This window comes from Heterocephalus glaber, unplaced genomic scaffold (genome assembly GCF_053883595.1).
Source record: "Heterocephalus glaber isolate CG9 unplaced genomic scaffold, H.glaber_assembly_v1.0 deba00001600, whole genome shotgun sequence".
Lineage (NCBI taxonomy): Eukaryota > Metazoa > Chordata > Mammalia > Rodentia > Bathyergidae > Heterocephalus > Heterocephalus glaber.
In genome coordinates, this window is record NW_028258372.1 from 36893851 (window position 1) to 37034189 (window position 140339).

The 140339-nt window shown below is 40.7% G+C and overlaps 2 protein-coding genes, 1 long non-coding RNA gene and 3 pseudogenes across 5 annotated transcripts; 4 read left to right on the top strand and 2 right to left on the bottom strand.

Annotated features, from left to right (window-relative positions):
- The first annotated feature begins 25908 nt into the window (after window positions 1-25908).
- On the top strand, window positions 25909-26477 carry LOC101708144 (phosphatidylinositol-3,5-bisphosphate 3-phosphatase MTMR2 pseudogene; annotated as a pseudogene).
- On the top strand, window positions 26444-27481 carry LOC147823172 (phosphatidylinositol-3,5-bisphosphate 3-phosphatase MTMR2 pseudogene; annotated as a pseudogene).
- Window positions 27482-36595: 9114 nt separating this feature from the next.
- Window positions 36596-40031, bottom strand: LOC110345347 (uncharacterized). Its single transcript, XR_002388636.2, has 4 exons — window positions 39864-40031; window positions 39376-39467; window positions 37720-37861; window positions 36596-36679 (listed from the first exon to the last, which is right to left on the bottom strand). It is a non-coding gene; the product is annotated as an uncharacterized LOC110345347 (long non-coding RNA).
- Window positions 40032-43164: 3133 nt separating this feature from the next.
- On the top strand, window positions 43165-49489 carry LOC147823173 (tubulin alpha-2/alpha-4 chain-like). Its single transcript, XM_087193875.1, has 4 exons — window positions 43165-43742; window positions 44633-44781; window positions 46001-46681; window positions 48603-49489. The coding sequence occupies exons 1-4, from the start codon at window positions 43562-43564 to the stop codon at window positions 48894-48896; spliced, it is 1305 nt and encodes a 434-aa protein (XP_087050001.1). The 5' UTR covers window positions 43165-43561; the 3' UTR covers window positions 48897-49489.
- Window positions 49490-67212: 17723 nt separating this feature from the next.
- Kif14 (kinesin family member 14) lies at window positions 67213-121391 on the bottom strand. 3 transcript variants are annotated; one of them, XM_021242425.2, is made up of 30 exons: window positions 121120-121391; window positions 118452-119662; window positions 116342-116596; window positions 115046-115133; window positions 112138-112236; window positions 111116-111168; window positions 110124-110154; window positions 109570-109677; window positions 108534-108650; window positions 107888-108003; window positions 106417-106589; window positions 104811-104958; window positions 104511-104574; window positions 101655-101839; window positions 100858-100960; window positions 99918-100078; window positions 97723-97870; window positions 97112-97264; window positions 94499-94625; window positions 91793-91886; window positions 90709-90838; window positions 87862-87962; window positions 83662-83756; window positions 81326-81550; window positions 80951-81135; window positions 77798-77956; window positions 77079-77201; window positions 74052-74126; window positions 73162-73300; window positions 67213-72797 (listed from the first exon to the last, which is right to left on the bottom strand). In XM_021242425.2, exons 2-30 carry the CDS (start codon window positions 119564-119566, stop codon window positions 72415-72417), a joined length of 4953 nt encoding a protein of 1650 aa, XP_021098084.1. In that variant the 5' UTR covers window positions 119567-119662; window positions 121120-121391; the 3' UTR covers window positions 67213-72414. The 3 variants fall into 3 exon arrangements, with proteins under 3 accessions (XP_021098084.1, XP_087050002.1, XP_004862325.1); XM_087193876.1 differs by having other exon boundaries at window positions 118452-119665; window positions 121120-121345; XM_004862268.3 differs by having other exon boundaries at window positions 120992-121345.
- An 8345-nt stretch (window positions 121392-129736) lies between these two features.
- LOC147823174 (pancreatic progenitor cell differentiation and proliferation factor pseudogene) lies at window positions 129737-131884 on the top strand (annotated as a pseudogene).
- The last annotated feature ends 8455 nt before the right edge of the window (window positions 131885-140339 follow it).

Consider the following 140339-nt stretch of genomic DNA (forward strand, 5'->3'; position numbering starts at 1 on the left):
ATATGTTCAAGATTGTTCAGCTGGTAAGCGGAGGTCTGAGCTCTACAGTGATATAATTGAGGGCTCCCTGGGACATCATTTTTAGTTGATATAAATGTAGCCATTTCCAAAAGAGTCACGAGAGGGATCTAAAGCTAGTGTTATCCTTATTAATGCTTTTTGGTTTCCGCATAGCTACACACCTAATTCTGCAGAAATAAGATTTAGATACTAGACCATATGGGTGAAAGGGGACACTTGGTCCATTGTTGATGATCTGCCCTGCTAGGGTACAGTGGCTACACAGATGTTTCTTCCTTTTTGAGGTACAGCTTCCAAAGCAATCAGGATGTGGGAGGCAGGTGTTCAACAAGTATTTGTAAAAAGGAATAGAATTTACAATTGGCTACATCAATTAAAGCCCCACCCCCACATAGGCTGAAATTTCTTGGTGGGAACCAACCTCGATCACACTGGAGTCTGCTGGGGAGCTACAAGAACTCCCAAAGCTGAACTTCATCCACATTAGTGGATCTGGGGTGAGACCAGGCCATGGGGAGCTTTTCAGTCTCCTTTGGGGATTAAAAAGTACAACCAGGGACAAGAAACACTGACTTACAGTTTTTTCAAATAAGGGGTTTGTGTCCCTGTTGAAAAGTAACATTTAGAAAAAAACACTCCCTGAATAATATTCTTCAAGGGGCCAATCATCTACGCTGAAGAATCTGTGGAATAAAATTAGACAGGACTCACTCAGAGGGGACCACTGTGAAATGGCACTCTCTGAAGATGAAAGGGTTGCAAAACCACTGGGGGACTTGCATTTTGAGAATTTCCTTATAAACAAAGAGGCATCATTTTGTTTGTATGGGACAGATCTACAAACTTTTTCCCATGTCAGGGATCGACTCAGGACCTTGCACTTGTGAGGCAGGGGCAGCATCACTGAGCTACATCCCTGGCCCTTCTGCAAGCTTGTTCTGCAAAGGCCAGGTCAGTGGTAAGGGTTTCAGGCTTTGCAAGCCACACAATTCCTGTGGCAACTACCACTGTGGCCTAAAAGCAGCCACAGACAAGCCCTGAGTGAGTGTGGCTGTGTTCCAATAGGACTTTATTTAGGGACATTAAAATTTGAATTTCACAGCATGAAACATCATTGTTAATATATCTAAGCGATTTAAAAATGTAAAAACCTTTCTTAGCTTTTCAGTCATGTAAAGCCAAGCAGTAGACCAGACTTGTCCCAAGGGCTATTATTTACTACCCCTTGCTTTAGAAGGATGAATGAAGAAGGAAATACGGGAACAAAGAAATGTTAAATAAATAAACTGAGATAGCAAAAGGCAAATTTGGGTGGAACTGATTTAATCCACCCCGTATTAGTCCAGCCCATATTTGGCCTCACAGGAAGCCCAAAGCAGTTAGTTCTCCACCCTCAAATGTGCTTGAGATTCCAGGGTGTTTCAAGATGGAGCTGGCTTGTCTTTCAGCTCCTTTCCCACTAACGAAATTACAAGGTACTAGAGATGTGCAGTAGGTGAGGGCAGGAATGGAGCCAACAAGAACTTAATAACTCAATCACAGAACTTGCGGTGGCCCTATGTGGAGGCTGCTTTTACTGTCCTTTGAGCCATAAAATATACCAGCTCCCTGTTCTCAAGTGAACGGTTTATAGGTATTGATTTACACAAACACAGGTCTATTAAATATAAGCCCAAAAGATTTGGGGAATTCAGAGACATGAAAACAGAGGTGGGAGGTGAAGTGGGGCTCACAGCAAGAGGGTGGAGGGCAGTTTCCCTGCAGGTGTCGCCGGACAAGACTTTGGCAACTGAGGGGCACTTTCCTGAAAGAGCAGGGATGCAGAAGAGGGGCAAGGGGTCGGTGCAGCTCGAGAAGGAGGCTCCGCCACTTCATAAGCACACATTTCCCAGGTAGTGAGGGTGTCTGTCTGTGCGGCCATTCTCATACATGGAGCAGTTTAATAATAGAAACATTCAAATGTGAAATAAAATTCTGCTGAAATTTCAAAAACAAATTTTAAGAATCACAGGGAAAAAGAAGATTTTGGCGGGGAAGAAAAGAGATACTATATATTTAAATATTTTTTTCTCATCTTTGGAGAAGAGACGATGAATGAGCCAGAGGGAGGTAAATACAGGTGGAGGAGGAAGAGCTCCAAGTAGTGTTTGGAGGAAGCGAGACGCCTTTAGCCCTTTGGGCCCCGACTGCGGTCCTCAGACTCAGCTCAAACCCGCTCCTGTTCCGGGTCTCCCAAGCAAACGACAAGCTGTGCGCTGTAGGTGTAGTAAATGTGCTTTATGTGTCAGCTGCTGGCTGCAGCCGCTTGTGTCCCTAATAGCACAAAACAAAGATCAATGTCAGGGCCAAGCACTGGGCGCCATTACCCGCCTGACCCCCACCTCTCTGATGGGCTTCGCTTTTGAGAGCTTGCACAACCCTCTAGGTTGGAGCAAGAGCCCATTTTTGTAGCAACATTAATGCTTTTCCACAGGCTCACAGGGGAATTCTCCCATCACATGCACAAAAAGCAAACCCACAAACCTGACAGCGGTCAGAGAAGGCCCCAGAACTATTGCTGAAACACCAAAAGCTGCTTCTCATGAAAGCTGAGACTCAGTGCCGATGCTGGGACTGGGAATTTGCAAGAGAAGGTGGGTGCTGAGCCCTCTGTGGAGATTGTTTCTCCCTCTAAGGAAGCAGAAGGTCAGCTCTGGGGCCGGCAGGAGGCCAGAGCCCTCCTTGCTGACTTAGCAGAGAGCACCCGCCCATCCATCACCACCCACAGCTCTGTCCTTCCGCCTCGACCCAGGGTCCTTCCCTGACACTCGCCTCACCCCTCCAGGCCCACGTCTCCTCCAAATGCTTAGAGCAGGTTTTCTGTTTCACTTCCGCCCAGCCTGGGCTGGCCATTTCTGTGTCACTGGGCTGTCATTCCCCAAGGGATAGCACCCCTTTTGGGGCGGCAGCCTGTTTTTCCCCACAGGCCCCCCTAAAATTTCTTGATTAGGTTGATTTCTTAAGCCTAATAAAAAATAAGATGAGGGCCGGGGATTTAGCTCAGTGGTTCCAGCGCCTGCCTCACAACCACAAGGTCCGGAGCTGGATCCCCAGTACCAAAAAAAAACCCAAGATGAAAAATTTTACTTTTATCTGATTTTATATACATAAATGAACAAATCAGGGGGGGAAAAAAATCCCTTTCTAGGTCATGTGACTTTTTTATTCTGAAAACATGATCGCTCTAAGTTTCTTCATTGAGAAATCAATTTGAGCACCTGCTGCTTATGGCACACTCTTCTGGAAGAGAAAACAAAATAGACTCCATCATCGCTGCCCTGTGGAGTTCACAGTGTAGGCACCGAGACAATCAACTGAAGATACCAATATATTAGCCCACACTTAGCTATGTTCCATGCAGGTGCATCTGGGAATCTGAGAGGTCAGTGTCACAGGAGCAGGACAAGTGAAGAGGGACAGCTGGCAGAGCTGAGGGTGGGTGCCAGATCATGGGAGCAACCTGTGCCCTGTCCTTGTGGGTCCTGGGTGTCTTGGGAGCACAGGGAAGCCAAGGAACTATCAGGTGCTGACTGGGAGCATTTAACCCCGGGTCATGAGGTCCCTCAGCCAGGCAGGCCCTGGAAAGCCAGCTGTTCTACCACCCAACAGTGGGAAGACATCTTCAAGTTCACTCTTCTTCACTCAGGAGTAGACTGAGGTTTTTAAAGGATCAGCTAGATTCTTTGGTGAATACAGAATTTTACTTAGGGGAGGAATGGTAGAATATGAAATGAGGAGTTAAGAACAGCCCTAAGAATAAACACTGAGTAAAGGAAATGTGATATGTGATGATATGGTCAAATCCTAGAATTTAAGTGTCAGGAAAAGAGTCAATACCCTTTTCTTTCTTTCTTTCTTTCTTTCTTTCTTTTTTTTTTTTTTTTTTTTTTGCAGTACCAGGGATTGAACTCAGGACCTTGAGCTTGTCAGGCAGGTGGAGTGCCACTGAGCTACATCCCTGGCCCAAATCCTAGAATTTAAGAAAGAAATACAATATGACATTTTTAAAATAAGCATTATTCAAAAATTGGCTTTGGGGTCAGAGAGATATACTTCAAATCCTACATCTACTATTTACTAGCTCTGTCACTTTGTACAAGTTACTTAACACCTCTTTGCCTGGATTTCCCCACCTGCATGAGCAATAACAACAGAACCCTTTATACCTGGCTGGAGTGAGGATTAGATGTAGTAATAACTCCAAAGTCCTGAGAACATCTCAGTGTGTGGTAGCTTCTGTGATCAGTATTATTAATAACGAAGTTTTCTTTTAAGGCATCATCTCCATATATGCCTCTTTAATCGCCATTGAATATTTGTTTCCCTGAAAACACCACATAGATACAAGTTAAAACTAAACAACCCACAAAACATTGCCTGGCTTCTGTTCTAGGCTGAACAGCCTTATGATCACCTTAGGATAAAAACTGCCAGAAATGCCCATTCGCTTTCATTGTTTCTGACGTCTCTGAATGAACGTCTCATTCAATTTTTTTTCGCCAGGAAAAAAGTGAGAATTTATATCAGCATGCTCAATCAAGTCAGCTCCCAAATGTGTATGAAAAGCTGAGAATAGAAGCCCAGCTCAAAGAGCACTCAGAAAATGACTCAGAAAATCTTACTAGTCTCGGGTGTGTATGTTCAGTGTTCACAAAATATAATAACTGCATTATTTCTGTTGGCCTCTAGGTATAAAAAATGGATATAAAATGTCACAAGAGGACATTTTCAGAGTGTAAAGATATTTCTTTTCACAAGATTAAGAACCAAAAAGGGATATTTTTATACTGCTCCTTCCATCTCTCTCTAGTTCTGCAGTTTGGACTTGAAGTCCAAGAGCACATAGACCCTTTAAGGGCCCCAGAGTCCACCACATCCCTGTGAGACGCTGCCATCTAGTGGCCTATATGAGCACTACAAGGCATGCCTAGATCTTTGTACCTCAAATTCTAAATTTCAATGAGCAAACCTCTGAGCTTCCTTTCACCATCACTGATTATACTGACATTAGCGTCTAGGCTCACAAATGAACGCTTTTTTCCCATCAGTCTTAAAAATACAAATGAACCATAATAAAAACTGTAAACTACTTACATTGATGAATGAACATTTTAAATATTTAGATGAATGCTAGTTTGGTGGAAAATCAAGCTATTTAATTTGTAAGCAATGGAAAGAAGAGCATACAAATCTGCTCTCTGGAGCTGTGGCGGGAGAGCACATATTATGTGAATTCTGTGCCTTCACAGTAATAGCAACCGATGTTGAAGACCTACTATGTGCTCGACACACGGCTGCAAAGCTCATGAGGCTTCACACACCCTACCCTGATCGGCCCTCACACTGAGCCGCCAGTTCTACTCATCCGCGCGGGCGACCCTCTCCAGAGGCAGATCCCTGCAGTCCGGGACTGCTGTGGTCTTAGCTGCACAAAACAGCTGTTCAGTAAACACTCAGGGATGAGTCAACGGACAAATCCCTGGCCAGCACCTGCGCCCCTGCGTGCACCTGAGGCCCTGCCTTCCAGGCTCCTGGGCAGCTCCTCGTGGGCGGCCGTGGAAGCATCCTCTCCGGTCTTGGCCGGTTCCAGCCTCCACGTAACCCCCTTTCCTTTTCCCATCTGCCGGAAGGACGCAGAGGACCCCAGAAGGACTGGATCCTGAGTCACCCTGCCGCGTGCCCCTCGAGACCGTGACTGTGGGCGTGGATACAGAACGTGAGATTTATGCTTCGTTCACACCATCACGGAATTGTCTTTATAAGCCTAGATTCTTAAAATCCCTGGAAAGAAGGTATTCCTCTCTCTTTATTCCTCTTAGGTTTCCGAGGAAGCTGAGTCAGTGCACCTCCTGTGGAATAGAGCTGCACCGCCTCCTCACCCACCTGGCTACAGACGCCCCCGTCGGATCCTGACGCGGCCGAGCGAGTCGCGGCTGCCTTCCTGTGGCGGTGACGGTGACACAGCGGCCGGCAGAGCAGGCACAGGCGCCGGGACTAGGAGAGCGCTCCGCTGCCGGCCCCCTCGGGGGTGCAGTGTGCGTGGTCGCCACACTGCTCCTGACAAGCGTGTGCGTGTGTGCAACTCCTAGTTCCACAATCGCCCGCTTAACTCTTCAGGAGGTTTTAGGGCATCTACCAATTTCCCCCTTTTCTAACTGTTCTGACCAGGGATTCCTAATACTCAACAGGTCTCCCCAGAGTGGCTCCCTGCTTCTCCTCGTCCCCTCTGCCATCTGGGAGAGACTTGGGGCCCTTCTCCTGTGGACTTAGAGGTAGCAACACACCTGAGAAAAGAACAAGGAAAACTCATTTGAGAACATGCTATGTCCACTACTTTGTAGACTTAGGATATTCAAATACAATTCATATACTTAAAATCCAGCCTTATTTGGAACTGGGTGTGGTGGCACACACCCTTACCCCAGCACTACAGGGGCTGAGGCAGGAGAATCTGCACAGGTTCGAGGCCAGCCTGGGCTACACAGTGAGTTCAAGGCCAGCCTGGGCTACACTGCAAGACCCCGTCTCAAAACAAACAACAAATCAGCACTATTTTAACATTTATCTGAAATAATAGACAGTGGAGAACAGTTAGGAAATTTTGACAGAATAGTGAAGGAGGATTTGTCTTACCAGATAATAAAATCAATTTAAAGACACAGTAAAATAATGTGGTTATGATGAGAATAACTAAGTAGATCAATTGAACATAAGATATTGATCTAAAATGGACCCTAGAACATATAAGATATTAGGAAACTATATTTGTTTGTAAAAATCACAAATCAATGAAAGAAGTGATGAGGTGTGAGACAGTTCTTTTTTTCTTTTTGATGGTTCTAGAGATCGGCCTCAGAGTCTTCACACTGAGCTCCCCCCCCCCCCCAGTCCCTTTTTCTGCTTTTCATTTAAAGACAGAATCTTGCTAAGTTACACAGGCTGGGTTGAACTTTCAATCCTCCAGACCTGGCCTCCCAGAAGACAAATACTGTATCAATTTTAGAGGTGAGCTGAGTGTGGTGGTGCAAACATGTAATGCTAGCACTCAAGAGGCTGAGGCAAGAGGATTGAAAGTCTGAAGTCAGCCTTGGTTACATACTGCGTAGTGAGAACCGGTCTCAAAAACAACAAGAAAATGACTCTTTGGGGAAAAATCCTCCTTACTTATGTCAAAAGAAAAGAAGTGCCAAATGAGCAAGAGAATTTAGAGTAAGAGGCAGGAAGAGGGCAAGTTTGAGCCCAGCCTGGGCAATTTAGCAACTTAGTGCGACCCTGTCACAAAATAAAAAAAATAAAAATAAAGAGGGCTAGGGATGCAGCTCAGTGCAAAGGCCCTGGGGCTCAATCCCCATGGCTACAAAAAAATGAAAACAACAGAAAGGCCCGGGGCTGCTCCTCAAAGGCAGAGTACCTGGGTTCCATTCCCAGTATTTAAAAAATATATTTATAATGCTGACTATCTACTGAGGGGAGAAAAGATTTTCCAGGCATAAAACTTGAGGAAAGAAGCAACAGATTGAAACACTGATTAAATTTGGCCCCATAAAATGTTGAATTTCAAAAATGAATAAACAAAATTAAAAGGCAAATTAGAAAATGAGAAAATATTTGTTATATGAATGATGAAAGTTTAATATATATGTAAGTGCATAAAAATAAACTATAATAAAATCCAAACTAACCCCTTAATAGAAAGTGTATAAAGAGCGTAGATAATTTCTTTACCCAAGAAAAACTATAAATGGTTAATTAATAATGTATGACTCTGCTAATAATTGAAACCCTAAATTAAACCAAAGCAAGATGTCCTTTTCACCACCAAATACCCTAAAAGATTGAAAACTAATAAAGGTCACTGCTCCTAAAGCTATGTTCAGACTGACGCTACATATCAAATTCTACAAATTCCATATCCTTGGTATTGCAACGCCCCTCCTGTGAGTAGAACCTAAAGGAATAATCAGAGCTCCAAGCTCTGTGCTGAGACACTTGCTGTGATTGTAAGGAGCTGGAAATAACACAAACTCCCCACACTAGAAGAATGATTAAATAAACTACGGTGTAAAATAAAAAATAAACTATGGTGTATTGATTGAGACAGATTTACGCCATCATTAAACATGATGTTTTAAAAGAATATTAAATGTTTGAGAAAATTCAGATTATAAGAAAAACTGGGTACATATTAAATATTTATTTATTTTCACATTTGTATACTTAATATATTTATTTATTTCCACATTTGTATACTTAATATATTTATTTATTTATTTCCACATTTGTATACTTAGCACCCAAATAGAAAAGAATTCCCCGAAGTTAGCATTATTTTCTTGGGTAGTAGGAATGTGAATGATTATCCTGTTTTTACTTTTTCAGAAATTTTTCTACAGTAATATTTAATTATTAAAAATGGGGAGTATATCCTTTTTTCTAGTACTGGGAATTGAACTCAGGGCCTTTACAATGAGCCACATCCCCAATCGATTGATTGATTGATTGATTTTTGTTCTTGTTTGTTTTGATTGATTAATTGATTGATTGATTGATTGAAACAAAGTCTGGCTAAGTCACTAAATTGTCCACTATGGGCTCAAACTCCCTCCTCCCTCAGCCTCCCAGACTGCTGGGCTGCAGGTATGCGACACCCAAAATTCTTGATATCTGTGAGGCTATTGTTCCTTGGACAATTTGAAATGATCTTTAATATGTTTGAGAAGTTGCGTTGAGATTTCTTGGTTTTCTGTTTCACAGGATTCTTACTCAAAAATATCCAAATGGCATTTTCAGAAAGAAGGAAAAAGTCCTTGCCATTGTTGATATCGAGGCATCTGCGTCATACATGGGAAATTTTTCAAAGAGATTTCTGTTAATGGCCAAATGTATTAAGCTAAGCTTTCAGAAAATGGGACAATTTTCACCACGTTTGGAAGAAGTAGGAGGGGCAAATAGGACTGGGTGAGACTGGACAGAGTGGCAGAGCGGACGGAATCAGACATTGGGAATTCTCCGGGTAGGGCCAGGAAATGGAGAGTCGGGTGTTCCCATCGATATGTCTTTCTGGGAGAAAATGGGTCTTACATTTATAAATAGAAAAAAAATGCTAATAGATTAAGAGAGCATCGCTGTTCTTCCGTGAACATTTTACAGTGCCTGTCGCTGTCTGCAGGCAGAGGAGGAAGCTGCTCGTCCCACACGTGCTCACTCGTGAACCTGAGCCAGGGACAGGGGACCCTGCTCGGCCACCCTCCCCTCTGCAGGGAGAGCTGGCAGCCACGGCCAACATGGCAAATAAGGAAACAAGGTAGCGTGTTAGGAGGAGCAGCGCTGCAGGGCTTGGGGGCGCACGCCTGTGCTCCCAGCACTCAGGAGGCTGAGGCAGGAGGATCACCACAAGTTCGAGGCCAGCCTGGGCTACATAGTGGGTTCAAGGCCAGCCTGAACTGCACCCTGTCTCAACTCAATGACTCCCCCCCACCAAGGAGCAAGTGCTGCATAAAAGAAAAATAGAGCAGGGATTTGGAGGTGCTGGGATAGAACCCGAGTCATCTCCGTTTCAAGGCGGGTGGGGTCGGTGAGACCGCACTGACCCAGCGCCCCCAGGAGGAGAGGCCAGTTGGACACGGATGTGCGGCGCTGGGTCCGCAGAGGAGCGGGAAGCGCGCGGGAGGGCGGGGACTGAGGGGCTCAGAGCCGCAGGGCCCCCTGCTGGGCTGCGAGCCAGCGGAGCGCTGACGCCAGGGGGGGTTCCGGTGGGTCCCCGTGAGCTCCGTGGGGGGCAAGCGTGAAGCAGGACACGAAGAGGATGGCACAGCCGGGCAGGGGGTGGGGAGTTCCCAAGACAGGTGAGTCACAGCCAGGGCGCCTTAGGGGCAGGAGACCCCAAAGAAGCCCTCGGAGAGGAGCCCGGCCCGACAACCACAAGACAGGGGCAGGGCCCGTCCGGCCTCTGCCACCAGGACTCTGAGCTCTGTCCTGCCTTGCTTCACCCATGAGTTACTTCAGCTTTCTTCTCTGCGTGACAAACTGGCCTGTCCCGGTTTGTACCTCTGAGAGGAAGGCCGCCTGTGGGTTTGTAAGCATCACCCTGACGCGTCTCGGAGGGAATGGCAACAGCGGAGGGCAGGGGACCCTTCTCCCCGAGCAGGCCCTGCAGCCGAGGCCCCGCTGAAGGACCGAAGCTGCCAGGTGTGTGCGTGTAGCAGGTCGCTAGCAGGGAGTCCTCGAGGCCTCAAGGTCACTGCCAGCTTCTTGCCCCGTATGCCATGGAACAACCCCACTGCCGTCAGACCTGGAGAAAAAGCTGAATTAACTACGATTTCTTTATTCTAGTGACAGGGGACAAAGAACTCCATTAGTATGAGAAGTGGCCTGTTAAAAGGTGTATTAAAGTACGTTCAACTTTCAGTCTGCATTTTGCTGACACTTGCGTTTCAGCCAGGTCACCTACCCCTCTTCACGTGACCGCTGGAACTTAATCCTCTGGATGCTGACTCCAAGACACTGCAAGGCCCAAACTTTCAAAGAAAGACCTGCTGTGTACTTCCATTTGAAGTCATTAAAAAAATATTTCCTGACACGGGAAAGCATTCATGAAATAGAAAATGTTACATGAGAAAACAACGTGGAGCGTGATGTCAAAATTTGTACGTGCCTGCACGTGTGTGTGGAAAAGAGTGGAAAGAAATTAAAATTGTAAAGCAGTTATTATTTCTGTGCAATAAGGACGATTGGTGATGCTTATTTTCTTTGAATTTTCTACGTGGTTTTTTTTTTTTACATTTTTACAAGTGAGCTTTTCAATATTTTCAAAGTCAATCATAAAATCTAATCTTTAGGAAAATGCCTTTCCATTCAATGAGGCACAAAGCAGGAGCAATACACGGTGTGCGGCAATTCCAGAATTGGAATTGAAACAGAAATGCTCAGTTTGCTAGACCAGGGCTCTCTCCCGCTTGCCGAGAACTGGGGGCCCCCGTGCTTTGACCGTGTGTGACGAGCAGAGCTTGCGGCAAGGATCTCAGCCCTGCTCCCTAGAGCAGTCCGCCTGGGGGAGTCAGGGAGGGGAAGGATGCTGTGTGTTGTCTTTTCACCCCGCTGCCTCTCCATTGATTCGGACCTGTGGAGGGGACTATTAAGGACAGGACTGATGAATAATAAATAGCTATTTACAAGGCCCTGCTACACCCAAAGGCCTTAAGGTGCTTTATAAACTAATAGAGAAATTACATACTAGGGGCACGTCTTCCATCGCCAAAATGCACCCCGTCCTGAGGGAGAGGGGTGACAGCTGTTAAACGGCACGAAGTTCAGATGGACAGGGAGCCCCAGGTTCCTTCCAGTCACTCTTCCCAGAGGAAGGCAGATGAGAAACAACTAGTGCGGGGCATTTACGGGGAAAGCAGAGGTGTTCATGCCACAGAGCATAGGGATGGGGCTCTGAGGACAGGGCTTGCCCAGCATGCACAAGGCCCTGGGGTCAACCCTCAGCACCACAAAAGAGAAAAAGAAAACAAGGTGGTCTCCTGATAATCGCTAATTGTTGTTGGAAAAGTGACCCAAGCCAGCAGGGCCAGGCCTCAGTGTCTGTAAGAGGAGGACAGTAACCCGGAAACTTAGGCTGCGGGCATGATGTAAGGATTAAATGAGACAAAATAGGAATAACACCACAGGACAATAGCTCCTTTCCACTTTACCTGTGACAAATTCTCACATGCCTCTCAGATTTGATGTAAATACGGAATTTTCTTTTTTAAAAAAATCAGTGAAAGTGAAGGAGGAAAATATCTAGAGACTTCTTTGAGCTCCTTGAGGTTACTGGGTTCTGCATATATTTATTGCTCTCTGTTGGACTGGAAGAAGCAACATGTGCCAGAGCAGTGTCGGCTGGACTATGGAAGTCTGGGGAGGATGTTTTAGAAAACTAACATTTTTTGTGTCATAACAGGCTTTCTGATGCATACACACATATATATGAGACAGAGACGGAGATACAACACTGTGAACTCTTTTGCCTCCTCTGGATGTCATGTAGGATTTTTCCAAGCTCCCAGGCCTTATAGAAAACCAGATCGAATACACTTTAGCCTATCCAAAGAGGAGAAATAATAGAAGGGAATAAAGAAAAAAAACCTTCTAGAAATATAATCATGAAAGCTATCTCAAGGGACTATCCAGAGGAAGCTCTTCAAGAAAAAGAGCTCATGTTATAAATGTTCTTCAGGGCTGCAAAATACACCATCATCCAGATTAGTGTGGAGGGGGAGGTTAATCTAAAAGCAATTCTCTGACCAAACTAAGAGTAAAGCTCCTCCTGAATATCACTAGGAGTAATAGTGACCTGAGCATGCGCTATGTGTCTAGGCTCTGGTAAGCCTTTCATATAATCCTGGCTTCTCCCATGAGATCTACAGACCAACAATATTGCCACCACTGGGGAAGCATGTTAGAAAGGAAGGCTCACAGACTATGGATGCAGCTCAGTGGCAAAGTGCCTGTCTAGCATGTGTGGGCCCTGGTTCAATCCCCAACACTGCAACCAAAAGGAGAAAAAAGAAAAGCAGACCCAATCCTTCCCCCAGATCAGCATATCTGAATTTACTTGCTTTTGTTAAAAATTTAATTGCTTTTTGTTTTGTTTGCTGAGACAGGCAGGGTCTCATAATGTAGTCAAGGCTAGTATTGACCTTTGTTCTGTGGCCCATGCTGGGCTTGAACTTGAAATCCTCCTGCCTCTGTCTCCCAAGTGCTGGGATTACAGGCATGTGCACCACATCCAGCTTGAATTTAATTTCTCTATGCATCGATCCATCCACACACTGCAAAGTGAGAAGCACCAACATTCAGATCTCCTAAAGTAGCCACAAAGCACTTTTGCAAAATTCTTCCCCAGCTGATTCTTGCAATGACCTTGCAGTGTGCACTTTCCGTTAACCAAGAGGGCACAGTATTTGTCAAGGGTCTCACAGAAAGATATGGAATTGGGACCAAAGCTCAGGTTACTCATACACACACACACACCTGCACTGGGGACTGAGCCCAGGGCCTTTGTACTACACCCCCAGCACTTCTTTAACTTTTTTCTTTCTTTTTAAATTTAGTCACTAAATTTCCCAGACTGGGCTCAGATTTCAATCCTTCTGCCTCAGCTTCCCGAGTGCTGGGATTTTAGACATGAGCCACCACACCTGGCTCTGACTCTTTCTTAACACAACTTTATAGTGTCCTAACCTGCTTCCCCTTTGCTCCAGCCAAAGGCAAATACAGCATGGAGTGAGGAACAGGGACAGGATGGAGACCTCAGGTAACCCCGCACCCAGCATCTCCAGCAGGGGGTTGTCTGCCATCAGGCAGGTCTTAAAAGACTGGTACCAGCAAGGAGAGCCCAGGCTTTTCTCGTCCTAATGCCACAGCTTCTTACTCCGCCCTGTCGCTCTGCCCCTCATTACCCTCTTGTAGCCCAGTGCGCACCTGTTATTCACTCTTAGCAGAACTTGCTTGGACTCCTACTAACTCCTTCTTGACAATCTGTGAATGCAGGCAGATAGATCCCCCTCAGAGGGACTTCCGGGAGCGGTGGGCTTTGTGGAAGGCCCTAGACTGGCTGCTTTAGGAAGCAAGAGTGTCCAGGAAGTGGACAACAGGGAAGGCACGGCACAAAACTAGAAAAGCTTTGATTTCTCTCCAGACCTTGGCATCTACTTATTTATTCTTCAATTTTGTTCAGAACTCCACAGTTTATAAAACTCTTTGGTCCCCAAAAAATAAAATAAAATGAAATAAAATTCCATCCTGGATGCTTGAGTCTTTCCACTTTGCTACTCCAACTGGCCACAACCTCTACTGGGGACCTAAATTTGGACCCAAATTCATGACCAATGGCAGAAACCCTAGCACTAGGGAAGCCTCTTAGAGATTTGGGGAGCAGGGTGATCTTGCAGTTTCCCTCTCAGTCATGCCACATGGGAAACGCCTTTCTAAGCTAGCATCCAGCTGCAACAGGAGGCACCAGCCAAGAAGCTGTCAGTTTTGAACTTGGGAAGCCAGAGGTGAGGGCTTTGAAGAACAACTTCAGGAGTGGCGAAGTGACTCCAGAGGGAGAAGGCCTTTGATAGGAAAGAGATAAGCGAGCATTCCAGGTCGGCCCAAGAACAGCAAGTGACGCCTCTAAAAGGCACCATTAACCCGGGTCCTGCCCTTTCTCTCCACAAATCTCTCCTGAAGTCAACTTTACAGACAAAAAAGGAAAGGAAAATCTTTGGGGTACTCCAGTCCTCATCCTGTGTTTTTTTAAGTAGAGAGCTTCTCTACCTTGCCAAAAATCCCAGCAAAGATCACTCCCCAGATTTCTCCCCCAAATGCCTTTTTAATACTCTGTGATTAGTGCTTGAGGGACGTCCAGGAGCTGAGTCTTTTTGCATCAATCACTAGCAACTTTAAAGGAGACCCATCCCTGCTCTGAGGATTTAGGAAATACCTAGCAAACAAAATACTATTACATCACAATGTGTGCATTTTTCAACAATTACGGCCAGGATTATGTTTTGGAGTTGCTAGATTAAAAAGTGTCTCCCTCAATACTTCAACTTCTTCTAAACAAGAAAGCAAGGGAAGCAGTCACTGAGAAGTCAGCATCCTAACTGCTGACTCAACCACACCAGCATCCTTGTGCTGACTCAAAATCCTTCTGAGATCCAGAGCAAAACACAAACACACACAGACAGACACCAAAGACCCGCAGAAACATGAACCCGTACTGTGCCAGAAATGGGTGAACTTTCTGAACCTGGATCCCTACTTCACAGGCAATGAGAATAAACTAGAAAATTCTAAGCACATGTAGACTATAGAGCATGAACCTTTGGGAAGGTTCACATACTATGAGTATTCCTGATTGCATGGCTAACAAGGTTGAGATTTACCCAGGTGCCACAGAAACATGGTAGCTTCACTTACTGAGTGTTTCTTGGAAATAACCACAGGAACCTTAATTAAATTCGACATTTTGTATTTCTCAGCAATGTTTTCTGAGTACTGGGCCATGGGAATAAAGCTCCATCAATGCCAAAGTAGAGATGCATTTGTAAGAGTCATCTGATCAAGGTTTGAGGCTTACAGGGAAGGAATTCCCATTCAGACCAGAACATCCTTACAGTGACCTAAAGCAAGTAAGTGGGGGAAATCATTCCTCTTGAAAATGGGCTTCAGAATCCCAACTCCACTAGAGGACAATGATGAGCACACTCATACCTTCACAGGTACCGAGGGACGAGAGCTGAAGGTATATTTTGCAGCAGAAAGGGCAATGAGTACATTCCTCGATCCAGGCAAGGGCCTGAGAAGCTGGGCTGGGTTTGTTCCAACAACTGGCTGACTCCGACTGTGCATGAGTGAATAAGCCCGAGAGTCTAGGAGGACCTTGTGTCCTCACAGCTTTGACCCTGCACCTCCACTGCAGTTGGAAAGCAAAGCCTCAAGAAATCAAGGCTGTGTGTTCTCCTGCGTTTCCCCCATGGGGCTCAGGAACCTCTAAGAGTCATAAGACTCCTCGTCTCTCCCCAGAGAGCACCCCCTAACCTACTACTTTTCTTTAGACAAGATGCCAGTAGAGTTGTGTCCTCTTCTATCACCACACTGGCCACCGTCTGCTCCCTGGACCACCTGGAAGTACTTGCTCCAGCCAGTAGTCCTCTCCCGCCCGCCTGGATGGCTGACTCAGGTAATAGGTTACAGAGTTCAGAGAAGCACGTCCCAGCCTCCAGACCCCATAGTGGGGGCCTCTGGACCTTGCTGTTCCAGCAGGAATGGGGTTAAGAGGGACTCTGCTGTGTTACATAATTGTTCGCCTCTTGGTCCAATCTGAAAACCTCACACACCAGTTAGGTCAAATGCCTTCTGCAACCTACTCCTACCTCTACCACAAACACTCATGAGAGCTCTTCTGGTTAGCAGTCACAGAAACGTAACTGCCTCAGGTATATTAAAAATCTGGAATGTCTTCAAGCGCAGCTGGATCCAGAAACTCACTTGAAATCATTAGGCCTCTGAGTTGGTTTCTTTCTTTTTTCTCTTCTCTCCTCAGGCCTAGGTCACATGAGCATTCTTCTGACCAAGGATGGAACATTATAATGAGCCACCCCACCAGAATTACATGATTTCGAATAGAGAAGATGCAGTTCACTAAACACACTGGAGATGCTGGACAAAAAAATCAAAAAGGCTATTTTAATAGACACTGATTTTTCAAAAAAGGATTTTAAAACTTGTCTGAGACAGGATTCTATTTGCTTAGCTACCCTGACCACTCATGTCAGTCTCTAAAGGAAAACATACTCCCCAGACTGATCCTCCTTGTATGGAGATATCACCACCCTCTGTAGGCACCCCAAAGATATTTGGCAGGCTGTCATTGCTCACTGTTTTGTACAGTGTCTCCCTACTACTCCTCTAGAGGTCTTTTGGACATATCTCATGCTGCTTCTTGGAGAGAAAACATTTGAAACAGCGAGACAGGAATCCCACCATTCTGGGCTAGACCCCCAAACCTCTACGCGGCTTTGGGCTCCTCAGAGAGGTAGAGTACGCGATGTTCCTATCCTTTCCAGCTCTACGTATGGTTCTGATTCACCACTCCTACGTGTCATGTGGCCTTTGCCGGAGGAACTACGATGCTGCCATTGATCCATGCTTAGTAACTTTTCTTCAAATTGCACTTATGTCTTACAGAGCTGAGAAGGTGATTTGCGTTACTTCCAGAGTGTGGGGTCAGCTGACTTATCCTTTGTTTGCTTCTGCATGAGCTGGGGCTCAGTACGCTGACCAAAGCTGGGTCTACTCAAAAGAAAATGTCGGCCACTGGCTATGGCCAGCTGGAGAGAGGACCTAAATCACACAGCTGTGATTGGCTGTCTCAGCCCAGGATGTTCTGGGGCCTTGTTCTTGCCTGTGACAAGTGGGAAGCACCCTTGGAGAGTAAAGAACAGGCCCAGAGCTGAGAAGGGGCTGCCTGGCTGTTTCATGCAAGCTCACAAGGGGCAGAGTGCAAAGCCGTGTTAAGAAACGGTAGGAGTCAGCAGAAAACCAGGCTTATAAAAGTAACATTCGAAACACCACAAATGACTCAGTATGGATCCTCCCACAGAGTAAGGCCTCACAGAGGCATCGAGAGGGGCAGGACCACTCGGCTGGACTCAGAGCAACGAAGGGAAAGCAAGTCAAATTTATGGGAGTTTTTATGGTTGGTTGTGAAAGATCAGAAAAGCAAGGTGGCCTGATTTATTGGGTAATTATACAATAGGGAGGAAATTTAAAGGACATAAACCTTGTTCAAAACTGCCTGTATGATTTTATATTAAGAAACATTAAGTGTGAAAATATTTCTGTCTCCATTAGATCACTTGCTAAGATCATTAAAACGCTCCTGATTAGCAGGTAGGGTTTCTTTCGAGTTGATAGGCTCTCCTTTTGCTTTTTTTTTTTTTTTTTTAATTTTGTTTATCTGTTTGTTTTTTGAACAGCAGAGCAGATTTTTATTCCTGGCCAAGGTTAGAAGAGGAAGATAAGCTTCCAAGTCAGCTGGGATGGGGCCTGAGTTCAGTCCCCAGTACCACCATCAACAAAACAAAGCATGCTTTTCTCGGAATGGTTGGAGATTTTCAGGGAATTTGGGTGCTACCTGTTCAGCTCCTTTTTTTTTTTTTTTTTTGGTACCAGGGATCGAATTCAGGTCCTTGTGCTTGCATAGTGGGCGGCGAAACCACTAAGCTAAATCCCTGGCCCCTCTTCAGCTCCTTCTATGGTCCTTTTTTTCTTTTTCTTTTTTTTTTTTTTCGTACCAGGGATTGAACTCAGGACCTTGCGCTTGCGAAGCAGTCAGCAGCACCAGTGAGCTAAATTCCCGGCTCTCTGTCTGGCTGTTTCTATAGTGATTGTCAACTGTCACGGTGCTAGAGGGGGGTCATTCAGCACACAGATGGGATTATAATGAACAGAAAGGTCATCTGGCCAGTCGTTGTGGCAGCCATCTGAGAGCTACACTGTTTTCGCTGCCCACCTGGACAGGGACGTCTGGCCCACAGGAATTCTGTCCTCAAAGTTAAGCAAGATTAGGACAGGGTAGAAACTCAGGTCAATCAAGTAGGCTGTACAGTATTACAGCTGGATAATAAATCCCTCTTTCTTTATTTTCACTCCTCACTCTTGAGGAATCTTCTGAAACTTCTTAAAACAAAGTTGGGTGCCTTTAAGGGGCCCGCTAGAGGAGTGAAAATTTCTTTAACTAATCCTAAGTAGATTTGGCTATTACCTGATCCTCAGCCTAGCCGTTCATATTTTAAGTGTCTATCATTCGTAACTTATGGCCACCAGTCTTTTATTTATAAATAAGATTAGACTAGTAAAGATACATAGCCCAAAAAGCAGGAGGCCCAGGGCAGCTATTGCAGGCCTAGAGGGGCAAAACCCAGATAATGTTGGACAGTGTCTCTTTAATCATGTTCCAATATTTTAGTCGGAGATGACAGAATTTGAACATGAAACCAGGTTGTTCTCCCTAACCCTATGGGACTTTTCTTAATGGCTACATTGCCATTTATATAAAAACATCAGACTTTGTCAGGTGTCCACCATTGCTTCTGGGCAATACTATCTTTAAAAGATGACAGACATGTTAACCATAGAATAAGAAGAATCATTACAGTTCTAAGGCATAGCACAGAAAGGAGCCCAGATTGGAAGGAAGCCAGATAAAGACAACCATGCTCCTGTGTGACATCTGGGGCACTGAACACCACAGGCATTTGAGTACAACTTCTATTCCAGGACCAGGGCCCAGGATCTGGTCTCTTATTTGGAGACCTAAAGCAGTGACTGGCTCTAGATCACCCAAATATATACAAAGCCTGGACAGACACAGAAAGTCAGCTTATAGACTGAAAATGGTAACATTTAGTAGCTAGAATAGTCACACTGGCATTTTTGCTATATAGGCAGACGTACACAAGAACCCAGGGCTTTATCACAGAGATACTTGAATGCACATCAAAATAAGAAAATGGGCCTGGGGGCAGTCTGGGAGAACATGGCCGCTTCCGGTCTCCCTCCCAGGCCAGCGCTGGCCTGACTTCGGCCCCTGCCCAATGCACTTCGAACTCCGTCCTCAGCTCTCCTGCGCGGCAGCCAAGGAGGTCATTTCAGCCTTTCTCTCAGCTCTCCCTGCCGCGTCATGGAGAAAAGCTGGAGCTGCAAGAGTCTTGGGTCCCAGCCCATGGTGGCTCGGCCACCCAGCGTGGACTCCCTGTCCAGCGCCTCCACCTCTCATTCAGAGAATTCAGCACATACAAAATCAGCTTCTGTTATATCATCAGATTCCATTTCAACTTCTGCAGACAACTTTTCTCCTGATTTGAGGGTCCTGAGGGAGCCTAACAAATTAGCAGAAATGGAAGAACCACCCTTGCTTCCAGGGGAAAATATTAAAGACATGGCCAAAGATGTAACTTACATAAGTCCATTCACTGGTGGCTGTACGAGGAACGCTAATTGTCACAAATTACAGGTTATATTCCAAAAGCATGGAACAGGATGCTCCATTTGTTTTAGATGCTTCTCTTGGTGTGATAAGTAGAGTAGAAAAAATTGGTGGTGCTTCTAGTGGAGGCCAAAATTCCTATGGATTAGAAACCGTGTGCAGGTGGTCGCGCAGAAGATGCCGAATCACCCCGCTGCAGACAGGCAAGTCTGCCCATGCCCTACCGAGGTCCTGAGTCACACAGAACACGCCGAACCAGCCCGCTCACTGCACACAGGCAGGTTTGCCCACACCCTACCGAGGACCCCAGTCACGCGGAATACACCGAATCAGCCCACTGCAGACAGGTAGCCACCTGGTTCCACACTACAAAGACGCAGAGGACACCAGACCACCAGACCAAGGTACTGAGTCCCGCTGTTCCCGGCCCAGAAGTAGGGGCTTCTGAGCCGTCGTCCCACTGCTCCTGGTCCAGAGGAAGGGGCTTCCCGGTCACCACCCCTCCCGCTGCTCCCAGCCCAAAGGAAAGGGCTTTTGGGCCACCTTCTGTCCCGCTGCTCCTGGCCCAGAGGAAGGGGCTTCCAGGCCACCATCCCTCCCACCGCTCCCAGCCCAGAGGGAGGGGCTTCTGAGCCACCATCCCACTGCTCCTGGTCCAGAGGAAGGGGCTTCCTGGCCACCATCCCTCCCGCTGCTCCCAGCCCACAGGAAAGGGCTTTTGGGTCACCATCCCTACCGCTGCTCCCGGCCCCTGTCCCACCTCACCCAGCTCAGAGGAGGTAATCCATGCAGGCGCTAACAGCCCCCCGCCCCAGTTGAAATGAGAAAACATGTAAATAAGTCTCAAAACCAGACTTCCAGATCACCTACAGCAACCCCAAAGGGAAATGAGATGGAACACTCTGATACTCAACCACCTGGACCCACTGAACTGGCAACAAAAGGGGATCTGGAAAAAAATGAAATCAGAAATAATTTCTCAGATAACAGGAGAAATTGGGCCCCTAGTGAAAGACATGATTAATAAATCTAGAGAGGAGCTCAGGAACATGATGCAATCCCAACATAAGAAACAAATGGAATCCATAAAACAGATGCAAATAGATTTCCAGGACATGAAAAACTCCATTGAAAGTCTACACAGCAGAATGAGCCAATGTGAGGACAGAATTTCAGATAGAGAAGATAAGATTGCAATTAGTGACCAGGAAAAGAAAAATTGCTTCAAAATTATAAGGGAATATGAGAAATCAATCCAGCAGCTGCTAGATGATGCAAAGAAGAATAACATAAGACTGATTGGGCTCAATGAAGAAACAGGAGAGAGTGGAGATGACATAAAAAATCTCTTCGTAGAAATAATGGCAGAAAACTTCCCAAGCAAGGGAAAAGGGCTTGACATACAGATAAGTGAGGCATATGGGACTCCAAATAACCTTGATAAAAAAAAATCGACACATAGTCATATAATTGTTAAGATTCCAGAAACTCAACAGAAGAACAAAGTTCTCCAAGCAGTCAGAGAAAAGAAACAAATCACATACAAAGGAAAGCCCATCAGAATCACAGCAGACTTCTCAACACAAACCATCAAGGCAAGAAGAGCTTGGAGTGACATATTCCAAGCCCTAAAAGAAAACAGCCTCCAACCCAGATTGATGTACCCTGCAAAGCTATCTTTCAAGATGGATGGAGAAATAAGATACTTTCATGACAAAGAGCACCTTAGGAACTTCGTGAATACCAAACCAGCACTCCAAAGAATTTTACACAATAGCCTAGGAACAGACATTGAGGATCACAACCCCAGGAAGCAAAGCAGAATGAACCCATCTGGCATGACAAGAAATTAAATGGAAAGGGGGAGAACCCAACAAAAAGAAAAAGTCATGGCAATGACAAGTCAATACGTTTCAGTTATAACCATCAATGTTAATGGTCTCAATTCACCAATCAAAAGAAATAGGCTGGCAGAATGGGTCAAGAAGCAAAATCCAACAATATGCTGCACGCAAGAAACACACTTAATTCAAAAGGAAACTCACAGACTGAAAGTTAAAAGGTGGAAAATAATACTCCATGTGACAGGAACCTGAAAAAAAGCAGGAGTAGCTATCCTCTTTGCAGATCAAGTAGATTTCAAACCAACACTGATTAAGAGACTCGAAGAAGGACAAAACATTCTTGTAAAGGGAAGAATCCAAGAGGAAGAGATGACAATCATAAATATCTATGCATCAAACACTAGTGCACCCAACTATATAAAACAAATACTAACGGACATGAAAAGTCATATATACACTAATACAATTGTAGTGGGGGACCTCAACACCCCACTGTCACAAATAGATAGATCAACTAGACTAAAAATAAGTAATGAAATACTAGAACTCAATCAAACTCTTCAACAAATGAACTTAACAGATGTTTACAGAGTCTTCCACCCCACTAAATCAGAATACACATTCTTCTCAGCTGCACATGGGTCATTCTCCAAAATAGACCACACACTCACACATAGAACATGTTTAAGTAAGTGCAAAGGAATTAAGTTATCCCCTGTAGATTATCAGACCATAGTGGGATGAAATTGGAGATCCATAGCAAAAGAAACTCAAAAAATTTCATAAACACGTGGAAATTAAACAACACACTTCTGAATAACGAATGGGTCACAGAGAACATTAAAGAAGAAATCAGACAGTTCCTTCAGTGACAATGACAATACAACATATTGGAATCTATGGGACACAATGAAAGCAGTCTTACAAGGGAAATTCATAGCAGTGAATACGCATATTGGGAAAATAGAACAAGCCCAATTAAACAACCTGATGCTGAACCTCAAGCTCCTAGAAAAAGAAGAGCAGGACAACCCCAAAGCTCATACAAGGGAGAAAATTATAAAGATCAGAGGAGAAATCAATGCAATGGAGACTAAGAGAATGATACAAAAAAAATCAATGAAGCCAAGAGTTGGTTCTTTGAAAGAATCAACAAAATTGACAAACCTTTAGCCAACCTTGTCAGAAAAAGGACAGAAAAGGCCCAAATCCATGCAATTAGGAATGAAAAGGGTGAAATGACAACAGACCCAGCAGAAATCCAGACGATCATCAATACCTACTTCCAGAACCTATACGCCAATAAGATGGACAACACAGAAGAAATGGACAGATTCCTAGATACATATGAATTACCAAAGTTGAATGAAGAAGACCTAAAAATTCTGAACAACCCAATATCAGCCAATGAAATTGAAAATGGAATTAAAAACTTACCAACTAAGAAAAGCCTGGGCCCTGATGGCTTCACTGCTGAATTCTACAAGACATTTAGAGAGGAACTACTGCCACTACTGTTGAAACTCTTCAATGAAATTGAAAGGGAAGCAATACTCCCAAATTCATTCCTGGAACCAACCATCACCTTGATCCCCAAAGCAGAGAAAGACCCAACTGAAAAAGAGAACTATAGGCCAATCTCACTAATGAACATAGATGCAAAAATTCTTAATAAGATAATGGCAAACAGTATGCAGAAGATCATCAAGAAGATCATACACCCTGATCAAGTGAGATTCATCCCAAGGATGCAGGGATGGTTCAATATACGCAAATCAATCAATGTAATACACTATATCAATAGAGCCAAGGACAAAAACGATATGATTATCTCCATAGATGCAAAAAAAGCATTTGACAAAATCCAACATGCATTTATGATAAAAACCCTACCAAAAATTGGAATAGATGGTCTCTACCTCAAACTGATAGAAGCCATCTATGAAAAACCAACAGCCAATATCATACTAAATGGTCAAAAACTGAAATCCTTCACACTAAAATCAGGTACAAGACAAGGATGTCCACTATCACCACTCTTGTTCAATATAGTTCTGGAAACATTAGCCACGGCAATTAGACAAGAGAAAGAAATAAAAGGAATAAAGATAGGTAATGAAGAAGTTAAATTGTCATTATTTGGAGATGACATGATACTGTATATAGAAGACTCCAAGAACTCCACTAAAAGTCTTCTAGACTTAATAACCAAATTCAGTCAAGTAGCTGGTTACAAGGTCAACACACAAAAATCAATAGCTTTCCTCTACACCAATGACAGACTCACTGAGAGAGAAATAGGGCAAATAATTCCTTTCACAATAGCATCCAAACAACTGAAATACCTAGGAATCAACCTAATGAAAGAAATCAAAGACCTCTTCTCTCAAAACTATGGCACTCTGAAAAGAGAGATTGAAGATGATATCAGAAAATGGACAGACATCCCCTGCTCCTGGGTAGGAAGGATTAATATAGTGAAAATGGCCATACTTCCAAAACTGCTATATAGATTTAATGCAATTCCAATTGAGATCCCAGCAGCATACTTCATAGACCTTGAGAAAACAATCCAAAAACTCATTTGGAGCAAGAAGAGACCCAGAATAGCAAAAGCAATTCTAGGTAACAGAGACATGGCAGGGGGTATCACAAGCCCCAACCTGCAACTATACTACAAAGCTACTGTGATAAAACAGCATGGTACTGGCAAAGAAACAGATCTGAGGACTAGTGGAACAGATTAGAAGATGCAGAAACAACGCCAGACACACTCAGTCATCTCATCTTCAATAAAGGAGCCAAACACCCTCCCTGGAGGAAAGATAGCCTCTTTAATAAATGGTGCTGGAAAAATTGGGCTTCAACTTGCCAAAGATTAAAACTAGACCTGTATCTCTCACCATGCACTCAACTAAAATCAAAATGGATTAAAGATCTAAATATTAAAATAGAAACTCTGAACCAGTTGGAACAGAGGTTAAGTAGAACCCTTGACGACATCGGTGTAGGAAAAGATTTTATGAACAAAACCTCAGTTGCCCATGAACTAGCACAAACAATCAACAAATGGGATCTCTTCTTATTAAAAGGCTTCTGCCCAGCAAGAGAAACCACCAGCAGTGTGAAGAGACAACCCACAATGTGGGAAAAAATCTTCACCTGCTCTTCCTCAGACAAAGGTCTACTATCTCGAATCTATAAAGAACTTAAAAAGATCAGACCTCCCAAATTTAAGGACCCAATCCAAAAATGGGCATCTGAAATGAACAGACATTTCTCAGACAAAGAAGTAGAAATAGCAAATAAATAGATGAAAAAATGTTCAACATCACTGGTCATTTGAGAGATGCAAATGAAAACAACGCTGAGATTTCACTACACTCCAGAAAGAATTGCTGCTATCATGAAATCAACCAATAACAAATGCTAGTGGGGCTGTGGGGAAAGAGGAACCCTGCTCCACTGCTGGTGGGAGTGTAGACTGATACAACCAGTGTGGAAATCAGTATGGAGATACCTCAAAGAACTAGGACTGCAAGTCCCATTTGACCCCACTATTCCACTGCTGGGGATCTTCCCCAAACAATTAAAAGAATCATATCACAGTGATATATGTGCACCCATGTTCATAGCAGCACAGTTTGTAATAGCTAAAAGTTGGAAACAGCCCAAATGCCCATCAACTGGAGACTGGATAAAGAAAATGTGGTTTATTTTATAAAATGGAGTACTACTCAGCCATAAAAAAAGAGAAATTAGAGACATTTATAGCTAAACGGATGCACATTGAGGCGATACTCTTAAGTGAAATAAATAGGACACAAGTGTAAATACCAAATACTTTCTCTGGTGTGAGAAACTGAAAGTGTAAATAAGGACTAAATGTATAATAGGCAATGTGAAATAGGAAGAAAAGAGGCAAAGGGGAAGGAAGTGGGAGGGCTAGGGGAAAGGATAGAAGGGAATGGGATTAATATGAGAGAATGGGAAAATAGGAACAAAATCTTTGTAAATAGGGAGGACTGGAGGGGTTGAAGGGAGGGCTGGGCAATGGTGAAAAATAAGAACCAAGAGAGACTATGGAAAGGTGCAAATTTCCAATGATGAATGTCATTATATTGTATACCTAAAATGTACCAATGATTAGAATGAATAATCGATAATGTAAAATAGGAAGAAAAGGTCCAAAGGGGTAGGGGTAGTGGGAGGGGCAGGGGAAAGGAAAGAAGGGAAAGGAAAAATGATGAGAAATGGAAAAAATGGAAATAAAGTCTTTGTAAATAGGGAAGGGTGGAGGATATGAAGGGAGGGCTAGGAATGGGGAAAAAATAAGAGCCAAGATGCATTATGTAACAGTACAATTCCCAATGAGAAATGTAATTGTGTTGTATACCTACAATGTACCAATAAAAGAATTTAATACAAAAAAAAAAAGAAAAAGAAACCATGTGCAGGGATATTAGGAATTTGTGATTTGCTCATAAACCTGAGGGGTGAACAAGAAGATCCATATTTGAGAATCTGATGAAATATGCATTTCCTGTCTCTAATAACCTGATTCTTTTTGCTTTTGAATACAAAAAAATATTCCCAGAAAACAGATGGAAGCTATATGACCTTCTTTTAGAGTATAGAAGGCAGGGAATTCCAAATGAAAGCTGGAGAAAAACAAAGATAAATGAACGATATGAACTTTGTGATACATATCCTGCACTCTTGGTTGTGCCAGCAAATATTCCTGATGAAGAATTAAAGACAGTGGCATCCTTCAGGTCAAGGGGCCGTATCCCAGTTTTATCATGGATTCATCCTGAAAGTCAAGCCACAGTCACGCGATGTAGCCAGCCCATGGGAGGAGTGAGTGGAAAGTGCAGTAAAGAAGATGAAAAATACCTTCAAGCTATCATGGATTCCAATGCCCAGTCACACAAAATCTTTATATTTGATGCCTAACCAAGTGTTAATGCTGTTGCCAATAAGGTAAAGGGTGGAGGTTATGAAAGTGAAGATGCGTATCAAAATGCAGAGCTAGTTTTTCTGGATATCCACAATATTCATGTTATGAGTCATTATGAAAACTTAAGGAGATTGTGTATCCAAATATTTTGGGGGGCTTTTTTGGTACCGGGGATCAAACTCAGGTCCTCGTGCTTGCAGGGCAGGTGGCAGAACCACTGAGCTCAATCCCCGGCCCTGTGTTTCCAAATATTGAAGAAACTCATTGGCTGTCTAACTTGGAATCTACACACTGGCTAAAGCATATTAAGCTTATTCTTGCAGGGGCCCTTAGGATTGCTGATAAGGTAGAGTCAGGGAAGACTTCTGTGGTGGTGCATTGCAGTGGTAGTTGGGATTGTACAGCTCAGCTAACTTCCCTTGCTATGCTCATGTTAGATGGATACTATCGAACCACCCGAGGATTTGAAGTCCTTGTGGAAAAAGCGTGGCTAAGCTTTGGACATTGATTCCAACTAAGAATTGGCCATGGAGATAAGAACCATGCAGATGCAGACAGATCACCTGTTTTCTGTCAGTTTATTGATTGAGTCTGGCAAATGACAAGACAGTTTCCTACCACATTTGAATTTAATGAGTATTTCCTCATTACCATTTTGGACCACCTATACAGCTGTTTATTTGGAACATTCCTCTGTAACAGTGAACAGCAGAGAGGAAAAGAGAATCTTCCTAAAAGGACTGTGTCATCTTGGTCTTATATAAATAGCCAGTTGGAAGACGTTACTAATCCTGTCTATGGGAACTATTCCAATCATGTCCTTTATCCAGTAGCCAGCATGCGCCACCTAGAGCTCTGGGTGGGATATTACATAAGGTGGAATCCACGGATGAAACCACAGGAACCTATTCACAGCAGATATAAAGAACTTCTTGCTAAACTAGCAGAGCTTCAGAAAAAAGAAGAACTACAAAGAGAAATTTCCAACCATCAACCTCATCCTCAGAGAGAGCCAGTTCTCCTGCACATTGTGTCACTCCTGTCCAAACCGTTGTATGAAAGAACTATTAGATTAGGGGCATCATTGCTATGAACACTTCATCACAGTGGCAGCTTTATGAGTAGAAATTCTTCCATATTTGAACACATTTATGAGACAAAAAGTTCAGGTACTTTATTTTGTCTAAGATGAGTTTAGAACTATGGCAATGTGGATGGCTTCATTTGTAATTATACAATTCCAACACTAATCTTATGTCACCCAAAAGATATTAAAATATTTCAATTCTGGATCCATAGTGGGAAAAACTTTGGGATCTGGATAAGAGCAAAATACAAACCACTTTAGAAATATACCACTGGATGGAAGAAAGTTCACTGCACAGAGAAATAAGTTTTCAGACCAAATTGACATTGAAATTTTGTGATATATTGCCTTGCTGTATGACAGATTAAAATTATATAATATTCCTTTCCTTTGTTGTAATTGATTGAAAAATGATCCACTTGCAACCTCCATGCTTAAGAGTACAAGGCACAAATATAAGAATGTTATGGCATAGTTAAAAACTGCTGCTAACATTGTTTATATGCTTTACTAGAGTGTTTTAGATAGCTGTTCCAAAATGATGCTTTATAGACCTGTTTTGGGGAGGATGAAAGGGACAAAGCAGCAGCCATTATGAATTGAAAGAATTCCATATGCTTCAAAATTTGTCCAGTTACAAGAAACATCATGAGAAGTATTTTAAAAACTCATTTATCCCACTTGATTTTACTTAATGCTAACTGGCAAGTTCTAAGGCAATACAGACTTCTTAAGTCTGTATAGTTTATGGTGATAAGTTGTGCTCAAAACTTACATGAATTAGTTTACTATTTTCCTTCACAAATTCTATAATTCCATCAAATGATCAAGTCTACCAAAGAATGTATTGCATATAAAGATGAATACAATCTCAGTCCCAGTAAAAGAAATCTTGCTTCACTGTTTGCCTGAGTTCGGTGCTGGTTTAAACATTTGACTCCCTAATGTCTACTTTATATATAAAGAGCCATATGTAATGTACTGTAACAAAGGAGCTTCCCCTTGGTCTTTTAATTAAATTAATTGATAAAAAAGAAAAAAGAAAATGGGCCTGGGCACTCCCACCAGCTGTCAGCTTAGCCACGTGGTCAAAGTGGTTGCAGGCTGACTGCACCCTGCTCCATCCAGCTCGTGCCACCCACTTGTGACCAGGAGATAGTGAGGACCCCCCCGGGTATACCCACCAGCCGTCAGCTTAGCCGGCAGGCACCTGCAACAACAGCCCCCCACACACACCTCTGGCCTCTTGGCTGTGCAGCAATTTGGTTCCACACTACGGAGGCACAGGGGGACATAAAGGCCATTATCCTGAGCTGCAGAAGTGAACAACAGAGAGAACAATAACATCAGGCTCCCTGATGAAAACTGAAGCCCACTGGAAAAGTGAAGAGAATCTCTGCAATATAGGCACACCAGACCACCGTGCTTGGTAAGTTGGAGGGATCATCACCTCCCATAGGAGCCTGGACTATCTTCAGGGGAAATATAGCTGGAACTTTCAATAGAACCTGGGAGAGTTCAATCCTGCAGGAGGACAGGGAGCTCAATTTGGGACTTGCAGCCAGAAATCTGCCTGAATCTCATGGGTCTATGACTGGCTTACTGAGACTCACTGACTTATAACTGCACACTGCTGCCCACATTGTCTATTGTGACAGCAGAGACACACCCTGAAGGAGGCCCTTTATTTTTATCTTTTATTTGTTATTTTCAACATTACCACTATTTTTTTGCCCTTATTTTAATGTTTTTCTTCTTTTCTACTCTTTTAAAAATTTTATTTTTCTCTTTTTTCTTTATTTTCTCTTTTCTTTCTCTCTCTTCCTCTCTCTGCATTGCTCGCTTGCTGTCCCACATTGTTCTTCATCTCCCCTTTGTGTTCCTGTTCTGGCCCTAATTCATATTTCTTTATTTTTCTTTTCTTCTCTTTCCTTCTCTTGACTGTGCCCTCTGGCCTCACTGCTAACCTTCCTCTATCTTTCTACCTACCTATTCCTCCCTCCCCAACTCCTTCTAACTCCCCATCCCAAAGGATAAAGTTGCTATATTGAAGAGTTTATTCACTATAAACATATGTTGGGTTGGTCCTCGATTTTAATTTAATTCACACAGTTAAAGGTGATAGATTAATAACTACCACAAATTGTCATTTACTCAGCTCTGCTTGATGCTATGGTGTTGCTAAATGTTTCACTTGGGCCAAGGTATTGTGATTGATCTAATCAGTTGTGCTTCCTGGTGTAATGAAAATGCGATAGCTTCAGAGCCATTAGAGACTCAAAACTAAAGACCAGCTATATCTGGAAGACACCTCTGAGAAGCAATCATTTCATAAGGTTCTAAATACATCAACAAAGCTACTTACAATAAGCAATTTTGAAGTATCAACCCAGGAACTAAACCAAGGACAGTACCAAAAACAAAAATGAGAAGACATTTAAGCAAGACACAAACTCAGACTTCCACCCCACAAAAGGCAAATTCTGGGGGAAACGAGGTGGAAAAGTCTGATAATCAACCACCTGGACACCCTGAACTGATAGCACAGGAAGTAACAAAACAGATGAATGAGGCTCTAGAAAAATTCAAAACAGAAATAATCTCCCAGGTAACTACAGAGATGGTGAGCAGAGTGAAAGTCATGATTAGAGGCTCTAGAACAGAAACAGATAAAAAATAGATGAGCTCAGAAACATTCTGGAAGCCATGAATGTCCAGCATAAGAAAGAAAAGGAAACTATGATCACCCAACATAAGAAAGAAATGGAATCCATGAAACAGATTCAAACAGATATTCAGGAGGTTAAAAACTTCATTGAAAGCATCCAGAGCAGATTAAGGGAATCTGAAGATAGAATATCAGATACAGAAGACAGGATTGCAGTTAAGGGCCATGAAAACAGAGATTTCTTAAAAATAGTAAGGGACCACAAGAAACCAATCCAGCAGCTGGTAGATGATGCAAAGAAGAATAACATAAGACTGATAGGAGTCCATGAAAAAACAGGAGAAAGTACAATTGACATAAAAAAACTGTTCACAGAAGTAATAGTGGAAAACTTCCCAGACAGAGGTGGAGAATTAGACATACAGATAAGTGAGCCATATAGAACTCCACCCAGCCATGATCAAAAAAAAATCTACACCTAAACATATAATAGTCAAGATCCCAGAAACCCAACAGAAGAACAAAATCCTACAGGCAGTTAGACAAAAGAAACAAATCACCTACAAAGGAAAGCCCTTCAGAATCATGGCAGGCTTTTCAACAGAAACCTTCAAATCAAGAAGAGCTTGGAGTGAAGTATTTCAAGCCTTAAAAGAAAATAACGTCCAACCTAGACTGTGGTATCCTGCAAAATTATCTTTCAAAATTGATGGGGGAAATTAGATACCTCCATGACAAAGAACACAATTCTAAGCAATATCCTAGAAAAAGACAATGAAGGTTACAACTCCATGAGGCCCAACAGAGGGAAGCCACCAGGCAAGGTAAGAAACTAAAGGAAAAGGGGGAAAAAATAAGAAATAAAAGAGCCAACAACAGTAAAACATCATGACAAGGATGAATCAATATCTATCAGTTATAACTATCAATGTTAATGGCCTCAATTCACCAATCAAAAGAAATAAACTGACAGAATGGATTAAGAAGCAAAATCCAGCAATATGCTGTATATAAGAAACACACCTAACTGAAAAAGAAATTCATAGACTGAAAGTAAAAGGATGGAAAACAGTTCTCTACACAACAGGAACCCAGAAAAAAGCAGGGGTAGCAATCTTATTTGCAGACAAAGTAGATTTCAAACCTAAACTAATTAAGAGAGACAAAGATGGTCACTACAACCACGTGAAGGGAACAATCCAAGAGTCTGAAGAGATGACAATCCTAAATGTATATGCACCAAATACGAATGCCCCCAACTATACAAAAAAAAAATTAATGGACATGAAAAACCAAATAAGCACTAATACAATTGCAGTGGGGGACCTCAATACCCCACTATCACAAGTAGACAGATCATCTAGACAAAAAATTAACAACAAAATTCTAGAACTGAACCAAGCTATCAAACAAATGGACTTAATAGATGCTTATAGAGTGTTCCACCCCACAAAATCAGAATACACATTCTTTTCAGCTGCACACTGGTCATTCTCAAAAATAGACCACATGCTAGCTCATAGGACATGTCTAAGTAAATGTAAAAGAATTGAAGCTACCCCCTGTATATTATTAGACCATAGTGCAATAAAATTGGAGATCAATAATGTAAGAAACCACAAAACTCCCACAAGCACATGGAAATTGAATAACACCCTCCTGAACAACCAATGGGTCACAGAGGAAATTAAAGAAGAAATTAGACAGTTTCTACAAGTAAATTATATGCCAGTACAACATACAGGAATCTATGGGACACAATGAAAGCAGTTCTAAGCAGGAATTTATAGCAATGAATGCCCATATTAGGAAAACAGAGAGAATTCAGATAAATAACCTAATGCAGAACCTCCAGCTCCTAGAAAAAGAAGAGCATAACAAAGCCAAAGCTCATACAAGAGAGGAAATTATAAAGATCAGAGCAGAAATCAATGAAATGGAGACTAAGAGAAGGATACAAAAAACTAATGAATCAAAGAGTTGGTTTTTTGAAAGAATAAATAAAATCAATAAACCTTTAGCCAATCTTATCAAAAAAAGGAAAGAAAAGGCTCAAATCCATGCAATTAAGAACAAAAAGGGTGAAGTCACAGCTGACCCAGCAGAAATCCAGAGGATCATCAATACCTACTTTCAGAACCTGTACTCTAATAAAATGGAAAACACAGAAGAAATGGACAGATTCCTAGGTACATATGAATTGCCAAAGTTAAATGAAGAAGATATAGAAATTCTAAACGCCCCAATTACAATGAGTGAAATTGAAAATGTAATAAAAAATTTACCAACAAAGAAAAGCCCAGGTCCTGATGGTTTCACTGCTGAATTCTATAAGACATTTAAAGAAGAACTATTGCCATTACTCTTTAAACTCATCAAGGAAATGAAAGGGAAGCAAGGCTCCCAAATTCATTCCTGGAAGAAAGTGCTACTTTGATTCCAATACCAGGGAAAGACCCAACCCAAAAAGAGAACTACGGGCCAATCTCCCTAATGAATATAGATACAAAAATCCTCAACAAAATACCGGCAAACAGAATACAGAGAATCATCAAGAAGATCATACACCATGACCAAGTCAGATTTATCCCAGGGATGCAAGGATGGTTCAACATCTATAAATCAATAAATGTAATAGACTATATTAACAGAGTCAAGGACATATGATCATCTCAATAGATGCAGAAAAGGCATTTGACAAAATCCAACACCCATTCATGATAAAAACCCTACAGAAAATTGGAATAGAAGGTCTTTATCTCAACCTGGTTAAGGCTATCTATGAAAAACCAACAGCCAACATCATACTAAATGGTCAAAAACTGAAAACTTTCACACTAAAATCAGGAACAAGACAAGGATGCCCACTATCATCACTTCTGTTCAATATAGTTCTGGAAACATTAGCCACAGAAATTAGAAAAGAGCAAGAAATAAAAGGAATAAAGATAGGAAAGGTAGAAGTTAAAATGTCATTATGTGCTGATGATATGATACTTTACATAGAAGACCCAGAAAACTCTGCCAAAAGACTTCTAGACTTAATTGACAGATTCAGTAGAGTACCTGGATATAAGGTCAACACTCAAAAAACAATAGCCTTCTTATACACAAATAGCAGACTACTGAGAGAGAAATTAGGGAAACAATTCCTTTTATAAGGAAATTTCACCTCAAAAAGTGAAATATCTAGGAATCTAACAAAGGAAGCAAAAGACCTCTACACTGAAAACTACAGCACTCTAAAAAAGGAGATCGAGGAGGATATAAGAAAATGGAAAGACATCCCTTGTTCCCGGGTAGGAAGAACCAATATAGTGAAAATGGCCATACTTCCAAAACTACTATATAGATTTAATGCAATGCCAATTGAAATCCCAACAATATACTTCACAGAACTAGAGAAAACAATCCAAAAACTTCATTTGGAACCAGAAGAGACCTAGAATAGCAAAAGCAATTCTAGGCAACAGAGACATGGCTGGGGGTATCATAATCCCCAACTTGAAACTATACTACAAAGATACTGTGATAAAACAGCATGGTACTGGCAAAGAAACAGACCCAAGGATCAGTGGAATAGATTAGAAGATGTAGAAACAAGTTCAGACATACTCAGCCACCTCATCTTTGACAAAGGAGCCAACCACCCTCATTTCAGGAAAGATAGCCTATTTAATAAATGGTTTTGGAAAAACTGGATTTCAACCTGCCAAAGATTAAAACTAGATCCATACCTATTACCATGCACTAAACTAAGATCAAAGTGGATTAAAGATCTAAATATTAAGACAGAAACACTAAATTTGCTGGAAGATAAATTAGGTAGAACTCTTGAAGACATTGGCATAGGAAAAGACTTTATGAACAAAACCTCAGTAGCACAGGAACTAACACAAAGAATCAATAACTGGGATCTCATCTTATTAAAAAGCTTCTGCACTGCAAAAAAAAACCACCAACAGAGCTAAGAGACAAACTACAATGTGGGAAAAAAATTTTAGCAGCTGTACCTCAGACAAAGGTCTACTATTTAGAATATATAAAGAATTGAAAAAAAATCAGACCCCCCCCCCAAATTCAAAGGCCCAATTCAAAAATGGGCATCTGAAATGAACAAACATTTCTCAGACAAAGAAGTAAAAGCAGCAAGTAAATATATGAAAGAATGTTCAACGTCACTGGTCATTCGAGAGATGCAGGTGAAAACAACACAGATTCCACCTCATCCCAGAAAGAATGGCTGCTATCAAGAAATCAACCAATAACAAAATTTTGGTGGGGCTGAGGGGAGAAAGGAACCCTTCTCCATTGTTGGTGGGAGTGCAGACTGGTGCAACCACTGTGGAAATCAGTGTGGAGACACCTCAAAGAACTAGGACTAGAGGTCCCATTTGACCCAGCTATTCCCCTGCTGGGGATCTTCCCAAAGAATCATACCACAGCGATATATGTTCACCCATGTTTATTGCGGCACAGTTTGTAATAGCTAAAGCTTTGAAGCAGCCCAAGTTCCCATCAACTGGAAACTGGATAAAGAATATGTGGATGTTTTTATAAAATGGAGTACTACTCAGCCATAAAGAGCGAGAAACTAGAGACATTTATAGCTAAATGGATGTATATTGAGGCCATACTCTTGAGTGAAATAAATAGGACACGTGTAAATACCAAGTAGTTTCTCTAGTGTGAGAAACTGAAAGTGTAAATAAGGATTAAAATGATTAAAATGAATAATTGATAATTTGAAATAGGGAAAGGTTCAAAGGGGTAGGGATGGTGGGAGGGGAAGGGGAAAGAAAAGAAGGGAAAGGAAAAATTATGAGAAAAGGAAAAAAATGGAAACAAAGTCTTTGTAAATAGGGAAGGGTGGAGGGGTGAAGGGCACACAGGTAATGGGGAAAAAATAAAAACCAAGATACATCATGTACAGGTACAAGCACCCAATGATAAATGTAAACGTATTTTATACCTAAAATGTACCAATAAAAGAATTTAAGGTAAAAAAAAAAAAAGAAAAAGAAATGGGCTGGGCATGGTAGCACACACCTGTAATCCCAGCACTCTCAGAGGCTGAGGCAGGAGGATCTCAAGTTCCAGCCCAGCCTGGGCAATTTAGCAACTTAGTGATACCTTGTCTGAAAAAAACAAAACAAATCAAAAAACCCTCAGCATGGTAAATGTCTCAGTGCAGAGGTCCTGGATTTAATCCCAATTCCAGAAAAAAAAAAAAAAAAGGACGGGGCAACATGGCAGAGTGAAGGGTACATTCCTGAAATAGCTATTGGGATTGGGAATTGGACCTCTCATGGCTGACAAAGATTTTCTTTTTTCACTTTTCATTCCTGCCCAGCACTGCACCCCTGCCTTAAAACCCATTTCATTTCAGTCTCTCTGCTCCAATCCTTTAGTATCAGCAATCATATTTCTTTAACTTCTGAATGTGACATTGGGTCAGGGAACTCACTCTACTGCTGATTTATAACATATGTGAGATATTTGATTTAATTCCTTCTCCTGCAGAAAGCATGTATCTTCGAGGATGCACACTAGACTCAGGGTGTGGTGGGAACTGAAGGAGCAGAAGACCTGGCCTAAGGTGCCACAGTCACCCCTGGCAGGCCTGCTGTACACCGTGGGGCAGACACTGCTGGAACTTGTCAGCTTTTGTCCCTGAACACTATGGCCAAGTGGTTACCATTTAACCAGTGATGAAAGCAGGCAGAAACAAAGAAATGACAGTAATTAGGAAGTACTTTTTACTAAAATGTAATTCTTTTTGGCAAATCTTGCTAAGTGCTGGCCTAGTATCCAGGCACCATAGCATAGTGGCTGAGGGTGATTCCACTAGAGTGCACTGGGTTCAAATCCCAACCATGTTCCTTAGTTCTGTGACCTTGGACAGGGCATCTAACCTCTTGTATAAAACAATGAGATTAATGGGCTCTTTAAATATGAATGAACCATTCAGGTGTGTTAACAGGCTGACTGTAGTTCATAAATGGTTAAACACATGCATAATTATTTTCACAAACAGTATTGTGTGTGTGTGTGTGTGTGTGTTACTTGGGATTGAACCCAGGACTTCATGCATGCTAGGCTAGCACTTTAGGACTGAGCTACATTCCCATCCCAGTATCACCATTCTATCTCTTCAAGGCCCAGGAAACCAAAGGCCTTTGGTGTTTGCAACTGGAATTTCAAGACTTTTGACCTGATAAGAAAAAAACCCAGGACCAATTTGTAAATTCAAAGAGGCCACCACAAACCTCACAAAAACAAATTAACATGTTTCTGCTGGTGTATGTGTTAAGTGAGCTGTAAGTCATATTTTATTGGATAAAGACCCTGCCGACAGGCACCCCACCATGCTGAGCTCAGCCAAGGACCCACCCCTTTCCCCTCTGTGCAACTAGGGCCTCCCTCAGGGCCCTTCACTCACATTTTTAGGCTAGTTCAAGGCTTCTGGGCCACATCTCTGCCGTGTCCTCCATGCTCCTCAGAGGCAGGGTGCAAGTGAGCTCTCAGCTGCCTGAAAGAGACATGTGCACTTTGGAAGGCCGGTGTGACAGCCACCTCACTGCCTTCCCCTGCCCAGCTCAGGGAGAGCCCAGAGGGAAAGTCCCACATACCTCACCTAGGTCATGTACTGTACGAGGAGTCTGCACCCACAGGGCAGGAAGGGAGAACCAGAGCTGGGAGCTGAATGTCCCTGCCTCCACTGGGTCTGGGGCAGACTGCTCCATGCACTTGGTCCTCAGAGCATTGCGGGGTAGGTGGGCAGAGAAGAGCCCCAGAGAAGAGAGCACCCTGCCTGCTTCTCCCCTCCCTAAGAGTGAGTGAGTAGGAGTGAGTGGCACTGGGACGGAGCAGGGCTTCTCAGAGGGCTTGTCCCCAAATAGGGTCAGTAAAATTAAAGCTAGAGCCTGATCCACAGGTCTCCTGACCCCAGGCCTCTCGGGAGCTGCTTTCAGTCAAGGCTTGAGGTAGAATTCAAAAATCCACAAGGTGAAAACTTTCCACAGGTCTTGTGCCCAATTTGTCAAGCCCACTCCTCTGAGGCCCCAGGATGACAAGGGACAATTCCAGAATGACCATGCTTGCAAGGAGAAGGGAGGGAGGCGCGGCAGCTGGAGTATCCACCCCACAGCCTTTCGCAAGAGGTGGCTCCCTGCCTAGCAAGGGATTATCAGGAAGACAGCAGGGGCTTCCCAGGGAAGATTTTCTAACACAGTGCACAGTGAGGGAGTGAGGGGTCCTGCAGCTGAATTCAGACATCTACAGTAGAATCTGCTGCTGTGCACAAAGCATGGTGTGTGTGTGTGTGTGTGTGTGTGCGCGCGCGCGTGTGTGTGTAGAAAGAAAGCACAAGTCGCCACAGTCAACTCCTATCTCGTGGTACCTTTGTGCCTGGTAGGGCTAAGTTACTTCCACACATTATTTCTGTTCTCCTGCAGCCAGATCAAGGCCACTTTCCTCTAGGCCCTCTCTTCCCCAGGTCCTGTCTCCTTCCTTCTCTGCAGATTTGCCTTCCCCCAGAAGTTAACTCAGGTGGGGTGCTGTATATCTCACCGTCTCTCCCTTCACTCTGCCTGTCCTCTCCACAGGGTAGAGGAGGTGGAGCAACTTCTAGTCCCAAGAGAAGGGGTGGTGGTGGTGCTGGAATGATTCCTCTTCTCTTCCTTGCATTTGCTTCTCTTTACCCTCTTAGGAACTGAAATTAAACCTATTAATAATTATCATCATTCAAGATCCTGTCCCTCCATTAACATAACTTCAAATTGATTAAGTCCCCCTTTCCACCCTGAGTTCCTTTCAAAGCTTCATTTCATTACTTTAACACTGAATGGCACCTTGCCCAAGTCCTCCTTCCTAAAGGTATTTCCTCCACCCTTCCAACAACCCCTTTTGGCCATTTGCCTTGTTGAGTCTAAGCCAAGTCCTCTTTCACCCTGCTTAATGTTGGGCAGCTGAACCGTTCGGATTATTCCACGAGTCCCTTGCTTTCTTGGCTTTCTGTTGGGTGTGACCAATGGGGGCACTAGGAGGAGATAGAGGAGGGTAGAAGAGAGAGGATGTGGCTCTTATTTCCCCAACTCCCTCACTGTAGGATCCCCTCAAGCCAGCATCATCCCTGACCGAAGGGACCCCTACCAGGTAGTCGTTCATCTCCACATACTCTTATTACCTTAGTGGACAGCCTAGGGTATAACTGGTTCTTTCTACATGGATTCAATGCACTTTTTTTTTGTAGTGAGAAATTTGTGATAATCTTCAGGCTCCAGGATCTGCCTAGCTCCTCGAGGTGTGAATGTGACAGTCATGTCTGTTTTAAAAGCCATCGCCAGCTGTTCCACACTTGGTGGATCCTGAGCTGCTCCTTACCTGGATCCTGGTATCGCTTTCTAATATTTTATGGTTGCTCAGTAAACTTGGACTGAACAGAGGCTCAAGGGGTAATTTTCCAACTCCCACTGTCATGTGTGTGAACTACCTCAAGTGCTGACTGCATCCTCACCCAACTCTTTATGTTCATTAAACCTATGGTTTAAAGTTAAAAAGAAATTTAACATAAATGCAAAACTGTTATCTAAAATATACTGCATGTTCACATTTTCTGAATTGATCCAATGTCTTTAATTTTATTTTTGGTCAAGGATTCAATCAAGGATTATATATTGTACACCTGGTCATTCATTTTCTCTCTCTTTCTCTCTCTCCCCTTCTCTCTCTCTCTCTCTCTCTCTCTCTCTCTCTCTCTCTCAAAAATGTGTTATTTTTTGAGCCAGCTGTAGTGGCACATGCTGTAATCCTACCATTCAGGAGGCTGAGGCAGGATGATCACCACAAGTTCCAGGCCAGTTTGGAACTGTCTCAAAGGCCCTGTCTCAAAAATATCAAGGCCCTGTCTCAAAAATGACAAAAACAGTGTTATTTTTAACTTACATATAATAATTGTACATATTTTGGAAGTAGAGTACAATAATTTGATACATGTATATGGTGTGTAAATGATAAGATCAGGGTAATTAGCATTTTCCACTCCTCACATATTTATCATTTCTTTGTGTTGAGAAACTTCAAACTCAAACTCCTCTGAGTGATTTTGAAATATATAATAAATTGTTGTAAATTAAGTTACCTTATGTATTAGTCACCTTTCTATTGCTGGGGGGAAAAATAACCTAACATATACAACAAAAAAAGGAGAGGTGTATTTTGGCTCACAGTTTCAGAGGTTTCAGTCCATATTCAGTTGGTTCTAAGGCAGAAACATTGTGGGAGAAAGGCATGGCAGAGAAAAGCTGCTCACTTCATGGCTGCCAGGAAGCAGAGGGAGGAAAATAGCCTGAGAAAAGATATACCTTCAAAGGTATGCTGCCGTGACCTACTTCCTCCAGGTAGGCTCTACCTCCTAATAGCTCATTCATCAGTTAACTCACTAGCAGGTTAACCCATCTATGAAGTTAGCACCCTCACAATCCAGTCACCTCTATACTCCACCTCTGAACATTGCTGCACTGGGGATTAAATCCTCATACCTGAGTCTTTGGAGGACTGTTCATATTTATGCCACAACACCCTACTATGCTAGAATATTTCTCCTATCTAATGCTAGAACCTTATTCCTCCTATCTAACACTAAAACTTATTCCTCCTAACTGAACTGATTCTCATTATCCACCCTCTCACTAACCCCAGTTCCCTCTACCTACCCTTCCTAACGTCTGATGACCACTATTCTCCCTACTTCTCTCTCTCTACATCTTTTTAGCCTCTGTATGAAGGAGATCATGTAGCACCCGTCCTTCTGTGATAGTTAACTGATTGTGTCAATGTGAGTAAGAAACATCCAACTAAATTAGATCAGCATAGTTGATTGATGGAAGCCCTACTCCATAATGTGGTAGTGATAGGAGGTGGGGCCTTTGGAAATAATTGGGTTTATGAGGTCATAAGAGTGGAGCACACATAAATGGGATCAGTGTCCTTATGAGTCCTGGGCAAGCTTCTTCCTGTCACGTGGGGTTATAGCAAAAGCTACCATCTGTGAACCAGAGCTGGCCCTCCCCAGACGCTGAATCTGCTGGCACCTTGAACTTAGACGTCCCAGCCTCCAGAACTGTGATTTAAAAACAAATGTGTCATGTGAGTGACTCAGCTTACGTTATTTTGTTATGGCAGCCTGAGCTAAGACGCCTACCCTACATAAAATATTAACTCTCGATTACTACACTCTCGCTTTCTATCCTCTTTAATCTATTCGATATTCTGCATAGCACTTGTCCATATCTGATATAATAGATACCTACTACTTATGAAATATACAGCTGTTCTGAAATTAAGATTTCATGGACATTTTAGATTTATTTACTTACATTTTGAAAGCCTATCAGTTTCCAAAATTATATGTATTTTACAGTCCTGCTCAGCAGTTACATGTTAATAGGGCCAAAAGCTTTGAGCTAAAACCTAGTGTTGCTTAGAAGGACCCATACTTTGTATTAGCATTCAAAAATGTAATGGTCAGTTTCAGGTGATTTCACATGCTTATATTAAAAATATTAATCTTGTGTATTTCTCGAAAGAAATTGCAACATTGGGATGTTTTGTCTACAATCTTCCATATATAAAATAGAAAAACCTAGAGTAACTGTGTTTTCTGATTTTGTTGCAAATGCCAAGTGGATGTGCAGATAATTTCGTTTTGTGCCATGTTCTACTTGGTCTGCAATGTTGTTTTGCATTTCCAACCAGCAACAAGTGGAATAAAGGCACTGTTAAGACTTCCTGCTCAGGGTTGGGTGGGACATGAGAGGGCAGAAAGTTCAAACACAACCACACATGGTTCTGTCACAGCTGAGTTAAGGGACAACACACAAGCTCTGCTCGTCATGACTGGTGGAGACTATGACAAGCATCTCAGTTGAACAAAATACTCATTGCATTTGAGATAAGGAGAAAAATTGCCTCAGTCTTTCTAAAAGTTAGTGGAAGTTTAAAAGCAAACATTTTCTTTTCTTTTCAGTACCGGGATCGAACTCCAGTCCTTGCGCTTGCGAGGCAGGCGGCGGAACAACTGAGCTAAATCCTCGGCCCTAAAAGCGAACATTTTCTACTTTTAAACAGGCGTCTGAGTTACGTTGGTCTCAGTGGGCAGCCACAGGCTGAAGTCCTAGCATGGGCAGCGCATAGGAATGCTGAGCTTCTATGAGGGCTCCTGCAGTTTTTGTGGCCTGCAGGTGGCGCCATCAAGCCACTGAGCAACTCAGCAATCAAGTGGCTTCGCTTTCAGGGCTCTAGAATTCTTTGTTGTTCCAATTTAAAAGTGACTTTGCTCCTTTTATGGTGCAATTGCATAAAATATGTTTTAAATTAAGTGACCTTTATTGACAGACGCTGAGATAATTCTCATCTTTGTTTGCACAACATAAAATATCTCGAAAGCTTTAAAAACACATTTATGGACCTTCTCGCTCAATGCTAGTCAAATAAAAACCCCTGGAGGTCAGGACTCAGCTGCTGGTACTTTTTTTTTTTTTTTAGTGCATATTTGTGGTTGCATTCATCGTGGAGAGTTGCTACACGTACATAACACATCTTAATTCTTTTTATGTCCCCTTCTCCTCCCTTCCCTCCATATCTTTGTCTTCTTCCTATATTAAAAGTATTATTCTTTGTTTCCTATTTTTATTTTACTCTTTCATTTATTTATTCTTTGGGTTTCTTCTATAAGAGAAACCATGAGATATTTAAACTTGTGCGTCTGATTTATTTCACTTAACATTCTGGTCTCAAGATGCCTCCATTTTCCTACAAATGCCTCAGGTTTATCCTTTATGCCAGAGTAGTGTAATGTTACAATGTGGGGACAGAGGCCTTGAGTTCCTCGGGAACGGGCTGCACAAATATCAAGGGCAATCACTGCGGAGTGAGGGGCCAATCCTTTGATAAAACCAACACCAGCATCCCCCAAACTAAGCAGGCCCTAGTTCCTTATGCTCAGATATTCGGAAGGAAAACCGCCAGTGACAGGTTGGGAACAGGTGACGAGGGGGGAGCGGGTGTGTCTGCCCTTCAGCATGGAACAGTATGGCAGGGGTCCTGGAAAAATAAACGAGGAACACCGGTCGCTGCCCGAAATGCTGCTCTAAGTAATCGCACCTCTGCGGACAAACCCTCAGCGGAGCCCCCTGGCGGCTGGGATCCCCCGGCCTGCTTTTCCCTCTTCCCCTGACTCCAAGCCCCCTTCACTTCGCTGGGCAGCCTGGACTCCTTCCTCTCTTGAGGATCCGAGTCTCCTGGACCGGAGCTGCCGCCCGGGTGAAAGGAGGTGAAATTCTTCTGCCGGCTCCGGCAGCGTCTTTCCCGCCCCTGTCCGCCGCCTCTCCGCTCACCCCGGCTGCATTTGTCCCTTGGGGAGCGGAGCACCTGGGGTTCTCGCGGCGTCTTTCCTCGCTAGAGCTTGCTGAGCGCGAGCCCGCTCCGTCCTCCCAGGTTGACGCACGTTTCGAAGCAGGTCCCCGGCGCTGAGGGTGTAAAGTCCTCGGGCGAAGACAGAACAAGGTCCGTCCCCTCGAGCCGGCACGCGGCCCGGCGGCGGAGGAAAGGCCCGAGCTGGCCTGGCCGGGAGAAGGCGGACCCTGCAGGCTTCGCTCCCTCCGGCTGGATGAGCGCCCAACCCCCGGGCCGGGGATCGTTGAGGGCCGCAGAGGCGGAGCGGGGCGGGCCTGGGCTGGGGCTGAGCGCCGGGCGCGGTCGGCCGGGGACCAATCAGTGTGCGCCCCGCGGGGACGCGGCCCGGCTCGGCCGGGATAAACCAGCCCCAGCGAGCCCGCGGCCCGGGACCTGCGGTGCAGCCGGCTTCTCTGAAGAGCCTCGCCCGAGCCGCAGCCATGGTCAGGGGGACCGGGGCATCGGGCTCCAGGGGGGCTGCGGCCGGGGAGGGCGCCGGGACGTGGGGAGGGCGGGCTGTGGGCAGGAGGGCGCCCGGCGCTCCGGGGAGTGGGTGAGCTGCGCTGGGGTGCCCGCGGAGTTTGAGGGTTCGCGCTGCGCTCCAGCTCGGGATGCAGGGGTGCGGTCCGGAGGGGACCTGGGACCCACCCGAGAGGCGCCCGCCCAGAACCGCAGTCCCCGCCTGGCCGGGACAGCCGGGACAGCACGCTCCCGCGCACAGGGACCTGCGGTGACCCGGACCGCGCAGGTTTCTCCAGTGCAGAACGAGCCCCCGAGGCCTGGGGAAGAGGAGCCAGTCTCTGGGTTTCACATAGGGACTGCTCCGCTTCAGCCTTCAGGGAGGAGGATAAGGCTGCTGCCAGGCAAGGCCTTTCAAGCCCTGACCCCGCTCACAGCCTGTGTCTGCCCCCACCAGCATGAGTGCGTCTCCATTCACGTGGGCCAGGCTGGGGTGCAGATGGGCAACGCCTGCTGGGAGCTCTACTGCCTGGAGCACCACATCCAGCCCGATGGCACCATGCTCAGCAGCAAGAGCCTGGGGTACAGAGATGACTCCTTCAACACCTTTTTCACTGGGACAGAGGCTGGCAAGCACGTGCCCCGGGCTGTCTTTGTGGACCTGGAGCCCACAGTCATAGGTGAGTGGGCAGCGCACATCTGCCAACCCCGACGTCGGCCAGAAGCTCTGCCTGGGGGAAAGCACCCGGGTGCAGGGGGTCCCTGGCCAAGCACAGCACCGAGCCTGAGTCTGTTGCTCTTGCCTAGATGCTGTCCTCAGGAGGCTCCTGGGAATTCCTAGGCTGGGAGGACAATCGGAGGCACAGTTCTGCCGGGAAAATACCAGATGTTTGAGTCAGAGCCAGACTAGAGTGGAAGCATACAAGCAGAAACTTTGAACTTCCTTTGCCCAACCCTCAGGCCCTTGAGGATAGCTTTGCCTGAGGGATCGGGAGCGGGGAACATCCTGACAGCTCCCTGCTCACCTAACAGAACCGAGGCCACCCGATGGGGCTGGGCCCCTGTGAGCCTGACTGCTGCTTGCTCCCTGGGCTTTTCTGCTTCCCTCCTTCTCCCTCTGGAGCTGCTCAGGTTCCGTTTGTGGAGACGGTTCCCTTCCCCCACCTTTCCGAAGATGCTGTGCAAGAGGTTAAACAGAGGACTGGGCTTTTTCCTTTAACCTACATTCTTAACCTAAACAGAAGTGAGATTCCTCTACACTCTGAGTCCTCCTAAGCAAATGAAGTGGCCGTGGTCAGCAGAAAGGCCTGTAAAGGTGCCCAGGTGACACCAGGCTTTGGAAGTGGCCTCTGGAGCTCCAGGTGTCCATCACTCTGCTGTGCAGTTACACTCAGGGGAGCTTAACAACAGGTTGTGACAAGAGAGGGCACAGCACTGCCTGGCAAGCTCAAAGTCCTGAGTTCGATCCCTAATACCAAAAACAAAAACAAAGCAACAAAGGCTCTAGGGCCTTGTGTTCCTTGGGGAATGAGACCAGCCTCTCTTACCTTTGCCCCCTCTTTTCCTCAAGATGGGGTAAGAACTGGCGCTTATAGGAAGCTCTTCCACCCTGACCAGCTGGTATCTGGCACAGAAGATGCTGCTAACAACTATGCCCGTGGCCACTACACTGTGGGGAAGGAAATCATCGATTTGGTGATGGATCGAATCCGAAAAGTGGTGAGTGGCACCAGGTCCCCCTGGCACCTGCAGGAGGGCACTGCATCCTTAGCCTCCCTCCCTGGCCTGGTACAGGAAGGGGAACCACAGCCTGAGGCTGGTACCTGACTCCATTCCTCTGTCCTGTTGTCCACTCAGCTTCCCCTAGGGGGCGCTCTGTGTCACATCCTGGGAGGGGATCTAGGGCTGGAGCCTGAAGAAGCTGCTCTGTCCTGAATTTGTGGACTTGGGCTCTTGTCCTGCTGGTTCCACCTTACTTGCCCCCTCTGCTTGATCCTAGGCTTCTTTGAGCTGTGACCCGTCTCTAGCAGCTGCTCCACTTGTTGTTCTTAGATTTGTACAGATCTTTCCATCCGGGAGAGGCTCTGCTCAGCTCCTAACCACTTTCCTCTTTGCCCATCCCCTGTCCAAGGCACCGAGAGTCAGGCCACTGGGAGCTGGGGCTTTGGTTCTCTTGCTCTTCGGGGACTGTGTAGACTTTCTCTCTGCTGAGCAGTAGACTGAGGGCTGTACACGTTCCAGGAAGAACCCTTGGCACGGGATTCTGTGTTCCCCTCCTCACCACTGCAAATAAAACAAAGCACCTCCTAGGGTTAGACCTTTCTTGGACCGTCATTTCCCATATCTGCTAGAGACTGATGCTTTTCTAGACCAAGGAACAGCTACATCAGGATTAGCTAGGGCAGCTGGAAAACCTGCAGGTTCCTGGGCTCCAGGCTAAGGTGGGACCTGGGGATTCCTGTGTATCCAAGGACACTGTCCCCAGTCCCACTCCTGCACGCAGAGGCCAGAGCAACATGGCTGAGCAAGCCCAGCTCTGACTGCGAGTCCTGTGCCTTCCCCACCCTCCTCTGCCCGCCTCACCCCTGCCACTGGACACAGCACTGCCTTCCTAGGTCAGCTGTCTCCCAGGAGCACCGAGCCTCTGCTAGGTACTCTTCTCTCACCTCTATCGAGGAGAAGCAGAGGACAGGAGGGCACTTTGAGGGTGATGGAAATTTGTCTAAGTCGATTGGATATGTAGCTGTAATGCTTGTCAAACCATTTGTCGCTATGTGTAAGTACACACACTTAAGTACACACTTAAGTGTTCAATAAACAGAAGTTCGTGCAATTGTCGTTGGTAACAGATACTTTCTAGGTAAGAGTTCCCTGAGGACAGTTTTGGGGATGGGACACATGTCATCTGCATCCTTAACAGTGTGGTCTCCTCCTCTAGACAGACCAGTGCAGCGCACTCCAGGGCTTCCTGATCTTCCATAGCTTTGGGGGTGGCACAGGCTCGGGCTTTACCTCTCTGCTGATGGAGCAGCTGTCTATGGAGTACAGCAGGAAGTCCAAGTTGGAGTTTGCTATCTACCCATCCCCCCGAGTGTCCACAGCAGTGGTAGAGCCCTATAACTCCATCCTGACAACCGGCTCCACCCTGGAGCACTCGGACTGTGTCTTCATGATGGACAATGAGGCCACCTTTGATATCTGCAACCGCCACCTGGACATCGAGCGGCCTACATACAGCAACCTCAACCGGCTCATCGGCCAGGTTGTGTCCTCCATTACCGCCTCCCTGCGTTTTAACGGCGCCCTCAACGTGGACCTCGCAGACTTCCAGACCAATCTGGTGCCCTATCCCCGTATCCACTTCCCGCTGGTGACCTACTCACCCATTGTCTCAGCTGAGAAGGCCTACCATGAGCAGCTCTCCGTGCCACAGATCACCCACGCCTGCTTTGAGCCCTCCAATCAGATGGTCAAGTGTGACCCTCGCCGTGGCAAGTACATGGCCTGCTGCATGCTCTATCGTGGAAATGTGGCTGCCAAGGATGTGAATGCCGCCATTGCCACCATCAAGACCAAACATAGCATCCAGTTTGTGGACTGGTGTCCCACGGGTTTCAAGGCAAGTTGGGGATGGAGGGAGGCCTGAGCCTGTGACCTGCGTGCCTCTGAGGAGGGAGATTCCTACAGAGCTGCAGACATGACGGACAGATGTACTGGGGAAGGGGAGAACGGGGCAAACTGCAGTCTCAGAGGCTGCTTTTAGCTTGGTCCATCCCAGGCGGTCTGGAAGCCGGGCCTTTGGACCGGAGGCCAGGGAGGGTTCTCCTGGAAAGATTGCTCTTGTGAAAGGAGAAGCGTCAGTTTCATGTCACTTGGCCTGGCAAGGAGGCATTTGCTAGGCGCGCCAGTCAAGTTGAGGGGACTGGCCTCGCTCGTGAGTGCTGGTGACATAGCCACGTGGTATGGCTCCCCTCGCATGGCAATGCTGTGGAAGCCCAGACAGGCCTCCCGTCAGACTGAGGGAAACAGGTCCGAGACTTCTGTGTTTGCACTGTGAATGCAGTCGCTTTTGCACTCATGCAGAAGAATTTGTTTGTGCCCACACTGCCTCACTCCCATTCCCAGGCTGCTGGGCATGAGACCCAGTTTCAGTGTAGGGGCTTTGCTCTGGGGGGCAGGACACTGGGAAGAACAAAGGTGGCAGCGATGCCATTAGAAAGCATGCAGCTTTCCTGCCCTGTGACCCTGCTGTGGGCGTGACCACAGTGAGGGGGAGGCAGGGATCCTGGTCATCAAGATGACAGCCGCCTGCTAGTGGTGGAGAGCTGTTCTGCAGCGCAGCATGAGAACCTTGGGGCAGGACCCAGCCGGGAGAGCGCCCTGCTTGCATTTAGGAAGAGCTGGAGCTGCCCAAAGGAGAGCAGGCTGCTGGTAGGAAGTGGTAAGCTTGCTGTCCCAGAGGCCATCATGGCAAATTGGCCATGTTTTAATGAGGGGGTGAGGGAGTACTGAATAGGAAATGCATTTAATATACTGTCTTCTGGATACTCCAGTATTTAAGTAGGTTAAGTTTAGATCCAGCTGAAGAGTTGGAGAATTTTATGTTGTTAAACATCGTTTTCTAAACTCCACGGAAGTACAGAGATTGGTACAGCTTACCCCACATACCCACGCCCGAAATTTCACATCTAAATCTGTTCCCTTTGTTTATGCTTCGCTTACCTGTTTAACACCTCATGATGGGGCTCTCATTTGAACCTGTTATACTTCTGCCAGCTTGAACCACATCAGGCGGCATGGGACAGTTCCATTGGTGGTACAAAGTGCCTGATGGGGCAGTCCTGTATGTACCACCAGTGGTTCAGCCTGGTGGGAACCTGTTAAACCCACCTATTTAGTTATATCTAACAAAATTAACAGTACTTCCTCTAAATGAGAATATGTCATTAGTATACAAAATTTCCCAGCTGCTATAATGCTTTTTATAATACATTTTAAAAGAGAGGATCTAATGAAGGACCAGCCTGCCCTCCCTTATACAGCCCTAAGGATTTAACCCAGAGCCCTCACACCGAGCCTTCTATTTTTTATGTTTAGCCCTTTTTCTTTTTTTTTTTGGTACCGGGGATTGAACTCGGGTCTTTGCGCTTGCATAGCAGGCGTCGAAACCACTGAGCTAAATCCCTGGCCCTATTTTTTCTTTTGAGACAGAGTCTTGTTACATTGCCCAGGCTGGCCTCACACTTGTGACCCTCCTGCCTCAGCCTCTCAGCGTTCCGAGATTATAGGTGCCCCTCTATACCCAGGCACCACCACCCCCTTTTCTGGGCAGTGACTTTGAAGGGACTGGACTTGTCTCATTGAACGTCTCACGTTCTGGATTTGTCTGCTTCTTTGCAGTAGTGGTCTTCTCTCTCCACTTGTTTCTTAAAGGTGGGCAAATGCCAAATGACTGCCCGTTCCCCGGTTACAGTGTCGGGGCAGACCCCTTGCAGGACACACTGAGCCTGCCGCTTAGACTACTCTCTGTTTCTTCCTAGGTTGGGATCAATTACCAGCCCCCCACCGTGGTGCCTGGGGGTGACCTAGCCCAAGTGCAGCGGGCAGTCTGCATGCTCAGCAACACCACAGCCATTGTTGAGGCCTGGTGTCGCCTCAACTACAAGTTTGACCTGATGTTTGCCAAGCGGGCGTTTGTGCACTGGTATGTGGGCGAGGGCATGGAGGAAGGAGACTTCTCTGAGGCCCGAGAGAACATGGCTGCTCTGGAAAAAGATTATGAAGATGTGGCCACGGACTATGTGGAAGAGGAGGATGGGAGCGAGGACTACTAGGTGGTCTTGGCACCTGCAGTGCCTGATCTTTCACTCCCCAGTTTGGTTCACTACTTCCCAAGGCTCCACAACCCCCCGCGAATACTCGTGTGTCGCAGACACTGTGGCCTTCTGCGCAGGCGCTGGCCTTCCCGACAGCCTTTGCGGTGGTCCTTAGTGGGGCGGCCTGGCCGCTGCGTCGGGGACCCCGGCCGCAGGGCCCGTGAGCGCCGCCTGACGCCTGTATGTGCTTCACCCGCGCTGTGCTGCTGTCTCTTCCCCTGGGCCCGGCCCACCCCACCCCAAGGAAGGCTAAGCCTGCTAGAGGGGTCTGACGGCTCCCTGCCCCTAGCACTCCGGGGCAGAAACTGCTGCATTCCAGGCCTGCGAGGAATCTAGCCGGTAACTGGTCTCCCTCCTCTTGGCCGTCGGAGGGCAGCAGAGGCTGAACCTCAGTCCGCTCCTGCGCAGCCATCTTATGTCTTCTGTGAGGAGTTCGGGCTCTACCCGAGGCCTCATCAAGGGGCAGCGCCGGGAAACAGGGCTCCCGGCCACAGGGGCTGTCGCTGTGCGGTGGCCTTCCACACGGGCTTGGCCACCGTGTGGGGCACAGTTTACAGTGCCTTTCAGGCCAGGAAATCCGTACCCTTTTCTCCGAGGCGTGCGCAGTGAGGAAGTGTGGGTCAGAGGGGAAGGGCTGGGCAGAGGCCCCTTCCAGCACCGCCCGGGAAGGCGCTTCCCTTCGTAATGCACGGGACGGGCGAGGTCCGGTCCAGGAGAGGGGCAGACTGGCGCTCTCCGAGAAGGTGGGAGCGTGCAGGGCCAGCTCCGCTCCTGTCAGGGTGACCCGGCCTAGCGTGCCCACCCTCGTACTCTGCCTGGACGGGACGCTCATTCTAGCGTGTGGCTCACCGCGTGGCTCTGCTCTTTTTTCCTTTCCCCAAGAACCGGGGAGTCTAGAGGCTCCCTCGGAATGTCACCTGTGGCCTTGTTGGGGCTCCAGAGACTCGTTGCTAGCAGCATCCTAGAGACTGAGTCCCCCCATCTGCTCTCCCTGCCTGCCTGATACCCCGAGGGCTGGCTGATAGGGTGGAGCCCGAGCCCAGACCCGATTTCACCCCTAGCGTAGAGGTGCCTGCACTGGATAGGGGCCGTGGCCCTATGTGATTGTCTTTCCCAGGGGGTGCGTCTCTCTCCATTTTCCTTTTGCATTTTCTATTTTTTGTGATGCTGTGGATTAAACCTCGGGCCTTTGCCCTGAGCAACATCCCCAGGCTGTTTTGTTTTTATTTGAGACCACGTCTTGATAAGTTGACTGGGCTGGCCTTGAACTTGTGGTCGTCCTGGCTCAGCCTCCGGCCTTCTGGATTACATGTACCACTGTGCCTAATTTTCCCATTTTCCCATCTTCCCCGTGCCTACAGTTCTGAGTATAGAGGCCGGACAATCTCCTGCATGGCTGTCATTCCCTTTTCCCTCAGTCTTCACAGTCCCCCAAAGGCAAGACTGTATTCGTTTGTGTAGGTTCCCCATAGCCCAGCCCTGACACTGTATTTTCCTGACTTGTGCCCCACTCACCCCCACCCCCTACACCACCAACGCTCCCTTGATACACTTGTTGATATTCTATTGTTAGTCTGTCTCTGTGTTTGTCTCTGTCTCTCCCTCAAACTGCTCCTGGTGGACCAACTCCTGGTTCCTCTAGTACTTGAAGGGCTGGGACTAGATGGGGAATGAGGTAGGGAAGGAAGGGAAAGAGGTTAGACAAACCTGCCCTAGGATGGTGCCTATTAAATGACACAAATCTGTTCAAATGCTCGGCCAGTGTCATCACCGAGGGCCTGGGGCGCTGATGTTTCTTTCCTTTTCTCCTTTCTCTGCTCTTTTACTCATTGAGCATGTGAATTTAAATCTACTGCATTTCCCCCTAGCTAGAGCATAATCACCATTGAAAATTACAGACCAAAAGTGCCAGCCCCAATCGTCCTATCCTTGTCTTATCTGCCTTACAGAGTAGCCACCAAGTAAGAATAGTGATGGTGAGTGAGGCAAGGATAGGCTGCCTGGGGCTGGCATTTTTGTTTGTTTTTTGAGACAGGGTCTCCCTATGTAGTTTAGGCTGGCCTTGAACTTATGGCAATCCTCTTGTCTCAGCCTCCCAAGTGTTGGGATTACAGGTGTGTGCCACCACACCCAGCTGTGACTGGCATTTTTGATCTCTAGTTTTCAAGGCTGATTATTTTCTGGCTAGGCACTTCTTCCCCTATTACCCCAAACCACAGAGAGACCACCCCTCTCTGCTCCCGCAGTCTTGTGATAGATGCAGATGACATCAGTTACCAGTCAGGGCAGCAACATTTGGATCAGCTGCTGGCTGCCCTATCTCCTCTCATGGCCCGCAGGTGGAACAGAGCAAAGGTCACCTTCTCTCCACTTCCCTTAGTACTTCAGAAATACACAGGAACAACTTTGTCATATCAGTGCCTTGTCTTGATCCCTCCCACCCCTCTCAGTGCAGTACACAGGGTAGAATGCCAGGGAGAGTTTTGCCTGGGTTCCTTTCAAATTCGAGCCTTAAAAGGGTGAGCCTGGAGAGGACAAATTCTTGCCTTGGAGGCTGTGATCTGAAACTACTGGCACTGGGACTCTTAAAGGTTCTACTTGAAGAATGAGCACAGAGCAAGCATTGCCTTTCTCAGACTGGGATTCTTCTAACTAGTGTTATTCCTGGAGCTGCCAGAAGGGCTGTAGTCCTGGCCAGAGCAGGTCTAAAGCAAGACTGCCTTCCATCTGTAGTTGCGCTAGACCCTTACAGCCCATGGACCTTGGCTTCACGGAGTCCCTGGCAGGTGTAGAATCCGCCAGCCCCACAGGTGAGAGCCCCAGAGGTGAGCCCCACAGAACCAGGAGGGACTCTCTCAGGGCTCAGTGTCAGTGCCAAGTGCAGCACGACGCAGACTGGTGGGTGCTTGCACAGAGACACTGCTGGTGCGACACTGGAATTTCTGGCCTGTTTTTTATTTCAAATAGAATTCATCTTGTATTCACTCACAGGAGAGACAAGAAAGGACTTAGACACTCTTCACAACTTTCTATTTTCCTCTGAGGGAGCGGAAGGAAACCTCTAAGGAGAGGAAGCCTCCCAGGCAGCAGTGTGGGTCCATGGAGCAGCAGACACTGCCCACCCTTCCCTGGGCCCTGCGCTGGCCTTAGGCTCCCCAGCACAGCACATGGAGCCTGAAATCGACTTCCCGTCTGAGTCCAAGCTTACAAGGGAGCAGAGCTAGGAAGAGGAAGCTATGGGAACAAATCACAATATAATGTGACCACTCTGAATGGAGTCCAGACAGCGGGGCTGATGACAGTGGATGTTGGAGCAGCAAAGAGGGAGGCGGAGGGACCACCGAGCTTCCTCAGAACTGGGCTCCTGAGCTCCCCAACTCTGGGGCTGCTGGTGCAAGGCAGAGTGCAGGGAAACAGGTGAAAACTCACTGGCAGCAGCCTGTGTGTCCCCGGAACGGGCATCTCGTGAGCTACTCGAAAGGTTCAGGTTAAGAAGAAGAAAGGGCTTGTGAGCCTTTGGAGCAGGGTGTGTGACCTCACTGCAACCCACATAGTGCTGGCCCTGCTGTGCACACTGGGAACAAAACTGGACAGGCAGGAGCTGGAGTGCCGAGTCATGGTCACAGACAGACCCAAAGTCTGGCACTTCAAGGCCAAGGGATGGTATTCAGCGGAGGTGATTCCCCATGCCCCTGGCACCTTGCTGCCCAGCAAGGTTGGCTCATCCTTGTTGCCCAGGGAAGGAAGGAGCAAAGTTAGAAACCAGACTGGTGACAAAGCCCTGGGCCTCTTCCCGGCTGAGACTCTGAGCTTCTGGGTGCCTCTGAGGAGGGCTGTTACTGCGGCCTGGCCAGGAACCTGAGCTCAGATGGACCTGGTGGGAAGCTCTCACAGGAAGAGTATGGGGCAGCAGGGAGCCCCCCCTCCTGGGGAAGGAGGACTGTGGTGTAGCAGCTGTGGGAAAAGAGATGAGCCCCTCTCACTCCCTGGAGGCGAGACCTGGTCACCTCTGCCTGCACCTTGAAGGACGTGGACTGGACACCAGGTTAAAAACAGCCCCTCTGTCTCTACGGAGTGGGCTACAGAACCGGGCAACCAGGATGAAGCTGAGGGATGAGGGCGTCAGCTGCAGGCGTTTCCCATCCCAGCCCTGCCGGCCGACCTCCTGCCATCTGAGTTTTCCCCATCAAGTCTGAGCAGCTCCCTGCCCGCCTGAGGCGGCTCCTTAGAGGGCTGTGGCTGCTTGTGGGAGAGGCTGCTCCCAGGCCGTCACCAAGGCAGGGCGGGGGGGACCCCATAAAGGATTTCGTACAGCAACAACAGGGGGAGGAGACAGCAGACCCCGGCCCACTTGGTCATCCTGGAGGTGTCCCTTGGGGGAACAGTCACCACCCTGATGCCTGGGCCCTTGGAGTCGACTTTACTGCAGCACACGCCATGCCTAATTGCTAAGTTTAAAGCTCCACAGTGGTGTGAGGGACAGTGTGGATGTCCATTTTGCTGGTCTGTAGCTGCACAGGGCAGCGCGGCTCGTGACTGACAGCACAGGTTCTGGAGCCAGAATCCCTGGGTGCCCATGCCCGCTTTGCCACTTAATCACTGTGTGGCCTTGGCTGTGTGGTGGGCCTCAGCCTCCGATCTGTGAAGTTAGACGAGGACAGGGCCTGCTTCAAGGCTGTTGTGAGGAGGAAACGCACAGTGCCTGGGCCACAGTAGGGCCTCAGTACGGTGGGCGATCATCACCATGGTTGTGATCGTGACTCACCACCAAGGAGGGGGCTTTGTGCGTTTAAGCACTTTCTCTTCCATCACTGTTCTCCATGTAATTATCCTCTGTTCCTCTTCTAAAACCATGTCTTGAAATAAAAATAAAAAGGGCTAGGAATGTAGCTCAGTGCTCCCTGAGTTCAATCCTCAGTACAACTGGAAAAACAACCAACTAAGGGCTTGAAGCTCAGATTCATTGAGAGGAGTTATGAGTTGAATTTGGTGCCCCAAAATCAGCTGTTAAACGTCCTAACCCCCAGGACCTCAGACTGTGCTCTTCATTGGAAATAAGGTTGCTATGGATGTTACTAGTTAAGATGAGGTCCTGGTAGGGCCAGAGGCTCCCTAACCCAATATGCCTGGTGTCCTTATAAAGGGAGAAATTGGATATAAATGTGCACATAGGTGTATGCCACGTAAAGGCTGGAATCTGCTACCCAGCTGCCAGAAGACAGACCAGAAACTGCACCTTCAAGGGAAACGCAGCCCTACTGATACCTTGTCCTCTGACTCTGGCCTTCAGAACTGGGAGACAATAAACTTCTGTTGTTTCCAGTCACCTGGTGTGGGGCACTTTGTTACAGCAGCCATAGCAAGTAACACAGAAGGTAAATCGAGTCCAACCCTTCACAGGAAGCATGACTTGCATAGAGGGGAGGAGTCATGGCTGTCCTTGCGTCCATCTACCACAAGGCTGCCCAGTGGTGGACAGGTCAATAGGAAGAAGAGAATTAGAACTTGAAGGGAAGCTGTGTGACTCTTTGTCCTCTTTCCAGGGTATAAAATACAGACAGATACAATGTCTTATTTATCATTTTCAGCTTCAAAACTTAATGTTTCCATAAGGCTTCCTCATCCTGAGTCAGAATCCCCACCCAGGTTTCTTAGTGGGTCTGCGGTGAGGCCCTGGAGTATGGATTCCAACAAGGTCCCAGGTGCTGCCAATGGTGGCTGAGAACACGGTGAGAACCTGTTCTAAGGGTGCGGTTCTTGACTTGTGCCTGCATATAAGACAGAAGAAAGAAGCCTCTTTTGCTTGGGAAGGGGCTTGGGGTTTTGCAGTGTTGCCCAGGTGTGCCTGCAGTGAATAGCAATCACATTTGTGGTGGGTTGTTGATACATGTACATAGCGTGTCTGAAATTTGTTTTAGGTGCCCTTAGCTTCCCCTCCTCTCCCTCCATCTCTTGGTCCCCTTGCCATTTGCGAAAGGTCTACTGCCTGTTTCCTATTATCTTTTATTTTCCTCTTTATATGTATTTTTAGTAAGCTATACCTTTCTATATTTAAATTTGTCTGATTTCTTTCACTTAATATTATGACCTCATAGTGCATCCATTTTCCTACAAATGACTAATTTTATCCTTCTTTATAGCAGAATAGTACTCTCTTGTATATAAACACCACATTTTCTTTACCCATGGATCTGGTGATGGACATATAGGCTGCTTCCAAGATTTAACTATTATGAATTGTGCTGCCATAAACATGGGTATACAAGTATCACAGTAATATGATGTCTTTAACTCTTTTGTGAAGATACCTAGACGGGGACGAGCTGGGTGGAACAAAATTTCTAGTTTTCAGTTTTTTAAAGAATTGTCATATTGAATTCCATAGTGATTGTACTAGTTTACACTCCCACCAGTACAAAAGGGTTCCCCTTTCCTCACCTGCATTTGTTATTATTTGATTTCTTGATGGTAGTCCTTCTTTCTGGAGTAAGATAGAACCTCATCATTTTAATTTGCATTTCTCTAATGACCAGTGTGGAACATTTTTTCATATATTTATTGGCCATTTGTATTTCTTTCTCAGTGAAATGTCTGTTCATTTCATTGCCCCTTTTTTAAAAAATTGGGTCTTTTATTTTAGGGAGGTATAATTCTATTGATTTCTTTATATATTCTAGATATTAGTACTCTGAGTTGAGGTTGGCAAATATTTTTTTCCCATTCTGTAGGTTCTCCATTCACTCTGTTGTTTCCCTTTTGCTGTGCAGAAGCTTTTTAATTTGATATAATCCCATTTGTTGATTCTTGATGTTATTTCTTATGCAGTGGGGTTCTGTTAGAAAGTCCTAGCCTATGCCTACTACTACTACTTCAAGAGTTTCACGGGCCAGGGATTTAGCTCAGTGGTTCTGCCGCTTGCCTTGCAAGTGCAAGGTCCCAAGTTCGATCCCTGGTACCAAAAAAAAAAGTTTCACCTATTTTATCTTCCAGCACATTGTTTGTTTTAATATTTAGGTCATCAATCCATTCTGATTTTTATTTAATATATGCTGAGTATTATGGGTCTAGTTTCAATCTTCTGCATGTGTATATCCCATATTCCTAGACCATTTGCTAAAGAGGCTATTTTTCCTCCAGTGTATGCTTTTGACCACTTTTTCAAAGATCAGATGGTTGATGGTACCTGGGTTGTTTTTGTCTTTTTCTGGATCCTCTGTTCTGTTGCATTGGTCCAAATTTTTTGTGTCAGCACCATGCTGTTTTGTTTTGTTTCACTACAGCTTTGTATTATAACTTGAAGTTTAGGATTTTGACAGTTACTTTGGTCTTGTTGCCCAAGATTGCCCTTGCTATATGGGTCTTTTCTAGTTCCATATGAATTTTAGGATTTTATTTTCTCTGTTTCCGTGGGGAATGTTGTTGGTATTTTGATTATGACCTAATTAAAATCTGTATATCAGATGGGCCAGGATGAAGCTCAGCGGCACAGCACCTGCCTGGCAAGCGAGAGGTCTTGAGTTCAATGCCCGGTACCAAAACAAAACAAAACAAAACCGAAACTATATCAGTCTTGGAAGTAAAGCCATTTTGACAATACTGTTTCTGCCTACCCAGGAACAAAGGGTGTCTTTTCATTTTCTGATGTACTCTTTAATCTCCTTTTTCAGAGTACTGTAGTTTTCATTGTAGAGGTCTTTCACTTTCTTAGTTAGGTTTATTCCTAAGTATTTTTCTTGAAGCTATTATGAATGGTATTATGTTCCTAATTTCTTTCTCAGTGGGTTCATTATTGGTGTACAGGAACAGTACTGATTTTTGCATGTTGATTTTATCCTCCTACATTGCTGAATTTATTCATTCTAGGAGTCTTTTGGAATTTTTAGGGTCTTCTATGTAGAGTGTTATGTCATGTGGAAATAACTTGATTTTTTCCTTTCCTGTACATTCCTTTTTATATTTCTTTCTCTTGACTGATTACTCTAATGTTTCGGGTGGTGATTAACAGGAGTGGTGAGGGTGGGCATCTGTCTTTTTCCTGATTTTAGAGGGAAAGCTTTCAGCTTTTCTCCATTTAATATGATGGTGGTAGGTTTGTCATAAATGCCTTTCATACTGTTAAGCTAAAGTCTTTTTATACCTATTTTCTTTAGACTTTTATCATGGATGTTAGATTTTTGTCAAAGGCCTTTTCTGCATCTATACAGATTATCATGATTTTTGTCCCTACTTCTGTTTATGTGGTGTATTACTTTATTGATTTGCATATGTTGAACTATCCTTGCCTCCCTGGGATGAAGTCTATTTGGTCAGAGTATGTGATCTTTTTGATGATTTTTGTATTCCATTTGCCAGAATCATGTTGAGGATTTCTCCATTTATGTTCATTAAAGTGGTTGGTCTCTAGTTTTCTTTTTCACTTGGGTACTCATCTGGTTTTGGAACCAGGGCAATGCTAGCTTCCTGGAATGAGTTTGGGAGTATTTCTTCCTTTTTAATTTCATTAAAGAGTTTGAGCTGGGGATTTAGCTCAGTGGTTCCACTGCCTGCCTCGCAAGCACAAGGTCCAGAAGAGTTCGATCCCCCAGTACAAAAAAAAAAAGAAGAGTTTGAGAGGTACAGTATTTTGTCAGACTTTTCCCAAAGCTCTTGTGTTCTTGTGAAATTCAGCGGTGAATCTATTTGGTCTTGGGCTTTTCTTAGTTGTTAAATATTTTATTTCTGCCTCACTTTAATTGCCTGTTATTGGATTATTCAGGGTTTTTATATCTTCTTGGTTCAGTTTTGGTAATTCAGGTATATCTAGGAATCTACCCCTTTCTTCTGGATTTTCCATTTTATTGAAGTACAGGTTTTCAAAAGAGCTACTAATAATCTTCTGATATGCAGCAGTGTTTATTGTGATTTTGCCTTTTTATATCGAATTCTATTGATTTGGGTCTTTACTTTTTTTGATTAGCTAAGAGTTTGTCTATTTTGTTTATTCTTTGGAAGAACCTCTTCAATTCATTGATTCTTTGTTTTTTAGTCTCAATTTTTATTAATTTCCACTCTGATCTTTATGATTTTCTTCCTTATACTGAGTTTTGACTGTTCTTATGTCTTTAGGTGCATCATTAAGTGATTTAGGGTCAGTTATGTTTTTCTAAAGTGGGCACTCATGGCTATAAACTTTCCTCGTAGGACTGCTTTCATTGTGTCCAATAAGTTCTGGTATGCTGTACTGGCATTATCATTTGATTCTAGGAACTGTCTAATTTCTTAATTTCTTCTATGACTCACTCATTATTCAAGAGTGTATAGTTAATTTCCATGTGTTTGCACAATTTCTTTGGTTTCTTCTGCCACTGATTTCAGTTTTCATTGCACTGTGATCTGATGATATGCATGAGACGATTCTGATTCTTTTGTTACTTATTTGTGCTTTATGGACTAATATACAATTTATTTTGAAGAAAGTTCTATGTGCTCTTGTGAAGAATGAGTATTCGGTTGTTGTTGGGTGGAACACTGTAGATACCTAGTAAGTCTATTTGCTCAAAGGTGTGGTTCAACTCTGATATTTGATTTTTGTTTGTTTGTTTAGTTGACCTATTTCTGATAGAGGTGTATAAGGTCCTGCACTATAATTGTTTTATGTTTATTTTTGCTTGAAGTCCACTAGGTATTGTTATTTTTGAAAAACTACCCAGGTAGTAGATGGGCATCCAGACTAGAGACTCTGCCCTTGATGGTCAAAAACAGAATGCATGGATCCAGATAAACTTGGTTCTTCATCATTTACTAGCAGTGTGAGATTGGGCAAGTCACTCAACATTTCAGTGCTTCACTTTTCTCCACATTAAAGCAGACAATAACAGCACCTAACTCATAAGACTACTGTGAGAATTAAGTGAATTAAAGAAAGTATTTCATAAGTGATAGTTATCAGTATTTTTGTACAGTAGTGTCCCCTTACCACTGAGGAATACATTTTAAGACTTCCAGTACATGACTGAAACCATGGATAGTACCAAACTTAATATATACCATGTTTTTTTCCTATACATATATGCCTGTACTACAGTTTAATTTATAAATTTGGCACATTAAGAGATTAACAATAACTAATAATAAAAGAGAACAATGATAACAATATACTGTAATAAAAGTTATGTGAAAGCCAGGGTTTCAGTGGTGCACACCTTTAATCCCAGTGGTCTGGGAGGCTGAGGCAGAATCTCAAGTTCAAGCCCAGCGTGGGTAACATAGCCACTTAGCAAGACTGTGTCTCAAAATAAAAAAAATTAACAAAGAAATGGGATGTAGTTATGAAAATATGGTCTTTCTTGAAAGAGTCAAGACAAATAGTAATATTATCAGACTATGATTGTCTATGGGTAACTCAAACTGCAGAAGAAGGCTACTGTATTAATAAAGTTGTGGACCACTCTTGAGAATCACCAGAAAATTCTTTCCATGCCTAGTCAAAGCTCTGGGTATGCCTGTAGTACAGTACATATCCTTCTTTCCCGAGCAACAAAGGTAGCCATGTGTCTGCTGATTTGGGTCCTCATTGGACACCAACTGGGTTCTGGTCACTGCACCTTTCTGTACCGCTTTTTCCTCTGCCCAAACACTATATTCTACTCTCCAGGTCTCACAGAAACTGTGAATAATTCATACATTGCAACTACTGCTTTGTTACATAAACATTAGGTCAAGAGCAAGACCCTGAGAATGCAGCTCTGACCAACTAAAACAGATGGCAACAGAGCCTTCGAGGCCATGCTCCTCTCAAATTTATTCACCTGGCAGCCAGCAGAGCAAGCTCGTTCTGCTTTATGTGCAAAACTTTCCTTCCAGGCCAATCTTCTGGCACCCCCACTGACATATCACAGAATGAAATAAAAGTATCAAGAACAGTAATTTATCCTTGAAATACATCTTCCAAGAGCTCTGGGCATCTTCCATGTCGACCTCTCTTAGCCCTGACCTCAGCTGTCACCCATATTAAATTACTTTCTAAATCTGAGGTAAACTTTACATCACAAAATACCATTCACAGACACATCAGTCCAACCTGAAATCTGCATTACTCTCTTGACCCAACTCCTAGATATCCACAGTTCACAGATCCACCAGCTTTGCCCTTTCAATATGCCTCACCCTAGTGGTATATTACACAAATAGATTACCACAGCTGCAGCTCACTTTGTTGATGTATAAGAGCAATATGTTAGGAGCACCCTGGCTCCCCTGGGTGATATATAGTTGAAATGGTCGTCTGAGGGAAGCATGTGAGTGATGCATAGCCCTAACAAGGGCACCAACTGGGGAACAAGTTCAAAGTGGGTCCAGCTTAGCTTGTAGGGGCAGAGAGAAAGAAACACAACTTAGGTCCCACCAGGCAACAATGCCCCTGGCTTTCTAAGCCCCATGAATTCAGGAAAGACAGCAGCTGCACACACAGTTAAAGACGCAGCTCCCACTCACCTGTGCTTTAGGAATGATCATCTGCAATGACTATAAATCTCTCCAAAGGCTTAAATGAAAACAAAGGCACAGAAATGCTACTCTTACTCTATGCATGTATGGTATCATAATACAATTAGTAAGGCAAACTGCATACAGACGTCCATTTTTAGTAATTTGTAAGTTGCTCAGCAGTTTGGAAAACTGTAGATATGTGCACCAAAAGGCACATACAAGGATGTTCCTATGAACATTATGGTACTAAGCCCAAACAGACCACACCAGGGTCTATCAAGGGTACAGTCAATTAACTAAAGCCACATCAATCTCTGGGTCTTTCAGAACAACCTTTTTTTTTTAAACTCATGACCCTGTGGCCAGCTAGTCTAGGCTAGTCTCTGGGGACCAACGGAGGCGCTGCTCACGTCTTTCATCCTGCCTGATCAGTCTGAACATCCTTGTCTCCTGGTGACTGTGGTGACACAAGAGCTCAATCTTCCAAGCACTGTTTGCAAGACTGAATCACTTTTGCTGTTGTCTTCTTAGCCAAAACAACTCACATTGCCAAACCTATGGCAGAGAGTTACACCATACCCATTGTGGAAAGACAGTGAAAAATTATAAACAAAGGGTACAGATATGGGGAAGCTGGTCAATAACGCAGTTTATCCAAGGTAAATAAAAATTGATATATATTGAATACTATATAGCAAAAAAATGAATTAACTTCCATACACAATTCCTAGATCTCTCAAAAACACTGTTGAGAGATTGTGCCTGGCCACCATCCCTCCCGCCACTCCTGGCCCAGAGGAAAGGACTTCCGGGCCGCCATCTGTCCCGCCGCTCCCGGCCCAGAGGTAGGGGGTTCTGAGCTACCGTCCCACTGCTCCTGGTCCAGAAGGGGCTTCTGGGCCACCATCCAGCCCACCACTCAGGGCCCAGAGGAAGGGGCTTCTGGGCCACCATCCCTCCCGCCGCTCCCGGCCCCTGTCCCACATCTCCCAGCTCAGAGGAGGTGAGCCACACGGGTGCCAATAGCACCCCCACCCCCCCCCCCAGTCGAAATGAGAAGACACGTAAATAAGTCTCAAAACCAGACTTCCAGATCACCTACAGCAACCCCAAAGGGAAATGAGATGGAACACTCTGATACTCAACCACCTGGAACCACTGAACTGGCAACAAAAGGGGATCTGGAAAAAATGAAATAAATAATTTCTCAGATAACAGGACAGATTGTGCCCATAATGCAAGACATGTTTAATAAATCTAGAGAGGAGCTGAGGAACATGATGGAATCCCAACATAGGAAACAAATGGAATCCATAAAACAGATGCAAATAGATTTCCAGGACATGAAAAACTCCATTGAAAGTCTACACACAGCAGAATAAGTTAATGTGAGGACAGAATTTCAGATATAGAAGATAAGATTGCAATTAGTGACCATGAAAAGAAAAATTGCTTCAAAATGATAAGGGAACACGAGAAATCAATCCAGCAGCTGATAGACAATGCAAAGAAGAATAACATAAGACTGACTGGAGTCGAAGAAACAGGAGAGAGTGCAGACGACATAAAAAAACTCTTTACAGAAGTAATGGCAGAAAACTTCCCAAGCAGGGGAAAAGAACTTGACATAAAGATAAGTGAGGCATGTAGGACTCCAAATAGCCTTGATCAAAAAAAAAATTCTACACCTAGGCATACAATTGTTAAGATTCCAGAAACACAACAGAAGAACAAAGTTCTACAAGCAGTTAGAGAAAAGAAACAAATCACATACAAAGGAAAGCCCATCAGAATCACAGCAGACTTCTCAACACAAACCCTCAAGCCAAGAAGAGCTTGGAGTGACATATTCCAAGCCCTAAAAGAAAACAACCTCCAACCCAGATTGATGTACCCTGCAAAACTATCTTTCAAAATGGATGGAGAAATAAGATACTTTCATGACAAAGAGCACCTTAGGAACTTCGTGAATACCAAACCAGCACTCCAAAGAATTTTACACAATAGCCTAGGAACAGACATTGAGGATCACAACCCCAGGACGCAAAGCAGAATGAACCCATCTGGCATGACAAGAAATTAAATGTAAAGGGGGAGAACCCAACAAAAAGAAAAAGTCATGGCAATGATAAGTCAATACGTTTCAGTTATAACCATCAATGTTAATGGTCTCAATTCACCAATCAAAAGAAATAGACTGGCAGAATGGGTCAAGAAGCAAAATCCAACAATATGCTGCATACAAGAAACACACTTAATTCAAAAGGAAACTCATAGACTGAAAGTTAAAAGGTGGAAAACAATACTCCATGTGACAGGAACCCCCCAAAAAAACAGGAGTAGTTATCCTCTTTGCAGATCAAGTAGATTTCAAGCCAACACTGATTTAGAGAGACAAAGAAGGACACTACATCCTTGTAAAGGGAAGAATCCAAGAGGAAGAGATGACAATCATAAATATCTATGCACCAAACACTAGTGCACCCAACTATATAAAACAAATACTAACGGACATGAAAAGTCATATACGCACTAATACAACTGTAGTGGGGGACCTCAATACCCCACTGTCACAAATAGATAGATCAACTAGACAAAAAATAAGTAATAAAATATAGAACTCAATTGAACTCTTGAACAAATGAACTTAACAGATGTTTACAGAGTGTTCCACCCCACAAAATCAGAATACACATTCTTCTCAGCTGCACATGGGTCATTGTCCAAAACAGACCACATACTCACACAAAGAACATGTTTAAGTAAGTGCAAAGGAATTAAGTTATCCCCTGTAGATTATCAGACGATAGTGTGATAAAAATTGGAGATCCATAGCAAAAGAAACTCAAAAAATTTCATAAACACATGGAAATTGAACAACACACTTCTGAATAACCAATGGGTCACAGAGAACATTAAAGAAGAAATCAGACAGTTCCTTCAATTCAATGACAATGACAATACAACATACTGGAATCTATGGGACACAATGAAAGCAGTCTTACGAGGGAAATTCATAGCAGTGAATACACATATTAGGAAAACAGAACAAGCCCAATTAAACAACCTGATGCTGAACCTTAAGCTTCTAGAAAAAAAAGGGCAGGACAAACCCAAAGCTCATACAAGGGAGGAAATTATAAAGATCAGAGGAGAAGTCAATGCAATGGAGACTAAGAGAATGATAGAAAAAAATCAATGAAGCCAAGAGTTTGTTCTTTGAAAGAATCAACAAAATTGACAAACCCTTAGCCAACCTTATCAGAAAAAGGAAAGAAAAGGCCCAAATCCATGCAATTAGGAATGAAAAGGGTGAAATTACAACAGACCCAGCAGAAATCCAGAGGATCTTCAATACCTATTTCCAGAACCTATACACCAATAAGACGGAAAACACAGAAGAAATGGACAGATTCCTAGATACATATGAATTACCAAAGTTGAACGAAGAAGACCTAAAAATTCTAAACAACCCAATATCAGCCAATGAAATTGAAAATGTAATTTAAAACTTATCAACTAAGAAAACCCCAGGCCTGATGGCTTCACTGCTGAATTCTACAAGACATTTAGAGAGGAACTACTGCCACTACTGTTTAAACTCTTCAATGAAATTGAAAGGGAAGCAATACTCCCAAATTCATTCCTGGAAGCAAGCATCACCTTGATCCCCAAAGCAGAGAAAGACCCAACCGAAAAGGAGAACTATAGGCCAATCTCACTAATGAACATAGATGCAAAAATCCTTAATAAGATACTGGCAAATAGAATGCAGAAGATCATCAAGAAGATCATACACCCTGATCAAGTGGGATTCATCCCAAGGATGCAGGGATGCCTCATCATATGCAAATCAATCAATGTAATACACTATATCAATAGAGCCAAGGACAAAAACCATATGATTATCTCCATAGACACAGAAAAACCATTTGACAAAATACAACATGCATTTATGATAAAAACCCTACCAAAAATTAGAATAGATGGTCTCTACCTCAAATTGATAGAAGCCATCTATGAAAAACCAACAGCCAATATCATACTAAATAGTCAAAAACTGAAATCCTTCACACTAAAATCAGGTACAAGACAAGGATGTCCACTATCACCACTCTTGTTCAATATAGTTCTGGAAACATTAGCCACAGCAATTAGACAAGAGAAAGAAATAAAAGGAATAAAGATAGGAAATGAAGAAGTCAAATTGTCATTATTTGCAGATGACATGATACTCTATATAGAAGACCCCAAGAACTCCACCAAAAGTCTTCTAGACTTAATAACCAAATTCAGTCAAGTAGCTGGTTACAAGGTCAACACACAAAAATCAATAGCTTTCCTCTACACGAGTGACAGACCCACTGAGAGAGAAATAATTCCTTTCACAATAGCATCCAAAAATCTGAAATACCTAGGAATCAACCTAACGAAATCAAAGACCTCTTCTCTGAAAACTCTAGCACTCTGAAAAGAGAGATTGAAGATGTTTTCAGAAAATGGACAGACATCCCTTGCTCCTGGGTAGGAAGGATTAATATAGTGAAAATGGCCATACTTCCAAAATTGCTATATAGATTCAATGCAATTCCAATTGAGATCCCAGCAGCATACTTCATGGACCTTGAGAAAACAATCCAAAAATTCATTTGGAACAGGAAGAGACCCAGAATAGCAAAAGCAATTCTAGGTAACAGAGACATGGCAGGGGGTATCACAATCCCCAACCTGAAACTATACTACAAAGCTACTGTGATAAAACAGCATGGTACTGGCAAAGAAACAGACCTGAGGACCAGTGGAACAGATTAGAAGATGCAGAAACAACTCCAGACACACTAAGCCATCTCATCTTCGATAAAGGAGCCAAACACCCTCACTGGAGGAAAGATAGCCTCTTTAATAAATGGTGCTGGAAAAATTGGGTTTCAACTTGCCAAAGATTAAAACTAGACCTATATCTCTTGCCATGCACTAAACTGAAATCAAAATGGATTAAAGATCTAAATATTAAAATAGAAACGCTGAACCAGTTAGAACAGAAGTTAGAACTCTTGAAGACATTGGTGTAGGAAAAGATTTTATGAACAAAACCTCAGTTGCCCGTGAACTAGCACAAACAATGAACAAGTGGGATCTCTTCTTATTAAAAAGCTTCTGCACAGCAAGAGAAACCACCAGCAGTGTGAAGAGACAACCCACAATGTGGGAAAAAATCGTCACCCGCTTTTCCTCAAAGGCCTACTATCTCAAATCTATAAAGAACTTAAAAAGATCAGACCTCCCAAATTTAAAGACCTAATCCAAAAATGGGCATCTGAAATGAACAGACATTTCTCAAAGAAGTAGAAATAGCAAATAAATACATGAAAAAATATTCAACATCACTAGTCATTCGAGAGATGCAAATGAAAACAACACTGAGATTCCACTTCACTCCAGAAAGAATGGCTGCTGTCATGAAATCAACCAATAACAAATGCTGGTGGGGCTGTGGGGAAAGAGGAACCCTGCTCCACTGCTGGTGGGAGTGCAGACTGGTGCAACCACTGTGGAAATCAGTATGGAGATACCTCAAAGAACTAGGACTGGAAGTCCCATTTGACACCGCTATTCCAGTGCTGGGGATCTTCCCCAAACAATTAAAAGAATCATATCACAGTGATATATGTGCACCCATGTTCATAGGAGCACAGTTTGTGATAGCTAAAACTTGGAAAGAGCCCAAATGCCCATCAACTGGTTACTGGATAAAGAAAATGTGGGGTTTTTTTTATAAAATGGAGTACTACTCAGCTATAAAAAATGAGAAATTAGAGACATTTATAGCTAAATGGATGCACATTGAGGCAATACTCTTAAGTGAAATAGTACACACATGTATAAATACCCAATAGTTTCTCTGGTGTGAGAAACTGAAAGTGTAAATAAGGACTCAATGTATAATAGGTAATGTGAAATAGGAAGAAGAAGGGGCAAAGGGGAAGGAAGTGGGAGGGGTAGGGTAAAGGCAAGACGGGAATGGAATTAATGTAAGAAAATGGAAAAATAGGAACAAAATCTTTGTAAAGAGGGAGGAGTGGAGGGGTTGGAGGGGTGAGCAAGGGGGAAAAATAAGAACCAAGAGAGATTATGTAAAGGTGCAAATTTCCAATGATGAATGTCATTATATTGTATACCTAAAATGTACCAATGATTAGAATGAATCATAGATAATGCAAAATAGGAAGAAAAGGTCCAAAGGGGTAGGGGTAGTGGGAGGGGCAGGGGAAAGGAAAGAAGGGAAAGGAAAAATGATGAGAAATGTAAAAAATGGAAATAAAGTCTTTGTAAATAGGGAAGGGTGGAGGGGGTGAAGGGAGGGCAGGGGAATGGGGGAAAAAATAAAAACCAAGATGCATCATGTAAAGGTATAAGTTCCCAATGAGAAATGTAATTGTGTTGTATCCTTAAAATGTACCAATAAAAGAATTTAAGACAAAAATAAAAATACTGTTGAGCAAAAGAACTTAGACACAAAAGAACTGATTGGTCTGGTTCTATTTAAATAAAGCTGGAAATCAGGCAAAACTAACAATGATATTAGAAGTTCAAGGCATGATGACTAGAAACAGGAACAGGAGGGCTTTTGGGTAATTGTGATATTGTTTCTTTATCTCAGTAGTGGCTATGTTAATGCATTCACACAGTGAAAATTTTACAGGACATGTATAATTTGTGTGGGTTTTTTTGGAACTAGGGATTGAACTCAGAACCTTGTGTTTGCCAGGCAAGCGCTGGCGCCACTGAGCTAAACCTCCGGCTCCAATTTGTGCATTTTATGTATTTGTTCTGTTTCTAGTAAAAAGTTCCCTTGAACAAAGTAAGCGTGCCAGGTTTCTTCATGCCCAGGGAAGATAAAATATGAGAAGACATTTAAGAATAAGCTGATATTTAAACCATGAATGGGTTAAGGTCATAACACATTTGGCATAGAGAGTAGCATATGGAGTAATACCAGGACAAGCTACTTAGAGAGACAAAGAAAAGAAGGGACTTTCCTCAAGTAAATGGTTAATCTTACCTATAGTTATCAAAAAATAAAAAAATAAGAGCTTGCTGATTAACTGTATGCTCAAATGAAGCCAAAGAGGACCTGAGTCTGGAAGTATCATCTATACCCTTTCAGAGTATGCATTAAGTAGCAAAGAGATTCACTTCTCCAGCTGACAAATTCTAATCTGGCCTTGACCTACTTCCTGACCCTATCTATAACTTAGAAGAAGTACAAACTTCCCAAGCCTTAGTTTCTTTAATTTGACTTGTAAGGATAACAGTCACCATGCTTATAGAGGTTTTGATTAAATAAGCAGGTTCATACACACTGATTAGTTTAGTAACTGCCCAGTAGTCAGTACTTAACAAGTTCGATCTCTCATTATCCAGTTATCCACCTACTCATTCATCCACCCATCCACCTGTTTACCCACCAATTCCTCTATTCATCACCTAGTTCTTTCTTCCTCCGCACTGCCATTTGCCAAGACTTATAAAGTGTTGTATTAGGAATTTTAAACTGAGATCTAATTTTTCTCCGCATGATATTGGACAAATGGTTAAAATTATCTACATTTTTTATTTAGTCTTCTCTACAGTGGAGAAAGTGCTCATCTTTATATTATAAAACTGCTAAAAGAATTAAATGATTCATTAAACTCTCCTCATGCAACATATTTCTATTTATTGGAGCAGAAAGGCCCATGTGACAAAGGGAAAGATCCACCACAATGTGAAAATACAAAAGACTTATAAACCAGCACCCTCTCCCATTTCAGACTCATATTCTCAGTTCTTACTGGACATCATAGCTTAAATGTGCCAAGTTCCTTCAAATCACCAGACCTAATACTAAAGTCAATTGAATCGTGTCCCTCCCAATTCATATGCTGAAGTGACTTTGAATGTGACTTTGTCTTTACAGAGGCAATCAAGTTAAATGAGATTATTTCTATAAGGACGCTAAGAGGAAATTTAGAGACGGATAGGCAGAGAGGGGAGGTGATATGAAGACACACAGGGAAGAGATGACCATCCACAAGCCAAGGAGAGACACCCAAAACCTTATAACCCTCAGAAGGATCCAGCTCTGGAACTTCTAGCCTCCAAAATTGCTAGAAAAAAATGTTTTTATTGTTTAAGGCACCTACTTTTTAGCACGTTATGGCAGCCCTAGCACAATAATTCCCCTCTCTGTACTCCTCATTCTCTGGTATTTCCTATCTCAGTAAGTTGTACCACCCCCTATCTAGGTGCTTAAGCTAAATACCTGGCATCAATCTTTCCCCTTTATTCTTCTCAGCTCTTCCTTCAGCAAGTCAAAATATTTTGTCTATCTTCCCTTCTAAATAGTTCTAGAATCTACATACTTATCTCCATATAAGCGACCATAACCCTCGTCCAGGCCTCCAGAGATCACCCCCCAAGCAGTCCCTCCCATCTCCAATCTAACCTCTATGCTACTGACAAAGGGTTCTTTCCAGAACTCAAATTCAAAATCACATCCTGGTTTAAAACCCTTCAATGACCAAACTCCATTACACAACTTATACCTCCTCCCTCAGTGCTATAGTTTGGATTTCCCCAAAGGCCCATGTACTGCAGGTTTAATCCACAGGTGATGGCACTATTGAAAAGTGGTGGAAACTTTACGAGGTGGGACCAGTGGAAAGAAAGCTGAGTCTAGAAGGTGCCATTGCAGGGGATATTGGAACACTGGTGCCTGATTATATTTGTTAGGGAGGATCCATGGCCAGAAGTAAATGATGATGTGTCCAGTGATTCCTAAGAACAGGAAACAATGCCCCTTGGACACAGGAGAAACAGTACAACACTTAGAAGGGATTTTTAGGTTAGAAAGCCTAAAAAGGGCTGGGGATTTAGCTCAGTGGTTTCGCCGCCTGCTGCGCAAGTGCAAGGACTTGAGTTCGATCCCCGGTACCAAAACAACGAAACAAAAAAAAGAAAGCCTAAAAAATGGTAGATTCTAAATAAGGAGAAACTATGATTTTCTGAGCTCATGGCCATTCAGCAAAAGTATTCATCGTCTCCAGGTAGCATCTGTTTAATCAAAACAAATCACCCCTGAATAAGTCAGCAATGGTCTGGTGGTTCTCCTGAAGGTTCAAGTTTAATATGTCTAGAGGTCTTTTGTATGAATAAAGTATAATGTTATGAGCAGCTGGGGATCCAGGAAGTTGGGCCTTTCAAAAGGCCATGATATAAACCAATCTAATCTTTTTTGGGTTTTTATGAGTCAACACCAAAAATGTACCTGGCATTAAGTAAATAACTGTTGAGTGAATAAACTTAGCTCTCAGATGATATTAAAACAAAGCAAATGGCCATATCCACATCTAAAGTCTCCGTAAATTAATATTTAAGGAAGAAAGATGAAAAACTCACTCTTGATTAAATCATGCAATGACTACAACTTGCAAAATTCAGAGCACAATGAAGTATACGAAGAACACTGGGCATAATTAACCTCTCTTGTTTGTTTTGAGACAGGGTCTCACTACATAGCCTAAGCTGGCCTCAAACGCTTGATGTTCCTTGTTTTGGTTACTTTTCATTGCTAGGACAAAATACCCGATACCTACAAGTTAGAGGAGAGATTGATTCTGGCTCACAGTTTGAAGAAGTTTTGGTCCATAGCTGGCTCCAAGGCAGGATGGCGTGGCACAAGGGTGTGGCAGCGGTGGAAAGCAGAGAGGGATCAAGGGAGGAGGGAAGGAGCTACATCCTTGTAGGCCACACCCGCATCGACTCACCTCCTCTCACCAGGTTTCACCTCACATCACATTTAGCTATAAACTCATCAGTGGACTATCACACCCCCATGATCCAATCACCTCCCCAAAGCCCCTCCTATGAGAGCAAGAAGCTTTGGGGGACATCTAGATATAAACCATAACATTCCTGCCTCAACCTCCTAAGCACCAGGAACACACGCATGTACCACCATCCCTGACTCACATTAACCTCTTTAACATGACTATTGGTATAACAGGTACATTCTGCAAATTCACATATCCTAGTTAGCTAACTACACAAAACACTTTTTCTAAAAGTTTCAGATGAACCTCATGAAAGACACACCCACACCATACTATATCTCACTTAATAATAATGAGATACTTTTCACTTATCTATCATCAGTTTCATATTATGGAACAAAGTGTTGGTAGATGTATTTTCAAATAAGCATGTTCAAAGGATTGCAATACAATTTGGTACATCGGCATATGCTTGCACCAAGTGTCATCTTGTACACATAACAAAGGTTTTATAGCTAATAATGGAAGGAAAAAGATACACTAACATTAACTAATAGTCTATTACTCATAAGGAGTTATTCCCACATTTGTCTCATATAGTACTCATAGACATAGTCCATGAAGTGGTATTTTTTTCTTTCTGAAAATGAGGAATTAGGAATGAAGACTAAGTAACTTGTCTAAGGTCATGTAATTGCTTAGCAGCCTGAGATTCATATTCCAAATGTGTAAAAAATATGTCCAAAACTTGTGTTTTTATCCCAGGCATAACCAACTAAAAAGAGGTGGGAGCAAGCTATATAGAACTTCAGAAAGAATACAACCTCAAATACTAAAATTAAAAGAAAAAAGAAAATGAAAGCAAATTTGCTACACTGTACCATTTTAAATCACTGTAAAATATTCCACCTGGTTCATCAATACTGTTCTACCATGACCAGTATTTACAATCTCTCCCTGACAAGGAAATACCAAGATTACTCAAGGCACTAACACCCAATTTCAACTACTTATATCAAATATACATGTAGTATCCAGGGGTGAAAAGGGTAAATGAAAAGCATCAGATTATTTCAAAGAATGCTTCTTCGGGAATTGCTTGATGTCACCTAAGTAGACATCAAATTACACATCTTTTCAAATTACACATATTCTTGAGATAAAAATGTCAAACTATTTCTGTAATGTAAGATCCTGTGAGTAGACTATTATCTTTATTACATGATCACAGATAAAGGTTTTTAAAGCTGTGAACTATAATAAGGATCTTTAATCTCCATTAAATTATATACAAACTTTTTTATTACACCTTTAACAAAACAACCACCATTAAGAAAAGGGCCAGCCTCTCATCTCTCTCAGGTATGATTTTGGCAACATTTAATTACTTTTAAATTATATTCATACATCCCTAGTATAAAACATAGATAACACAGTAAACTATTATGCCAGCAAGTCATAGTATTAATATATAGTTATACTACATTTAGGTAATTACATATAATAATTTGGAAAGAAGCAGAAAATTGTGCCTTCAATGTATGACTCAAAATGGCAAATCAGTTAAGCCTTCAGAAAAAAAGTTTTAGATTTAACAATGCCAAGTAAGCTGTATTACTTAAACTTGGCAATTTTATCATAACCCCTATCCAACCTATTTGCAGAGAAGGCACAGAAACAAAGGTAACTGACTATTCAGGTTTCTGTTCATAAGAAAAAAACTATCTGCGGGCCAGGGATTTAGCTCAGTGGTTCTGCCGACTGCCCCGAAAGTGAAAGGACCCGAGTTCGATCCCCAGTACCAAAAAAAAAAGAAAGAAAGAAAGAAAAAAACTATCTGCAAACAGACTGACAAACTAGCCAGAGATAGCACATCAATGTTAAAGACAAACATTTAAAATTCAAGACAATGAGATACTGGAGATGTGACCATTCACTTCATCCTGAATCCTAGATTTCATTCTGTTGCCTCAATATCCTTATATATTAAATACCCTGTTTAAAACTGTCTGCTAAGAAATTTCTGAGGGCACATTCAGAAATTTTGAAACCAGGATTCTGTAATCCTTATGCTGTTCATAGCCAATGTAAGGCCACCAAAACACATGGACTTCACTGAAATAATCACACTGATTTCTTTTTATGTTCTCCTGCATAAGGAAAATTGCCTACTAACTGTTCTTTTTTCATGCCAGTCACACCCACTGAATCCTACTGGGTGTGCATACCCCAGAGCTCACTGCTGGGGACGCCTCACGCAGTTCATAGACACGCTTCGGTACACCTTTATTCCTACTGCAGCCAGGCCAGCTTGAATTAGATTCTTCTTTTTCTTCTCCTCTGGTATCTTGATTATAAGATTCCCAGGATTTGAACAAATCAAGTCTTTCTTCAGATTCAAAACATAGGAGGAGTGACTTAGCTAGAGATTCTAGTTCCCTGTGGCCAACTTGAGAAATTTTCTTCTCACAGCAGTCAAAAGAAGTGGAGGGCTCACTGAAGTCACTGCAAAGATCACTGACCAAGCTGCAAATCGTTTCAACACAATTCTTGAGGAGATGCACATCGCTGTAGCATCCTACACAAGAGAGAAAAATGTTTATTACCCCTTTCAGTTTTTATCAGGTATTTATTACTATTACATGACTGCAGATATATTTTAAGTCAAAGTGACCCTTTCAAGACAATTAGAAACTAAGATTATTCAGCTAATGTGCCAATCTGCTAGATAAGTACCTGGTTTTTCTAATTATGTAGGCAGGGGTGATTATATACATACCAGGTGGTAATTCAATTACACAAGTTCCTATATTGGAACTAATGTCAATGAAGTGACATTAAATGGATTTATTAATGACTTAGGCTAGGAAGGAAAAAGGAAAAATCTTTAAAAACCCTTGAATTATAGAATTCTGATTACAAATTCCACTTAGAGCATATACCTGTCAGTGCAGAAATAATAATTTGCATGATTTTCTCTAAGCAGTGGTTTAAGTTCAGGAATTTTAGGGCAAGATCAGTTATCTTCTTGGAATCTTGGTATCCAGAATCGTCTTCTTGTACTTGAGTTCTGAAGCTTTTCTGTGCAAATAAAATAATACTTTAAAAAAATACATAAACAAGCTACACGGCAATAAACTCAGTCAACCTTATCTTAACTGCCAGAATTTATCTTTAACAAAGTTTAATTTCCTTACCAATATTTATAAGCAAGACCAAAATACAATATTAACAATTGCTATCTTTCAAAAGAAATGAGAATTTCAATTAATTTTAAACTGAAATCCTATTATCCCATTACTTGAGAATGGAATAAAGCAACCATTCCATTTATTACCCGACCATAAAAAATACTTAATTTTTAAGAATTCAACTTTAAAACATCTCCTACTTATTTTATTTAAATAAAATATTTCAAGCCATAGAAATTACTCTCCTTTTAATGCATCAGTTATATAGTCTATATTTTTGTATTTATTTTTATTAAATAATTTGTCTAATTTACTTATATTTAAAATCTTGAGCACACTGATAGTTTTTAGCCCATGACAAAAGACTATCCAAACAAAAGATGACAGTTACTAAACCAATAGCTTAAGAAACAGATATAATATTAATATTAATAAATCTTTATACTGTATCTGTTACTAAAACTAGTAAGTTATGATATCTAAGAGACAGTAGCAAGAAAACTATTATATATGCTTCAATTAATCATAAACAAAGTAGTTGTCTGGCTAGGGATAAAAAATGAAATAAAAATATCTACAATTGAACCAAGTGAAATGATGAAATACACTAAACAAAATTTTAAAAAATAAAGGTCTCTTACTGTTTTCCATTCAGAAAAGATATTTTCAAGAGATTTGATTAATCCCATGGCATTTGCTTTCATCTGTTTGGTAACCTATAAAAAATGTTAAAATATTTGATTACACAATTACATCCTCAAACTGAATGTGACTAAAGTTCTAGCCTAAAAGCCAGAAGATTGAAGTTCTATTTAAGACTGCAAGTAAATCACTTGACTGTACCTAAATCATGTTAGAATTTCTTTCAAAATAAATTGCGCATTGATTTCTATACTACATATGTACACCTGCTGATGTGTTATAATAGTAACAGAATTTTCTTTTTATTTAAATGTTTATGAGTATAAAATTTCTAAAACTTCCCTTGGAATGAAGATAATATATGAAGCAAATACTATGCTCTAAGAATTTTAGAAATATTTTACTATTTTGGTTCTCAGTTACAGCCTTATGCTGCATATGGTAATGTTCTTAGATCCTAGGACTTAATTCCTAAAACATAAACATAGTGGGAGCCTCAGTCTAAATTTTAAACTTTTGTTTTCATACTGCTTAATGCTGCCCCCTAGGGTGCAGTTTCAATTGTCCGGCGATTCTGCCTAAGTATTGAAATGGCTTTACCCATAGAGCTTTTATGTAGGGCCAACTCAAATTTGCTATATATGATTTTTTTTTTTAATCTGAATTTGTTTTCCCCTAATAGCAAAATTTTCTTTGGAGTTATAATTTTAAACTTAATTATAGCTTTAAAATTGTAACTCCAAACCTTATATGTTTGAACCTATTTTCTATTTCTTTGGCTAGTCTATTTTTCTGCTGTAGGTTCAGAGTTTTTACTTATGTTATGTAAGTAGATCAACCCCCCACAAGGAATGTAAACATTATGTACTCCAAACATGTACTAATAAATAGAAACAGACAATGAGAATAAATTAAAAAGAGGGGGAAAAAAAGAATATGATAAGCTAAAATCCTACCATTGAAAAAAAAGTACAGCTATGGCAGACAGTAGAAAGAAAACTGGAGAAGGAGGAGCATGTTCTACAGGAAGATCCAGATAATATAAATTGTATACAAGATAGGCCTGAATTTTTTGTTTATTCCCTCAAAACAATAACAAAGCTAACATCTACATCTATTTTAACAGCTTACTAAGGAGCACAAACTCACATACAATATTTTCACCTCCATTTTCATTAACTTATTCTATACCTTTTTGTACTTATTGCCACCAAAAACTTTATTGCCAGAATTCCAATGATAGATAAAATATTTTAGTCCAATATGACCCTTTACTTAAAGTTGCATTAAAGAACCCAAATCAGCATCATGCCTACTGAAACATGATTAGACCCACAGTTCTTGGTCTAGTGACAATGTGAGGTTCTTTTGTTTTGTCAGAGAAAAAGAACACGTGCAAGCCAGATGCCAAGTACTGCTTTTAGCATTCTGAATACATTATTTCTTAGTCTCATATAGTCTTCAGAACAATTTTATGAAATAAGTATAATCATCCCCATTTTTATAATGGGAGAACTGAGGCATGGGTACATTATTCAAGGCTACATGGGAAGCAGGAGAGCAGCTTGCTGTCCATGACTTTCCGAGTCTGAGACAGTCTGTCTGACAGAGATGAGTCTCTCTACCCCTGCGGTCTGAGGAGAGGGATGGAGAATCGCCATGGCTTACACTGAGTGTTTCACCTCAGGTGAGGTAGAAGTACATTAATGTCAAACTTTTCCTAAAAAGAATGTAGCTTACTTCATGCCTTCCTGGAAACAGTCATCCAGTAGGATAGAAGATAGCAGCACTCCACATGATCTACTTTTCTAGATCAATCAATATGTATGTAAATGAGTAGACATACTAGTAAGGAAGATCTCAGGAGCCTAAATTAATGTCTATACATAGCTTCAGCCATTTGATTCCAGCAAGACAAACAGTATAGACAGGAAATGGTTTAAACAAGTTGTCACAAGAGTGTAAAACAGTCAATTCTCTGGAATTTAGTGTCATAGAATTTGAATTTTTATATTCCTAATCCCCACTTCACTAATAGTAACTCTCAATAAAGAAAATGAATGCATGATAATGGTTTACAAAACCCACTTATGTAGCATGATAAGTTTTGGAGTCAGACAATGTAACATCTTGGCCTCAGGGCTTTATAGTTGGTTGTTAGTCAAGGCAGTAGAACTCACTGAAACCCATAGGAATAACAGTAACTCCTGCCTTCAAAAGTTGTGAGGTTCACCATTAGTACATGTAAAGTATTCAGTCTAATAACTACTACAGGAAATAATTCAACAATGTGTGTAAATAGCTCACAACTGGTGACAGGTTTTATTACATATATCAGATGAAGAAACAAGGTGAGAGCACTGAATGATTAGCTAAATGGTAAATGTAAAGTGCTAGAGCCACATTTCAAATACTAGTCTTCTAATGACAAAACCCAGACCTTTCCTAAGGCACTCCTGTAAGACAGCATTGGTTTCATCCTTTAAATTAATGATAGTTAGCTGTAGGAAGGAAGCCGCTTTAGGAAGACACTGAAATCTCATTTGTCATGTGTCTTGATAATGAGATAAATGATGTTAATTCCTCTTGAAAAATATTTAGTTCAAGATAACTAGATCAACAAATGTTAGTTTCCATTCTTAGCTGAAAGAGTAGAGATTTAATATCTACTTGTAGTATATTAAAATAAAAAATTTTTTAAAAAGAAAAGAAAGAAAAAGACAACCGAGAGCAAATGCTAGGTGTTACTACCACACTCCATTCTTAGTATGTCTTCAGCCTGAACTCTCACTGAAACGTCTGTGTAAAACCATCAAAAGATTAATAAAGCAGAGGCTGCAGTAGCTCAAGAACAACGTGAGAAGAGATCACCATGACATCGCAATATCACCAGCATCTTTAATAATTCAACACAAAGTAGGATACACAAATTTCTAAAAATCAAATTCACTGTATTAAACTATTTTTTTAAAATCAACTTCATCATTATCTGGTACCATATAAGTACATTCTTTTATTCATCATACCTCATTTTGTGCACAATGCCTTAAGAGGTCTTGCTGAAGTTCTTTTGTTTTTTCCAGTCCAGAATCTAACAGAATCTTCATTCCTGAGCCTACACTATCACAAATAACATCCATGAATTCCTCCTAGAAAAGATATTTCAACATTAACTGGTAAATTTTTTTGCATTTTTTTAAAATTAGAAGGTAAATAAGCTTTATTTTCTGCTTACTTTAGGAACTCAAATACATTTTAGGTTTATTAAGTTCAACTGAAGCTAGAATAAAAGCAGTCTATTAGGAAATAAAGTTATCAAAATCATAATTTAGTGTTCCACATATAATATGTGATAAAGAATGTTTATCATTTTAGGCAGGACACTATTTTGCTAGAACACAGGAACATTCTAACATAATACTGTGTTTCATTAGCATAAACTAAAGCAAGCAAATATAAATTTCCTACCATCATAGTTTTTTAGGTGTTTATTGGGTAAGAAAACCTACTGCAGTAGATGGCTATCATCAAACCAAGACGCTAAAAGGTGAAGTAATATTTATAAAATCATCCGGTATATTTAACTAATTTAGACTGAAAAAATTTTAAGTTGTATTGTCAAACTATTAAAAGTACAAATCATTTTGAAAAATAAAATGAACTTGTCATGTTTAGTGACACTATCATCAGAAGCCTCTAATATTCTCTCAGATGAAGTCTTTCAAAACTAACATTCCTAAATTACCTGGCCACTGGCAGCCTTGTTGTTACTGTTTTCCAGAAAATACAGCTTGTTCCCTTTTAGAACTGCTAATTTTCCCACATACTTAACAGCCTGTTGTATACTTTGGATCACTTTCTTTTGAGCCTCTTTTACCATGGATGGAATATCCGAACAGCATCCCTATAAGACAAATCGATCAGTGTGTCAGACACATGAGATTATTAAGGGATGGTAGCACAAAGACAACATAGGGGCTGGGAATGTAGCTCAGCAGTAGAGCTTTTCTTTTTTATGTTCCCTGCTCCCCTCACTGGCTCTTAAAATACTTCTCTTGGCCTGCTTTTTGGAAGATGCTAATCATACTGCCACAAGCTAAGGATTCTCAAACCACGTTTCCAAGAGAAAATGTAGTCACTAACACCAGCTTTGCCAGCTTCAGGGAAGTCTGTTATGAGCTGAACTCCACTAGCCTGCCAGTCCCGAGTCTCCATCCTTGAGGCCTTATATAAAACATTTCCCAGCTTACAGGTTGAAATGCTCTTCCCAGAAAATGAAAAGAAGGAAAGAAACCACATGCCAGTTACTCTAACAGGTATTTTCTTTCTTTTATTATTTTTTTTGTGGTACCAGGGGGACTGAACTCAGGACCTTGTGCTTGCGAGGCAGGTGCAGCACCACTGAGCTAAATCCCTGGCTAACAGGTACTTTCTTATAACAGTATTTCATCTGGTAATCACAGCAACCCTGCCAGGTAGGTAATGCTATTTTTATTTCCAAGTGAGAAAATGGGAGACTCAAATTGAGCAGTTTGCCAAAGGATAAACTAATTCAGATGATGAAGTTCTGTCCAAACATGTAAGTAGAAGCACCATATGGTAATTTCTAGAAACTTCCCTTAAAGAAGACACAGTTGGTTTTTTCCTTCTTTGTCACTTCTTCTATCTTGCTGCACTGAGCTCAGATGGAGGTGCATCACAGTGGACCATGAAATCAAGGGCCATGCTTTAGGTCCAGCGAGGGGTGGGCTGGAAGGATCCTAGAACCTTTGGACTTTGTGAAACAAGCGTTCATGCCTATCTCTAGCTTTTATGTGAGACAAAATAAACTTGCATCTTGCTTCTTCTTCACAGCCATATCCACTGCTACCCGATACAAGGTAAGCAAGAAACAAAATTATTCTTCTTGCCTCTATGTCACCAGGCTTATAACTAACTCAGCATGAACTGGAATCAGTAGCCAGAGGAAGACTTGGTCTGTCTTCCCAATAGCAAGACTGCCTCGGTTCAAATCCAGCTCTATCACTTAATAGTTAAGTGATAACTTAAGCACCATGATAAAAAGCACCTAAAGAAATTCATGACCACCAAATCAGCATTTCAAAAAATACTCAAGGATATTCTGGAAAGAGACAATGAAGCTAACAATGCTAAAAGTCCCAGTAGAATGAATGCACCAGGCAGGGTGAGCAATTAAGCAGAAGGGAAAGGGAATCAGCTACAGTAAAATAATACAATAATAAAGAATAAGTCAATACCTGTAAGTTATAACCATCAATGTGAATGCTCTTAATTCACCAATCAAAAGACACAAATTAGCAGAATGGATCAAGAAACAAATCCAACAATATCCAGTATAAAAAAAACACACACACACATTTAACCCAAAAAGAAATTCATAGACTGAAAGTCAATGAACTAGAAGAAACTCAGAATAGCAAAAGCATTTCTGGGCAACAACAGCAAAGCAAGAGGCATCACAATCCCAGATCTGAAGTTATATTACAAAGTACCAGTGATAAAGCAGCATGGTATTGGCACAAAAACAGACATGTGGATCAATGGGACAGAGGATACAGAAACAACCACAGATTCGACTACTTTCATCATCGACAAAAACGAAGGGGCCAAACACATACACTGAAGAAAAAGAGCCTCCTTCATAAATGGTGCTGGGAAACTTGGCTATCCACATGCAGAAGACTGAACCTAGGCCCACATATCACTATGTATTAAACTAAAATCAAAATGGATCAGAAAGAATCTGCTTGAAGATAAAACAGGTAAAACTCTTGACAGCACAGACATAGGTCAGGACTTTCTAAAAAGAACCCAATGGCACAGGAAATACAACCAAGAATCAATAAATAGGATCACATCAAATTAAAAAAACTTCTGCACAGCAAAGGAAATAACCAACAGAGTGAAGAGACAACTTACAAAAGGCAAAAAAATTTCTGTCAGCTACACCTCAGAGGATTAATACCTATAATATATAAAGAACTTAACGATGTTAAACCCCCAAAATAAAAGACCCAATCAAAAAATAGGCAACTGAAATAAATAAGACACTTCTTGGAAGAAGTACAAATGGCCAATGAACACAGAAAAAAATCTCTGCCCATTAGAGAAGTCCAAATTAAAACACACCAAGACTCCATCTGACTCCAGAAAGAATGGCTATCATCAAGAAATCAAATAATAAGTGCTGGCGAAGCTGCGAGGGAAAAAAGGAACCCTTCTACATTGTTCATAGGTATATAAATTAATACAATCACTATAGAAATCAGTATGGTGATTCCTCAAAAACTAAAAACAGAAATTCCATTCAATCCATATATTCCCTTTCTAGGTATCTTCCCAATAGAGTTAAAGGGATATTACAGTGACACACGCATACACATGTTCATAGCAGCACAACTCCTATAACTAAATCTTGGAAGCAGCCTTTATGTCCATCAACAGATAAATGGATAATGAAAGAGGTATTTATACACAATGGAGTACTATTCTGCCACTAAGAAGGATAAACTTGAGTCATTTATAGGAAAACTGATAAACCTTGAGACCATAATATTAAGTGAAATAAACTAAATACAAAACCTTAAATATTGCAGTTTCTCTTATATGAGAAATCCAAAATACATATAAAGAGCAAAAGAAAAGACAGGTAATAGGAAGTAGGGATATACAGTAGATCATTTTCAAATTTGAAGGAGATCAAGAGATGGAGGGAACAGGGATGAAGAGGAGGCAGCAGATGACAAACGAGTTGAGATGTGTTTTATACACGAAACAGCTCTACAAGAAATGTGATTATGTACTTCAATCTACGTAGGTACTAACAAAAATAACTTACTGAAAAAATAAGTTTTCTAATAATAATAAATCAATTTACCTGCAAAAATAACTGTAAGTAGCTTCCCAGTTCTTTAACTTCTTGTCTCAATTCATCTTCCAGTTTTGCTATGCTGGTAGAAGGTAGAAAATCGTTCACCCAGTGTTTGATTAAAACCACAAGTTGTTCAAAAGCACAAGCAATCTGGATGGTAAGTGACTGGACTGCTCGATCAGAAGAGAACACTTTGAAAGGAGGAAGAAAATTACTGGAAGAAATAATCTCCAAATAAAAGAACTCACATATAAACACCATCAAAATATTTTATCACAGTCCATAGATGTCAGCCAAATGTGTCAAATAATCATTCAAAACAAAGCTTAATGTGCAGAAAACAATCATCATGTGAGTTAGTAAAGCAGTGGGATTGCTTACAGTTATCTTGACTTTCTTCATCTTGTTCTTCATGAGCTTTGGAGATGACAAGCAGCCCATTATAAATTTTTAGAAGTTTACTCATCAGGCTATCTGCTATAGTTTTTTCTTCATCAAAACTGTATCTAAGAAAATCCACTGATGAACCAATCAATTCTTTGCATATTCCAGGAAGAAATGATTCTGCTGAAGTTGAGTAAATGGTGCTTGATTTCTCCATTAAACCTACATTGCCAGAATACAGCCCTCTTAAACCTAGTTTTCAGGTACCATATATTCAAACATATAGAATAAAATCAATAAATTCAAAGTAAACTATTCTAATTTCAATATGCCTAAGTGAAAAGTTCCTTATAGTTATCAAATCACTTCTCAACAGCATCAGCTCTTAGGTCAAGTGGCACCTCAACCATTATGTGTGTAACAAACATCCAAATATTCCATTTATCCTTTGGTTTAATCTTCTTTATTTATTTTTTGGTAGAGATTGTTTCTGTAACACCTAAGAAACTATAAATTGGAAATAATGGCAATAACATAAAGTGAAATTAGAAATCTGATTAACACATAACCTGGAAAGAGAGGCAACAATATACTATAAAAATAGGAATCTCTCAGAACTCCTACTCTAGAATAGTTCCTTCTCATGGTACACTATGGTCTAGATAGGTGAAAGTCTATTAATTATCTACAGTTAGTACAGTACATCTCCAAGAGAGCCTTTCAGAAAGCACTGTCTAAAACAGAAGTAAATGGAAAGGATTGAGAATTCATTCAGATCCTCCATAAATAACTTTATCCTGGAGTACTAAGATGTGAGTATAATAATTCTCACTTAATATGGGAGATTAGTTTTCCGATCCAGTCCACAGGTGATTAAAAGTACCAAACAAAAAGGAAAGTAGAATAAAGTTTATAAGTTAATAGAGTGAGGAACATTAAAAGTCTAGAATAGTGGTGGCAAACCTATGGCACACGTGGTTCAGCAGGCTATTTGTATCATTGAAAGCTTTAAAAGGTTGACCATCACTGGTCTAGAACAAAGAAAAGAATCTGGAAAAAAAAAGCTACCAAACCCAAAGCTACAGGGTAACAAACTTCCCCTGAAAATTACTTTTGCAAAACATTTGACTCTCAAATAGTATTGAATAAGTAAGTTGCTACTAGATATGTATCTTTATTTTGCAAGTAGATATATAAGCATATTTTGATCTACCTTAGTAGTATCATAATTACTTTCCTAAAAGATAATTTTATGATTAAAAACAAGGAAACTCAAATTTCTTAGTCAAGATGAGATATAATTCCTTTTATGGCTATTTATATTTGGGACTATCATCAAAAAATTAATACATTACTAAAAACATTTTACTTACTAAGATATAACTTACACACTATAAAGTACACCATATCTTATAGCTTATTGTTCTTTGCATATGTATATGTCTCTATACCCCAACTTAGAGCAACATATGTTAACACTCCCACTGGCCCCTCCCAACAAGACTCCTCCTCCTGGTCAGTATCCCCCAACAGAGGTATCCACTATTCTAATTTGAACTACCACTGCTTCTGTCACAATAGATTAGTTTTGCTTGTTCATAAACATCATCTAAATAGAATTATACAATATATATTCTTTTGTATATGGCTTCTTTCACTTAACATTATGTTTTGGAAATTCATCCAGGTTGTTGTGTGCATCAGTCATTACTTTTTTTTATTGTTGTGTAGTAGTACAATGTTACAGGTAGTAAGATGTTTGTTTTTGGTTTTTGTCCAGGCTAGCCTTCAACCCCTAGGCTCAAACACTGCTCCTCCTCAGCCTCCCAAGTAGCTGGTACTACGAATGTCCACCACTGTGCTCACAAGTAATTTTTAAACTATTACAGGTAATTACACATACAAATTTAATATATCCTTTCTTTTATGGGTAAATTAACATTATAATGAATATTAAAATAATTATTCAAAGTAATAATTCCTATACCTTTTTCTCTAAACATTTTTTCCATTCCTTTCTTTCCCTTTTTTCCCTGTCTCCCTCTTTTTCTTCTTTTCTTTTTTCCTTCCTTCCCTTCTCCCTTCCTCTTTTCTTTCTTTCCTTTCTTCTTTTTCTGGTACTATGAATCAAACCCAAGCCTTTTAAAATATATATCAGAGTATAGAATTTTACAAGTAGAAGAGGCCATCTATCTAATCCACACTCCTCACTTTACAGAGGAAGCAGAAGCTTCTAGGAAATGAGATGATTTGCATTAGAACACAAAATAAGGTCATGACAGAGCCAGGACTTGGTCCTTTTCTCACCAAGAAAATTTGATGAAAAAAAATACCTGATGAATGTGAAGAAGACAGATTATGAATTTGGTGGACTTGTATATCATGTAAACAATCAGAAATTCTTCTATTCTTCATCAAACTCCTGCTCCTGAAAAAAGATAAATCAAAAGATGAGCAGTTATAAACTACATGGACTGATCTTATCAAGGTTTATTTTTAAATTCTCTAAAGAAAATGGATATGTATGAATGTACTTTCCATCAACAGCTAAATTCATCACTGAGCAAGAATTTTACTATTTGCAGGCATTATTCTAAGCATATAGTTAATTAAGTAGGACAAATATTTATTGAGCACTTGTATTTGAAGTCTCTGAATTCTGTGCTGAAACACAGCAAAACATAACATCTGGCCTCACTAAGTTTACACTCTAAAACAAAAAGGCAAAGTCAGTCAGATAATTACAATAAAGAGATGAGTATTCGGAAGGCATAACATGCTATGGTAGACCCAGGAGAAGAACTTGGAGTTCTGGCCCAAGGAGTTGGGAGGTTTTTCTGAAACAATGACTCTGAAGCATGAGCCAGAATTAGCTCAACCTGTTGGGAAGAGGTTGGGAAGCACAGGACAGTGTCTCAGACAGACACAGGCACCAAGATATGGGAAGATCTGGTGATAAATGAAAGCATTGTACATACAGAAAACCAAACAAAGTTGAGGACTGCAGCTATGATGCGGCAAGAAATGAGGTTGGGTGGAGGGCAAGGGCCAGCCTGAGGTTGATCTCATGTGCCAGTTAAGGAAGCTTGGATTTATCCTGTGGGAATTACCCAGGGGAGGACTACAATCAGGGAAATTATCTGGGAAAGTACACATCAAAGTAAATATCAGTGACACTGTACACAAACCACACCTGAGAGGTGTAGCAGCAGCACAAATGGAAGCAATGATTCTATCCCTGATTGCTCTTTTTGCACCATCTTTTCTCTCAGCCTATAAAAATGCGGAAATCTCAGAGTGTGACTGGCTATTTAGCCCTTACTCAGCTTCTTCAAAAAGGAGCCTACTCTTTCTACTCTTGGAAGCAGCAGCCCATGTCCACATTGCCATTCATCTATCAATTTTCTAAACTCCAAGGCCAGCTCATTCTGTCAATGAACTACTTGAGAAGTGACCTAGATCTAAATACAGTTGATTCTGTGGTGTCTTTTCCTAACAGAACTTTCTACTACTGTTGACCACTCAAAGAAAAATACCATTTGTTGAATAGATTGTTAAACCAAAGCATTTTATCATTAGTAGACTGTTTCAAACATAATCCCTTGCCTTGTGAATTCCTATAACACAGAAATATGAATGATAAAAATGAAAGGAAAACAATTCTCAAATACAGTACCACAGTTTTTATAATTAGGGGTGAAATGAAATGGTATATTATTATAATAAACCTAAACTGGGAAAACTCTTATTCTTGTGACATTATCGTAGTTAAACAATGTTTCAACCCAAATAAAGAAGATGCTTGTCACATTCCTTTCAAAGATTTTTTACTTAACCTCAGAAGAAAATTTACTTTTAACTGTCAACAGTACATATCAAAATTTATAGGCAGTGGAACCAGTCTATTTTATTGCAGAAGAACTGTGGCATCTCATTGCCCAGTAGCAGTTCTATAATTAAGAATCTGTCAGTATTTCCATTACCTGCAGGCATTCTCAGAGTTTGCAATTCTGTCATAAACATCCTTACAAGGCTGAAACTTCATACACAAGGTCTCAGACTAAGAGCAACTCATTTTTTAAAAAATATGATACTTTTAAATTATAGAAGTTCTCAAAAATATCCCTGCCAAATGAAAACAATTAATTCAAAATCTTATAAAAGTTTTGATTTTTCAGTAACATTCTAAATTTTTGTTGATTATCTACTTAATCTAGAAGTCAGCAAGAAATAAAAGTCACCAACATTCAATAGGTTAAAAATTTAGTGCTCATTGATTATTAGTGCTCATACAGTGATACACAATCTAAGTACATAAGGTTTATACCTTCTTATAATGAAAACAGTAAGAAACCAGCAATCCTAAAATCCAAAGGAATTCATAAATCTTTCTCTAATGAATTTGCTGGTCTGGCTTAAATTGTTGGAACGTTTGTATTATTCTAGGTTGGCTTAAGTATCCTAAGCCCTGTCCATCCATTCCACCCAAGGACCATCTTTTAGTTCACTGTAGTGCCAGAGCCCAATTCTAATAAATCACCTGTAGACAGCACTGTTTACTGGTATTGGACCAAACATATTATCTTCTCTGTATTCTAAGGATTTAATTGTATATATCTGTTAAACACTCAACAAAAGTTCAAGCTACTATTTTTGAACACTTACCCACTGTAGTAGTAGCTTTATATACATTATCGCTACCCTCATAACAACTTTGTAACATTAGCATCATCAGTTGTGTTGCAGATCATAGTGGCCACAAAAGAAGCAGGAGCAGCAGCAGCTGCTGTATACATCTGACCTTACTTAACTTTATAATAAATCCCAGGGAGGAGGGGCATATTACTGTCTCCAATCTAGTGATGAGAAACCTGATGCCTCGAGATGTGTGGTCATTTGTTTATGACTGCATTGAGCATAGATTAAAGCCCAGAACTCTGATACTGGAGCCTGTGACCTTTTTACAATACTACACTGCAGGAGATACAGATGGGTTTCCTACACTGATGGAGTTCAGAATCTGTTTGGAGAATATGCTTTGTATTTCATTCGGGATAATGCTTGTGTTGTCTTAGCAACTTCTTACTGAAGGTTAGGATTAGCATGGAACAAATAAAGCAGACATCTAGAAAAGTTTATTACAAAGTAGCTCCATCTCTTTGAGAAAACAAATGAGTTAAAAATAAGCATGGTCAAAAACAAGAGGCCTAAAAAAGTTTAGAAAACCAAATGGATCCTAAGCTGCAACTGAAGGCAAAGAAATTTAAAACGAACAATTTAAACAGAAAGATGCCACTCTCATTTGCAAAGGAGAAGCAACATGATAGAGCAGTTAAGAAAACTAGGAGCTTTGAAGTCACCCACACTTTCATCTGAGTGTCAGCTCTTTTTCCCATCAGCTCTGTGACTTTGGACACATAACTGCTTTTATTCTGTTTCTTCATCTGTAAAATGGGGGTTAATGACACTGCTCACTTCATAGATTTGTGGTGAATACCAAAAGAGATTCATACTTTGAAAGCATTCAGTAAATGGTCTTGTTAATGATGATGCCTAAATCCCCTCTTCCAAGTTTCAGACCTGAATATATATACCTACCTACATGTTCCCTGGGAACCCCAAATTGATCATGTTCAAAAATAAACCTACCCTCCATCTCAGGGAACATGATTTTCCTCCAGTTAGTCATGGAACTTAAAACCCAGCATCATCCTTGAGCCTTTCAACACTTCCAAACCCATAGTCACCAAGTTCCATTGATTGTGCACCTCAATTGCAAATATGTAAAAAGCCTGATTTCCCATCCAGTCCTTCGGCCTGCCATGGTCCAGGTTTTTATTAACTCCTCTGCCTCTGCTTTCCCCAGTTCCTGGTCCAGGAGGATAGGGAGTATTTTGCATTCATTTTTTTTCCTCAGGACATAGCAGAGAGAAGTCATTGCAGAAATATTTGCTTAAAAACAAGCAAAAGGGCAAACCTGCTCCAAGTCCAAGGCCTGCCTGTCTGAAGTGCTTTGTCTCTGCAATCTGGGCAGCTGAGGGCTAAGCAGAACTAGATCTTCCTTGAACACCATCTCTTCACTACAGAAGTCTTTTATGTTTGAAGTTAATAAGCCACATTTGTCATTTATAGATGTTCTCTATTGCCATGATTTATTCTTTTGGGGTGCTCATACTAACTCGACTGCATTTAAAATTCTGTAACTTACAATAAAACATTATGTAATTTGCCAAGTTCTTAAGAAAGGGTAATTTAACAGCAACACTGTTCTTTTTGTAGGAAATTAGATTTACGCTTCTTTAAATTGCTCTTAAAATTTATGATAAAATACTGAACATTTTTGTTCCTCTAACAGACTGATAAGTAATTCAATGCTCTAGTAACTTAATCACTAATGTACTATTCCACTCATATTTTTAGGTTCCTGTCACAGACTTGTCCATCACAACACAGTTTCTTTCTTCCTCTCTCTCTCTCTCTTTGTCACATGTAAATATCCAGAACAAGAAAACCAACAACAAAAGCATTATTACCTCCTTCTAGAAAATGAAGAAACTGGTGCATTTGTAATATCAGGTTCCCATTCATCTTCAGGATCACAAAAAATATCATCACCTTTGTTACTACCATTATTCTAAGAAAAATAAAATATATAGTTTCTATTAATTCTGAATGAAAAAATATCTTTAGCAACTAAGGAAAAATGTTAGCCTTGTTACATTTAAAACATAAAATTACCCAAAGTACAGATTATCTGATAAAAGTCTTTTTAAAAAAATCATGATCCTGATAAAATGTTTTAAAACTATCACATGCTAGGGATTATATTAAGAGACCTATTAATAAAATCAATAAATCATTACATACTTCAAAAATAACAAAGCTGAAATTAGAAGATACAGTAAAAACAAAAATAATACAATCCTCACAGGAAATGTAATCATTTCTTAGTTGAATATATTAATCATGATAATAATCTATATTTTAACTATTTAAAACATGCCAGTTACAATTCTATCAAAATACTATACAGAGTTTAATTCAGAGAAAGTATAATTATGTGGAAAAATAAGTAAAGAACTGCAATGAATGGTTGAAAGTAGGAAGTTAAGTGAACCGTGAAGAAGACTCTCCCACTAGGGTTTAATGTGTACTTTAAAGCAAGAAAGATCAAATGCCTTCAGTGCTGTTTTCAGTTGTTTTAAATATATAAGCAATTCACATTCACTGTAGAAAAGTTGGAAATTGTTAATACATAAAAGCACAAAGAACAAAATTAAAACCACTCATAAATCCATCATTTAGAGAAAAACACTGTCAATTCTTTGGCATGATACAATTAAATATTTTTGGATTTTCTGTTATGAATATATTTTGCATTCCTAGAATAAATCCTACTTGATCATGATTAAGTATTCTTTAAGTTTGTTCTTGGTTTTACTAATTTATTATTTTTATAACTGTTCATATTAAGATTGATTTATAATTATCTTCTGAATCATCTTTTCAGTTTTTGTGGGTTTTGTTTGTTTCTTATCAGTTATTCTAGTACTGAGACATTCTATAATAGTTAAAGCAAAAAGGATGTATCTGTTTTTGGAAATTTAAAAGAATATATATAAAACTTACTGGAATTAGCAACTTTTTCCTCTCCAATTATTTTTTTAATCTTTCTTTGAAGCCAGCTTACTGACAAACTTTTCAAATTATTGCACGGTTATTCCTCTGTTAAGTCACCTTTCATAATTTACTTCTTCCCAGAAAGTCTTTTCTTTCTAGAAACTGTCAAACTTAATAGCATAAAATTTTACAGATAATATAATTTTTATTATTTTCTAGATTGAAAATAGCATAAAATTTTACAGGTAATATTATTTTTATTTTTATTATTTTATATTATTTTCCAGATTGAGTTAAATATTTAACTTATTTTCATTTTTCTACTAAATAAAGCATTAAGGAAGCTGGACATAGTGGTACATGACTACAGTACCAGTACTCTGGGAGGCTGCAGCAGGAGAGTCACAAGTTCAAGCCCAGTCCAGTCAACATAGCAAGACCCTGTCTCAAAATAAAGGGGTGGGAATGTAGCCCAGTGAGAAGGCCCTGGGTTCACTTCCCAGTACCATGAGGGAAAAAAGGTATTAGAGCTATAATTTGGCAATTTCCTCTAAATTTTAAATATAAATCTTTATTATTATCATCTAATTAGTATAGAACATAATTCCACTAGAGTCACATTATTTAAAAATGGGATATTTGACAAATAGTAGCAATGCAATAATTTCAATACATGTTGCAATTATTTAAGGGATAAATAATAATTTTGAGCAAAATTAACTTTATACTTCTCACAAAACATCTTATAAATTCTATGATTCAAAGATATAAACTTCAAAATGAAAAAGCAGAGACTTGAACAAGGTTTCAGTAAGATATCTGAATTGATAGACTCAGACATACCAAATTAAAATGCCTGTATAACAAAATGAAACCAACAAAAGATCACATAATCAGGACAAAAATGTATATGATAAATACTTTAAAAGGCTTATTACCAAATTATGTAAAGAACTTGTATAAATATAATAGTTCATTACTCATATTTCACTTAATAAAAAAATTCAAAGTGTCATGAACATTTATGCATAAGGAAACAGAGTCAAACCCTCAGATGCACTAGTTATTAAAATACAAATTGAAGCAAACTGGTAACATTAGCAAGTAATAACATTTCTAGCAAGCAATTTATCAGCAGTAAGCATCAAAGTATAATTTTTAAAAATTCATATTTTGGTACCATTTTAGGAAGCAGAAGGCAAGGAAATAAGATGTTAAAAACTAATATAAGGCCAAAGATTTAGCTCAGTGGTGCCACGCCTGCTTGGTAAGCAAAAGGTCCTAAGTTCAATTCCTGGTACCAAAAGAAAAAAAAAAAAAACCCTAATATACACAGAGATACTTTTGGTGGTGACCATTAAAAGCACCAAACAACTAGAAACACACAAAGCATAGCAAAAGAAAACTGAAACTGTAAATGTATAAAAATACACAATCACTAGGATAGGAAGATAGTTTCTGAGCATGTAAATTGCTTTATGTCTGTCAAATTTCTTCCTCCCTTAACCAGAAATGCAAAGTTTAAAAAAATACAAATATAACTCAATAAATTCAGCACTAATTTTCTCAATCACACTTATATTTAAATCAATAAAACCCCATTTAAATACATGCAAAAATAAATACACATAATTGTTAATACTGGTTGAGTAACTGATAAATTAATTGCCTCTTGTTTTCCAAATTTTCTTCACCGAGAATATCACTTTTATATATTTTTATGTTAAAAAGCTTATAGAGATTTTAATAATATTACATACCTCATAAAGTTCTTTCATTGCTGCAAGTTTATATTCAAACTTTTCGAGACTCCAGAAAGTTGACACCCCAAGCTGCAGGTTACGAACTCGAATAGAAGTCTCAGAACTACCTTTATCTGATGCATCATGTCTGAAAGAAAATCAAATGAAAATGCTTATTCAAAACATATACAACCAAGGGCCGGGGATTTAGCTCAGTGGTTTCGCCGCCTGCTGTGCAGGAGCAAGGACCAGAGTTCGATCCCCAGTACCAAAAAGAAAAAAAAAATACACACACACACACACACACACACACACACACGCACGCACAACCAGGTGTGGTGGCGCGTGCCTATAATCCTAGCATTTGGGAGGCTGATGCAGGAGGACTGCCTTGAGTTCAAGGCCAGCCTGAATTATATATAATGAGACCTTGTTCCAAAAAACTGAAAGAAATATACAATCATTCATATTAAGAGTTGAACAAACCCATAAAAATTCAGTCCACTGATTAAATAATTCCATAGTTAAGCATTTTTATTTAGTAGTAATCATGTCTAATACATACCATATAAAAATAACTTCTCACATATAAATTTTTTAAAAAAACAAATGTATTTCTTTTAAAAAGTGGAATGCAGTTGTGCCAAGCATGATGGCGCATGCTAATCCCAGCACTCAGGAGGCTGAGCCAGGAGGATTACCGTGAGTTCAAAGTTAGCCTGAACTACACAGTGAGACCCTGTCTCAAAAAAAAAAAGAAAAAAGAAATGGAATGCAGGAATGGGGATATAGCTCAGTGGTGTAACTAGGTTCAATCTTCAGGACCAAAAAAAGGGGAATGGTGATAAATTTTCAAGTCAAAAGAAAAATCAGTAAATTCCTAAAACATCTAAAATTATTCTGCTTATAAATATACTTCTATGTTATTCATTGACATCTCTTTTACTCCAAAATAGTGTCACTGGGGACCTGTATATGCTCTTTCCTAGACGGCCACTACAGAGCAGACTTTCAAAAAACTAAATGTTCTTTTAAAAAATCACGTCAGTCAACTAGTTTAAAACAAAGAACTGCTTTATAATCAGGATAATTAAGTACTCACCTGCCAAAAACATAGTGTTTTTTTAACTTGCCGCTGATGGCATTCGCTTCCTGAATCATCATTGAGACTTTCATGGAGCTCCAATTTGGCTGAACTAATACAAAGCACGTAAGAGGATTCAAAACACATATATGACCACTAATATACTCAAGAGGCAGAACACTTCCAGAAAAAAATGATTTTAAATGAATGGTTTAACTGTATACCCCAGATAAGAGTGATAGTTGAGTGATTTTTTCAACCTTCACTCTCAAAATAAAATATTCTTCATATAAAATGAGGTCTCTCAATTAGAAGGATGGTAGAAAAATGAAATTGATATCAAGAGGATAAGGATGTTCTAAGAGAGGAAATAGCAGACAATCCTTTTCTAACATACTTAAAGATATTTTTCCTAAATTTCTAAATTTCCTAATTTCTAATACAGGCTTGCTTACACTAGAAGTATATCCTTTTTTTAAAAAAAAAAATTGGCCAGCAGCTATTTTTGAGGGACATAAAAATAAAATGGAAACAAAGTATGGTGGCACACACCTGGGATCCCAGTACTTGGGAGGCTGAAGCAGGAGGATTTCAAGTTTCAAGGCCAACCTGGGCTATATAGTGAGTTCAAGGCCAGCCTGGACTACAAAGCAAGAACCTGTCTTAAATAAGGAAGGGAAGGAAGAGGGACAAGAAGGAAGAAGAGATGGGGAGGGTGAGGGGCAGGAGAGGAGGGAAGGAAGGACAAAGGGAGGGAGGGGAAGAGAGGGGAAGGAGGGAAAGGAAAGGAAAATAATTTAGTCTAAAATTCTAGTTTCCTAATTTAAAGTTAAGATTTTTGGTGGGTTTTTTGTTATTTTGTAGGATTGTTATTTGTTTGCAGTGCTGGAGATTGAGCTCTATAGCCTTGTGCATACTAAGCACATACTCACTCTACCACTGACCTACATCCCTAGTCCTTAAATTTAAGGTTTTATCATAAATATTTTCTATACTGCTGAGTCAAACTTAAAATTAGTATTCCATTAAAGATATTTTTTGGAAGGATAAAACTCACTATTCAAATGGGAAAAAGAAGCAAGTATTCATTCTTAGGTACTGTTCTACAACCTGAGCAAAATAAAAGTGTATGAATACAAAATATCTCTTGCAACAGATAAAACAGTACTAATATTTTCAAAGTTATTTTAAAATATTAGTTATAGTGAGAATACAACAGAATACCAAATATTCTTGGGAAATAACTGAATCTGAATCTAACAGGCCTGAAGATCTAACTTTTCTAGGGAACACAGAGACAGAGGAACCTGTTGAACAGCACTACAAGACACAGGCAGCAAAATTCAGAATCTGGGAAACTGCAGGGCAAAGAATTTGACTTCCTCAACAAATGAATTCCAACATGTAAGACAGAAAGAAGAGCTAACTGACCGACAAAAGAAATAGTGTATAAAAGCCAGGCCAAGCCATGTGTGGTGGTGTCTGTGTGTAACCCTAGCACTCTAGGAGACTGAGGCAGGAGGATTGCAAGTTAAGCCAAACCTCAGCAATGAGTGACAGCAAAACCCTTACTCAAAATAAAAAAATAAAAGAGAGCCAGGGGTGTTGCTCAGTGTAATGGTCCTGGATTCAATCTCCAGTACTGCTAGCTAGCTACTATCAAGTTAAATATATACATACATACGTACATACATACCAAGTGGGCTTGGTGGTATACACTTGTGATGAAGGCTGAGGCAGGAGAATCGCAAGTTCAAGCCCAGCTTGAGAAACTTAGTGAGATCTCGTCTCAAACTAAAATAAAAACGATGTGATATAACTCAGCAGTTAAGGGCTTGCCTGGCATGCAGCAGGCCCTTGGGGGTCATCCCCACTACAGGGTGGAATGAGAGGCATACCTACCTAACAAAATGTGTGGATCATGTTTGTATCTTGATTCAAACAAACTAAATATAGAAGAAATATTTATGAAACAATCCAGGAAATGTGTTGGCTTCTTTGTGTTTGAGAAAGGATCTTGTTATGTTTAGCTGGCACCAAACTTGGCCCACCTCAGCTTCTCGAGTAGCTGGGGCCACTGTACGTGGCTCTAGGAAATTGAAATACTGACTAGATATTTGATGAGTGTAAGAGATTATGAATATTTTAGGTATAATATCATGGTCATGTTTAAGAGTGACAGGAAAAGAGAAAAAGAGAGGAAAAGAGTTCTTATCTAACTTGGAGATTCAAATGACATGGTGTGTTAGATTTGATTCAAAATAGTCCAGAGAAGCAAGGTGATTGAGTACAAGAGCAACAAGTTTAAACATGCATTGTTAAGTGAATGAGGGTTTACTGTAATAATCTTTCCACTTTTATAGTTTCTTTGAAATTTTTCATCATGAAAAAAGTCCAACCTCCTAGTACCACCACACTGGGGGCTAGAATTTCAACATGAATTTGGAGACCACATGAATACTCAGTCGATAGTACAGTACTAATATAAACAAATATCCTAAAAACTAAACATTCTAAAATTTTTTTTAAATTTTAAACATTTAACATTTACATTTAAAATTTAACATTTTTAAAAATTTATTTACATACAGAAAAGTCAACAACATCTAAAATAAACCATTTAAAATATATAAAGGCAAGTAACTCAAACATTTTAGTAATTATGTTATATCTATGAAGATACTTAAATTAGGAAAATGTTTGTTAAAATAAACATATACTCACTTGTAAAAGTTTTATCCCTGTTACTCCGATTCTGCTGTAGAATCTGTACTTCCTTAGCAATTTTTTGCTTTTCAGCTTCTAAAGCTTCCAGAATTTTTGCATGACGGATCCTGTGGTCTTCTAAAGCCTAAATATTCATTCATATAGACATACACATGAGAACATGCAAAAAGACATTTTTTACTATTTACATATATGTATTCCATTATAACATTTTGTATACCCTAAATTCATACAATAAGATCAATTTTTAAAAACCAATCAATAATGTTAGCACATTATTATTAGACTTCATTTTACAGTATTTTCATTATACATACATGGTTAACATGTTTTATCAAACATGAAAAGCCTACAAAATGATTTATAAAATGTCTTAATAATGTGATTTTACCCACAATAAAAATCAGTAGGAATTTTTGAAGGTACAATCTTTTTCTTCCAGACCCAGAATGGCAAAAGTAATTCTAAGTAAAAACAGCAAACCAGGGGGTCTCACAATCCCAGACTTGAAGTTATATTTCAAAGGTGATAAAAACAGCATGGCACTGGCACAAAACAGACATGGGATGAATGAACACAACAGAGGATGAATAAATAACCCCAAGCATATTCAGCGATTTGATCTTTGATAAAGGAGTAAAAAACATACACTGGATAAAAGTTAGTCTTTTTAATAAATGGTGTTGGGAAAACTGACTATTCACATGCAGAAAAATGAATCTAGACCCATATCTCTCACCAGGTACTAAACTGAAATCAAAATGGGTCAAGGATCTAAATGTTAAAACAGAAACAACCTGGTAGAAGATAAAACAGGTAAATCTCTTGGAGTCATAGCCATAGGTACAACTTTCTGAACAGAACCCTGTTTGCACAGGAAATAGTACTGAGAATCAATAAATGGGGTTATATGAAATTAAAAGGCAAAAGAAACAGCCAACAGAGCTAAAAGACAACGTAAAGAATGGGAAAAAAATTTATAGAGAATATTAATATTATTCATTAATTTATTAATATTAATATCTAGAATAAAGAACTCAAAAAACTTAGGACCCCCTCCCCAAGTAAAAGACCCAATCAAAAAAATGGGCAAGTGAGATGAATAGACACTTCACAGAAGTATAAAACTGGCCAATAAGCACATTAAAACAATGCTCAATTTTGCTGACCATTAGAGAAATCCAAACTAAAACAACATTGAGATTCCATCTGACTCCAGAAAGAATGGCCATCATCAAGAAACCAAATAATAACAAATGTTGGTGAGGATGCAAGGAAAAAGAAACGCTTCTACACTGCTGGTGGGAATGCAAACTAATACAACCACGATAGATGAAAATGGGAATTAAGATGTGTTATGTGCCAACTCCACACAAGGAGTGTAAATATTATGTACTACAAACATGCACTAATAAAAGACCTTGAACATTTAAATAATAATCTTTTTTTCCCATTACTGTGAAGTAAAGGAATTTCAGAGAAAAATAAGGAAGAACTGCTCAAAAAGGGCACACTAAAGAACATCTATTATTAACTAAATAAGTTAAAATACACAGAAAAAAGTTTGACACAAATAAGCATTATAAGAGCCCACCAATATCGTTTTTCAAGATTTAAACTGCTCATTTTTTCCCCTAAAACTCTGAGGTGGTTTGTGCCCTAGAGTAGACTAGTGGTGTTATCATTATATTACAGTATCAGTACTTTGGGATTGCTAGGCATATTTTCTTCTACCCTTACCTGAATCGCTGATCTCCCTCAAGCCACAAACTTGGAAAAAAGACAAATAAAATTGTCACTTGAAAGTAAAACCTTAAGATTAAGATAGAAAGCATCAAAGCAGAGATTAAAAAAAAAAATAACAGTGGCTCTCAGACTTGAGCATTCATCAGCACCTCCTGCAGGACTTGTTGAGGCACATTCTGGGCTCCACCCCAGGGTTTCTGACTCAGTGGTTCTGGAGTGACCTGAGAACCTGCATTTCTAATAGTTCTGATGGTGCTGATGTCACTGGCCCAGGGACCACACTTTGAGAACCACTAACATAAAGAATGGCTAAAAATGTTGTCAGGTAACTAAAGATACTAACATTCGGGATATAGCTTCAATCTTGAGAACTTGACTAATGTGAATCAGCCCTGGAAAGTTGCCTCTGTCCTCAATGAGATGACAGAAGTAGGTGCCTCAGCTTGTACTGAATGCCCTACTATGAGTTCTCTTGGCCAAAATCCTACTTGCTGCTCTTTCCATGGGCAGATAATGATTCATCTTGACACTGGGATATGACCAAAGACAAGCTGTGCCTTTCCTGCTACTACAAATTGTACCCTGCTGCCATTTCATTTATTTACATTATTTGGCATGACAGAAGATAGGACAGTAGCAGATGAACAAACAAGATAAGGAGAATGGAACCATCTGGAAATAAAGAGCTCTGGTTCTTCCTAAGTATCTTTGTGCTGATGTGAGGAGTTCTGTGAGCAGTACCAAGCAAGACCAGTTCTCATTTAGAGATCTGGAATTACCTCACTCCTATTAAGACACCATAATGCTTTAAAAACTTTTAGCTTTTTGTCAGAATGGAACAAACAAACTATAAAATGAAATTACCTGCTTCGTAGCCAAAGTTTCCATTTCTAATCGTTTTTTATTGACACATACTTCCTGTTCAAGATGCAGCTTTGTCTTTTCTAATTCTTCAATTTTGTCATTAGCCTTTTGGTTATTTATTTCCTGCATTTTCTTCCTTTGAGACTCTTCTCTCTTTAGAGAACATTAATACAAAGTTGAGGCAAAAATGCAGAACAATTTTTCAAAACTAATATCCCCCAAATGTTAAGGGTTTCTTAATGAATGCACGAGAAATCACTAATAGAACTGCTCTATAGCTTCTCCACTTGATTCAGGCTAACTCATCCAGCTAAAAATAAATGTCAATAGTAAAACTTTTTTTTAGAGTACTCCTTTCTAAAATGAATTCCTGAGAATTCATGATTGCCAATAAGACATACAGGAGCCCCCCTATTTTCTTCCTCTTCCAGTAGCCATTATCTACTGCCAATTTACTTCTTGAAGTAAAATTAAGGAAGCCCAACATTCACTGTGCCTCTCACTCCCTAAATTTCTGAGTCCTCTGCTTCACTTATGAGGTCACAATTGATGGTAAGTCAACACATCATTTGGGGTCCACTGTCAGAGGTAAAAGACCAATTGCATGTTACCAGTTCTGCTTCTAGTGCTCGTATTTTGCTTTCATATGCAGATTTTTGAGAAGAAAGTTCTTGCTGAGCCATTTCTTTTGCAATTTGGATTCCTTGCATCATTTCTTCCTTTGCCTTCAACTGTGCTTCTTTTATTTCTGCCTCAAGTCTACAAAGAAGATATTGACAGGTTATATTGTGAATAATTCCTTATATACCAAAACAGCTTCTAATCATACTAAAATTGAACATACCTGTGCAAGCACAAGGACCCGAGTTCGATCCCGGTAGCAAAAAAATAAATAAAATAAAATAAAATAAAATAAAAAATAAAATAAAATTGAACATACCCTTAAATTTTAATTTAAAATTGTTTTTTGGTACCAGGGATCAAACTTGAGTCCTTACGTTAATTTTAAATTTAAATTTTAAATTTACTTTAATGGAACATACCCTTAAATTTTAATTTCTGACATTCTATCAATAGTATTTTTAAAACTGTCATTGATTATATAATTGTTTACACATAAAAAAATAAAGGAATGAAAATTTGCTTATTTCCAACTTATAGTACTCTTATCGATCTATGATATTTAAATGAAAATATTTCCTTAAGACTTAAGGAAAATAAATTATATAAACACATGTTATAGTAAACACTGCAGTACAAATTATGATTAACAATATAGTAAATACAAAATAAGGGTATTTTATATTAAAATCACAATGGTTAGAGAAAATACTATATATATATCAATAACTTGTGTTTGGGTCATAGATTAAGAAAATACTGAAATGACTCTAAAAGCACATGATGTAAGAGCGGATAAGGCAGAGTTTTAGCATATTTTCAAGTTTTACAATAATTTGACAATTGCCAAGTGAAAATATTAACTAGCTTTAGCACCTTCTCAATATACAGGAGAAAAAGCATTAACAATTACAGGAAACAAAATAGCTTCTTCCTTCCCAATAAAAATCAGTGTTTTAGCACTGCACCGTATAGAAATTCCCATTCACAACTCTAAGAAAGAGCAAGAATGTTACAAGAAAAATGCTAGAAGTTACCAGGGACAGGGAGGAGGAGAATAAGACACTATTGCTTAATGAGTATAGGTTCAGTTTGGGATGACGAAAGTACATAGCGCTGATGGTTGCACCATAATATGAAGGTATTAAATGCCACTGGACTGCATAAAATGGTACATTTTATTTTCAGGCTTTTAAAAGGTGATCCAACATAGTACACTCATTCTTCATTCCTCCTCCTTTGAGGCTTTTTAGTCAACAAGTCTTGCTGATTTTTATCTCCTTCATAGTTCTCTCCTATCCAACTACATTATACTTACCTTTCTTCACTAGTTTCTTAACTGCATTCACAGCTTATGTATTTGCTCTACCTCTAATCCCTCCTCCAGAATGGGGTCATGGTGAGCTCTCTAAAACCATGCTGAAATCATAAGTGTGTCATGTCTGCTTAAAATTCTTTAAAGGTTTTCGTTCCTTTAAGATAAAGCCTATACTCTGTAGTATTTTATTTTGGATACCTACCATTTAGCTTATAATGATATTGTTTAAGCCAGAGATCTTACAATACCGCATGAACTAAAACTGGGGCAAAAAGACAAAAAACAAATACACACTCCCTCAGTCTTTCCCAGGATAACTTCTAATGCCTCCTTGGACTCTGCTACAGGGACATCTTCTCATCCTCTACGAACCTTCACTGAACCCTGGTGGGGATCAGGTGTCACCTCAGAAGCTTCCACATCACTCAGGATATGACTGTCAGCTCCATGAGATGATGAATTTCTCCAGAGTAGGGGCTAATTTTCAATTACTATTCTTTGTATACCCAGCAACTGGTACAGTGAAAGACACACACTAGATGCTCAATAAACTCTTGTTGAATCAATGAATGTACCATGAGAAAAAAAAAAAATCACATCACTAGAAAACAGCACCCAGCGCACGCCTGTAATCCCAGCACATGGGAGGCTAAGGCAGGAGGATCACCACAAGTTTGAGGCCAGCCCAGGCTACATAGTGAGTTCAAAGCCAGCCTGGACTACATATTGAGACCTGGTATTAAAAAACAAAACAAAAAAAGAAACCAGCACCCAAAAAGTTAACTACTGGAGCCTCCTACAATGTGATTAATTCTGTTGCAGGCTTCTCTCATATACTTACTATTTCATATCAACAATAATACTTACTGTGATCTCTGTGCCATGAGTAACTCATTTTTGGCAAATTCAAAGTCTTTAGGACCCTCGTTTATAAGAGTATCTCTACTAGATGGCCTTTTCCCTTTCTGGACTTCAGCTGGGTGATTAAATCTAAAATAATGATCTCCACCAAGAATCACCCGATCACCCTAAAGCACACAAAAAAATTTACTACTTGAGTGAATCTGAACCCAAAAAATTACATGAGAAAAATCATTATGTTAAATAATTCAAAATGTTACATTACTAATAAGCATAAAAATCACAGCAATTACCACTACTTTCTACATGCCAAACACTGTGTTAAATATATGTAAAATCTCATTATGTCTCACAACAACTCAACGAGATACATATTATCCCAGTTTTAGGAAAGGGTAAGCTGAAAAAGTACAGACCTTAATAACAATAGACATTCATTGAGAGCTTACTAATTTCAGGCAATGTTCTAAAAACTACCCACAAATTATTATTTTATTTAATCCCACTACCCCTGAAAAGTAGGATAAAGAATAATCATATGTTTTGGTTTGACTCCAACAGACTAGTTTATGCCTATTCTCCTGATATATTTAATAATGCTCTAAAAAGTCTTTTGAATGGCGATATTATTCAATCACCTAGTTGCCAAAGGTCACACAGTAAATGACAGAGGCGGGATTACCTAACCCTGTCTGGCCTGACTGCAAAGCCACACAGTGGTACTGCCAGTGGTCAGCTCTGTAGTGACCAGTTCACAGTAATGTAGCTTTTGTCTTTGTACAAAGAAAGGCAAATAAGGAACTAATAGGAAACAGAATTTTTGAAATGGCAAGTTTTTAAATTCAGTTCATCTCCCTTATTCTACAGAAGAGAAAACCAGGATTCAAAGAAATTGAATGACTTGCCCAAAAATCAGTTTGTTAAAGTGTGACACCCATCCACTTACATGATGTAACACTGTGGGTTCCAAAATATGTTTTCCATTCACAAATGTCTTTGCTTCACCAACTGGGATAATGCTTACTGTCCCTCCAAAATTTTTGACAGTACTGTTAAAATAAGAAGCACATTATTACAATCACAGGATACTCTAAAAAGTAAGAAAAAGACCATATGAGATAATCCTTCTTGGGCTATTCTTTTGATGTTCAGATCAATTTGTAGCAAGAGTAACTTAAAATTATTTTATTTTCTCAATGAGATATTGAAGCCTGGTGAATAAAGCATGGCCTCACTAGCAATTCCATCCAACAGTGGTGGGAGGAATTTCTATTCTATGTATTTTGATTATAACTTCTAAATACAAATGAAAAACCTTCCTCCAAAATGAAAAAAAAAAAAATACACAGAAAAAAAACTCAAGGAAAAAACACATTCATGTAAACAAAATTCACATCTATCAAAATTTAAAAATTTGTCAATCCAACCAAACATTCTGTCATGTAAGATGGATAATTTACTTTCAGGCCCATCATTATAATTCCAAGAAAAGAAACGGCTCTTCAATCAACAGATCAACACACCAAAACACAAAGATTTACACTATTACACCGCACTTTATATTGAGTTTAACTCATTTGCTGTCCTTACAAAACACTACGTATGTGTGTTATCCTACCTAAAAGACAGGTTTGAAGTATAGTGAAGAAAACAATGCCTCATTGGAAGGAAACTTCATATTAACAAGATATAGAAGCCTACTGAAAATAAACAGGCACCACTACTTTTAGAAGTTTAACATACCAATGATCATCAGCAATCAGCACCCCCGATAACTGAATATCATGGCTTGAGTTTGGTTTATACTTTCCAACTGTTGTTGTTCCTTCCTTTATCATATATAGCAGCATCTCAGATAGTTGTGGATCCTCATTGAGATTAACAAGGTTTGGCAAATGGTTGTCCATTTGAAATGTAATTCCTGCTTTCTGGTAGAAGTCAGAAAAAAATTAATCTGAACTACAGGATGAAATTATTAAATTCACTTAAAACAGTCTATACTAGACATTAGAATTATTTTTCTGTGAAGCTTCAATAAATTAAAGGTTTCTTGGAAAAACGGTTGTACCTCAGTGGCAGAGTATGTGCTTGACATGCATGAGGCCCTGGATTCAATCCCCAGCATCAAATAAACACCAACTATTACCATCATACTCTTAGACTCTTAAGAGTTCAGCTGATCTTTCTTTGACCATCATCAGCTTCAGTCCACTCATGTATCAACCCACCATCAACAAATTTCATCTATTCTCGTGGACCAATTGTCTGTTCTTCTTGACCAATTGAAGGAACAGTTTTTTTTCTTCCATTTTCTTTGTCATCACCTTATTTCAGGCCCTTAGTAACTCTCACCAGAACTATCACAGCAGCTTCCTGAGTCACCCTGTCAACAATTTCTTCTGGTTTTAATCCATTTATATACTATTTAGATTAATTATCTTAAAAGGTACTCTCAAAATGTCAATTCCCTGATCAAACACTTTCAAAGACTTCTCACTCCTACAGGATAAAACTTAAATTACTTGGTCTGCAAATCAAGTCCTTAATAAACTAATCATAATATGTTTCCAATTTTATGCCCTTATGAACTCAAATAAACAGCTTGTCACAAACTAATTCTCACACTCTTCTGAGGACACATTAAACTTTCCCACCTTTATTATAAAATTTTTCCTTCCTAGAATGCTCTCTTCATCTATACTTATCAAAATCTTACAGGGCCGGGGATTTAGCTCAGTGGTTCCTCCATCTCCCTTGCAGGCGCAAGGACCCAAGTTCGATCCCTGGTACCAAAAAAAAAAAAATCTTGCAAAAACTTCAAAGCCCACCTCAAATCCCATCTTTTCTAAGAGTTTGTGGTAAAAAATAGACTGCCCATTCCCAAGGTTTTCCTCCTTCCTCCGAATTCTTACAGTACTTCCCTACCAATCATTTGAAATATGTTTCTGACTGCCACTATCTTTGTTCTTATCTTCCTCAGTCTCCTTTAGAATTTTATTCCATAAAAGAGTTTTGATTCCTATAAAAAAATGTTTAAGTACTTTTGATCCTTTAAACAAACAAAATCAAACAAGCTGGCGCCAGTGCCACACATCTGTAATCCCAGCACTCTGGGAGGCTGAGGTAGGAGGATCACAAGTTCAAGCCCAGCCTGAGCAACTTAGCAAGACCCTGTCTCAAAATATAAAATAAGCCGGGGATTTAGCTCAGTGGTTCCACTGCCTGCCTTGCAAGCGCAAGGTCCCGAGTTCAATCCCCGGTACCAAAAAAAGAAAAAACAACAACAAAAAAAATATATATATAAAATGAAAAGAGCTGGGGATGTAGCTCAGTGCAAACAGACTGGGCTCAATCCCCAGCAGCACAAAAAACAAAACACAAAAAAACCTCAAAACTTTCCATCAACTTTATAGGCCCTCCTTCCAACAATTCACATTACCGAATACTGTAGTTCCTTTGTGTGGCTCTCTACTCCTTCATCTCTGTCATCCCTCAACCCATTGTCATATGGCTTCTTTCTCCACCACTACATTAACCTCATCATTTCACAATGTGGTGCTCACACTTCTGAAACCTGAAAATCATTCTTGACTTTTCCATTTTTTCAATAACCCCATCTAAAAATAATTCGATATCCTATCACTTTGACTTTTCCCTTTTTTTAATCCAGTTCCTCAGCTATCCATTCCTGTGACTACTACCTTACTCCAAGGTCTCACTCACTCTTGCTTATAACCACAGCAACAACTTCCTCAGAATTTCTTTGCCATCAACAGTTTGTCCTTCCTCAAATTCATCTTCCATACTATTACTAAATAATCTGTTGAAAACAGAGTCTGCTCATGTCACTCCTCTTCTACACACATTCCCCTAAGTTTAAGTTTTTCACCACATCACCATCTGAATCTTACATCTTTTTCCAGTGACAACTCTGTACCAGTCTTAATTTCCAACTACCTGAAACTTAACTCTTTGGACACCCAAGCTGTGTTGTACCTCCATACTTTTAAATATGGTATTCCTTTACTTAGAACATTTTGTCTTTGTTGGCCTAGCAAATTCCTGTTATACAAAACCTTGCTTAGCTGTTTCTTTCTCTTTGAAGTCCTCCTTGATAACTACCCTCTTCAAAATTATTTATTCCCTCATTTCTCCTTTTCTTTTACATACTTTTCATTGCACTAGAATGAACCATATGAAATTGCCAGTGTTCAACCACTTTTTTACCTACAAAAATGGCAGTGTCATATAGTTCCATCTAATCAAATCACAACACATTTCAGTCTGCTGGTTACTAGTGGTCTGAGAGCTGGAACTCATATATTCACCTTGGCCTTCCTCCCTTGTTTCTGAAACAACAGACATTTAATAAATATTTATGGAACCAAAGTAAATATAACAAGACAGTTTGTTTATATTTTAACTTTGAAACCAGCTTATAGACTCCAGCAATCTCAAACTTGATTTTGACAATTCTTTATAACTCCTTATGGTATTGTTTTGTACAGAGTTGATAGATAATAAATATTTGCAAAATTTAATTTACATATTAGCATATTTCTTTTATTTTCAAATCAGTTTAGAAAGTTAAAACGATACCTGTAACTCCTTTGTTTCTTGAAGTTTTCTTTTTTCAGCTTGTTCAAACTTTTCTTTCCATACTCTTTCCAAAAAACAAAGAATAGTTAAAACATGTACATATAGATCACTGATAACCAGAGATGACTAATAGTTTAGGAAACTACCTAGTAATATTTAAAATATGATAGTCTCAAAGTGGACTATTCTAGTCATATGGAAAGTAGGGAGAAAAATGGATTCAGCATCCTCTTAAGGTCCCTCCCAGTCCTCTAATTCCACAGCAACACATTTAGCATTTAAGGGATTGACTATATTCACCTCTGCATTTCTGCCATGTCTCTCTCCTGCTGATGGAGTTTCATGCGTAAAGATGTGATTTCTTGCCGACAAAGCCTGTATCGTTCAGGGTCAATATTCAGATTGTTTCTCTGAGCAGCTTTTAGCTTTTCAATTTCTGCTTTCAATTCTAAAGATTTATAAGAAGACGTATGGTTAACGACGTATGATATACAATAATTTCCACAAGGCATAATCATCCAGTCTTTTATTTCACTTGAAATTGTTAATAGTATTACTAAATAAAATATTTGGAGAAATCAGCTTTACTTTACTACATGATCTATAAATCTTTTCCAGATCAAAAGTGCTCCCATGGTAATAAATCCCCTTCATAATAGGATGGCCATGTAGCGTATTCTCCAGAGTGGGAAAATTCTGAGGTAAAGAGGACACTATTAATTATACAGTACTGGTATGACAGATATTGGAATTATCCTTACTCATAAAGACATATAGGATATGTGGAGACTGGTGCCATATCCCTGCCATCCCAGCCCTACTGGGAAGCCAAAACAGGAGGATCCCAAGTTCAAGCTCAGCCTGGGCAACTTAGTGACTCAATGTCTCAAAATAAAAAAAGGACTGGGGATATAGCTCAATGGGAAAGCTCTGGGTTCAATCCCTGGTACCACAAAAAAAAAAAAGTAAAACAGATCAAAGATTGGTCAAGCTGGAATTTTTAATGAAAATAGTCCCATTTGTAAAAGAGAAGGGATCCAAAAGAAAAAGAATGGACAGTGGTTAAGAAAACTGACTCAAGTGACTCTTCTCTTATACCTCTGAAGTGTCTACCACCTTCTGCTGCTAAAAGGGGCAAGAGGATTTCTGGGCATAGTTGTGAAGGCCTGTAATCCTAGCTACTCAGGAGGATAAGAAAGGAAGATTCCAAGTTCAAGCCCAGACTGGGCAACTCAGCAACTCAGTGAGGCTCTTATCTCAAAAAAAAAAAGAGTTGGAGGATATGAAGGTTCTGTTTTCATTCTCAGTACCACACACAAGGCACAAAAGGCCAGAGGACAAAGAAATATGAAAAATGAAAAGATGGTAGTTAGAAACAAGTACAGTGAAAAAAAAGTACAAAGCAAAGAACAAATCAAGATTCCTTGCAGGTATTATAGTTCATTCTAGGCCGGGGATTTAGCTCAGTGGTTTTGCTGCCTGCTGTGCAAGTGCAAGGACCTGAGTTCGATCCCTGGTACCAAAAAAAAACTAAACAAATAAAGTTCATTCTAAGTGGATGACTACCAAGAGATAAATAGAAATTTTTAGCATAAACAAAATTAGGCCTATGCTAGAAACTCAAGCTGAAACAGCCTTTGGATTAATGAACTAACAGAGTAAAGCTAATAAATGGAAAGTAGAACTAATGAAGGAAATTCGTAAGGGAAAAACAGTAAATACTTCCATTGTTAATTTTGCTGCACACACTTATGACTACGATTTTTTTAATGCTTGCTGTGTCCCATTATTTATAGGTATAGCAAAAATCTTTGATTTTCTTAAAATTGTATGTTTTAAGACTAAAATTAATATGTGAGTCTGAACTGTGGCAAAATAGTTTTTTAATTCTGAGAAAAATATTCACCTCTAATTAACTTGGCATTCATGTCTTCATTTACTCTAGCGATGTTGACTATCAAACGAGCTTGGTTAGCATATCTAAGTGTGCTTAATGTTTCCTCTATGTTGCTGGCAGCAGGACTGATTGTAGCAATCATTGCAGTTTTTGAATTTCCACCCAGACTCTCTTTTAATAACCTTCAAGGAAAAACTTAATAATTAGACTTTGCTTCTACAACAACCTAACAGTAATTATCTCAAAAGCAAAAAAAGAAACTAATTAAGTATATAATACAGTGTTACTCTCTTCATTCAAATACCATTTAAAACTTCTTTGGTATTTGTAGCTATTTTTAGATCTCATAAACATTTCACTTTCTCTTACATCTTTTGTATTGTTTCATGAAACAATAATCTATGTAGAGGTTTAAAATATGCTTAACTATTAAAAATTTAGTAAGATACTTCTCCCTTTAAGAGACGATGGGCTACTTCAGGAAAGAGACTATATATCTCAGTCATCTTTACCACAACCTTTTAAGTCAAGTAATAAATAATAAATGTTGAAAATGATGAGTAGATTTACAAACAAAAGTTCTGTGTTGTACCACATCCAAATATTTTATTTTAGAGAAAAAGAGAGAATAGAAAGTAGGGAATTCACTAGCCTAACTTTTCAAAGGAAAATACAACAGATTTTCCCCCTACAGGTTTTAAGGTGAGAACTACATTATAATTAAAATTATAATTATTTAATTGTAAATAATTAAACTTACAATTAAAAAATACATTACTGTTAAATAAAGATGTGGTCTTTGTCATAATTTATGCAGATGCTCCTGTACTTAAGCTGAGGTTATATCCCAATAACGTTCTACTCAAAGTGTGTCATTTTCACACCATGATAAAATAGAAAAAGTTTTAAGGCAAACCATTATAAAATGGAGACCACATATGTGTATTAATGCTTATAAGAAGTGAATATTAAATGCATACAAATGTAATTTTAACAAAATATTAGAACTAAAGTACAGTATATATGCAGTAATTAAAATACATATCAAGTATTTTTGTGCTAACCATTGTATTTCAGGCAAAAAAAATTATTCAATTTGACTGTATACACAGTAATATTTGATAATATGCAACATGTTAGACACTAATAAGACTAGTTTTTTTAGACTCATATAGTACATACATGTATTAAAGACTTTTACATTAATAATTTAATCCTCACTATAATCGTAAAAGATAGGTATTGACAACAATCCCTATTTTACAAATAAGGAAACAGGCTAAACGGGCTAAAGTGATATTTCCAATCACAGAGCTTCTAAAATGGAAGGCTGAGATTAAATCCAGATAGTTTGTCTCTGGAATTCATATTACTAAGCATTCTTCTCTATCCCAAAGTAGTATAAAGTCAGTTTCTCATTCTGTTCCTCATAGTATTCACTGTATTTTATATAGCTCTTTATAGTTCAAAAGATACTTGCCATGTAAGAACAGATTCACGATAAGGAATAAAAACCCTCTTTCGGTTTGCTTGTTCAGAAAGTGCAGATATAACCTTTCCCAAAGTTAGCAAGGACTTGTTAATGCTCACACCTTCCTGTATGTAAGATAAAAAAATTTTTTTCTTAACTTTTGAGCAACAAATTTGTTTCACAAAATATATTTTCCCCTAATATAATAACTGAATAAACATTTTCTTCTATAAACTTTATGACTTGAAATTTATTTTCTCCAAAAAGTAATCATAACTGGGCCGGGGATTTAGCTCAGTGGTTCTGCTGCCTGCTCCAGAAGCACAAGGACCTAAGTTCGATCCTCAGTACCAAAAAAAAAAAAGTAATCATAACCAAAAAGTATGCACCTCTAAACCACAACCATGTAATCTATAAAGCTACAGCTACAGACACTTTTTGGTCAAGAATACCCAGTTTGTATTCTTACAAAACAATGGCCTCTTCAATTTCATTAAAATGAGAGAGCAAAGCAGGTGATGACCATGAATCTACAGTCCCAGCCACTTAGGACGCTGAGGCAGGAGGACCACTGGAGTCCAGGAGTTCGGGACCAACCTGAGCCACACAACATAACCTCATTTAAAAAAAAAAATGAGAATAGCTCAGCTTTTACCTTTAGTCGATCTCCACTAGTGTGGGATGCAGAACAGCGCTCACTGCCTGCCAGATCTACCAGATTTATGCGGCTTGTAATTCTGTGATCATGTTCTTCCCCTTCCACAATTTCTGTCTACAGCAAAATGATATTAAAATAATTTAAGTTCTTCTGTGACTTGCCATCAATATCAGTCTTTAAAAAGCAAAGTTATACAAGATTATGAATAATTTATGCATAAATACTCAGGGTCTACTAAAATAAATACACTGAGCAGTGGTTAGATTATGCCAAAATTTTCAAAATGACTTTAAAGGGATTAAAATCCATAACTAATCAGTTATATTAAGCAAACAACTACAAATATAAAACAATGCACAAAGATGTTGCTTATCCTCAATAACATTTAAAACCAATGTAAGTAGCTAACAGTAGAAAAAATTAAAGAACTATATCTAATGAAATACTGTATAGCTTTTAAAAATTATCTCTGAGTTCTCATGACATAGATTTTATAGATTTAAGTATTATTCTAAAGCAACTGAAAGATTACAAACCAAAATGTTTCCTGGGGTTTGAATAGTGGCATCTATGGTTGAATTTTAAAAAATCTTTTATTTCCAGATGTTTTCCCAAAGATTCTATAATTATCATATGTTATTGGTAATATATTATCATCTCAGGGAAATGGGGAAAAAATAAGAACCAAGACACATCATGTAAAGGTACAAGATCCCAATGATGAATGTAACTGTATTGTATACCTAAAATGTACCAATAAACTTAATGAAAAAAAATATATATTGTCATCTGCTGATAAATTCATATCAATGATAAAATGATAAATAATCAATCAATTTAAATAACAATGATAAATAATATACTGCTATATGTACCAAAAGTCAAGTTACTGTGTTTATTTCCTAATATCCATTTATGGTTGTATAGTTATACAATTGTACTTTTACCTTTTGATTTACAAAAGAAAATAAGAGGAAACAAAACAAACGTATTTACTATCTTACTTATAAAAATAACGACAACAAAAAAATACCTTGGTCTGGGTCATCACCAGGGTAAAAACTGAATGAGAACGGGAACTTTTATCATTCATACCAGTAGCAGCAGTTGCTCTCTGTTTATTTCCCAATTGCAGCCAACTCTAATAAACAAGAAAGAAAGTAGGTCAGATAGGCAGACTGTAATTTATTGGGGGGAAAAAAGGGACAACGAAGTTAAGAAAGTACATTTGCTTCTTATACACATTTGTAACACATGTACAATTAGTTTACAAAATGACATTAATGCATTTATCTTATCTTTTAATAATTTGTATTAGCAATGCCTTTTTTCTTTCACAGAAACCTACATCAGGAAATAATACCCTTAAAAAGCTATTTCTATAACTAAACTGACATGATGGCTAGCATTTATTTTTAACTCAGAACAGCAATTCTTTTGATTCAAACTTTTTAAAAATTAGTTCACAATAAATTATCAAGATTAACCTTACATTTGTGTAAACAGCAATTAAGGGAAAACATTCTTATAAATATTTATCAGTAAGCTCTTTCTATTAAAAAGAAGACAAAATACAATCAATCTTACCTGAATATCGGAATAAGAACTAATAACATTCCTATTTTTAAGAAGTAAAAAGACAAAATCAATTTTACTGATAATTATATTTTTGTTCTTATAAGACAATAAACTTCCAATTACATAATTACTCTCCGAAGATCACAATGGACCAATTCACAAACAGTACAGTGATTCTCCCAGAATCTTTCATTGCACACACCACTCCACCTGGCTCATTTTCCTCTTTCTTAAAGGACAGGAAGTAAAATAATGCTTTAATTTTACCCAAAAGTATAACTTTTCCTAATAAAGCACCTTAGCATCTTAATATAAAATTTAAATCTAAATCATGATACCAAAAAATATAAATTTAACACATATAAATATGCATAGATATCATATGTATGTGTGGATGTGTTTATAGGTTCTCAACAAAATGCCTGACTTATTAAATAGAACTGAATTTATACTGAATCACTTTTCCTTTCCTTTAAGAAAAGCATTTAAAATGCTGAAAAAGAAAGTAAGTGACTCTTGGCATGTGTAAAATTCTTAACACACTGCCTTCTTCCCATTCCAGATTAAAGTAAGAGACACAAAAACAGGGAAATTTTAATTTAATAAAAAGATAAAAGGGTAGAAAATCAAATATTTATTTCACACTCAGTTCAATCAATGTTCTATGCAGGGCATTTTACAGATGCTATAAAAGATATAAACAAATGTAAAAATAAGAAATTAATACTATGTGGAAGAACAGAGAGAATTTAATTGGATAACATTAAGGACAGAAGGCTAAATAGTGTTCAGGGTTTCAAACAGAATACAATGAGGGCCAGGGATTTAGCTCAGTGGTGCCGCCGCCTGCCTCGAAAGCAAAAGGTCCTGAGTTTGATCCCCAGTACCAAAAAAAAAAAAAAAAACTCCAAAAACAGAATACAATAAGAGTTATGAAAAAAGCAAGATTCGCTCTATTGATTTATTTTCTCCTCCTTGCTCTTCCTGAGCCAAACACTTACATTGACAGAGCTTCAACAAATGGTCCAGAAACAGGATGCTCCCTTACTCTCAGCTAGTAGAAACAAATATCACCAGAGTTAAGAGTATGAAATATTTCATGTATATTTCATGTATGATATAACTTTAAATGATCATTTTTTCTGTATTTCAAATTTAAGGTAGAGATTTATGTTTACTTTGTCCATAAATAAATACAAAGATTCTCACAAAAACAAATCTGTAAGAAACACTTTCATCACCAAAAACTATTTATAGTTGCACAATATGTAGCAATATACTACACATCAAATGTCTTACTAGTTTCTTATTAATTTAAATCCTTCAGAAGCTACTATTTATATGCATCTAAATCTCTAAAATATTCACTACATTTCACACATTTATTTTTTTTTCATTTTTATGTTTACATTTTAAACTTTACAACCAAAAATTCCAAAACACATAGAAGTCATAGAAGAAAATGTCATTTTTTAAGTCTCTGACATTGCCTATGGTCAACTGCATGGTATTGAACAAGGGAAATAACTTCAGATTTTCATTTCTTCTTCTACAAGTTTCTTCGCAAAATTTTAAAAATATAATAGCAGTTTTTTCAAAAGCTTAAATCAATTTTATAGATTATCTATAAAATACAATTTTGCTAAACAATCCACCAAAATTCATATTATATAGTAAAACTTCAAAAACTTTTACTGTTTTTTGGCTTATAGACTTTAGGGATTTTGTGTATGCTTTTAGATAATCCAACTAAATCAGAACAATTATTTTATCTTTAATTTTTGCCCATATTGTACTTGATTAAAATAAAAAGATTAAATCTTAACCAATTAAATTTTCACCAGTGATAATGTTCAGCTTATTTTCTAAATGACAATATAGCAGAATGTACATCCCAAGCATTTGCTAGTACAAAAAACATCTTAGTAAAAAGTTAACCTTTATTATCCAGAGAACTCACATAATTATACATATTTATAAAAAGAGAAATTGAATACAAAATGATAAATTGTTTTAATCTTACCGGTTGCTTTCTCTGCCCATTTTCACCTTTACAAACCAGAAGGTCATGAATTTTTTCATTATATACTTCAAAGAAGCTCATTTCAAAATGATAGCTGACCTAGTAGGAATAGAAACATAGAATTTAATTTATTTTAAAATTCGTTGCATGTTTTACAAATCATGTATCTGACAGGGGTCTAGTATCCAGAATATATAAAGAATACTCACAACTCAACAACAAAAAGACAATCAACAAATTTAAAAATAAGCAAAAGACTTGAATAGACATTTCCCAAAGAAAATATAAAGTGACAAACAAGGGCTTAACAATTCTTAACATCATTTGTCAGTAGGGAAATGCAGATCAAAACCACAATGAAAACTCACTGCGTACTCACTACCGTGGGATGGCTATAATCCAAAAATAAATAAATAAATAAGGAAAACATTAAGCAGTGATGTGGATCTAGAGAAATTGGAACCTTCTTCTATTGCAGGTGGAAATGCAAAATGGTGCCACCACTGTGGAAAATAGTTGGTAGCTCCTCAAAAGGTTAAACGCATATTTACCATCTGTCCCAGTTCTATTTTTATGCATCCAAGAGAAATGAGAATAGATATTCAAACAAAAATTTATACATCAATTTTTATAGTAGCACCATTCACAAAGTTTAAAAAAAAAAACCCATACTGGTATAACCATACAATAGACATTAATCAGACATAAAAAGGAAAGAAATACTCGTGACTTATTACAGCATGGATGAATCTCCAATACGTTATGGTAAGTGAAAGAAGCCAACATAAAAGGTAACATCTTTCACAATTTCAGTATATTAAATCTCCAAAATATGTAAATTCATAGAGACATACAAGAGATTAGTAGTCACGAGAGCTTAGGGAAAAGAGGGAATAGGTTGTAACTACTTAATAGGCTGGCCTTGAACTTACAATCTTTCTGCCTTAGCCTCCCAAGTAGCAGAGATTACAGGTATACACCTATATCAGGGCTGTCTTTTCTTTTCTTTTTCAATGAAGAATAAATACAATTATGTTATTTTCCTGCTTAAAATCCTTCCCTAGCCTCCTAGATTTCTTGAGGCTTGTTTTATGAAGTCCTTCATGAGCCAAGTTCTGCCTGCCTCTCTGGATTCATCTCCTGTCACCCTCCACTCTCAAATTCCATGCTCAAAACAAAGTAAACAATTTATGGTTTCTCAAGGGCTCCCTACTTTCTTGGTTTCAAATCTTTCCACATGCTGCTCTTTCTGCCTGGAATGTCTTTCCCCCTCTTTTTTTCCCAAGCTAATAACTGCCATATTCTTCAAAAACAAGCTCAGTTGTTCCCTCTTCAAAGAAAACGTGTCTCCCTCCAATCTTACATACGTCTTACTTTCCTGCTTCCAATGGTTTGAATACAACCCACAAAATATCATATGTTGGAAATGTAATCTTCAAATTCATATTATTATGTTGATGCTATTTGGAGGTGGGGCTTTGGAAGATGGTGAGGGTTAGATAAGGTCCTGATGGTGGGCCTCTCATGGCAGGATCAATGGCTTTACAAGAAAAAAAGACCCGTGCTTGACCTGCCTGCTACTCATATGATACCTTCTTGCCATTTTATGATGTAACAAGAAGACCTACACCAGGTGTACGTACCTTGATACTGGACTTCTTAGCTTCCAGTACAGTGAGAAATAATATTTTTCTTTTACAAATTATTCAGTCCATGGTATTTTGTTATAGCAACAGAAAAAGGACTAAGACAATTTTTTTTGTGGTAATGGGAACAAACTCAGGACCTTGCACTTGCGAGGCAGGCACAGCGCCACTGAGCTAAATCCCCAGTGCAGGACTAAGACAATGTTCTATCACAGTATTTTCTTAATTTTATTGAGCATTTAATTGATGGTACTTGCCTATTTACTGGCCTATTTCTCCTATTACATTCTTTTGACTATAAAGATTAGGTCTTCTAATCCCATAACACCAAATCTAGAACAATATTTTTCAAATTTCCCTTATGAAAGTATTAAAAATTGTTAAGGGCCAGAGGTTTAGCTCAGTGGCGCCAGCGCCTGCCTGGCAAACGCAAGGTCCTGAGTTCAATCCTTGGTTCCGCCAAAAAAATAACCCTAAAAATTATAAATTCCCAGGCTGTACTCCAAAACAACTAAGAGTCTCCAGAAGAGATTTTTAGCAGGTGTCCATGTGTGTACACACATACACACCCACAAACACACAAACAGAGACACAGACATATACCTACAGCCCCCTCCCCCTAACACACACACCCATACCTACCCCTGCCATGTCCCTGGTGAATTTTTTTTTTTGGTACCAGGGATCAAACTCGGGACCTTGCGCTTGCAAGGCAGGCGGCGGAACCACTGAGCTAAATCCCCGGCCCTCCCTGGTGATTTTTATGATCAAGCAAAGTCTAATAGACTGCCTGGCAACACCAAATGCTCATTAAATACTTGCTGAATTTAAGATGAATAAGTGAAAAAGCAAGCGAAGACTGTTCAGGTGCGGTATGGCTGAGAAAGCATGGCTTTTAAATTGAATCTGGGTTCCAACTCCAGCTTCACTACTGTTTCTGCTTTGCATTGTCCAAGACTTTGTGTGCTCTCCTTTGTGTGCACCTGACTGACTGCAGAGACACATATAATGATATGTAACTACCACATGTGAGCTACTACACACATACCAAGGAATAAAACAAAGAAGGCTGAAGACAAAAGAGATAATTGGTCTATCACCTCATCCACTTGCAAAAATTGCTTCTGAATTTAGAATCTTTGCCCTTTCTCTCTGCATAACTGTTTGAAAAGAAAATGATCTAGAAATGAGAACTGTATTGTTTATATCTCATATTAGTTAGTTCCATCGTAGTCATGACTCTGATTTGAATTTGAACGTACCTCTTCAGTTTGTTTTTTGGCTACTTGAGCAAAAAGATCTTCACAAAATCTTGGAATTATTCCTGGTTCTTCACTAAATCCCATCATTCTGAAAAATATATTATGAATTAAGGGGAAGTGACACTAATTAGTTTGGAAATATAAAAAAAATTCTTTTTGGAAAAATGGGTTGGGGAGAGAGCAAGGAACAAGCTAATTAAAGTCCATAGTTAATATCTAAGAATCAGGGTTCTGGAGCTAAATCTGCCTGAATCTAAATCTTAATTCTACCAGTTATTATCTGCGTGACCTTGGTCAAGATGCTTAACCTCATTTAACCTCAATCTCTTCTTCTGTAAAATTAGAACAACAGAAATCTAACTCAGAGGGTTACTATGATAAAGTACAAGCAAAGCCTTTGGCACAGTGCCTGAAATATAGTAAGAACACAATAAATGTTAGCCACTATTAAAATTCCAAATATTTCCTTCTAGGGGAGGTGTTATTATCTCAGTTATCATTTATCAGATGCTTTACTTTTTAATATTTTTAAACTGTTATTTGACACAGTAATTGTACATATTTATGGGGTATAGTCATACATTTCAATACATCTATACAATGTGTAATGGTCTGATAGGGTAATCAGCACATCCATCACCTCAGACATTTATTATTTCTCTGTGCTGGGAACACTAAAAATTTCTTTATTAGCTATTTTGAAATATACAATTAATTATTGTCAGCCATAGTTATCCTACTATGTTACAAGATGTCTTACTTTTTAAAAAACTGTTTTAAAATCTTTTATAGGAATTTTTCAATAAAACCAGGTACTTGTATAAGGCAAGCATACATGAGCACTTGATAAATAAGTGTCCCAAAATTCTATCCAGGTTTACGCCCAGTAAGTTAACAGATATTCACACGGGTCAATACAGGAAAAATGTTCATTCCCAGGATTTGCCAAACACTAGATAGAGGCCAAGATGCCCTACTATTAATTATCACAGTAACACTTGTGAGTAATACTTGTGAGTACAAGTAAAAACACTTGTGAGTAGTACTTGTGAGTAAAATTCAGTTTACACAAGAAATATTAATCATGGTAAAGTGGAGCCAATGATACAGGTTAAATTGTCTCATATGTAAACTGAAGGAGAGAGGTTAAGTTATTCACCCAAACTTTGCACAACATGGTATATAACAGATGAGACTCATCTGTGTGGTTTCAAAATTATGTCCTATCAACTGTGCTCCCTCTCACAAAAGAAAAAGTGAACATTTCTGGGTAGCCATATGTCCAACACAACTTACGTGTATGACTTTCCAGAGCCAGTCTGACCATAAGCAAAGAGACAGGTGTTGTAGCCTTCAAAGGCTCTTTCTAGAAGTGGTGCCGCCAGTGTCTCATAGACAGTCATCTGGCTGGCATAGTGAGGATGACATTCATCAAAAGACCAGAATGAAACATTATAAATAAATGTATAAACTTGTTTCATGTCAGGATGTTCCACAGTTATTTCCTCCCCATTCATGAAGACCACCTGAGATGCTTTTTCAATCTTCTCTCTTAATAAAGAAGCATAAAGGAAAAGTCAAGTTATTGTAATTATTGCGGGAGCTATTCCCACAGAATATAATAAGAACCTCAAAAGTAGTTAAATCTACCATTCCTTCAAGGCAAGATAATTCTTTACTTTTCTGTGGAAAATAAGCAAACTCAATTCAAGTGAGTTTCCAAAATATGTTTCCTATAGCTCCCATGTCATTGCTCAAGAAGAAAATGGAATTTCAAAATTCTTGTCCAGAAAACCTAAATTATTTGGACAATATTCTTCCTATTTTTCTCTTGAACTATATCTTTTCCCATTCCACCTGCTATAAATTTACCTATATACTTTAATTCAAATCTGGAAATATCTTTATTACAAAGAAGTTCTGGGGTACAGATCTACATAAACCTGGCACAAAATACAAATATAATTTCAACTAACTCAGTGCTTTATAAATTTAAACCACAGATTCCTTTTGGCTGCTAGTTGTTTATACTGTTAATCTGAAAGTCCCTCCTTCCACTAGATTTTCTCCCTTAAAAATCACAATTCTTCATTTTTCAGCTTTTACCTCATCTTTCTTCCATCTCAAACTTAGGTAGAAATCTTTTGCTTACTTTAGATCTGTAGAAAAACATTATCATTCCTTTTCTGGCCCTAAATGTCAGCCCCTCCCCCATTCTTCCACCTCTTGCCCTAAGAACCTGCTTTAAATCATAATTTATCATAATTTATTCCTCATCAACTTGACAAGTGCCACTCCAAGGACTGTCTGATCAGTCTGGAACCCGGCATTTGGTCACTTACTAACTTCTCTTCAGTGGAATCGTCCATCTAGTGTTTTGTCCCTAGCAGCTCTTCTTTCTATTGACTCTTTTCCTTTCATGGTCCTTGAGGTAGAGAAGCAAGCCCTTCTAACAGTTAAGTTAGGCTTCCTGACATTCTCAAATTGACTCACCCTCAGTTCTCCCCCTTACTACTAACCCATTATAGTAGTTGCCCTTAACTATTCACCTTCTATCTTCAAACTGGAAGTTCCTTCCACAAAGCAGTAGTCACCATAACCACTTTGAACTTGTTTAGATACACAGCACCCAGTTAAAAACTACTGACCCTCCAAAGTTTTTACTGTCTTCCCTTAAAATATTTCTAACATAAATAGGTTCCACCCTCACGTTTGATTATATCCATCTTCCTCAACTCTGTGACCATACCCACAATCACCTTTTTAAAAATTTTTTACTTTTTTTCCCATAATCACCTTTGGAGAAAGTTTTTCATACATCAAAATAAGTGTAATGAATCATTATTTTTTAATAACAGACAATGGTGCTGATGATCACCACTCATTAAAGGGTTTAGGAAAGACCCTTCGGAAAACAAGTAGGTTGTTTTTTGTTTTCATTTTTGGGTTCTTTTGGTGGTAGTGGTACTAGTGATTGAACCTAGGGCTTTAGCACTGAGCTATACTCCAGCCCCCCTTATTTTTAATTTTGAGATAGGGTCTAAGTTTCCCACATTAGCCTCAAACCTGCAATCTCCTGCTTCCACCTCTGGAGTAACTGGGATTACAGGTATACACCACTGCACCTGGAAATTATGGCTCTTTTTAAAGGAAAAGGTAAGAAGTTCCTACCATATATCATAGATTTGAAAGCAGACTGCTTTATAGAATTAAGTGACTCCTAATACATTCAGAAAAACTTACTTATAAAAAAAGTGATTAAGTTTTTAGAGCCAATTATTGTTCTCTGATTTAAAAATCTTGCCAACAAGCTTGAAGACACATGGATATTTCCTAACAGCAAAGAGGAATTAAAGACATGTTACATGATACTGGCTTGACCTTAGATTTAAAATATATAACATACCTTTTGCTGAAAGGCCGTACACGTACTGCCACAGTCACATGACTATTCTCTACTTTTAAGGGGTCTGTTTCTGTAGAGGTGTTCTGAACTGCAGTTTCTTCTTCAATAAGGAGTTCATTTTTTTGAGAAATTTCCCTTTTACTTGCAAGAAGAGAACTTTTTGGTCTTTGTTTAACTTGAAGGCTAGGCGTCCTATTTTTCAGTATTGATGTACCTGGGCTCTTAAGGTGAGGCAGGTCATGCTTTGGTGTTGATATGTGTTCTGTCATACATTTCATGGGGGTTCTTTTTTCTAAGTTGCCAAATTTACTTGAATTTTTTGCAATGTCCTTCCCAATACTAGGATGTAAGTTTCCTGTTACCGACACTTTGATATTCAAGTTACTCTGAACAGGCTTCATTGCCAGTGGTCCTGGTCCAACAGCCTCACTCCGATCCTGGGAACCCATGGGTGTACTACTGCTTGAGTGCTTAAGCGCAACATTTTCATTTCCCCCACGGAGAGGAGAAAATGTTTCTTTATATTTCTGATCAACCATGAATGCAATGTCTTTTGAGTTCTCAGCTATCTGTATAGAAGATGCAACAAAAGAATTTTTATTGTTATTTACAATCTTTACATTTGTCCTAGTTCTCTGTGAAGCACAATTACTTTCTGTTTCACTTCCCACATTCTGCCTGGTTTTCCACTTTTCAACAGAATCTGCTTTAGCTGTTTTCCACTTCTCCACAGAAACCGGTTTAGCACGCCGCTGTAAGGTAAGACTTGTTTCAGCTGTTTTTTCAGTTGTATCTGTAGTCTTACTACTAAGCAAAGAGGACTCTTTGTTTCTTGTAGCTCTTCTCTGAAGTGTCAATCTACCCATGGGGTTAGTGGTAAGGGGCGTATCTCCTGTTGTTTTACAGGCAGAAATAACATAAGTGCTATTTAAGTCTCTGATTTTACATGCAGATCTCAATAATGGATCATCCTTTTCATATTCTGACATATCTGACTTCAAAGGCAACTTAAATTGGCTACTATCAGTGAGGCCACTCAGTGATGAACTCTTTTGCAAAGAAGGAACCTTCAGGCAATCACTGTTATTTCTATTATGAATAGTATGTACTGACATTTTGGCAGCAAGTTCTTTTTAAAAGAATATTAAAAACCTAAGCTCTTCTTTGGATCCTCATTTGATTTCCAGCCCTTTCATACATGTTTTCCAAATCTGCTAAATACAAAAAAAAAATCTTTAGATTGCATAGATTACCAACACACTTCAAAAATATTGAGAATCTCCTATTGTAAATCCCTGGGGCCAGGAATTTAGCTCAGTGGTTCCACCGCCTGCCTTTAAAGCAGAAGGTCCCAAGTTCGATCCCTGGTACCAAAAAAAAGTAAGTTCCCAGAGGTATACATTAGAATAAATCACAGTCTCCAGCTCAGATATCCCTTCTAAGCAGCTTCTGACAAATCTCCGCTCTCAAAGGGTCTCCAGTAACTACTGAACAATGATTGTTTTATTATATGCTGGACTGTAATTCATACTGTGGGCTTCTAAGACAAGATCCTTGTTCTCATTTCCTTAGTTTAGAAGGAATAAAAATTTAAACAACCTTTATACTAGATCAAATGTGCCAAGTGGCTTAACAGATGTTAAAAATGTGCATGTCAACGTATAGATAATTGTTTTTAATACTCCCAGCTTGGGGAGTAGGAAGAAAGGCTAAAGGAAATCTTAGCACCTAAATCAGAGTCTGGGACAAAGCATTTTTACAAATACTTGTTTAGGGGTTTTTTGTGTGTTTTTATGGGGCGGGGGGGGGGGGGGTACCGGGGATCGAACTTTGGTCCTTCCGCTTGCGAGGAAGGCAGCGGAACCACTGAGCTAAATCCCCGGCCTTGTTTAGGTATTTTTAATTTAAAATTAAATTGATGTCACAAGGCAGATTATTCCCAAATACAAGTACCACAGTTATCGAATACTTGTGTTGAGAAAAATTATTAAAGATTAGATAAGAAGATAAGCTGCCCTTTATCAGACAATAAGCTAAATAATGGTGTATGCAAACATAATGCCAACATTATCCATCAGGCGTTAAAACTTAAAAGAAAGAGAAAAATAGTGACCGCTGAGAGACTTGGCTTTTAGTTAAATATGCATCAAACTCCTTACATGGATGTAAACAAGTCTTTAAATTTGTACGTCTAACTTATAAAATGATACTGGCACAAACTATTTCGGAGATTACTGCTACTGAATCATCATTACAAAAAAAAAAGCATTCATAAGCATCTCCCGTCAAACTTGCACAGAAAGTATAAAATTTTCCCATTATAAAATCAATTTAAAGGCAAAAATAAATTCTGAAAACGCTGCACTCAAACCATTTGCTATTTACACGAGGCAGTATGGTTTTTGCAGAGTTTGGCCGTCGGATTTTAAAGAGGACTGGAAGGAATACAAGAAAAATAAGTTACAACTCAAACCAAAACATCCGGTGGATTGCGTTTTCCTTATCTAGTCACTACTAGGGGCTGTGGGCAAAGAATGTACCTCTCAACGCCAGCGACTCGGCCAGACTCCGCGGGGGCAGGCGGGACCCAGAGGCCCTGAAGCCCGGCCTCCGGGTCTGGACGAGCTGTGCCCCGCGCCCTTCCTTCAGGGACCCCTCTGCAGCTGACCTGGAGTTCTGGGGACAGAAGCGGGATCCGGAGCTAAGAGCGATCCCTCGCTCCCACCCGCAGCGGAAGCCCGCAGGGGAAGTACACGCACGCTCTTCCTCACACGGGTACTTCGGCCCTCTGTGGGGCCCGCTACCTCCAGGGTCCTCTGCAGTCACTCGCCCACCTCAGCGCCGACTCCCCTGGAGGCTGCAATTTGAATGGGCGCCTCACATTCTCATTGGCTGCTTGACGTGGCGTAATGCGCCGCGCCTTCACTTCCTCCCGCCCCCCGGAAGCGTCGATAGTTGGGTTCCGCCCTCATCTCCCTGGCAACGGTCGGGCGCCGCCCTAGCGGGTGGCTCAGGCACCTGCTCAAGCACCTGCGCATCCCACCAGAAGAAGGGGCACGGGAATGGGCAGCAGCTGGCACCCCGCTAAAATGAGTTTTCAAGAAGAAGCGTGACAGTGACACTCGTGTGGATCCCTAATGGAAAAGAAGCATAAACTCTCCTTCTTACAATCGAAAACCTCACATTGTAAATGACTATGTGTCCCCATGTTAATCATGATTAATACTTTGCAAGTATTTCCTACGCAAGGCTTGTGATGGAAAATGTAAGAAATGTCTTACTTCGTTTTTTGTTTGTTTTTTTAGTCTTGAAAATTCTATATGTATTGATATTATCCCCAGTTTACTGATGAGGAACTGAGGTTTAGAGTTTATACACTTGTGAAAGCCAGCAGGTGACTTAACTAGAAGTCCCAAGCTGATGTCGTAAGATTTAATTCAGTTTCAGTGAATCTTCCAATAATATTTTGAAACATGAAAAACTTATTCTGAAAAACAACCAGTTCCCCGCGGAGTACTCCAGCCAAATACATATTCTAAAGCAACAATATTTTAATGGGCAAAAAAATGTAAGTAATGGAAACTATTCAGTAGGATAGCAAAGGAAATCAGAAGAAGCTTCAACTACATAAAAGAATTGAGTGGATGATAAAGTAGTCATTCTAAAACACATTCTAAAAATCTTTCCAAAATTTTATTAAAATTTAGTTATAAAGATACTGTCAGAAAATGTATATCGGTTTTATTGGGGAAATATTAATTCAGTTCAGAAGCAAAAGAGGGTATAACAAAGAAAAAGACAAAATCAAAAACATGAGAATTTTAATTTATGTATGATTAAAAATTATAAAAGTAAAATGTAAGGCAACTGGAAAATATATTAAATTTTGAAAGAGATGTAAAGGTCTTTCAATTTTATAAGGAAAATAAGTATAAAATGACTATAAAATGGCTAAAGATACTCCACACAAAAATGATTCACATACATACAAAATACTTGATATAAAAATAGAATGTAGCTGGGAATTTTAGCTCAGTGGTTCCAGGGCCTGCCACACAAGTGAAAGGTCCTGAGTTCGATCCCCGGTACCAAAAACAAAACAAAACAAAAATAGAATGTAAACACCCAAACAGTAAATGTAAGGGGTTTTTTTAATGTTCACGTAAAAAGCTTCTTTTTCATTTTGGCATTTTGGCACTCATGACTAAGCATCCATTTCTAATGGAGTGTACCTGGAGTGCTGCTTGCGAACAGACACCCCATCTGTTCATGGTTTATCCCACAGCTTATTATGAGGCCTAATGTATAGCAGATGCTCAATAAATATTTGTTGAGTAAATAACAAACTCTTCTAGAAAAGCAGTATAATATATTGAAAGAACTATAAAGAAACTCATAAGACTTGACCTAGAGGCTGCATAAGAAAATATTTTAGTAGAAACCAAAAAGTTCACCAGAATATTGCCTGTGCATATTCACTCCAAACTAGAAGAAATCTAAATATCTAACCACAAGAGAACGCTGTCAATGTTTAAAAATGAGGAAAGAGCAAGGACTCGAGTTGGATCCCCAGTACCAAAAAAAAAAAAGAGGAAAGAATAATGTCATGTTACAATTATTGTGTCCATTTTAAATTATACACTAATTGTAAATTTGTAAACAGGATTAGATAATGCCTGGTCTACAGACGGAGCCCTAATCTGCCCACCAGACTTCGAGCTCAAGTTGAAGCCGGGCCTGGTCTCCCTCGCACTGTTCTCCCTGGTGCCTGGCAGAAAATCTTCATAGGGCCTTCACAGAACACAGCTACACTTCCCCTCCTCCCTCTTTCTCTACTCTCTCGGAAACTTCTGATTTAATTCCAGCCACAGAATTAATCTCCACACAATCTTGGGCCACTTGTGAGCCACCTCCAGGTTGACCAAGAGGGATTTTGATCTTTTAGTTGCCTGTAAGCTGAGATGGCCCTTTCCTCTGCAAATCCTCTTCAACACTGACTAGCAGAGAAGGTCACTCAACCTTGCGGGGGCTCAAGTTCCTCATCTGGAATCGCAGATGATAATGCTGCCTGTCAAGAAGAGTCATAGTGGGGACTGAATTAGATCATGTGTACAAAGTCCCTAGGATCGTACTGGCACAGAATTAATGCTCAATAAATGTCAACTACTAAATTACATAGCATGATGTAAATTTCCAAAGCACTGAAAAGCCCCATTCAAGACTAGTGTTGAGAAACTGTGGGCTCTCTGTTATAATGACAATGACATATTTTATGAAAACAAGGATTATGTTTAATCCCTAAAAATAACGAACAAGATAACATACTGAGTCCTTTCGTAATGGACTCAAAAAAACAATGAACTACTACCTCTCTTAAGACCGGTATTAATCCCTGTTTTGCTCCAATTTGATTAAATTTTTAAGAAATGTAATCTTTTTTTTTTTCTGGTACCAGGGATCAAACTCAGGACCTTGTGCTTGTGAGGTAGGCACCGGAACCACTGAGCTAAACCCCCAGGCCCTAAGAAATGTAGACCTTGTGTGCTTTTATATTTATGTATGTATGTATGTATGTATTTATTTATTTTTGGCAACCGGGATCAAACTCGGGACCTTGTGCTTATGAGGCTGGTGGTGGCACCACTGAGCTAAATCCCGGGCCCTGCTTTTATTTTTTTGAAAGAGGAAGAGAAAGGGAAGTCTAGGAAATGCAGGTTTGACAAGAACAAAGTTTGTAGGGAAAACAGCCTGTCACTTCTCAATTCATTGGAAGCCTTGGTCCCTCTGGAGCAGTGGCCAGTGTGCCACCTGACTCTGAGGAGCCTTTTCCAACACCGAAAAGCAGCAGGCAATTTCAGAGCTCTGCTCCTCCATGTAGGCAGAGGGAGTGCCTTGCTACAGCCAACACAGCAGCTATTTAAAAGGCCCCATGTTTTCAGCCAGGTGAGGTGGCACACACCTACAGTATCGGTACTCTGGGAGGCAGAGGCAGGAGAATCACAAGTTCAAGCCCGTAGTGGATAACTTAGTGACTTAATGAGACCCTGTCGCAAAATTAAAAAGACCTGGGGGGCCGGGGATTCAGCTCAGTGGTTCCACCGCCTGCCTCAAAAGTGAAAGGTCCTGAGTTCCATCCCCAGTCCAAAAAAAAAAAAAAAGGGCTGGGGAAGTTGGTCATCACAAAGGTTCTTACTTCAATCCTCAGCACCGCTACTCCACCATTCCACCATCATCGTATAGTAGGAGGCAGAAAGGATACAAATTCCAGTCTATGAGCATTAACACTGAAAAGCGTTCTGCTCTACAAAATAATGCAGACACACCCTCACCAAGTTCACCAATGGTCTTACTGCTAGCTCCAATAAAAATTGCCCTGCAGACCTTCTGTGACCTGACATCTCTGCAGCATTTAGAGCACTCGTCCGTTGTTTTCTGAGATATTCACTCTCCTCAGCTTCAGTCTTTTTCTGGATAAATGTATATGATGACTGGATCTCTGTGAGGACAAAGACCCTTCCTAAGAATAAAAGACAGGACTTGAAAGAACCTGTGGAGATGATTGACTATCCAAAGCCGTTGGGGACTGTTGCACCCTCCTGAATCATGACTTTGTTTCAAGCTCGGGCATGCAGACCTCTGTGGATCTGATTCTCCTGATTGATTTGGAGAGTAAGTATTGCAGTCTTGTCCCTTCACAAATGTGTTTATTTGTTTTTGTCTATTTTATGGACTAAAGGCTGCTCTCCCAGGTTCTGAGCATTGTTGTCTGTTTCAGCTCTGCCCACATATACCACAAGAGGGCACTGTTTCTCTCTCCTGGCTCCTGGGCCTAATGGTGTCACCAAGTTGTTTTCCGATTGTTCCGAAACTGAGGTTCCCTTCCTTCTGCCCTTCTCCATGGGTGTTCCCTCCTTCCATGGGAAGACTGACATCCATGACTAGGGCACTGATTATTCCAAATACCTCACTCTCATTTTGTGTGGGAGAAATAAGCGACCTATTATTATTATTTTAAGAAACTGTGTTGGGAGAACATTTTCTCTCCCACTGTCTTAGACCTTCCATCTCTAGAGACAGGAGTGCTGACTTTCTACCTCCCCCAGTTTGGCCTTTCCCAAGATGGTGTGGATCTGGGGTGAGGGCTGGGGTACCATGTTCTGAGTGTGGACAAATTTCTCCTCTCACACGCTCTAAACCCTCTGGATTTTAGTTCAACCAGGTGATATTTTGGGGTTTTGTCCCATGTCACTTTATCTGTTGCCCCACCTCAGAACAACTGCTATTTTTCAGCACCAAGTTGGAGGTACGCACATTTGTTGGTGCCCCCTTGCTCCCCTCAAGTTCTAACCTGAATCCATTCTTAATGCTCTCTTATAGTTTGTACGGTATCTCTGAGAATCAGCCCTATCATCTAGTTCTGACACTGTGTCCTCACACTGGTCACTTCTGCTGCCCATACTTTAAATCCAATTTTTTTTACCTCCTCTTTGGTATCTTTTCATGGACTCTAATTCTTTGCTAAAGTGGATCATTCGTGTTTTGTGTTTTTTGTTAGCTCAGCTAGATTTTTGTTAGTGTATTCTATAAACTCATTCATTGTTTTGTTTATTAAATATATTATCTGTTAAGTTACAGTATGTGGGGGGGAGGGGTACCAGGGATTGAACTTGGGACCTTGTGCTTGCAAGGCAGGTGGTAGAACCACTGAGCTAAATCCCCAGCCCCAAGTTACAGTATTTTGAGCTTACTAAACACCTTGTCTATCTGGGTTGTGATTTTTTTGTTGTTGTTTCATCTCTTCTGTTATCATTTTGTATAACTCAGCTTTTTGGCATTTGATTTCATCCCTCTTGATGCCCCATGGATGAGCTTTGGGGAAGTTGGGAGTTTTGGGAGGCATTTTGTTGTCTTGCTTCCTCATATTTTTAAACATGTTTTTGTTTTTGTTTTGTGGCATGTATGCATGCACGTGTGTGTGTGTGCGTGTGTGTGTGTGTGTGTGTGTAGATGTGTGCTGAGGGTTGTAGGCTGATTATAGTGGAAAGATTTTGTTACTAGTATGGAGAACTCATTAAGCTTTCCAGCGATGTGCTCTGAGCATGGCTAACGATATGCCTTTGCCCCTGGCCTATGATCTGACCACCTCCTTTATTTTGGGGGGAGAGAGGGTAGAGCATAATTGGCCCAGCATTCAGTTCTCCTGAAATGAACTGTAACATTTTTATGCCACAAAGACAAGCCAGGTATTGGCATACATTCTGGGCCTGGTGGCTCATGCCTATAATCTCTACATTCGGGAAGATCATTGTGAGTTCAGTGCCAGCCTGCATAGCAAGTTTGAGGCCAGCTGAGCTACATAGTGAGATACTGTCTCAAAAAAGCAAACAAAAAGATATTGGCACACAGTGAAATGCAGTTCATCACAATTATATCACCTTAGCAATAGCAAAGACATCAGCAACAATAATAGAGTCAGGAAAAAAGGCAGAGTGGTTAGCAGCAACAACTCGATCTCTCCGAGGTTCAGAATCCAGACACTGGAGAATAACAACTGGGAGAAAAACGAAAAGGAGAGAAGTAGATCCTGTGAAACCAGGAAGAATCTTACAGGAAAATTCAAATCTACAGAGAAATTGAAAAGACAGAACAGAAAGCAGAAAATGGAAGGAAGTCTGCACTTTCTCCCCAGCTCTTGGCTCATGAGTCACAGGAAAGGAAGACCCAATCTACAGAGACAAAGCGAAAGCAGGGAACTCCAAAGGGCTTTAGGGAGAAACACAGTAGTGGAATAGACCCCCAGGTGCCATAAGCTGCAGGGAGAGTGCGGGATTCCTTTCCTATGTGAACCCTTAAAACGGCAAACAGTGAGTGAGTGACTCTAGTCCAAGCACCTCCGATATCCCCTGGACAGAGTGCATAGTCAGATGCTATTCCAAGGAAAAGCTGTTTGAATCCAGGACTCAGAGTAAATGAGGTATGGCTTCAATTCAGGGTTCTCAGTGTTATGATCCCACAGTGACTGGGTGAGAGACAGCCATGGTAAACAGCCATGCTCAGGGATCTGTGCTTAGGCTGGAAAGAGACATTCTGGGGGGATTGAATTAAAGGACAAAGGCCCCACATGTGGATCAAGAGACCAGGCTCAACTTGAATTGCTGTGGATTTGAAAGTCATGGCATTGGCGCCTTAGCTCTAATTTTACTGCCTGCTGGTGCCTGCATCCAGTACAGATTGGGGGTCTTGCTGTTTTCAGGGTATTTTGTTTTGTTTTTGCTTTTGTTCTTTTTTTCCTTCTTTCCTTTCTTCCTTTCTTCTTCACTTGTTTATTGAGGTTTGGGCTAATCCAATATCAATTAAGTTTAAGCAGTACTTTTAAATAAAACTACCACCTAAGAAAAGCTTGGGCCCCTTCAAGAACTTTAGAGATGATCTAAATCTAATAGTCCTCAAACTCTTTAATAAAATCCAAAAGAAAGCAGTACTCCCAAAGTCATTCCTGAAAACAAGTATTACCCTGATTCCAAAACCAGACAATGTTCCAAAACCAACCAAAAAAGAAAACTACAGGCCAATCTCTTTAATGAACATAGATGCAAAAATCTTCAATAAGATTCAGTGAACCCTTGAGTTACAACCTGCCTGATATACAAACAACTTGGGTTATGACCAGAATTTTAGTTTTAACTTATGACCAGAGTCTTGAGTATGACCTGAATGTCAGCCACTTGTGCTTCCAGGTGGTCTCTGATACAGATGTAACCCTTAAAGAGTTTTGGAAGGAACATTATAACATCCTTCTCTGTGTGGGGTTAATTGAGAAATCCTGAGCCAATGTCTCTCTAAGGACACTGAAATCTGCCTGGAAGAAAGTGTGGCCTACAATTATACAGGAGAGAGTCTTGAAGGCAATTGACCAATATGAGTTACAACCAGCCCTCAGGAATGAATTGAGTTTATAAGTCAAGGGTCCACTCTACCAGCAAACAGAGTGCAGCAAATCATCAAAAAGATAATACATCATGACCAAGTAGGGTTCATTTCAGGGATGCAGGGTTGGTTCAACATATACAAATCAATAAATGTAATATACTAAATAGAGACAAGGACTAAACAGAGGCAAGGCCACATGATCATCTCAATAGACTAAAAAAGCACTGGACAAAATCCAACATTCGTTTACTATCTAAAAACCCTGAAGAAAATGAATATAGAAGATCTTTATCTCGATCCGATAGAAGCCATCTGTGACAAACCAATGACCAACATAATGCTAAATGGAGAGAAGCTGTAAGCTTTTCTTGTAAAATCAGGAATAAGACAAGAAGGCCCATTATCACCATTCCTGTTCAATATGTATGTGCTAGTTGTTGAAACATTAGCCAGAGCAATTAGACAAGAAAAAGAAATAAAAGGTATATGGACTGGAAAAAGAGAAGTTAAATTATCATTATTTGAAGATGACATTATTCTCTACATAGAAGATCCCGAGAACCCCACCAAAAAGTTTCTAGAACTAATACCGAAATTCAGTAGCAGACCAGGATACAAAGTCAACACTCAAAAATCTATAGCATTACTGTACACCAATTTTTAAACTCGTTGAGAGAGAAATTAAGAAAACAATAACTTTCACAATAGCATCAAGAAAAATGAAATACTTAAGAATAACCTAACCAAGAAAGTGAAAGACCTTTACAATGAAAAGTACAGTACTCTGAAAACAGAGATTGAAGATGATATCAGAAAATGGAAAGATATCCTTTGTTCTTGGGTAGGAAGAACCAATATAGTGAAAATGGCCATACTTCCAAAACTCTTGTACAGATTTAACACAATCCCAATCAAAATACCAACAGCATTCCTCACAGAATTAGAGAAAGAAATCCTAAAAATCATATGGAACCAGAAAAGAGACCTAGAATAGCAAAAGCAATTCTGGGCAACAAGGGCAAGGAAGGTGACATCACAATCCCACACTTCAAATTATGCAACAAAGCTACAGTGCTAAACATAGCACGGTATTGGCAAAACAGACTTGTGTATCAATGGAACAGAACAGAGCATGCAGAAAATACTCCAGGAACACTTAGCTACCTTATCTTTAACAAGAGCCCAAATCCTTTGCTGGAGGAAAGAGAGCCTCTTCAACAAATGGTGCTGTGAAAAATGGCTGTCCACATGCCAAAGATTAAACCTGGGCCCATATCTCTCACTGTGCACTATACTAAAATAAAAATGGATAGATATTTAAATATTAAAACAGAAATGCATAGGGCCGGGGATTTGGCTCAGTGGTTCTGCTGCCTGCCTCACAATCACAAGGACCCAAGTTCGATCCCTGGTACCAAAAATAAATAAATAAAATAAAACAGAATGCTTAACCTGGTGGAAGACAAAACTCTTGAAGATTTAGGCATACACAAAGACTTTCTAAATAGAACTCCATTTCTATAAGAAATAATATCAAGAATCAACAAATGGGGATCACATCAAATTAAAAAGCTTCTGCCCAGCAGAGGAAAACACCAAAAGAATGGAGAGACAACCTACAGGATGGGAAAAAAATGCCAGTTACTCCTCAGACAAAGGACTACTATCTAAAATACATAAAGAATTCGAAAAAAAATTAGAGGCCCCCCCATTTACAGACCCAATCAAAAAATGGGCATCTGAAATGAATAGAGACTTTTCAGATAAAGAAGTCCAAATGGCCAACAAATACATGAAAAAAATGTTCAACATTGCTGGCCATTCAAGAAATACAAATTAAAACAGCACTGACATTCCATCTTATTCCAGAAAGAACAGCTATCTTCAAAAAAAATCAAACAATTAAATTACAGGCCGGTGGGGGGAGTCTGCGCATGCGCACCCGCGCGGTCTCTGTGGCGCGACATCCTGCAGCGGCCTGCTCTGCAGATGGGCCCTGCGGCCTAGCACCAACGTACCGGTCGCCCGTGACCTCGCGCTGAAGTCCGAGAGGGGTCGACGGCGAGGTTCCAGCACCCGCAGACAGCATGGCAGCCATCCCCTCCAACGGCTCGCTAGTGGCCACCCACCACTATTACCAGCGCCGCATGGGCTCCGCGTTCAGCAGCAGCTCCTGCGAAGTGCCCAGTACCCCGGGCAAGCCATCCCCCACCACCCGGGTCTCCCCAAGGCCGACCCAGGTCACTTTTGGACCAGCTTCTTCGGGAAGCCCATTGTCCCATTCATGGCCACCGTGTTGGAGTCCCCAGAGCACTCGGAATCCCCCTAGGCTCCCAGCAGCTTGGTCACCAGCGGCCTGGCTTCGGAAACCACAAGGAAGCAGCCACTCAGCCAGACCAACACCAGGCCCTTGCCCTGACCTGAAAGTACCACCAGCCAAGGCTCCCTAGGCCAGCTGAACCCTCCCCACGCACCCCACCCTGTAGACTAGGCAGGCTGCAGCAAGTGGACACACCAGAACGCCAGCCACATGCAGAAGGCCAGAGATGCTCTGCTCTCCGGGCCGCACTGAGCTTTCCTAACTCTCCTAACTGCCTTGCACCATGCAGAAAATAAACTCCCAGCAGCCACAAAAAAAAAGTTACAAATGCTGGAAAGGCTGTGGGCAAAAAGAAAGCCTTCTTCATGGTTGGTGGGAATGTGAACTGATACGATCACTATGGAAATCAGTATGGAGATTCCTCAGAAAACTACAAATAAAAATTCCATTTGACCCAGCTATTCTCCTTCTGGTTAGCTTCTGCAAGAGTTAAAGTCATCATTTCACAAAGATGTATGCATACCCGCATTCACAACACCACAATTCATAAGAGCAAAATCTTGGAAACATCCTATATGTCCATCAAACAGATGAATGAAGAAAATGTGGTATTTATACACAATGGAGTACTACTCTGCCATAAAGAATGATATTGTCATTTGTAGGAAAATAGATGCACCTTGAGACCATAATGTTAAGTGAGGTAAATCAGACACACACACTTATATATCACGTGGTTTCTCTTATATGAGGAACTCAAATTATAAATAAAGTGCAAAGTAAAAGACAATAGGAAAAAGAGAGAAAAATTATTGTAAATCACCATGGACATGTATGTAAAAGTGCATGGAAAATGTAATTAAAAGTGTACCTTAGCTGGGCATGGTAGTCCATGCCTGTAATCCCAGCACTCAGGTGACTGAGGCAGGAGGATCACAAGTTCAAGGCCAGGCTGAACTACATAGTGAGACCCTGTCTCAAAAAACAAACAGGGCCTGGGATCTAGCTCAGTGGTTCTGTCACCTGCCTTGCAAGCACAAGGACCTGAGTTCGATCCCCAGTACAAAAAATAAATAAATAAATATACGTTGATTAAGTATAATTGTCTTGTGTTTTGTATTTTTTTTGTCTGTTATTCTGGCTGTTAGTTTGTATTTATGAAAATCACCTCAATAAGGACTTATTAAATAAAACAAATGAATCTAATGCTGGCAAAACCATTTTTTTTGAAAGGGGATAGAGGGGCAGGGGAAGAAAAAAGAAGATGTGCCATGTACCTGTACCAATTCCCCACAATGAATGTTATCATTATGTACTGCAAACATGCACTAATAAAAAATTAAAATTTAAATGACAAAAAAATAGGGTCAAAGGCAAGTGGATATTGACATTCCATCAGAACCAATAAAAGCTACAACTCTACCAACCTTAACAACAGAAAAGAGATCTGTAATTATAGCCAGAAAGCGAAACCAAATATTGACCTACAGTATATATCTACTAAGTGCAAAACTGTACCACCTTTAACAATAGCATTCAATAATAGTAGCATAGAGTCAACTAAACATGTGATTATTAGTAAAGCTTAATAGTAATATTAGTAAAGTTGGAGAGGGTAAGGAAGGGAAAATAAATGAAGTAATTGAAAATTTTAAAAAAGAAAGGAGAAGGAGAAGTGAAAGTGACAGGAAGGGTCTCACTAACAAGTAAAAGAAAATTAATAGAATCAGATAAAAAAATAGACTAAAGAAGAAAAAACACAAAGCAAATCATTTTTTAAAAAAATAAGGAAAATAAAGAAAAGAAAAAACACAAAACTCCTCCCCTCCAAAAAAAATCAATGGAGAAAAAGAAAAATGAGCCCCCAAAATTCCTTTGTATGTGGTTTCTTTCTCCAGTACTGGGGGAGGAATAAGTGAGTCACTACTGATGAGTATTTTGTATTTGTATTTTGTATTTTTTTTGTTTCCACATTCACATTTTTTTGTGTGAATGCTAAATCCTATCTCGCCTTTCCTAGAGATCCTGGTCCATCAGTGGTGTCTTCCCTGAGGCTGTGTTCACTCCAGCTACTTCCAGTTTCCGTGTCCCTCTGTGTGCTCAGAGGCACAGCCTTCTTCACCTCGATTTTCAGCCTGTGGGTTTGTGAGGTACACCTCTTGCTCCAGAGCCCCCGTCTGTTCACCCTACATTGTGGCAATCGTCCAAGCTGAAGAATATCCCTGACCTTGTTGGCAGAAAGAAAAGCAAACAGACCACTGAGCTCTGTGTTGGATGTAGGCAGCAGGGCTGTGGGGGTTGGGGTGCCCAGCAGTCTGCTGGACTGAATTCCAGGGAGTTCAGACCCAGCCTCACCAAAGGCACACAACTCATCTGGCTTTTCCACTCAAAGGGCAGTAATCCCTCCTTCTTGGCCTGAGCTTAAACTTCTCAGGGGGTCTATGTCTAGTCCACACCCTCTTTGCAACTATCTCTTGCGGCCCCAGAAACCCTGAACTGTAGTTGTTCTATAGTTGCTCTATAGGCTCACTCTTGTGCAACCCCTCCCCCAAATGGTGGCATACTGAATTTCTTCTCCAACTCTAGCCTGGTGGGCAGAAAAAGTCACTTTTGGAGTAAAACTCCACACTGTTTTTTCAATTTACAATGACTATGTTCTTTTCTTGGGGCTACCCTGCTGGCCTGGTTAACTGTTTCTGCCTGGAGCTGCCAACCCTCCCCATGCTTACATTTTCTTAGTGGAGATAAGTTCCCCTCCTCGGGACCCAGGGTTAGCTTTCTAAACTGCTTTGTTCTTTTCTCTGCATTGTGCTCCATTTCTCCAGCTCCTCTATAGTTTCTGGTTTTCTTGTCAGCACCCTCATGATTGTCAGAGATACAATTCTTTTTCTTCACTGAGTTATTTTCCCTGTGTTTCAGTTCCAGGTCCCGGAGGGGCTGTGCTTTGTTGCTGGTCTTCATTCCACCACTTTTAATCCCTCCTGTGATCGAATCTTTTCCCATCATCCCCGAGGCTAATATAATTAGATTGGCCAAGAAGGAGGTAGGGCTTTATGCTGCAAATGGAGGGAGTGGGGATTCTCTTGGTTTCTGCCTTCCTGTCTCAAACACAATCAGGTACCTGTATGAGCTCTGAGTGAGCTGTGGGAGACAAAGCTCCTAGTTGGCCTTGAATCTAGATAATCTCAACCTACTTATTCTGCCCCTGACTTGAAGGAACAGACTAAGCAAGGAAGCTAGGAAAGAGCTGAGAGATATTGAGGTAATTTCTCTAAGTTCACTCAGCCTAATACCCAAGTGAACAACCAGTGTCCTTCACCTGCCCTCTGTGCTTCATGAAGCCTCAAATATAAAAGGAGGTAAATTGTGGGGAGACACTGGCCAAAGGAGTAATTGAGCCTGAGTGCAATAAGAAAGGGACCTTGGGGAACAATAATTCTCATGCTCCCAGAATGCATGGTTAGAGTTTAGAGCAGAATCTGCAGAACAGTGAGAAGAATTAAAAACCAGTTACTCTCAGAGATGTTTGCTTTGGCCAGTGTGTCGTCTCTGCCCCAATAAGACTCTTTAAACTTGGTTGACATGTGCCATGTAACAAACCATCCCATTCCAAACCTGTCCCCTGTCAAAAACTCCTATACAATATGTTGCAAAATGCTTTTCTTCTGCCTTTGTTTTCATGTCCTTGAGGTACAAATAAGTAACTGTAGAGGTCTCAGTTGCTATTTCCCTGAGGCTCTCTTATGCCTGGGAAGCAGCTCCTCTGAGTTCTTGGTGATCGGATTAAATCTCGTCTCCAAGTAATCTTTCTCATCCTCTGCACAGCCACTGTTGCACACTAGCAGTAAATAGATTCTGTCACAATGACCTGTGCAGAAGGAGGTGCAGGAAACACCAAGCACAGCACCTGCCACACTTGGTCCTTTGTGTACCTCATGATTCCAGCCACTCTGGGGACCCTCACCCCACGGTACAGGCCAGGAACCTGGTTTGACCTTTGCCCATGGCCTGACACCTCGGGCAGCCCATGGCTGGGCCTGCTGTGTGAGGGGCTCTGCTCTTCAGGTAACAGGGAGGGAGGGGAGCACTGCTCAGGCAGTTTGCTGAGGGGTGAGCAGTCAATCCACACAACAGCCACACTGGAAACCAAGGGTGAGTTCTGGGGTCAGGGAAGAGAGTCTGGAGGGAAGTGCAAGTGAGTGGAATTCTGAGTTTGACAGAGGAGTAAGAGGGAAGGTCACCCCTGGATTCTTCTGATAGAGCAGCTGCTTAGCTGAGCTGAGGGTATGGGGTGGGCTGGTGGACTATGGTGACAGCCTCAGACTTCCAGCTGTCAGGAGTGGGTGAGGGGACTGGAAGCCAAGCTGTGTCTGATTCAGTTGCTCCCTCCACCCTCTGCTGTGGATTGAATCAGGGAGTGCTGAGCTATAAGTCAAGCCTGTTTGTTTGTTTGTTTCTTTGTTTGTTTTGGGGGGACCAGGGATCAAACTTGGGTCCTTGCGCTTTTGGGGCCAGGTGGCAGAACCACTGAGCTAAATCTCCGGCCCTGATTTTTGTTTTTGAGACATGGCCCACCGAGTTGCTCAGGCTGGGCTCAACTTGGAATCCTCTTGCCTCAGCCTCCCAAGAAGCTGGGATTGCAGGTATGTCCCCTGCACTTCGTCAGCTGCCTTGCCTTTCCACAAATAAGGTGGCCACTGTGTCAAGTACTCGGCGAGGCCTTGTGGGTACCGTGATGAGCAAAGGACACACTCAGCTCCTGTCCTCAGGAAGCACACACTCGGGGATGGGGCGAGGGTATGCGAACCGCACACAGCCACACAACTCCCCAGGGATGTCCAGAGCAGAAGCTGAAGGCGGGACGGACAGGAATCGGGTTTCTGGCCAGGTGTGGGTGGCCAGCAAAGGCTTCTCGAGGAAGCTCCACTGAAGTTGAGCCGGCAGCGGCCAGCAGGAGGAGGTCCCGGCCGGGAAACGGCACATGGGAAAGACCAGAGCCGCGAGAGCTCGGCTGCACAGAGCCGTAAGAACCGCGGGGGGCGTGGGAGCTGAGAAGTCGATGACCAGGGGCTGCGTTAAAATGCTTTTCCCAGCAGCTACGGGGCGCCCCTGGAGGCCTCTAAACTGGGTTGTGTCGCGTGATGCCCCGTGTGATGAATCTTGCCTCCGATTCTGAGCCCTCACCCGTGTTAATCTCTTGTGTCCCTGGACCGCCACGAACGTCCGCAAAGGCGTTTTCTCCACCTCCTGGATGAGAGCGTTTGGAGCTCCAGAGCGAGCGCAGGGGCTGAGCTCCCGTCTCCAGCCCGCATCGCCCGCCCCATGCTCCTGCCCAGCAGGGGCCACCCGCGCGGGGTGGTCGGAGAGGAGGTGCTGTGCCTGGGGAGACCCTAGGAGCCGGTTTCCCTCCCTGTCCGGTCTCTTAGCCCCCAGGTGACAATGTGGCTCCCTGATGTCCCGGCTCCTAAGGTAGCCCAGCCAGAAAGGGGGAGGATCAAGCCCTCGCGCTTTGCCTGGGAAAACGCTGCCTTCCCCACCCACCCGGGGCAGGGCTGGCAACAGTGAGGGCTGCCGGCCTGGGCCTGTCTGGGCTCCCTCTCAGATAGATCCAGGGAGCGGGGCTCCGGGCAGCCCAGAGGCCAGGCTGAGCGAACCCGCAGCTGCAGGGAGGCATCAGTCCAGCAGGAGGTGGAGGTGGGGGGTCTCCGCTGCCCGAGGGGTGCAGCGGGGGCAGAGGATGCCGGGCGGGGTGAGCACTGAGAGCAGGCACGGGGCTAACGCCCTCTGGTGTCTACCGTCCACCTCACGTGTAGGGTTTTCTTCGATTCGCTTGTCAGCCCTTCGTGGTAGTGAAATCCCTGTTTTACCGGTCAGGAAACTGGCTGGGAGACGCTAAGTGCACTGTCACCTCAGCACTCCGGGAGTCTAAAACAGAATGGCAAGTTCAAACCCAGCCTGGCCAACTTAGTGATTTAATGAGACCTTTTATCAGAATTTAGAAAATAAAAAGGGTTGGGGATGTAGCTCAGTGTGAGAGTCCTGGGTTCAACCCCCCAGTACAACAACAACAAAAAGCCCTTTTACCATGCTCAGTTCTCTAAAAATCTTCCTAGTGCAAAATTTCCTTCCCTGGAGAAAGTCATTCTTTATCTTTCTCTCAAGCAAAATCCCAGTTCCTTCAGCTTTTTGTAAGAAAGCACCCGGCTTGCAAGAGACCAGAACAAGCTCAATGGGGCACAAAAAGGAGATTTGGAAGGGATAAGGGCTTCTGGTGAACCCGAAACCAGACCCCAAACCAAGGCTCTTCAACTTCCCAAACAGCCCAAGCGAAGAGGAGGGAAGGACAGGAGCAGCATTCACACACTGAGAAGTATCCTGCTTTCTAGTAGCCAAGGCTGATCTCTGTGTAGAATTCACTTGCCCTCATGGAAGTTAAGGCAAGTTTTATCAAATGGACTTTCCTGGCTTCCCCACTCTGGCCTTTACCTGGAGCAAAAGCCAGGACATCCACTTTAGGGGACAAATGATGTGCCAGAGAAGGAGGTTGTGGGAAGGCAGGCCAGTACCTCAGTCAGGCCTGTGGTAGCCACAAGCCCCCAGGCCAGCCTTGCCTAGCTGTCTTTAAGGAGGACAGGGCCAGGGAAGAATGGCCTTCTCTGTACTCATCACCAGAGCCACTGTGCCTGTCCTTTGGTGACCTGAGCACCTTCTGTCCTGACTGCATTTCCTCTGCCAGCCCCGTGATGACTTACTTTACTATTAGCTTCTACAAGGTGAGAACCCCTACCCCAGCACTCGGGGAAGACGCCTATCAAGGGGACCAGCATGTCTGCCTTGTATCTGATGCTGACTCACCTCGCTCTCCAGTCAGGAGCTCAGAGTCAAGTCTGGGCAGAAGCTGGCCTGAGCTCCGGCATACACCCTAAACTTCAGGAATCTCAGGTTCCTCAGCCTTCAATGCCACATCCAGTGGACAGTGATAGGACTTTCTAAATTATAACATTCTGTGTAAATCACTTGATGGCTCATTCCTAACAAAGAACATCAAAGCCCCACACATAGCAGGCGGGCCACTATCAGGAAATTGCCAGCCTCTGAGAGTGGAGCTAACAGAGTCAACAACAGATGGCTCCATCATCTGCACAGAAATCCATGCTCGGGGCAGGCTTTGTCACTGGGGATGAGGGAGGTCAGAGGAATCCATCTGGGTGACCCTGCTTCTGACACTAAATGGATTGCAGGTTGTATCTGAGGAAGTTGTAGCCTAAGATAAAACTGTTAACCTGGGAAGCCCCCCCTCCCAGCAGACTAGAGGGATGGCTAAATAGTATTCTATAATTGTGACTCAGTAGTTTTTTGACACATTTTGAATTTTTTTGTGTGCGTGTGTGTGCCGGGGATCGAACTCATGACCTTGCGCTTGAGAGGCAGGCGCCGGAACCACTGAGCTAAATCCCTGGCCCTTTTTGATACATTTTGAATCTCTGGCCTTCAAAGAAGTGGGAGGTCTAGGGCTGGGGATTTAGCTCAGTGGTTCTGCCGCCTGCCTCATAAGCGCAAGGTCCCAAGTTCAATCCCCAATACCAAAAAAAAAGCAAAAATAAAAGGAGTGGCAGGTCTAATCTAAAAAGTGGTATTTCCAGCTTTTCTCAGAAATGACCATATCTGGCCACCCTGGACACACCTTCCCTCAAGACACCAATCCATTAAAACTGGGCAGCTGCTCTGCCTTCAGGGGGTGTGCAGACCCAAGACTGTCCCAGGCCACCACTCCACTGTCTCCCAGACAAGGAGGCTGAGGGTCACCTGTCAGACATGACAGCACTTTACTACTGGGTTCTTGTACCAGGCCTGCTTTCCCCATCTATGTGACCTCAAAGCCCTGACAGACACATGAGCAAGGCCTCAGCCATTGTCTACACCCTGACACAATCTCAGTCCCTGACAAAAGAAAAGAGAAATGAAAAGTCATTAGTCAGCTTTTTGTTGCTATAACAAAATACCTAAGAAAATCAATTTAAAGGAAAATTTATTTTGGCACATTGTTTTAGAGGTTTAGTCCATGGTCTGCCTGCTCTGTTATTTTTAGGCCTGTGGTGAGGTAGAAACATCATGGTGGAAGGGTCATCACCTTATGGCAGCCAGACAGCAGGGTGAAAGAGAGAAAGACCACACACAGGAAAGGACTGAGAACAAGATATATCCTTCAAAGTAGGTCATGCCCCCAGTGATCTACAACATTTTTCAAAAGTAACTGCACCATTTTACAACCCTGCCAGCAATGTCTTGGAGTTCCAGTTTTTGTACATCCTCACCAACACTTATTTTCCTTTATTTGAATTCTAATCATCCTGATGAGCATGATGTGGTATTTTTTTTTTTTTTTTTTTTTTCCTGAGGCAGGGTCTCCCTTTGTAGTTCAGGCTGGCCCTGAACTAACTATGTAGCCCAGGCTGGCCTCGAACTCACAGCAATCCTCCTGCCTCAGCCTCCCAAGTGGAGGGATTACAGGCATGCACCACCACACCCGGCTTGTTATGGTTTTAATTTGCATCTCTATAATGGCCAATGATGAAACCGCAGGTTTTAGGGGCTTGTGGGCTATTTGTGTATCTTCTTTGTATATTCTGGATACCGATCTCTTATCAGGTATATGACTTGCACAAATTTTCATCTGTCAATTGTCTTTTCACTTTCTTGAACATCCTATGAAGCAAAATTTTTCTTTTAATTTGATGAAGTTCAATCTATTATTTCTTTGAGTTACTCATGTTTTGGTGTCCTATCTAAGAAACCATTGCCTAATCCACTGTCACAAGAATGTACACGTAGGTTTTCTAAGAATTTTATAGATTTAGTTGTTTATATCATTTCTACGATCTATTTGTGTTAATTTTAAATGATGGGAAATTGGGGTTCAGCTTCATCTTTGGTTCTGACTCCATTTCAAAAAAAATTTTTTTAGTACTACACATTGAGTACAGGATCTTTACACTGAGCTACAGCCCAAGACCTTTTAACTTTTCTTCTGAGAGAGGCTCCTCCTTAATTCCCTGAGTTGCCCAGGCTGGGCTCAAACTTTCGATCCTCCTTCCCCAGCCTCCCAGGGTGCTGAGGTTACAGGCGTGAGCCCAGCTTCTATGACCCTTCTTAAGCTGGTTCTTTCTTAGCCCTGTGGCTTCATCTTCTGCCTCACCCTACCCTCACCCAGACCCATTGAATGATTGCTCCTTCTCTCCCCTGACCTGCATCTCTGCAGGCTGATTTTTTCCCCAGACTACAAAATCTCCTTTTCCCTCTTGCCACATCTCCTGCCTGTCTCCTCTGAAATGACCTGGCAGATCTAGCCTTGGGTGTCACAACTTCTGAAAGGTCTTTCATAAGAGCCCAAGATTGCTTTCTTACAATGTCGATTCTAGGGACTCTCCATCATTTCTCCACTCACTCTCTTCTTACCACTTCATGCCTCACCTCATCTCTATGTGTGAACACATAATACCCTGTATTTGAGCTGATTCAAGGATCCCAGAAATCTAAAGATTTTATAAACAAGGGCTTGCCCCAGAAAAAGATACCCTAGGAGAGTAGATCTTAGTAGCACCAAAAGAATGAGTCTTCTCTCTGCCTTTCATTCCCTT

Coding starts and splice junctions, on each gene's coding strand:
- LOC147823173 (XM_087193875.1), top strand. CDS start 43,562: ATGGGCAACGCCTGCTGGGAGCTCTACTGCCTGGAGCACCACATCCAG. Junction 43,743..44,632: donor CCTGGAGCCCACAGTCATAG/GTGAGTGGGCAG, acceptor CTTTTCCTCAAG/ATGGGGTAAGAACTGGCGCT. Junction 46,682..48,602: donor GGTGTCCCACGGGTTTCAAG/GCAAGTTGGGGA, acceptor GTTTCTTCCTAG/GTTGGGATCAATTACCAGCC.
- Kif14 (XM_021242425.2), bottom strand. CDS start 119,566: ATGTCAGTACATACTATTCATAATAGAAATAACAGTGATTGCCTGAAG. Junction 81,551..83,661: donor GTCTTCTTCACATTCATCAG/GTATTTTTTTTC, acceptor CTGGCAATGTAG/GTTTAATGGAGAAATCAAGC. Junction 77,202..77,797: donor ACAAGGCTGCCAGTGGCCAG/GTAATTTAGGAA, acceptor TATCTTTTCTAG/GAGGAATTCATGGATGTTAT.